At 38.4% G+C, this 142,566-nt stretch overlaps 11 protein-coding genes and 1 non-coding gene across 19 annotated transcripts in view; 9 read left to right on the forward strand and 3 right to left on the reverse strand.

Annotated features, from left to right (window-relative positions):
* The first annotated feature begins 8,929 nt into the window (after positions 1–8,929).
* LOC103714714 lies at positions 8,930–11,857 on the forward strand. Of its 4 annotated transcripts, none has more exons than XR_003387091.2 (3): positions 8,930–9,942; positions 10,508–10,661; positions 11,545–11,857. XR_003387091.2 is itself a non-coding variant. In XM_039114669.1 (2 exons), exons 1-2 carry the CDS (start codon positions 9,240–9,242, stop codon positions 10,594–10,596), a joined length of 792 nt encoding a protein of 263 aa, XP_038970597.1. In that variant the 5' UTR covers positions 8,931–9,239; the 3' UTR covers positions 10,597–10,837. The 4 variants fall into 4 exon arrangements, 2 of the variants coding, with proteins under 2 accessions (XP_038970597.1, XP_008800306.1); XR_005506595.1 differs by lacking the exon at positions 11,545–11,857 and adding an exon at positions 10,796–11,125 and having other exon boundaries at positions 8,931–9,942; XM_039114669.1 differs by lacking the exon at positions 11,545–11,857 and having other exon boundaries at positions 8,931–9,942; positions 10,508–10,837.
* On the reverse strand, positions 10,735–24,135 carry LOC103714715 (pectin acetylesterase 12). 3 transcript variants are annotated; one of them, XM_039114665.1, is made up of 13 exons: positions 23,844–24,133; positions 22,850–22,932; positions 22,531–22,660; positions 22,318–22,391; positions 20,427–20,513; positions 20,214–20,338; positions 19,971–20,031; positions 19,817–19,870; positions 19,633–19,710; positions 19,281–19,386; positions 19,048–19,193; positions 15,652–15,705; positions 11,756–12,173 (listed from the first exon to the last, which is right to left on the reverse strand). In XM_039114665.1, exons 1-12 carry the CDS (start codon positions 24,013–24,015, stop codon positions 15,667–15,669), a joined length of 1,155 nt encoding a protein of 384 aa, XP_038970593.1. In that variant the 5' UTR covers positions 24,016–24,133; the 3' UTR covers positions 11,756–12,173; positions 15,652–15,666. The 3 variants fall into 3 exon arrangements, with proteins under 3 accessions (XP_038970591.1, XP_038970593.1, XP_008800308.1); XM_039114663.1 differs by lacking the exons at positions 11,756–12,173; positions 15,652–15,705 and adding an exon at positions 10,735–11,620 and having other exon boundaries at positions 23,844–24,135; XM_008802086.4 differs by lacking the exon at positions 15,652–15,705 and having other exon boundaries at positions 23,844–24,128.
* A 5,203-nt stretch (positions 24,136–29,338) lies between these two features.
* TRNAH-GUG lies at positions 29,339–29,410 on the reverse strand. The gene has a single exon. It is a non-coding gene; the product is annotated as a tRNA-His (tRNA).
* A 3,110-nt stretch (positions 29,411–32,520) lies between these two features.
* LOC103714736 (uncharacterized protein C24B11.05-like) lies at positions 32,521–36,711 on the forward strand. The gene is made up of 8 exons (XM_026807521.2): positions 32,521–32,705; positions 33,958–34,018; positions 34,204–34,269; positions 34,472–34,569; positions 34,693–34,818; positions 35,216–35,551; positions 35,635–35,700; positions 36,441–36,711. The coding sequence occupies exons 2-8, from the start codon at positions 33,973–33,975 to the stop codon at positions 36,588–36,590; spliced, it is 888 nt and encodes a 295-aa protein (XP_026663322.2). The 5' UTR covers positions 32,521–32,705; positions 33,958–33,972; the 3' UTR covers positions 36,591–36,711.
* A 176-nt stretch (positions 36,712–36,887) lies between these two features.
* LOC113463225 lies at positions 36,888–42,688 on the forward strand. Of its 2 annotated transcripts, XM_026807534.2 has the most exons (4): positions 37,026–38,067; positions 38,797–38,964; positions 41,157–41,368; positions 42,235–42,688. In XM_026807534.2, the coding sequence occupies exons 1-4, from the start codon at positions 37,591–37,593 to the stop codon at positions 42,239–42,241; spliced, it is 864 nt and encodes a 287-aa protein (XP_026663335.2). In that variant the 5' UTR covers positions 37,026–37,590; the 3' UTR covers positions 42,242–42,688. The 2 variants fall into 2 exon arrangements, with proteins under 2 accessions (XP_038970611.1, XP_026663335.2); XM_039114683.1 differs by lacking the exon at positions 38,797–38,964 and having other exon boundaries at positions 36,888–38,067; positions 42,235–42,685.
* A 10,775-nt stretch (positions 42,689–53,463) lies between these two features.
* On the forward strand, positions 53,464–75,082 carry LOC103714713 (protein phosphatase 2C 32). The gene is made up of 4 exons (XM_008802081.4): positions 53,464–56,557; positions 65,490–65,603; positions 73,425–73,689; positions 74,409–75,082. The coding sequence occupies exons 1-4, from the start codon at positions 54,146–54,148 to the stop codon at positions 74,522–74,524; spliced, it is 2,907 nt and encodes a 968-aa protein (XP_008800303.2). The 5' UTR covers positions 53,464–54,145; the 3' UTR covers positions 74,525–75,082.
* Positions 75,083–81,744: 6,662 nt separating this feature from the next.
* LOC103714711 (nuclear pore complex protein NUP98A-like) lies at positions 81,745–94,403 on the forward strand. Of its 2 annotated transcripts, none has more exons than XM_008802078.4 (11): positions 81,745–81,894; positions 82,605–82,868; positions 86,711–87,322; positions 87,570–87,797; positions 89,073–89,704; positions 89,861–89,948; positions 90,033–90,093; positions 90,591–90,732; positions 90,919–91,035; positions 91,215–91,392; positions 93,369–94,403. In XM_008802078.4, the coding sequence occupies exons 1-11, from the start codon at positions 81,876–81,878 to the stop codon at positions 94,058–94,060; spliced, it is 3,033 nt and encodes a 1,010-aa protein (XP_008800300.2). In that variant the 5' UTR covers positions 81,745–81,875; the 3' UTR covers positions 94,061–94,403. The 2 variants fall into 2 exon arrangements, with proteins under 2 accessions (XP_008800300.2, XP_008800301.2); XM_008802079.4 differs by having other exon boundaries at positions 90,594–90,732.
* Positions 94,404–98,357: 3,954 nt separating this feature from the next.
* LOC108511565 (heavy metal-associated isoprenylated plant protein 44-like) lies at positions 98,358–99,748 on the reverse strand. Its single transcript, XM_017844644.2, has 3 exons — positions 99,482–99,748; positions 99,015–99,090; positions 98,358–98,933 (listed from the first exon to the last, which is right to left on the reverse strand). The coding sequence occupies exons 1-3, from the start codon at positions 99,485–99,487 to the stop codon at positions 98,593–98,595; spliced, it is 423 nt and encodes a 140-aa protein (XP_017700133.1). The 5' UTR covers positions 99,488–99,748; the 3' UTR covers positions 98,358–98,592.
* Positions 99,749–105,738: 5,990 nt separating this feature from the next.
* Positions 105,739–117,786, forward strand: LOC103714709 (protein LTV1 homolog). Its single transcript, XM_008802077.4, has 5 exons — positions 105,739–106,354; positions 106,457–106,876; positions 110,192–110,791; positions 111,234–111,361; positions 117,293–117,786. Exons 1-5 carry the CDS (start codon positions 105,851–105,853, stop codon positions 117,294–117,296), a joined length of 1,656 nt encoding a protein of 551 aa, XP_008800299.2. The 5' UTR covers positions 105,739–105,850; the 3' UTR covers positions 117,297–117,786.
* Positions 117,787–126,118: 8,332 nt separating this feature from the next.
* Positions 126,119–127,166, forward strand: LOC103714708 (germin-like protein 5-1). The gene is made up of 2 exons (XM_008802076.2): positions 126,119–126,300; positions 126,463–127,166. The coding sequence occupies exons 1-2, from the start codon at positions 126,186–126,188 to the stop codon at positions 126,999–127,001; spliced, it is 654 nt and encodes a 217-aa protein (XP_008800298.1). The 5' UTR covers positions 126,119–126,185; the 3' UTR covers positions 127,002–127,166.
* Positions 127,167–135,486: 8,320 nt separating this feature from the next.
* LOC103714707 (germin-like protein 5-1) lies at positions 135,487–136,679 on the forward strand. Its single transcript, XM_008802075.3, has 2 exons — positions 135,487–135,682; positions 135,860–136,679. Exons 1-2 carry the CDS (start codon positions 135,568–135,570, stop codon positions 136,396–136,398), a joined length of 654 nt encoding a protein of 217 aa, XP_008800297.1. The 5' UTR covers positions 135,487–135,567; the 3' UTR covers positions 136,399–136,679.
* Positions 136,680–141,809: 5,130 nt separating this feature from the next.
* LOC103714706 (germin-like protein 5-1) overlaps positions 141,810–142,566 on the forward strand; it is a 1,072-nt gene continuing 315 nt past the window's right edge. Inside the window, exons 1-2 of the mRNA XM_008802073.4 lie at positions 141,810–142,073; positions 142,172–142,566. The exon at positions 142,172–142,566 is cut by the window's right edge and continues 315 nt beyond it. Of these exons, the coding sequence (XP_008800295.1) occupies positions 141,953–142,073; positions 142,172–142,566 (516 nt within the window). The 5' untranslated portion in view covers positions 141,810–141,952. The remainder of the gene's footprint in view (positions 142,074–142,171) is intronic.

Here is a 142,566-nt window from a genome sequence, read left to right on the forward strand (position 1 = left end):
GCCCGATGTAGAAAGGTGCTTATCTAATCCATTGATATTTTTGTAATGCATTGCCCTGAAGCTTTCTTTTTGAAATAAGAATTAGAGCTATGGCATGTTTGATTTTGTTATTCTCTTATAAATTCTATAGCGTGATTTTATTATAATTCACGATGAACTTGAGCTCATTACCAAATAAATAAATAAGTAAATAAATATCCGCTTGATTTCCAGTTGGGTTCTATGTTTGCGGTTTGGATTAAAGACTTCGATAACCAAATCAAATCTTTACGCAATGGAATTTTTAACTTAATCCAGACATCAATACTACATTGATTAAGTGCTTGCCACCTGATCTTGCCTAAATCAACCATATTCAGGGAACTTAACCCACCTTAAACATCTCATATCCAACATAGCCATATCAATCCTTTCTTCAGAATTGTTCATATAGTGGAAGACCACGATGCCAGTTAAAGTCAAAAGTTTTCTTAAGCTTGTTGTGAATAATAGGACAAATTATTAGGTATACCCAGTCTGCTAGCTCGGCTATAGATACCAGGCATATCCAATCGTACCATGTGGACTGAATATTCCTTCCCAAGTTAAAAAATAATAATAATAATAATAACAAAAGAGCGTGCCACCCTTTCCCTCCCTCTCCCTCCCAACGAAATTTGAAACCTTAGCTGCTTCGGCTCTCGTGCACCTCCAAAGTCCTCTCAAGCGCCCCCCCACTCCCAAGTGCTCCGTCCTCTCTCGAAACCATAGCTGCTCCGCCTTGAGCATTCCTCTCGAGCGCCCGCCATTCCCAACTTCTCTATCCTCTCCCAAAACCATAGCTTCTTCACCTCGAGCATCCAACATCCTCTTGCCTCTCGTGCACCGCCCATGCACCGTGTCCTCCACCTAACAAGCACCCTCCACTTCTGGGCTATTCGGAGGATGCCGGCCAAGCCGAATTGTTGCTCAAGCGCCAGATCTGCTACCCGAGTGTCGGATCTGCTACCCCTCTATAGGGACAAAGTTTCATGAGCATATTCTCTAGGATGGATCATCCGACCTCATAATTCAATACCATTATTCAAAAAAATTGATAGTGTTTTTAACCAATAGAATCAAAGTTTCATAATATTTTTAGTATCATTGCACAAAGAAATTGATAGTGTTTCTAACTAGTAGAATCCAAGTTTTCACGATGTTCGTTTAATACCATTGCTCAAAGAAATTGATAGTGTTTTTGACTAGATAGATCTAAGTTTCTATAATGGTCAAGTCCATACATGTAGAATTGCACATCTTCCCCTCTACCAAAGATATAGATAGAAGAGAAAGGAAGAAAAAAATAAGGATAAAGGAAAGGTGGACGGTCCTAGGGTTGAAGAGAGAGTTCACAATGCCCATCCTCATCGGAAGAGATAGGGCGGAGCACTGGCTTCAAAGTGGGTAAAACACTCTCTTTTTTCTTTTATTTTTAACCTAAGGTGGAACATTTTGTCCATGTGGCAAGATTGGATGGGCCTGGTCTCTAGCCAAGCTGGTCGACTTGATCTACCTAATAATTTCACGGACGATAGACATCGCCTACTGAGAAAGAAAGAATGGCCTATTGTAGATGGTTGTGTTTCATGGAATTTTTTTGTATTTTTCCTAAGCTTGGATTTTTTGTTAGTTGGTGAGAATCTGGTTAGGTTTAAAAGAAAGGATAGCCTTGATTTGTTTGTTATGACATGTCTGGAGGAGGAAAAATGTCGGTGGGGGTGGGGGGAGAGACGTGGCTAGAATATGTTATTTGGATTTTTTTAGTCTGTATAGGTACTCAAGATTTATACAATGCATAACAGGTGTAGACTAAACATACTTATGCATAAATTTTTATATACCTTTTCCTTTTAAACCTCGGTATGTTTGCTGAAAGATGTTATCTAGATTTTTTGATCATGTATAAGTATCAAAATTTATCTAGTGCATAACTAATGTAAAACTAGGTACATATTTACAAAGGTTCTCATAGCTTCTACATGTATGGTGTTGAGGATGGATGGTTTTGTTTTGTCCTAAATGCCAACACAATAACTTACGGGAAACATCGGTTTGAGATGGATGGGAAAGAACCCAGGCCATTGTTCTCTTGGTTCGGGTTCCATACACCAATCATGAGTTATTCAAGTTCAAGAGAGGAAAAGAAGAAGTGTTGGCTGTTTGTTTTCAAAATTCAATTTTTTATATCAATTCTCTCCTTCAGTTTCCATTATAACAGCGTATAATATCGAACATTATGATAGTGATTATTTTTTAGGATAAAGAAGGACTGTTGCAACCCTTACAACAATCAACAATGGGACGGCTATCACCTATCAGAACACATTGGAGGAGTTAAATGTGAAGCCAAAAAGAATAAATTATAAGCATGCTCATGGTGAATTTGAATTGTTGAACTCTGCTGGACACAAGCCCATGATAGATTACCATGCATGCATCAAAGGCAAGCGACCTTTAATTATTAATCTCTACATATAATATATATATATATATATATATATATATATAGACACACACACACACACATAGGAAGGGAGAGTAATACCTTGAATGGAACTTGAAGTTTTAGGTGACCCCTCTGGTGCAAGCCCTTCTTCCTCGTACGTGGAGATTAGGTGGGTGCGGCGACACGCATTCTCACGGCGGGTCCATACTTATAGAAAAGCATAAACCAACTTCCCTCCTCGCCAAGGATCCCTCCCACTTTCTGGAAAACAGGTTCCGTCCTTTAATAAGAAGCAACAGCACCCAGAAGGGCCTCCTCTCACACTGTAGTAAATTGCTCATACCACCTGTAATACCCCGGAGAAAAAAAAAACTTTTGGACTTGTGGGCCGACTTGGACTGGCCAGGCCCATCTCAGACTCAGTAACCAGCCCAGTCTCATGGGCTTGTGGGCCGGCCCAAAAGAGGCTAGGCCCAGCCCGACCATGCTTGTGGCGCAATAAGAAGACTCCGACTCCTCCATTTCTGGCTAGAATCGAGGATATCCAGACAATCCGAGTTTGAATCGAACTTAAAAGACCTTGCCTCTCTAAGGCTTCTTCCTCCTCTTAGTTCCATTGACGAAAATCCGAGATATTGCCGCTGATTCCCTAAGCTCTTATTTCGAGTCTCCTCCTCGAATCCTTGCCGGAAACATCGCCGAATCTTCATCGGGCACCCAAGCCCATTTAGTGAACACCAAAGTTGCTTCTAGTCGCTTTGCACAAGGAGACGGGCGTAAATTCTCAAAAAAAATTAGTGCAATACATTAGAGTAGCTACATGCGAAGCCACCGAGCCAGCAAAGTTTGCCCCAAGAAACTTTTCATGTGTAAATAATGGATGGCATTGTTAATTAGAATCTATACACATCAGCATTATGTGTCAATAACTATTCATCTACATGGAAAAGAGGTGCTACCATCTGATTATTACCCGCTCACTGTATCTTTTTGAAGAACTAATTGGTTCGCCTAGATCTTCCAAACAAAGACTAACCCGACGCAAGAACAAGACAATTTAAACTTAGACATATGGATTCAATAAATTAGGTTAGGATAATAAGGTTATGCTGGTATGCTGTTTTGAAGGCCGACCGTGTGAAGCAATGCAACCTTACAATTGTCGATTCATTCTGCTTAGGTCAAGGGATGAATTGAAATGAATAAGATAGGACTTGTGTCCCCATTCTTAGATATCACTAGCGAGCTAGCTATACTCTTTACCTTTTTCTCTGATTTTTTTTTTCTGATGAAAGAGGAGAGAAGCTCCACCACCTATATCTCTTCATTAGGTAGATGATGGTAACATACATATCATGCTCTAAAACAAAGGCAAGCAAGCAAACAAAATAAAAGGGAAGTACAAATTTTATTATAAGATTTTGCATTCAGTATCTTAAATTTCCAGCTAAATTTGAAGCTATCTCAACAAGTGAACTGCAATTAGAAAGTAATGTCGGGGGAGTGGAAAGCAGCTTTGCAATACGAAAAGAATTAGCCTGCAAGACCGTAAGGTGGCATGAGAAGGGCAAACAAGTTAACTTGCGCATTCATATAGCCCATAACTGGTGATTAATAGGCACTGTGTACGTATGCTCATGTACCGAGAACTAAGAAAGAGGAAACTCCGAGCGAAATCAGAGTTCGAGAACCCAGATTCTTGATACCAAAGCCAAGGGCCTAAACTTATAGATGTTACGTAATGTAAATACATGACATATATAGACTAACAATGTGGGCCGAGTTAAGATTGTTTTGAGCCCATTTCAACCTGGACCCAGCCCAAGTTAGCTTTGGAATAAGAAATCCTGGCCCAATCTGACCAATAGGCAAAAGCATCACATTTGCTTGTTGTGCAGTGACCTTGCTTCTTTCTCTCATCGTTGGAAAATAAGGTTGAAATCGGATCGGATACGGATCAAATCCTACTATATTTATATTCATATTTATTTTGTTTGACAAACATAGATACCGATACCAATGTTAGTCGTATGCAATAATTCATATCCATATATGTTTTAAACGAATAAGAATGCAAATCGAATATCGGAAGCATAGATACAAATAGGAACATAATTTGGATAATTAAATTTTACGGCAGCAGAATCAAGGATATTATTATTACTAAGTGATTGATAAATTAAGTTAATATTATGTTAATATAACTATTTATTTTTTAAAATATTATAAGTATTATATAAAATTAGATAAAATTACAAATAAAAATGGATATTTGGATATGGATCGTAGAATTATCTAGCGATATCTATATTTATTTTTCTTTGACGGACATACGGACAAGAATATTAGCCGGATTCTTAAATTTTTTTTATCGATATTCAAATATATTCACACATAAAAATAAATTCGAACAAATATCATCCCACTTACTTCTATCCCCACGGAGAAGTTCCTCGCATGGGTTTACTATGAATTGCCCAATCCTCCCATCTGGCGTTCCATATACGAGAATCCATTTCCAGACGTTGACATGGGAAGCATGGAGTGAAGCAGGTGGGTCTCCTTTAGTTTTGTGGTCCATAGCCTTCGTTGCAAGGGAACACTTGTCCTCCTCCTTGCTACTGTCACCGGCACATCCCATCGAGTCGCCATCGACGATTGGTACATGACCCATGGCAACCACATCATCACAATATCACGTGGAAACAATATGATAAAAATTCACCATGCAGCCCTGTTTACACCTTGAGCTCCCCTAGTATCAGGGCCGCGTTTCCTTCGCTTGCAAGCCTCTTGCCTGACCAATAAAGGAGAAGATTATCTCTCCACCATGTAGTACTGATGTCCACCTTGTATCTAAATATATATATACACATAATAATATTCATCAATTATCAAAAATAAGTTATACTGATGTGCACATCAGTATTTCTTTCTCCTGATCTGATCTAATTTACCATCGTGATCGATTCTAAATGGAAAGAGACGCGCACGAGACCCTGCTGTCCGTCCATTCAAGTTGTACGGATTGCCTGCTACTTGGACGGTAATGGATCCGCCGGCTGGCTGGCGGCGGCTGCCCAAACAAAGGATCTTCCCGGCCCCCATGTGGGACCCAAAAGGCTCGCCCGATCAAATGGAAACGGTCCACGCAGACAAGTCCTACCCGGTCAATCTCGGACCGGACATACGCCTTTCTTCCCCACCTGAGTCCCCGTGGTGGATGCGAGTTGGTCGCGGGTCCTTCGCTGTCGGCCGTCACCTTTCAACGCAATAATTTATGGCGTTTGGCCGACATTAAGCTTACGATCACCGAGCCGCGTTCCCAAAAGGACGGTTTGAAATTTTCAAAGCATTCATGAAATAATTTCCTGGGAGATATCCTTGAGCGATCTGGTTGAACGGCCGAATCCATGATTCATTCACCCTCTCTTTTTTTTTTTTTTCTTCCTCTTGCTTGGATGAACGACCCCATGACCTGATGCAGCAAGCTGCAAGTCAGTACAAGCGTCTTGGAGGATCACTTTCTCTATTCGTTATTCCCTAAAAAAATAATCCCATATAGAGATTGATGAAGGACACATGTTAGGAGGTGGGCCTCCTTATAGTCTTACGAAATGTGGATGGGTTAAAAGGGTAGATTCTAACAGGCAAAAAGAAGAATAATTAGTTATTTTGCTAGTTAATTCAACAGGCAGCTGTGGTAGATTCTAGTAATCGTGGAGCAGTGTACTTAGCTATCAAGTCATTTCTAGTGAACTTTTACTTGCTACTCATGGAAGATATATACTTAACATGACTTACATGTCATAAATAGCTTCAAATAGCAATGCTTTAAAATTTTAAATCAATCATATATTAATCATCCATCCAATGGAAATCGATTGTTTTGCATTGATGGCTCAGCATTCTGTCAAACCGAATATATTCTTTGTCTCACTTATCCATCAAATGCCTCGAACCTAGGCATAAAAATGATCACTCACTCTTTTTTTAAGGTATCTTTTCATCATTCTTGTTGACGTAGCCTCCAAGTCCACGTTAGCATCCCCTCCAAATGTTCAAGCTGCGTCTTTGTTTCCATCTCCATGAAGTTCCAACACACAAAACAGCGAAAACTAGCTCTCGGCCAGCAGGAGCGCATGATTCTGAGGGGTCCACAAAGTTGACGTGGAAGCAGACTGGTGGAAAGGTTTGGTGAACGTGTTCCGAGGACGGCAGTAATATTGGCCATCACGGTCGGCCCCCAACTTTCTCCTTCTCCCCCCGTAGTAATTGTAAATTCTAAATTTAAAATAGGATTCCAAGGAGGCGCGTCTCTTTCGCGCATACGTGTCAGCCCTTCGCTTGCAACGATCAAAACGCGTGGAGATCAGACGGCGGCCGAGCCGTCCGACGCGGAGATCGGGCGGCCTGGAAAGCGATGGTTTACCCGAAGGGTGTCGCGTCCGCGCCGTGGGCCGCCCCGGATAAGAACCCAACCTCGGTGGACCTTTCCACGTGCGCCACGTCGCAGGGCTGGGTGGTTCCCCGCGTTGGCCCGCCTCGCCCCTCGTCGCCTTCCGGCTCGGCGTTTACGGCGCGGTGACGACGGAGAGGAAACTACTACCCGGGGATTGGAGCACATGGAAGAGTGGTCCATCTTTTTGAGTGGGGACCACCGTAGCTCCAGAGGGAGTTGTTTGTTTTGTAGGAAAATTACGGTCTCGCTCTCTCATATTTCCACAATTCTCACGTACCTCCCTTATTTTTCTAAAATTTTTGAAATTTTTTTTTCATAATTTAAAAATATTCTAAAATGACCGTGCCATCCATCTCTATTAACGTTGCTGGTGCAGGACGACCGCATAATAAGAAAAAACTGTTGTTTGATCAAAATATCTTTATTATCACTTGTTTAGGGTGGCCTATCTCGAGGCTGTATCTTCGACGATCTGGATGTCTTCGTCCATATCACAAACCTTCTTGATTGTAAGCTCATTGACATCTCCGTCATCTGCTATGAAGAAAATGATCTCTATATTGTTAGATAAACTATTACCTAGAGATTTCTATATCGTTATTTTATAATAGTATTATAAAATAATAATTTACTAAAATAAATTTATAAAATTAAAAAGAGTGATTCTCTTCTATGTGCAGGTTTACAGCAATCTCGTTTCCAATGTATAATAATCTAACTTGGTGGAGAGGCTTGACCTGATTGACTCTTTCAGATATAAAGGAAAAAAAAACATTGAAGAGTGGAGTGGAAGAAACTCTCGGGAGAGAGTACTAGAAAGAGAAAAAGAGATTGGATTGAATTAGGATTAATTCCAACGTCTATTTATAGACTCTATCCAAAGTCTGAAGAGACGCAACAGTAATGAAAGGATATTTTAAAATATTAAAACAACTAAAAATTAGAAGATTAAAAAAAATTAAAATTTTTAATTAAAACTCCAACCTATATCCTATTAAATGTTTAAAAAAATATACTTCATGATGAATGGATTCCTAGAAAAGAATTAAAATGTGAAGGAAACTAGAGGCGGAGCTTGGATACTCGACAAGAAAATTTAGAGCAGCGAAATGGACTTCAAGGATGTTTGAAGTGGACGAGGATATTTTGGTTTTTTTGAAATGATGGGCCAATATCTTTGGCTGGCTGATGAACCGCAGAATCGCTAGGTTCAAAGGTTTTTTCCTTTTTTGTTTTTTTTTGTACCAATAGGATGTGTCGCGTCCCGCAGCGACGAACAGATTCCGTCGAGCACCTTCGGGAACTCACGTGGTGACACGTAAATCTTTCTTTTCTTTTTCTTTGTAATTATGTGGCTGCCTGCCTAACCTCACTCGTAAAATCATGTCCCATCCAACTGCCCTTATTCCATGGAGCATCAGAACAATTTTTTTTTTTAAAAAAAAAGAGATAACATAAGAATGCTTTATAGATAAATAGATAATTGGATAGCGATGGAAAGATTCGGATATGAAAATTAAATATTTAGAATGAAGAGTATATCCTTAAGATAGCTCAGATAACCTCAAACTAACAGCATGATTAAAGCAGCAGCGACGGTTATTCAATTAGGGATTAAGATTTATATAATTCCGTGATAAGTACGAAATAAGCAAGACTAATCAAAACTGTCTAATGTGCATGTTGGTAGCTCTCGATATCCCGTCGATTTAACAAAGTTTTCTAAGAACTTCTCAGGAGACTATTGGAAGATAGTGTGCTACTGTGCTTTTTCAGGAGACTATTGGAAGATAGTGTGCTTCTGTACATGAAGCTCTCAAGATTACATCCACATATAAACTAGTCCTAAAAGTTTCGTCCTTTAATCTTCGACAAAATGATACAACTAGGTGAAATTTTCCTTTTTTTGTAAATTTAATGGTTGAAGAACTCGATTAATTTGTAATTAGTTGCACAACATGCATCAAATATTCCGTGTATTACTTTAATAAGAGTGCGAGCACTACAGCACCCAGTGAGAGGACTCCACGCTCCACAGGAAGTTGTGTTTCCGTAATCGAATGTAATTCTTCTAAACTAATCTGATCCAAAGAGATAAATCATAAAAAAATTAAAATAATTCGTTGGCTTACCGAATCCAAAAAGGACATTATGGTAAGTTTCCAGTGCCGGACCAATCATTATATACTCCACCCACCGCACGCCTTCCGAGCTCCCACCAACGGAAAATATACTCCCCATCCGCTCCCCTTCGCCTCTGCTTCCGAGCTCTCTTCACTACTTCGATTGTCTCTCGGAAACTAATTGCCAATGGCTTTGGATGAGACCATGGCGGCCGCTCACGACTTCGTCAAAGATGATGATGATGATGATGATGATGATTACGGCGGGGCCGTCCGTTTCATGCCGGACGGCGGCGGCGGCGACATCGGCTATAGGCGGATCTCGCGCCTCTCGATCGAGAGCTCGGACGGCAATGACGCGGACGCCGAGGTATCGGAGGAGGAGAAGGTGGTGGTGAGGAAGAGCATCCTGGCGTCGCTGATGGAGGGGGAGGGGGAGGACTCCGGCAACGACTGGGCATCGACGGGGACGGCGTCGCTGCCGGGGACGCCTCTCCGGGGAACGCCGGGTCCGGCGGCGAAGGAGTACGCGAGCGAGACGGAGGCGCGTGGGCTGCGGGTCGGGGGCGGGGGGAGGAGGCGGCGGAGGGCGAGGGAACGGTGGCTGGAGCGGTCGTGGGAGAAGAAGAAGAGGATGGCGGAGGAGGGGCCGGCGGCGGCGGCAACGGAGGGGATGGTCGACGTCGGCGAGTGCAGGGTTTTGGTGCGGCCGAGAGGTGGGATGGGGACGCTGTGTATGGATATGGAGGAGGTGAAGGCGTGCCGGGATCTGGGGCTGGAGCTGCCCAGGGATTGGACGGTCGAGATCCCGTGCGCCCTCTCCGGATCGACGGTGGATACCAGCAGCGGCGGCAACTCCCCCATAGCTAACTGGAGGATCTCCAGCCCTGGTAAGACCCAGAAGCCCCCATATTCTCTCTCTAGTCTCTACAGTCACTGCAACCGTCGCCACCGCTAGCGTCTTCCGTTGCAAGATTTTGATGGACGGTGATGGAGTGAGGTGCCGTTGATTTACTGTGTACGGCAGAGTGGATTGGGTTTCCATAGGGTAGGGACGGGGAAGCGGAGGCCGAACTCCCAAGTGGAGCTGGAAAGATGATGGGAAGGGAGTTTAGGGAGGGAGCCCAATGATTCCTTACATGCGATTGCACGAGCTAAAGTAGATCATGCTTTACCAGTAAGATTCGATGGGGCCTGACCACGATGATGACGATGACACGTGGTACCGATCACGGGATTGCGATGTACGAGCGCCGTTTGCGAGGAAGGAAACATAGCCATATACACCACCTTAGAGCACAAATAAAATTTCACTGGATCTAAACAAAACTTAGCATAGGAATAAGAATGATGCTTTAGAAATGTATGGTTGGATGAAATTTTTATCAGTCCATGCTTTGGAGGTGTGTTCTTGCATTCCTAACAGCGGCATTGCTGTTTTTTTATTCTTGGAAGCAGGCGATGACCCCAAGGATGTGAAGGCTAGGCTCAAGGTTTGGGCTCAAGCAGTGGCACTCGCATCTGCTTCTCGTCTCAGCAGCTGACTCAATCCTACAAACTGCATTCACATGCATGTTTTCAATCGTTGCTTTCTGCACTCGGTTTTGAGGTTTGGATCGCGGATCTGATCTTTCTGGCTTTCTTATGTAATTTCCTTTCTTTGCTTCAGCATTCGGTGTGAGTTTCCCTTTTTTCTCGTTTTTTTCTTTTTTCTTTTTTGTAAATAATGTGGTGGATGATTAGATAAAACTAGGAGCATATATACAAAGAAAAAAGAGTATTGAATATAGCATGGTGATTTGGAGGTTTTCCACATAGCTCCAGTCCAAGTGGTTGCTGCACTCGCCCGTTTGGAGGCATTGCATCGACTCAAGCAGCATGGGGTTTCAAGCTGTGAAAGGGGTGACATCCTTGGAGGTTGATGACGAGATGGAGTCTCTTGGAACTAATTCTGCACTGAAACTAGTGATGAGATATTTTGCCCTTGTGCTAGAGACCAAGGTCCTTTGTATCAGCCTTTAGGCTCATATATAATTTGATAAAAAGGAACAAAAAAAAAAAGATTTTTCAAAACACTACTCTTGTGCACACTCTATTGGGTACTCATTTGCATACATGATTGCCATCGAGGCCAAATAAGTAGTGCCATGTAATGGCAGAAATCTCTTGAAAAAGATACAGGGGTTGAGTAAATCAATTCACTGATATGTGGTTGTGTATAGTCTTTTGATTGGTCAATTAACTGATATATTATGCATCGTCGAGTACTAACAAGCAGTCAGTCATCGCACCGACCAAGAAACATTTGCTAAACAAGATGAAGTTTTCAATGACACATCTCCATGTCCATTTGAGAATGTGCAGCAACATTGAACCAGCTGTGAAGGTTCTTCATGTATGATAAACACCATTGCTTCTTGTTACTTTATATCTGTCTCGAAGTTTCTTGAGTTTTTCTCTTGTAGTTATTTTCTTTGGGTCTTATTTTGCAGGTAGTATGTTAAAAGAGCCATTACGTGTGAATGCTGAAAAATGTAAAGCTTCTGATAATGAACCTGGAAAACTGAACTGAAATGCGCAATACAAAACAGCTGATCAGTGAAATTAGTTTTGGATCACCAAACAGGAGAGGTAAAAAAATCTCGAAATAGCAAAAGAAAAAAAAAATCACCTTGCAACTGTTCGTTTTGGAAAGAGCAGACATAAATAATAGATGCTTTAATATATTTCTAAGCTTGAATCTGTTGAGTTATACAAAGATACAATTGGCGTGTGCTATAATGATAACTTTCAGATTTCTTTGCCTTCCATGAGCATGTGGAAGAATCATTTATTGGATGAATGCAGAATCCAACAAGTTAATTTCACTGCTGGATTCTGGCTTGCAGCAAGCAAGAAACTTACAGACCTCTGTATTCTTTTTTGTTGGCTCATGTCTAGTTATTATTTTACCTAAATAAGACTACGCAATGCTGCAAGATTATGAGGAATCATCAATGGTCGTTCACTGCCTTCTCCTGAATATCAGATTGTGGCAAGTCCTGTCACAAGGGTATGGGCAGTCTATTGTCTTCATGCTGGATCGATCAAAGTACCAGTCACCAACAGCTGTTGCAATTCTCTGTGCAGTAACAGGAAAATTTTGATAGTCGAATTGGTAAGTGGTCTATCAATTATACGAACAAATGAGTAATGGATGAAACAATGATTTGATTCATGGGTGGCTACCAAGAGATGAATGTACAGACAACCAGCATTCTAGAGAATTCGAAAGTTCATTTGTCACAAAAAATGAAAGCAAATCTGGTGATAGTACTGGCCTGATCAACAGAAACATCCATTCTGCACTGTCATAATTATGCCCCTTTCTTGAGCAAATAGCTTCATGAACTTTATGATGGAACGCAAGTTTTATGGGTTTTATGGAATTTTCAGATGACCAGTTTATCTTTTAGCTTTCTAAACCCATTTTTCAAAGGAGAATTGCAGAAACAGTAAATTAAAATGCGAGCCAGCCGATAGGGTTTCTTTTATGGCTTGCACAGATCAAATTGAGTCATATTTTTAAGAAATTTAAACAAACAAACTGTTTCAGTTGGAAATTTTTCTGAGTCTAGCTTACAAGAGTACCTATGGAGACCACAACCAGATGACTGAAGAACTGAAACAGTTAAACTTAAGGGAAAAGTAATAACTTAAAATGTGATAATCAGACGACAGGTTATAACATCAATGCAAAAACAAACAGCGACTAGTATTTTTTTCAATGCACAAAACTTCTTCATTATAACATGAAATTTGCTTCACTATTTCTTTATTTTTTTTCCTCTAGTAATTAGATACTCCATCAATGAAGAGTGCAGCTAGTTTCATCAAAATGAAATCTTATAGGAGCGCAGGCTTGAATTTTACAGAAACAAAAATGGAAGCAAGCAAGCAAACAGACAGACAGTTTCATCAATTATACATTTTTATGGAAAAAAAATGTACAATATGATGCTCCTTGACATTAAGACAGTCAATTGAATCTCCACAGAAACTTATGAGTTGGACATGTCAATACCATGAGCAGACAATGTTGAGAACTGCTTGAAAGAGCTGTTAAATTTAATTCAAAGGACCTAACAAGACTTACCAACCAAACTGCTCATTTTCATTATACTTAAGTGTGCCCTCTTCACAGCTTACCATTTGATTCCATAAAACAAATTTATCATATTTTTGCCAAGATTCATGTTTTCCCCATGATATGTCACCATTGCATCAGAATGTCAATCTCTGTTTCATCAATATTACTTAAATCGTATTTGAGGGGCATTCTGTTTTTTAACTTTACAGGAAAAACAAGGAGATGAAAATGAATCGTTTGGGAAAATTCTTATGCTTCTACAAATTTAAACTCTGCTAAAGCTGCAATCCGTGAACAATATATTGGTCTCTTAATTAGTCATACTGTTTTAAAAATCAGCCATAGGGCTGCCATAGAGATTTTGGACTTAAACCACTATGCTATGTGCTATAATACCTTGTAGCATTTGGGCCGATAACACTTAATATAGAGGGTAACAAAGTGTCATAGTGGCCACTACGCTTTTGGGTTATAGAGGGAACCATGTGTGAGAGCTAGATGCGATCAGTCTTTGGGATTCAAGAAGAAAAAAAAGATACCTGGAGGTCTTTTTTCTTCCTATAGGATTGGGACTGGGAGGTGTTTCGTTGATAGAACCATGCTTAAATGAACAGCCCATTCCATAAATCCTGCAAGATTTTCAGCTCAAATCTGTAGGAATATCCAAATTCGAAACAGGTCCTTCAAAGAATGTGGCAAGACCAAGATAGACTTGTTTTGTAACTTTTTTAAACTTGCAAAGTATGATGGGTAAGAGAAAGAGCTAGTGATTGGGACAATTCAAGGAAGCAAGATCCAAGGGATAGTTCTAGGCTCCAATTTTGGAATAATGTGGCATTTGCTTTGACATTGTGGGAGCCCTTAGTAGAAGTGCTTAGGCAAGGCCATGGGTTATATATGGGATGATTTGATGAATGCTGAGAAGATAACTTTCCATTTGAATAAAGATGAAAAAAAATACCTTCCAATTTGGGCATTTACTGATTTAAGATGGGATGTAAAATGCAAAGGCCCATTGCATAGGGTAGGGTACTTCCTGAACCCCTACTTCTATGCTAATAAGAATAAAATTGAACAATTGAGTGCATTTTAAAATTCTGTCCTAATGATCAGAATTTGCAAGATGAAATTTCAAGGGAGATTCCCTCACACACGAGTTACAGGATCTTTTGGAAGGGAGATGGCCATTAGCCACAGGTCACAGCCCAAACTTTTTAACGTGTTAATTGTCAGTAATATGTCTTTCGGTCGTGATATGAATATCCTATTGAGAATAATTCATCTTTTAATCAATGAATCAAATATATGAAGTTAAAAAACTTATTATGTGCATAACTTATGAAATTAGGTCGGTGATGTTTTATAGCTTTGTACTTAATTTGATGTAAAGTATTGCTTTGATACTTAGAAAATATATTGATATGTTTTGACAACCTACTTTGGGTTTGTAGCACCTGCTATGGTGCCTGCTATCCACTGTTCACTCTGAAATCCCCTAGCCACAACATGCCCATTTATCCGTTATCACACTTGACCATTCTTGAGTCATATCAGTTAAGAACAACAGGTTTTCAGTAAGGATTTAGGTTCTACAGAAATGAGATGGTACCATCAGCACCTCCAGTTCTGATAGGATTCAGGACCACAAATCTACAGGACATTGATCGATTAATAGGCCAGGATGTCCTGCCTATTCTAACCAATACGGTTTGAACCAACAAGTGCCAAGTGCGGTCGGCCGGTACCAGGAGCGATCTACCACGTTGATTGATTTCAAAATAAAAAGAGAAAGAGAGCAATGGGGGGGGGGGGGGGGGCATTCTCTTTTTCTCTTTGGCTTAGTGCAGGGGGCAATGCAAGCAGAGACAAAGAAAGAGAAGGGGAGAGAGAGAGAGAGGGGGGGAAGAAAAATAATGAGGAAGGAGAGGATAAAGGAGGGGAAGGAGTGCAGATCCAGCATATAGCATCCAGCCTGTTCCATGCTAGAAACCTCCTCGAAGACATATCAACATTCAGTCAAATACTCATTTAGGACAAAAATGAAATTCAACAAGAAAAAATTGAAAAAAAAATAGTGTCCTTATACACTAATTGGATGCCAGACCATCCCAAGAGTCGGGCTGGTAGCATCCCATACCATCCCAAACTAGGACAAGACCTTGGTAAGTTTAAAATACTCATTTTCGTACCCTTGATTGTACCCAATTGCTACAGTATCATTATGGTACAGTTTTAAGTATTGACAGTACGAGAGGCATATCGCGAATTCATTTTCTACTAATATATTATGATACAGTCGATACAGATCAATATAATGCATTACTCAAAATCATGAACACCATAGCATCTGTAAACAATATGAACCATAGAGGTCTCCTCATTGATTTCAATGATTGTGAAGTTTGCAAGAACCAAAAAGGGCAGCTTAAAATAATTCTACAATGTACACTTGTCATTATTGGAAACTCACCAATTTCCCATCAATCTATACCATTGGACTAAAGTCTTGTACAAGCCTATGACCCTGCATATATGTAAACAAGACAAGCCTTTCTCATGTCTTCTATGATAAAATCTTCCAAATTTCTATCATTCTACTTCCATGAACATGGAAGAATGATATATAAGATTATTGATTTGCAGAATTAACATGCCATTTGCTTGTGCTCGAATCAAACATATAGAAGAAACTAAAGGATTATAGATTCTCTTATCCATCAGCTCTTGCTATTTATCATTGAGATTAATGAACTAAGGATTGTTATTGTGCTTTCTCCTGTGCTTCTTAGCTTTTCTCTCGATGTTGACAGTTCTTGTCACAAGGGTATGTATGGAGAGCCTATTGCCTTGACTTCAGACTAATTAGAGAACCAGTCACTAACAGACTTCACAATTTCCTGCTCACTAAAAGCCAATTCATCAATGATGGGCTTGAATAGGAGTTCATCATCTACTAGAGAGAAATAGGGCATAGGATCTGCTTTTATGAATAGGAAGCTAACAATAAAGGCGGAATGTAATAAGGCCTGATTAACATCCTTTTTTCTTTTAGATGATGGAACAGAGTGATTAGCAGCTTTCCCCACAACTAATAACTAGAAATAATTGTAGGAGTTTTCCTCATGGTCTAGCTATTCTTTGTTTATCATTTGCAAATATTCTTTTATGGACTCTTGTAACTAGTTATTTCAGGAGGATTAATATATTGATCTAGTTCATAAAGATGAACCTTGATATCAAATAAAGAATTGTTGGCTTCTGGTATCTCATATAACCAGTCGATTCTCCATCCTTCCGACCATGACAAAGAAATGTATAGCAACAAAAAAATACCATGCAAAAGAGCAACTATATATGATTTTGTTTAGGATTATTTGACATACCATAACATATTTCCTAAAAATTAGAATAAAACTTTCCAAAATTCCACAACTGTCTCATCATGGTTCCATAAGACTAAAGCTGCAGCTACATAGCCATACATCTCCTAGTTATGGGTATGTGTCAATTCAAAAGATTTGGACTGTTTATAGTTCAACATTTTCGTACATCTTATGGGCAAAACTGGAGAGAAAGGTAAAAACTTTTAAAAATTGAGGATCGAAGTACATCTGCTTCAGCTCTAATCATTTTTCTAGGGTACACAACGTGGACAGTTCAAAAATGAAAGGTATGGTTATGAGCATATAAAGGCATCACTCTGACCAGGGAACAATATGTTACCATGATGAGATATTCCTTTATGTTCACCACTTATTCTATAAAGTTTTCTTTTTCCATCATTTCTTTCCTTTAATGAGTATTGAATGGAGGTATTTTAGCAAGGAATAGAGTGCAGTCTGTTTGATGAATTAGACCAGAAGAAAATTTCAAGTGGAAATAAAAAAATCAGGTAGTTTATGGAACCCTTTGTCATGGGGATAGTAGATTGCAGCTTTAAAGAATAATGAGGCCCCTAAAAGACTATCCACTTTATTATGTGAAGAGATACAACAAGGGTCGAAAAAAGAGTGGTTGCAATGGCTGGAAAATGGGCAATGACAGCTATATGAACCAAGGTCCGTAATCTCGGTAACGGATATTGTATCAGTACCTTATCGGTTCAGTTCGGTTCATTATGATACACTTCTGTACCGAAATAGCTTTCTAGCCACTTTTTTCAATTTTTATTTCGGTACGCCTAGATACAGGTCGGTAAGCCTCAGTACGGGCCGGCACGCTTCGGTACAGGCCGGCACGCTTTGGTACAGGCCGGTATGGAGCTTGTACCGACTTGAAGTTAAGTTTCGTACTAGTTTTCTTCCAGTACGGTACGATACGCCTTATACGAGACAGTATGGCAGACCATGGTATGAATATATGTAACTCTCCCCATACCAAAAAGAGCCTAAAAGTAGTTTGACGGATCGCTAACATAATCTACCACTTGCACTAGCAGTCCTACTTTAGTGATTACTCTTTGGAGCTACCAAGATCCGTCGTACCGGTACCGGTCGGCGTACCAGTGGCAGCCCGTACCGGTCCGAACCGGTCGCGTACCGGTCCGAACCGGTCGCGTACCGGTCCGAACCGGTCCCGTACCGGTCCGAACCGGTCCCGTACCGGTCCGAACCGGTCCGTACCGGTTCTCCAACAATAAACTACCGGTACCGGATTCCACACTGATCCGGTACCGGTCCCAGGCGGGACCAGTACGTACTGGCCCATACCGGCCGGCACGGACCAGTACGGCAGACCATGGAAGCTACTTTCTAGGTTCTTGTGTGTCGATTATTATAAAGAATGTCTACTATATGATAGTTAACTCAGTAGATAACCCATATTGCCCGCCATTACCGGTTTTCCAAGTTGCTCTCTGATATTTAAAAAGTAGCTAGACGAGAAACGTACAACGGATGAAACCTATCTACCATATTTATATTCAATATAACTGTCCCTGTCATAATCCACCAGTAGCTTTACATAATCTCTGTCAAACGTCTCTTCAGAAATAAAGATAAAAGCCATGTTGAGGCTCTTCCTTATTTCTTACAGATGTTCTCTTTGTTCATATCATTTTTGTGTTTCTTTTTTTTTAAATGAAGTTCTTCCTTTTTTCCTTTGGATTGGCATCCTTTTATCATTTGAATGAGTGACCTATTGGCATGAAGCCAGTTTGGATTAATGAAATTCTTCTTATTTCTCTGTATATCGTTTGACTTCCATCTAGATTTCTATGATATACTTAAAGACTTCATAAATTCAGCTTAGATGATAATGGGTTTGTTGAACCGATATTGGGGTCTATACTGGTCGGCAACTGGCATGGTACAGTATGGGTCCGTACCGTGCTGTTCTGGGATGAACCACATTTTTTTTCCTGGTTTCGAACTGAAGTCAGCAAATGGTCAATTTTTTGCCCATTTGGAATGTGAACTAGACAAACCATTTGCTGACTTCTATTTCAAATCGGCAAAATCATAGGGCATCTTCTATTTCGAAAGGAAACATAGGAACCCTGTACCAACAAGCTATGAGAGCTTTTAAGCCCTCCCTCCCCCTCCCTCCCTCCCTCCCTCCCCCCATCTTTTTTTCTCTCTTTCTCCCTCTCTCTCCGTTTCATAACAATGCACTGAATCGTGCCGGTAACCGACCGATCCGGTTCGATATGCCCCAAACCAACTAGTTCAGCATGGTTCAACAATCCATGGGCGATATGATACTTGTCTTCTTGGCTCATTCTTTTGAAAAATATAGCTAATTCAAATAGTGTTTGAAATTTTACCCATGGAAGGCACACATATGCATGAATATACTCTAACGTATAATATTACAACAATTTATTCTTGTATTCAAATTGAATCCAAGTAGTTTTAGTGTATGATACCTTGTTCCCGATAAGGGGAGAATTATTTGAATACCATGTATCCTGCCTCTCGCTTTGGCAATGAGCAAAACATGAATTTATAAATAACCCATGCTGCCCGGACATGGAGAATCCTTTTACAGCATTAAGCATTTGATTCCTGAACCCTGCATTATAGAAAGAAGCCATGTGCATGAAAAATGGTTTACCTGTTTTAACAAAGCCAAAGCTTGAGAAGAGAAGAAAATGAATACCTTGCAGAATCTGGATTTGATATGCATCACATTTTGCATAATTCATTTTACATTCTCGCCAGTAACCACGAGGATCAGCTGTTCTAGGAGCTAAACTTTCCTGAATCTGAAAATTCAGAAGCAGAGGAGCAATTCTTAGAGAAAATAGAGGTGGTCTAGTTACTTTTAAGTTTGCACCATTCATTAGTCAAGGGTTATTTGAAGTTATTATTCTGAAATATGAAAACTTAATAAGAAAAATTTACATTTGCAGTCATAATCTCATAACTTCATGGGTTCAGTCACAGGTTCCTTAAGTACCATTTCAGTATCAAAGGAAACCATTTACATGCTTTTAAGGATAAGAAAATACCTGCCATACATCATAGGCTGTATTCAAAAGAAAAAGTGGGGTCCGAACATTGGCCACAATGTTCTGTGGAAAGAAGCACTGCAAAGAGAAAATAAGGGCCAGACAAAAAAAAAAAAATCAAAACAAAGCAATTCAATTTAGTTGTTGTTTCCAGTCATCCATCTATATGGAGAAAGTAAATTACCGAAGTTGCATCCATGCGAGAAGTACAAGTCCTTGGCAAGTTCTTTGCCGCCCCCTGGGTAGTCATGAGAGTTTTCATAAATAGAATAGCAACATATCGGACAAATGAGCTAATAGTTAGTTCCTTACAACTCCAACATATATTACATAGATACCTGAAAGTTCACAACACCTCCAAAGAAGGATCTGAGGGTTCGCCCACCAGCAACATCAACTCTACAATTTGAAAAACTAAATGCTATCAGCAGAAATTAGAGAAAATACACAGATTAGAGGTGTATTTAGCAAATAAAAAAATCATACATTATTAAAAGTTTATTTTCAATTGCAGTAATGAACAGTGGATGCAATAACTTAGACGAGATGCAAGAGTAAAATTAATTTTGTCAAGAACATACGCATCAAGAAACATTCCAGCATCACCAAGGCACTTGACTTTTGTGCTTCCTGAAAATAATGCTCGAAATTCATCACAGTGCAGAATGGATGCTAGTCCCCCAGCAGAACAACCAGAAAGAAGGGCCTGAAAGCATTAATATAATATATTCAGTGTTGAACTTGAACCAAGATCAAGAATTCAAGATCACATCACATGAATAGGGTAAGAAGACCTGTTTGGCATAACGCATTCCCTTTGACATTAGATCTTCCATTGCAGCTAACCAGATACGCTGCCCTCGAAAATATAGGCCAGCAGCCTAAAAGCAATAGAGCAATATTTTTACATCTCTGAGCATATATTGGCAAGCATTTATTGGGCAAAGACTAAAGAAGGTGAACAATTAAAATCTCAGAAGTCAAAAGGCATTCGATAGAAAACAACAATAACAGAAACTGAACAAGGCTGGGCATAGCTTATTGAGAATGTTATTCCTTGCAGATGATATGATAGAATTCATCTTCCTGTAAACACTATAAACATTCCAAGGAAAATTTCAGAAATCGCAAAGCATATAAACAGTAATACTTCCAGTACTGCATCATTTTATCAATCTGTAATATGTTTCCCCAAAACCAGCTTAGGTGATGTTAGTTATGCGTTTTTCATGAGCTGCAGACGGAACTTTAAAACCTTTCCATAAAGTATCAATCATAAATTGCAATATGGAAAATTTCAGATCTCTGGAATTGCACCAGGTCGATTTTGGGAAGAATATATCACTTCTATCAAGAAAAAAATGGCTTCATTGTATGGGCCACAATTAGTAACTCTCGTGGATCATCTCATGAAAATACACTATGCTTTGAAGTTTGAACAAAAGAATATAACATAGAAAGCTCTATTTATGAATTCTGGTAGAAAGAGAATATAGATAAGAAATGTTCTTTCTCTGTAAGGACTACCACAAAATCCCTACATTTCTTTGAAGTGATGATGCTAAAATAATGATGAGCCCTTATATAATAGGCAAATGGCAACTTTAGAAAACGCAAATTGGATATTCGTTATGAACTAGGCAGCCATTTAGCAAGCTGAGAATAGTAGGAACAGGAGTTGGAGCTATAGCAAGAATTAGATATTTTAGAGGGAACAATCAACTCGATTCCTCATAGTCGAAAGTGGCAATGGACATGGGGGTGCAACAAAGGGTGCAACCAGCGGTCTTTTTGGTAGGAGCAATCTTACCTGTTCTTATTCCTGTCAGTTGCACCCAACAGTTGCTTCATAGCATAAAAAGCTTTGATCCAAGACAGCTGGGACAACCTTGTAACTTTCTTTCTTCAATATAAGTTGTTACTACTCATTCACTCATGGGCCATTTTTTCCAGTCCAAGGCCAAAGAAGATCCTTCCATCAATTTTTTTAATCAAAACACGATTCCACCTTTTATTCATCTCTTCTCTCTTTCTAAACCCTCTTTCACTTTTTCCTAAAGCCTCTTGTACTTCTTCTTTCATTGTGTGCTGGTTTCCGCATAGCGCTTCTAGCAAGATTCTTATTCAATATCTTCTTATCAAGGAGGCCTTTTTATCTTCTCGTGGTCTAATCATTTTTCATAGATCATTCTTGTGATTCACATACTCAGTGTATATAATATGGTCTAAATATTTGCCTTTTTCTCTCCCGTAGATTCTTTACTCAGTTTTGTGCTTAACTTGCACTAAAAAACACCAAAAGCCACATATTTCATTTTCGTTCTCACTTTGCCTTTCGTAATAGCAAACCTTTCAATTTTCACCAATTTTCGGGCTTCCTTTCATTTTTTTGAAGCACAAAGTTCTTCCTTTAATTGCGATCAAACTATTGATAAATATCAAAAAGAATAAAAAAGCAAAATCTTCATCATCAGAAATGTTTACAAGAGTTAAAGTGTCCTAGATATGCTTTCACAGTAAGAGAACATGTGATGATAAATGTTCTAGCTGACTCTACAAATAAACAGTTCACCATGATGAATCTGATGATATCAACACTGCATGTTAAAATGTCATCCTCCAATAATTATTGCTTAATCACATAGCAAACTAGTAATATAGCTGGAAATTATATCTTATACTAACCGCATTATAACCTTCACCAAGAAATGATGCACCATCACAGTAGCGAACCTTGACTCTGTTCCAATTAAAAAAATCTGCAAGTAGTACAAGAATGATTGGTAAAATAGTAAATATAAGGAAGGTAAGAAATACTTATTGTTAAATTCATAGAAAAGATAACAAGAATTAAACCCTGTTAAACAAAGAACATGGGGGATACTGTCTGAGACAGACCAGGATTTTCTTCACGCTTGTTACTCAATATTCCAGTAAATGGTATCATCTTCTCCATATGGTATGATGAACCGCGGTGAGTTGTCTTGCGGAAAACACATGTTTTTATGTCCTTGCACCAGCCTCCTCCCTGGTGTGTCCAAAGAAGAAATATCCCCAATAGGTAACAGTATGGGAGGAAAAATGGATGCCCAAAAGCTCTTAAAAATATCATCATTATAGTGCACTCTAAGTTGTCACTGTTAATAGTATGTGCAGGTAGTATGACTGTGGAATCAGACTTGACTATTAATTTTATATTTTATGTGAGTCCTCTCACCTCTAAATGGATGAGCCAACTGTTTGCTCCTGATCCATACCCACGATGTAGATGGTAACCCGGTAAGCTCCCATCCGAACATACTGAAAAAGGTACAAAAAAATAGGTACAGGTAGAAATTAAAACTGTATAAAATTAGTGAAATCAAGGCATTGCATAGATATTTTAGAGGCCAAGCATTATCATCTTCATCTCCAAACTTTTGTCAAACAAAAGAATGATGCTCGTACTTTGAGCAAATGGATCAGCACTGACTGCCTATATTTTAAATTCAGGTGAAACCATTTATGCTGCAAGCAACAAACTTTTCAATATGGATTTAACTTCTTTTTTGAGAAGGACATTTATTAAACTTCCGAGTTGGAACCTACTAGAAAATAAAGAAAACAGAGAGAGATGGTAATGGCTGATAAAAAGACCCGATCGCACCAAGAATTTATGTCCAAAGCTTTTCAATCTCATGTGAGGCTATTTAATTTCTGGTCTGTTATCATTGAAAACCAGGCGGTATACCAATCTAGAGTTATCTTCCATACGTTCTGATATGTTGATTAATTCTCTCACTATACATGAATAGAATGGTGGTATCGAGTGGACACAATAACCCCACAAGACAAAAGCAGGAAAAAAAAGAATTAGAAAAAAAATAAAACATGTTATGAGCAATCATTACATGATCTCAAGAAAGTAATGGAATGAGTGCAATGAAAAGGAGCAGCAACAAAAAACAAAAAGATCTTTTTTAAAAAATATATATATATAACTCGTAAAATTTATAACCAAATGATACTGATGCCCCAAAAAAAAGGTTATTTTTTCGGGGTCAGAAGCATTGCAATAAATAAATATCACAAAGATTGGCAATAAAATCAACATCATCAATTGTAGCAAAACCTGAGATTTAAGTAACTTCGGAACGAAAACAACAACCAAAAAAGAAAAATCAAGCGTCGGGCATAGATCCAATAATAAATAGACATGGAAGCACATATACCAGCTCCTTTAGCATCGGCACCTCGAATGAGGGTCAGACCCACAAAGAGAGGATTCCCGCCAACAAATCCATCAGTCACAGCTTGCACCTCGCTCACATTCCACCACTCAAAGCCGCAAGAAGACCTCACGAGAAGCAGAACCGAAACCCCAAGAAGCAAGAGAGCTTTCATGAGTTCTCTCCACCTCTTCCTCGCCTTCCTCTTCTTCACAGCTAAAGAAAAGAGGAAGAAGAGAAGGAGAGGGGAAGCAAGAGAAACAGATCTAGTCGGAAGAGGCCAAAGGCTTATATATAAGAAGAAGTGCCGGGTAAAAAATAAAAAGTTGGCACCTTTATTTAATATCTCAGAGAGAGAGAGAGAGAGAGAGAGAGAGAGAGAGGAGGCAATGTGAGTGATTTTTCCAGTTGAAAGCTGGAACTGCAGGGGTTGGGTTGTTTGTCCTGTAATAAGGAGGGTTGAGAGTTGGGGCTTTCGAGTGTCGGTGCTTTAAAGGAAGGAGGGGAGAAGTGAGGATTTTTTGCGCCCGTTAGCTGTTTATTTCAGTAAATAAATGCATGGGTTCTTGTGATCTCCTTTTTCTCTAGCCCATCTCTCAAACTCCCCCGGCTCCTGCGCCTAAACTTCTCCTGTACTGTTGTAGTGCTGCTAACTTCTTAGAGTTTTTCAAAAAAAAATAATTTGATATTATAATTAAAATTTATTTAGACTATTGAGTTAAAAATTTTATTAAATTTATGAATTGGATCAATATAACCAGTAAAATTATAAAATTATAAGCTAAACTAGAACTATATTGAAATAACTTTAGGGCAACCAATCCGAATCTCATAAAAAATTAATAATAATAATAAATAGTTGGACTTTTACACTACACACACATATATTGCGTCTTTTTTGATCTCCTGTACCGCACCAATCCTCTGGTGGTGGCAGATGTAAGCCAACGACGCAATGCAATTTTTTTTTTCTTTTTTTGTTGCTATTTTTGGCTATCATAATTAGGGCCAGTAGTGCTCTTTGGAAAATGGTTGCATTAGTAAAGAATCGAGGAAGAGCTTTTTTTTCTTCTTTTTTCTAAGGGAAAGGAAGGGCGGCTGTTTGATCTCTATTTTGGATCATTTGAAAGGGAAAGCTAATCTCCAATATTGTGGGTGAATAAGATAATATCATACAATTTACCATAAATCTACAAACTCCACAACCTTAACATGGGGGACAAAGGATACCCTACCATGCAAGTTGGTGCAAGGAATAGAACATTTTGATGTCCACATTGTCAGAAAGGCTCAAAGGGTACCCCATGCTGATGAGAATAGCAAGCTTTTGCTTTTATAATGGTTAGGTTTACGGAGAGCTTTTAAAATGGTTAGGTTGAGAATAACTTGCTCATGTGCACTTGTTTTGCCTAGCTTTCCAGTGGGACCTTCTGAGATGGGATCTGGTGCAATTTACTTTTATTTGGGCATCCACCAGATTTCCTATCCAAAGTTCTCATGCTAATGATGACTTCCAAAGCCGTCTCCATGTTCGTTCGTTAGAGCTGAAGCACTCTAGATTGGTAGCGTGGATGATGATTTATCCCCATACGAGCTTGCATGAACCTGTCGCGGTCTCGGGACGGCATTTATGGCCGCCATCACGAGAAAAGGGTGACCATGGGGATATGTAAAGCGACTTGGACTTGGAGCTCTTCCGGGATTTCTACATGGCCTTCCATCTCTCCTCCTTTTTCTTTTTCTTTTTCTTTTTCTTTTTTAAGTTAAAAAATATATTACAAATATATTTAATAAAATTAAAAAATAATAAATTTTGAAGTATTCTAGACAACTCTTCTTTTTGGGCTCATAGGGTGCTCCCGAAAGTGACAGACCGCATAAAAAGTCACTTAGTCCACGGCTCCTCCATTGGTATTTCTAAATACATGCCAAATCTAAAAGACCACTTTTTCACTCATCATAGCCCAAATATCTCGAAGCAGAAGTTTTCCTCCATTGCTACACGGGCATTCTGAATCCAACTGGCCATGATGGTTGAGTTTTTCTTCAGAATAATTGAGCTGTAACTCACGCCGCTCAGGCCGGCGAAATGCATGGACTTTCACCTAAAAAGAAAGGAACGGTAGTGGTGCATTCAGAAAATCGGAGAAATTCTTTTCAGCCCTGCCGACACCGAGATGATGTAGACAAGGGAGCTCCCTTTCAAGGGGCTGTTCCAGCTTTCTTGTTTTTATTTTTTTCTTTCGGCTGGGATGACCCCACCGTTGGATTGGTGGCTCGAGGACAAATCTGTCATGATCTTAGTGGTTAGACACGGCCACGAACGGCTTGCTATGTAGCTCTGATCTCACACCATGCACGTTATACACTTGATGATGCTATGCGAGAGCCTTAATCACACAGCGTTTTGGCATTTTGAAGTAAATTTTCCACGCATCATGATCACCGTTCGTTTTGCTGCTCCAAATAAATCTGTTAAATGTGTTGCAGGAAGGATTGTAACCAAAATCATGGTCCTGTACATGCTTGTTAAAAAAATATGTCTCTGAATATAGAGATGTAAGAAGAAAGATCGACATGCAGCTACAAAACTAGTGCACAACGGCACGCATGTAGGTCACCTTGCTCTAATGATTCCTCTCAGTTTTCTTAAATAGACATATGTATTAAACATCTAGATTCGCAAATGTCTTGATATAAATATAAGTTATTCCTCCCCTGTTTTATTATTATTATTAAGAAGGACAAGGGTCAGGCAGCCGGTAGGTCGATCGAGGGTCGCGAGGAACCTCTCTAGCGAGAAATTGGATCCGCACAAGGTTCGAAATGACAGCTGTTTGCGATACTTCCAAAGGCCGTCCCGTCCCCTGTATGGCGTATATGAAGAATCATTGTTATTTATCGTTAATTAAGGTTTAATTTTATTCCAGGCCTTCAGGGTAATGCCATGGGGTGTCGGCGCTGTGGGCCAGAATTGGCAGGAGAACAAGTTTTTCAGGAATAACTTATTGTTATCCCCAGTAGGCAGTAGCTAGAGCTAATACTGGAATAGATTTGGATATAGGGATGGTACAAAATTTGCACTTGGAATAAATGATTTCATCCTTTCCCTGCAAGCAACCTTATCCCCGTTTCAAGCCTACCCTAGTTTCCAATAGATTCCTACAGCTTCTCATGGTCCACCCTAGTTTCAGGCCCTCATGAAAATCTAGGCTTATGACAAACCTAGCATGGCTTTAACAACTTGGGGGGTTTGTACCCCAATAATTCTACGTTCATTATTTATGGAGAAAGAGGGGGCAAGGGAAAGAATACCAAGGATATCCATATATTGGAGATGCAGTGAGCTACTAGTGACGAGAGAGAGAGAGAGAGAGAGAGAGAGATTCTTTTATTTCAGCTGATTCTATCAGGCGCCAAAATATTGGCCTAGTTTGATTGGTGGGCTAAGAACCTCTACTTCAGCCTGGCCAACACCAAGCCTAGTGGTTAAAAATAATTGCTTAGGTCTAGATCAGATCCCCCCAATAGCAACAGAGTCATTTTTCCTTTTTTTGTCATAAATAATGATCAATCAAAGTTGGTTAGTTTACAATATTTGCGTTATGTATACACGATTAAGAACAAATGATTGCAAGTCAAACAAGTCTTCCTCATCTATTTTATAATGGATGAATAACAATAATAGAGTCCCAAAGATGTACGAAAATTCGCAAAACTTGCAACGAAGTCGAAGAGAATATCCTCATTATATAGAATATGTAGATTCAAATTTTATACAACTCTCAAGACATCGCCAAGTGATCTAAATGTTCATTGTGTTCTCAACAAGTTGCTGAAAAATCTCGTTTTACTACCTTTCTGGCCAGTTTGTGGAGTAAATAATATTTCTTTTCTATTATTGTCAACTATATTTTATTGCAAAAACTAATAGTAGCCATTAGTTACAAATACAATTTTACAAAAGGTTTTTAGTTGAAGTCTTCAATGCTCGACTAAAAGATGTTAGAATGGTAATTTTTTTTATTACATCAAAGATTTTCCGTCATTAAACTTCTTTATCACTACATGGGCACATGTCCTAAAATTTGACAGAATCTAAAGAAATCAAACTTTGCTATAGCGATGAATTAGTTTAGATTTTTTTATTTTTTTTATTTGGGTTGGGACTGATATTTTTTTTTTCTCGATGAGAAGCAGCAAGCTACCTATTAGAGTACGCTGTTAGTGCAAGTCAGCCATAGCTTATAAATCCCTCGATAAATTTGCATATCAACGGAATCGCATTGTTTCATTTGGTGCAGTCTACACAAAGTGTTTCTTTCCACTATTTTCTAAAAAAAAAAAAAGTCAAAGATTTTCTTTGGCTTACGTATATGTATATACTATTGAATTAGAAAGTTATATAAATTGTAAAATATTGTCCTTACATATAAATTTATATATATCAACAGATGGATATGACCAATGAAATTTTGTCCAGTGTTTCATGTCTTTATGCTCAATGTGAATTATTTAATTATATATTTTAAGAGAGATTTAGATATTATGGTTAAATCATTTAAGTATGCATGTGAAGAGTAAAATGTAGAGAGCATACGAAAGTGAAACTCCATGAAATAATGTTAAAGAACCTTCTTTTTTCCAATAAACATGCCTATACCTCACTAATCGCCGATAACTCTCCCCACTTTTTTTTAGCCACTCATGAAAAGAAGTTTATATATATATATATATATATATCAGCTACTCACACTAATCTCTCAGGCCAACAGAATCAAAAAAAAGAACACAGCTTAGTGAGAAAGAGGCAGTATGGTTGGTTCAAAGGGTCTCTTCGGAATGATGGACTGTGTATGAGGCGATCATGTTTGCCTCTTTGTATACATGCACGGTCCGAAAAAAGTTTCAAAAAAGTTTTTAATTTTTCTTTATATATATTTTTGGTAGAAGAAGTTTCCTCTTCTTAATGGTGGACAAAAGTTAATTACCTATCAATGGTCAAAAGTCAGGGTAGAAGTTTATAAACTTCGCTTTGTTGGAGCTGTCCATTTCAATTAACAGGGTTATGAGTTATGCCATCAACAACTGGACTTTCGCCTAAAGGAGATAGCATTAACATATTAGAAAATGATGGGCTAACTTAAAAGCATAGGTGGACTGTTGGAAAAAGGTAATCCATGCAGTAACTTCGATCATGGACGCAGGTCACATCGCTTTCCTCTGATTTGGTTATGAAGCAAAGCAGCAGAGCATAATGGAGATCTGGTGGTTCTCCCACCTACCATGGCAGTTCTTTTGTTAATGTAGCCCTAGCCCTCAATGCAGTTCTCTCACTCACCAAATACCAAACACAGCGGATGCAGTGCTTTTTAGCAATGGAATCATTGTAAATTTTTTTTTATAAAAAAATACTTGTAAAATTTATGAATAAAAGTTGTCTGTCATGGAATACCTGAATGCCATTCAATTTGATTTTTTGCGCAAAAAAAAAATCATGTGGCTGCTGGGATTCGAGCCCAGGTCTCCACGGCCACAACGTGGAATTCTAACCACTAAACTACAGCCACTTGATTTTTCTGGCAGCGCTTTTATATGAATAATGTATCCATACTATCTCACCTTGTACTACGCAGTCCTTGATCGGCTTCGGTCTTCTCCAGAACACTCGAGCACATACCATCGATTAGAACGATCCAGGTCAACATTACTGCCACTGGGCACAAAACGAATAGTGCACAAAGTTGAGGCAGCCCGGTGTGGCCCGAAAGATCCAAGTTGTTCTTTGTTTCAGGTCCAGCTATCCCATGCAGCCGCCCATCCCCACTGGGTGCTAACCTCGCTGTCACGCCGTCAATGGCGCACACAAAAGCGGTGTTAACGAAGTACCCAAGGGAGAGGAGGAGCCATGAGATCGAAGGACGTAGAGAGGGACCGCATGCCGGCTGGGGGCCTCGCTGCAGAAGAACTCCATCAGTCCAACCAGTGTAGACTTGTCGGCGATACTGAAAATAGCATGCATACTGCAAGGATAACCAGAGGAGGAACACGAAGACGAGGGGGATGACCGGGATGGAGACGGCAGGGACGAGGAAGGGGGCGATCGAGCTGGAAGTCCATGATGCTGCCCTGCTGGATGGTGAAGCTCTGGAGCATCCGGACCAGGATCTTCACCCCTCCTCCACTTGGGTCGCCCAGCGCACTTTCCATGGCTCCGGGGTGGTGGCGCCTTGGATTAAGCCACTATTAGATTAGATTAAGCCACTCCTCTCCTCTCGGAAGGTGGCATACTGAAACGAAACGAATGAAAGAAAAATTTTGACTTGAGTGCAGCTCTAGCTGGAGTTGCTGATCCCACAAACTTAGACCATTGACCTTGATTTTGACCTGTTGACCATGTCAGGTTAAGACTTTTGTGTCGTAGCAAGTAACTTAGAATCCTTTTTAACAGTAGTTTATGAATAGTCGCATTAAGTTCATTGCAAATCAAATTCTCAATTGTTGCTTGCTCTCGTGATTTACATGACTTTCGACTTGATTTACAAGAAATTCCAAAAGAGCTGGACTCACGTTCTATATGGTTTGAAGTTTATGTTGATTTAATTTTGTTGGTTTCTGGTGGTAGTTGCAGGGGTGATGGCGTCGGTTTGTGTCAAGATAGAGGGATCGCTCTTTATTTTTACTGGTTGGAATACCAGCATATTAATTTGAGAGATGTAGAATGTGTTTTTTTGGAGGAAAAAAAAAAACTTTAGGGAAGGCCAAGAAACCTTCAGATTTTGAGGTCTAGCTTTGCAAATCTAAATATTGTACATAGAGATCTATATTTTAGGAAATGAAACAAGCTGGATATCTATTGACTTATCTTACCACTTTATCAGGGGGAAAAAATAAAACTCTATTAAGCTCAACATACATTGTCGACTATTTTCTTATTAAATTAAGCTTTTTAGGTCAACTGATCAATTAACAAGGTATTAGAGTTTAGACTTGCAGTAGATCAAAAATTTAATTCTCTCCATGCTAGTTATTATATAATTTTTCATGGTCATTTGCTATTCTAATTCTGATATTTTCTAACTCATTAGACCATGTAAGGTTGTAAGCCTGTATACATTGCTGACTCTTTCCTCATTAGCTTAATCTTTTTAGATTAATTAGTTAGTTGAGGGTTAGTGTGGCATCCTTGCCATATTTTACTTTCTGTTTTTTGTTTATGACAACATGAAAACAGAGGCAAAACACTCATTTACTATTTTATTTTTTTTGAAAAAACATTCCAAGTTTTTGACAAAAAAAAGAGAGAGTAAAAGCTGCCAATTTTATAGCTTACAATTTTTCTGAAAACGGAAATCTCACCACCACCACAATGCAAAGTGACTTCTTGTATTCTGATTTTCAAAAAAAAATAAAAAGAAGAAGAAATAGGTCTTGGTTTCATTAAAACTAAGAACAGAGGATGATGCTAAATGGTACTTAACCATGCAAGTTAGGGGAAGTCAAGCAGCTTAAGCTCATGGGGATCAACTGGTCAGTTGACACTAAGAATATCAAATACATAATGTACAATGACGACAAACTGGCTAAAATGGCAGCTACCTTAGAAAAGAAGGAAATAAAATAAAACGAAGCATGTACCAAAAAAAAAAATGTGTAACACATGGCCTAGATTTTTTCTAAGCTTTGCAACAAAGAACAGTTAACAAATTTTTCTTTTTAGCCTCTCTTTCTTTTTAAGGATAATATTGGCTGTTCTAAATTTATGCTGGAAGTGTGAGGGGAGGGTTAAATCCAAGTGGCATAAAACTAAGATTACTTATGAGAATATAACTTATTCACAGATATTTCCTGAAGTAAGACCAACATTCAAGGCCCTTGCATCAATGAGCTCGAATTGATAAAGAAAAAAATGGAGACAAATAATTTAGGTAGATTCCAATTTTAAGGAGAGTAGATGAATGAATTATATATTTCAATCGATAATCAACAATTCAACGTGCCAAACTATATTCACAAATCATCAATAATCATCAAATCTTGCAGCCTTCCTTTACATATTCGTAAACCTTTTGAGTTTTTGCATCAAACTTAAGAATAGATGTCATTCTTAAATAATCCAAGGACATTGTGATGTATTAGGTATGTCGTCATTATTTACAAAATATGGTGCAATGGTATTCTGATGGAAATTATGAATACTCTTCTGGTGATATTATCAAATATAGGATCTTAACGAAATACGCTATCCCATTTTATTTTCCCATTTTCATAATTTTTCTAGAATTATTTTGAGTTAATTATTAAGCCCACTTTCTACGGGATATTAAGCCAACAGTTTAACCAAGCCCACTGAAATTGGATTCGGAGGCCCAAATCCTATGCTCACAATGATTTTTTTTTTTTTTTTTCCGGATAAGATCCACCAGGAAAAGTTAAAGCACACGAGCACCTGTCCAAGCTTCTCCAACACTATATATTTCTATCAGCCATTGTGTCACTCTGCTGCATTATATATATATATATATATATATATATATATATATACATATATATATATATATATATATATATATATATATCTGTGTGTGTGTGTGTGTGGTCTTTGTCTGCGCGGGAAGGCACTTGGGCCTTAGTAGAAAGTGACCACGAAGGCACAAACTGGAAAAGGAGAGGGCATCAAATAATTCGGTGCACTAAAAGATGTGCTCCCTTCACACTCAAGTGTCATCTATTATCATACAAACTTAGGTTTCCTTAGATCTGCATAAATAGGAGCACCTGAGAAGTTGATTGGAACCAACCAGAGATAGAGTTTTAGGAGCCGTTCTTTTTGCATTTGGGGGCTATTTTTTGGGTGGTAACTTGGTCTGTACTTGTCCATATTTTCATTTGATTTTGCCTCTTTCTGGTAATTATATGATGCCTCACTGTGTTTGGGCAGAAAATGATTTCTCTATACTGCTTTTTGCTTATTGATATGTTTCATTCCTGGATCTTCTCTTGATTTTTGATGAGTTTTTTGAACCTTTATATGGTTTTCTTTGTGTCGATAAATTCTACGGAATTGCTCGAGTCTTGACTCTTGTGCTTGTTTGCTCTCTTGATGGTTTCTCTTTATCGTATTTAATAAATTTATAGTTTATTATGTGCTCTGAGCAGAATACTAGTCACTATGTCCAAACCATGGTTACATTGTATTATTTAATAATTTATCTATCCTTTATAGAGATCAATCGGTTGAATGTCTCCTTAAATGTACTTGCCTCCCCTTTCTCTCCTTGAACTATGTTGTTTGGATTCTCAGTTCAAAGTTTTAATAATTTCACATTTCCTTCTTCTCCTTCTTCTTTCAGTTCATTCTCACAATTTCCCTGTCATGGATTTCATCAAATGCTCCCCTTTCTTAATTAGCAATCTGTTAACTTGTTTAGTGGCCTTCATCGAGTAGAATTCCAGTACAATTCACATACTGAAACCGAATATCTTTCTTTAGCTATGTTTTTTTGAGCGGAATACTTCTGCCACTGTGTTACACTGAATTTGCCATGAGGATCTAGTTACTTATATGACCTGAAATTTCCTCCCCTATGGACCTCACTCTAAGACTACTCATGAATGTGGCCTAATTCATAGATGGAGATAGTATTTTCAGTATATAACTTTGGTTGCATGTTGTTTTAATGTTTTAAATCCCAGTGGGATGGTGGTGCCCTAGCTGTCTTGCCCCATTTCTGTGAGAAAACAGGATTAGGACCAAAGCAGGATTCTGAAACAGGAAAGAAGGAAAGACGAAGAAGATTAAGAGTAAAAAAAAAGAAAGGAAGGAAGGAAAGAATAAGAAAAAGGAAAGAAGGAAATGAAGGGAGAAGAAATGAAAGGAAAGAAAGAAATGAAGGAAGAAGAAAAAGAAAGAAAGGAAGGGAAGAAGAAAAAATAAATGAAAGAAGGTGAGAGAGACGAAGAATACCTATCAGAACAGCTGCCGAGATGGGGCCGGACAGCGGGGAATCTAGTTTTGCGAAGAAACAGGAACACCCTATCCGACGAGATTTAAAACCTTGGTTTTGAGTTAGTTCCCTCACTTGCAAAGCTTATGTTTTTTATAGAATTCTTGCAGGATTAAAAATCTCGGATGGATTCTACTGGTACTGGGGCCAAGTATGAGTGCTTGCTCTTCGGTAAGCTGAGAGTCTAGGAATTATACTTCGAAATTTCAACAAATTTCAAGGAACAGGGAAAAGAAAACATGTTTATAGATATTTCCCTTCTTCTTTACACAACAATTAGTTGGAATGAGTTCTGTAAATTGATGGTGCTTTAATGTTTTTTTGGGGATAACTGCTTGTTTGTTTCATATCCCTAGATATGGATGATACCTTATATCCCTCAAGTTTGGGCCTCAACTTAGCCTGTCGCAAGAACATACAAGGTAAGCTCAAGAGTACCATGAGATTCACAGATTTATTATTTTAATCACTTCTCCAGAGGATCAGAAGAAGTCTTGTTTAAACAAAAGTACTCATTCATAAACAATTCGTCTATTGCTACTTTCGTGAAAGAATAAATGATTAGTCTACAGCTAACGAGGTATCATGTCAGTATCAAAGCCACTGAACCATGTTAAACCACAGATTACATGCTACACCATCTCCAAATTGAAGAAAGCCAAGTCCCAAAGATGTGCATGGAATTGTACATGGAATATGGAACAACAATGGCTGGGCTTAAGGTACAATTTCTTAGTCGTCGATGAACCCTTAGTTAAGTTAGTTTGTAATGCTCCTGATTTCTACCCATGGTTCTTGTCGATATTAAATATCTTATTTTTGTTTTTTTCTGCTCTTCCTTACAGGCACTGGGATTCCAATTTGACAATGATGAATTCCATGCGTATGTTCACGGCCAGCTGCCATACGAGATATTGGGACCTGATCCCATGTTGAAGAATCTGCTTCTTTCAATACCCCAACGAAAAACAGTATGAAAATCTGCAAATGAATTCCCTACTTTTCGATAATACATTCTTAAGATGGATATAATTGTTTAAAGGTGAAGAATCTGCTTCTTTCAGTACCCCATCAAGAAATAGTATGCAAATCTGCAATTGAATTCTTTGTTTTTCAGTACTACATTCTTAAAGTTGGATGTGATTGTTTAAAGGAGTAATTGTTTTTTTAACACAAAAGAACTATAGTTAATCTTAGAACAGGTTGGAATATGAGAATCTGTATCCCCACTAGTGGAATGATTAAAATGTCCAATCAGCACTACTGGTTTGACTTATGATGCACACACTGCATTAACTTGTAAAAAAAAAGGAGTATTGAATCCTTTTGGACTGCCATATCAATTAAGTGGTTGATGCCTTTGTGCAGATCTTTACAAATGCTGACAAAACTCATGTTGAGAAAGTTCTCAGAAAGCTAGGTCTAGAAGACTGCTTTGAAGGTGTAATATGCTTCGAAACTCTCAATCCACCTCCTAGACCTATTGACCATCATGATGAGAAGGACATTACTGTGCCTTCAACTGTTATTCAGTCTATGGGTCAAAATGGTGATGGATCTTTCAGTGTAACCAATTCAGAGACTGATACAATTTATTGTGGCGATCCAAGTAATGTGAATTCCAATACGCTGATTCTATGCAAACCCTCTTTGGAAGCCATCAAAGCTGCAATCAAGATTGCAAATATAAATCCCAGGAAAACAGTAAGTCAACTTGAATCCGAGATCTTAGGTTTGATTTGCTGATGTATCTGAACATATTGGGACTGATAGTTTCCTACTCTTAGATCTTTTTTGATGACAGCGCCAGAAACATAGCAGCAGGAAAGGCAGCAGGCCTGCACACTGTCATTGTAAGTGGATGCTTTCTTTTATAAACTCCAAGGAGGCTGCTATTCCTATTTATGAAACTCAATTGTAAAAATATTTGTGAAAACTACTAAAAGCTTATCTATTGTTGATTCCTTTCCTCGGCCTAACAATTGTGAAGTTATCCTCATATAACTGACTTCATTAAAATCTATTTAATGTTTCACGAACTTTTCATTTTTCAAATTATTTGCAACCTATTCAATAAGTAGTATCAACTACAAATTAATAATTGTACCTAAATTCTTGGAAGCGGTCTTTGTTTGTATTTTTTTTCCTGCTTTTGCGTTCCATGTTTATTGCTACACAAGTAAATATATCAATAAATCAGTCGACTTTATTCTCTGTTTTTTTCATTGTTTTCTGATTTTAGTTATCCAATTCTTTCCACAGAAACCTTTATTCTCTGTTGTTCATTCTTTTCTAATTGTCAATTATCTAACTCTTTCTAAACTTCCATTAGCTTCTTATCATTTTTCAAATTTTCTATTCCTTGCCTCTAGCAGGGAAATTATACTTTTCCCTGAAAAACTAAATAGGATGCTATTTGATCTAGAAGCGACATTTTTTTTTCCGAACAATACCTACTATTTTAGACATTGGCCTCCTCTGAGGGCAAGCATTGGAGGATATAAGTGACACAAGATGGTAGATCCATCAACTCTAGGACTGCTATTGTATTTAGAAACATAGTTTCATTTAATGCATTTTTCATGAAGTGCAGGTTGGGAGCTCAGTGCTAGTTCCGGGAGCTGATCACGCACTCAGGAGCATCCACAACATTAGAGAAGCATTGCCTGAGATATGGGAGGGTGGAGATGATTCCAAATCAGTTCTTACATCCACAACAGTTGAAGCTATAGTTCTTGCTTAAACCTTACCGTATATGGCTTATTTGTTGCCTTTTCCCCCCTTACTGATTGAATGTAACCTCAGAGATTTGTAACCAACCTGCATGAAAAAAAATTTAAGTGAGGGACAAGTTGGATTGAGAATGCCAAGTGCCAACTAGTGAGGATGCATGCTTCACTATCTATCGATCTCCTTTTCTTATCTTTTTATACCAGAGAAAGTACCTTTTTCCATTCCATTTTGGCCTTTTATGCTTCACGAAGGATGCACTTTGTTGAGACTAAACTTTTATAGCAGAAACTATTCAGAAACCCTGAGTAGGCCAAGACACACTAGAGAGGCTCCAGAGACTCGTGGAGACGAGGAGACTTGTTAGGGTCCGTTTGGTATTACTTCTGTTTTCTGTATTTGTTTTGAACCCAAGGAGCGATTGATGAGCTCCAGCAATTAATGGAGACACCGTTCCGGAGTTCCCCTGCAGGAAAACGCCAAGCTTTGAACTCCATTCCGAACCTTCGCATGTTGCTGGTTCTGGAGCGAGAGGGGCGATGATATTTAGTCCCACATGGGAAGCGAAAAGAGAGGAGCCGAGCATCTTAATTGGGACTTGGAGGCAAAATCTATGGCGGCGTGGCGGGATCTGTTCGGTTTGAGTGCGGGGAGACTGATGACGTGGCGTCCATCCAATAGGATGGAATATTTAATCTGAACCAAGTTGGACTTTTGCTTCTGTTATGGAAGGCCCGCCCAACCTCAGAGAGAGAGAGAATAGGAAGGAAAACGGCCGGTCTTCTTCAAGGTTCGGGGAGGCCCTGGCTAATTCAGGTCCGACCCACTCGGATTGCCTGTTTCGGATAGGTTAGGGATGCGGCCTGGGCCAACTCGGCCCACCTCCAGCACTAGTGGAGGATGAGGAGGAGGAGCGGAGGAGGTGTATAGGGCCTGCTATAGATATTTTCTCAAAAACGAAAATACGTCAGCGAAAAAGTATCTCAAGTGAACAACGAGTAGAGCCGGGAGAGATGCTGGGTTCGGCCGTTATTCAATCACCGTCCTCTTTCCCCCTCTCTCTTCATCCCTTCTCCTTCCCCCGGAAGCAGAAGTATCCCTCCCATACCCGCTGCTTCTTCTTCTCGTCCACCCGCCCCGAGACCGTCTTCCCTCGCCCCTTCAGACGCTCCCTTGTCTCCGAATCCACACCCGAGCCGATCGGATTCACTCCTCCTTCCTCGCCGGAAGACGGCCTTGAGGAGCCGAAGCCGGCACCGGATCCCGATTCCGTCTCCGGCGACGACGGTGGTGATGGAAGCTTCGAGATCGAGATCGAGAAGCTGGAGAAGAAGAATGGGCGGAGAATCCGGGCCAGAATACGGGTGGAGGCGGACCTGGAGACGGTGTGGAGCGTCCTCACCGACTACGATGGCCTCGCCGACTTCATCCCCAACTTGGCCGTCAGCCAGCTGATCGAGAAGAAGGACAAATTCGCCCGGCTCTATCAGGTAATTAATTTCGTGTGCTGAAAAAAATCGTTATTCTCTAATTTTATGATACAGACTCGTGAACTTTACTCGATTTTTTCTTGATAGATATGCCACAACATTACGAAATATTTTTATGACCAATTTGAGTAGGCCGGCTGGGAAGTCATGAACTGTACTCGATTTCTCTTGTATACATGTGACAAAGTTATGAAATTTATAATTAAATTTGAGGAATTTCGTACACGGTGGCGCGGAACTTCTTCGCAATTTGACAGAGTATTATGAACTTTACGTGATTTCTCTGCGTATGTCGTAAAGTTACAAAAGTTACAATTGTTTCTGAAATTTGGTAGGTTTCGGACTAAGCAATTTGACAGAGTTATGAGGTCTTCAACTTTGCTTGATCTCTCTATAGGTTCCTTTTGCAAATTACAATTATAACGAAGATTCTAGTAGGTTTCAGATGTAGCAATTTGACAAAGTTACAAGTATTAACTCATGAACTTTACTTGATTTCTCTGTTTATGAATTTTCATTGGAAGCTATTAGGTTTGGTATGGAATTTCGGGAAAATCTATCAAAGTTTTATTCTTGAAGACATCAATTTTACTAATTTCTCCAACGATAAACGTCATAGATTTATGGATTTTACAATTTCTTGGAGGAATGAAGAATATTTGGAGTGAAATTTCTTAGCAATTTGAAATAGAAGTTGGAAAAATTGCTGAATGAAAGTTTTTGATACAGGTTGGTCAGCAGGACCTGGCACTTGGTTTGAAATTTAATGCCAATGGTGTGCTAGATTGCTATGAGAGAGATCTTGAGATCTTACCTTTTGGTCGGAGGAGGGATATTGAATTTAAAATGGTGGAAGGTGACTTTCATACCTTTGAAGGAAAATGGTCCATCGAACAGGTGAGCATCTCTTGCCGTTCGTTTCATTTTTCTGGGAACTTTATTTTTCTGAGGTCATGCCTTTTGTTAGGCGTTTAAGAACCTTTCACTCACCAACTACTAAAACCAGTAGAAAGTAATGGGTTGTAGATAGGCCTTTTTTAAAAATTCTTTTATAACAACAGAAGAGTTGATAGATCAAAAAGGAAGCTAATAAAATAAGAGAGAGAGGGTGAGAAGTAGAATAAATTCTGTCCCTTTTTCAAGGGAAAGCTAGGAGGCTCGCCTCCTTCACCTCCATGTCATAAAAGTTCTTCCTAAAACATGAGATAGGACATCATACATCTCTTCCCTCCCCTAAAGTCCGATAGCCCTGCATCTTCACATTAGGACCTGAGCAATACAAATTTGCATAGAAGATAGACAAGTAAGTTTTTCTGAGAAATCCTTCAATATTCCCTTAATATTTTCATCGCGTCTTCCAACTTTTATTCTTTTGGCCATTCTAACTTAGCTGAAGTCCCAAGCAGGTCATACAAAAAAAAAGTACATTACATTCATTGCTTTTGCTTCTAGGACAAGCATTTTGTCTAGGATCTATTATTATATATCCTCTAAGAGAGATCTTATGATACACATGAGTAGCATAATGAGAAGCCCAAATATTACTTGATTGTAGAGAATAATCATAATGTGCTAGCCGCTGGGACAAACTTATGATGCTTCAGTGGGGCATAGTCCACAATCAAGTTAACCATGGTCGTTAGCACTTGGTAGTTACCCATTTCTTCTACTTTATTAGTTCACAGGTGTCTCCTTTGGTTGCCAGATTTAAGAAGTACCAAGGATTGAATTTCATAGTGAGAATTTCCATTTGAAGTTATTGTATGCTAATATCATGCTTCTGTACATGTACCCACATCTTGACACTTTTGGCCGATGCTTCAATTACACTTTTTGTCATGGCCAAACCTAATGTAGCTTAATTATATAATATTATTATACTACAAGTGCTCTTGACTGCAGCCACCATATATTGATTTTATAATTCCCAATACCGTTGTTGCCTTTTAAATTGAAAATCATATTATATTTCAAAGCCTCTTTGACAAACCCTCCATTTTTTCATGATAGCTTGCTCATGATTTAAGATACTTATATGAACAATGAATACCTGTTCAAGCAAAAACTTATTATCATATTTGATCTCTTATTTGAAAGATTATTTAACGTATGTTATGTACTGGATATTGGAAAACAAAAATATTTTTGGTTGATTGATAATCAGCAAAAAATAATAAGGTAAAGCTTTTTTTGTGGCATGATGTACTAAATTTTACTTAATAGTAGCCAAATACAATTACCATCTTAATTATGGCCGAGAGGTGAGCGGCATGGTGGTTGGGTGTGAGGAGAAGAAGAAGAGGAGGAGGAGGAGGAGGAGGAGGAGAGAAATAGGAAGGCATCATGAATTCATAATAAGAACATGTATAGAAACTAAGTTGGTTGGATTCACCGAATCCCAATACCTGACTGAGCCAATCTTTATCAATATCTGACCTAGCCAGCGAACCCAATTCAGGCAACAACGAGTTGACCTTTGACCATCCTCTTTTATCTAGGGTTATAGATTTATGGTGGATTTCATGAAACCGTGGGTGGTACTATCTTGCTTCTCTTTTTTGTCTCTGGAATTATTCCCTAATGTCGGCACTGGTTCTCATTTATCATTTTGGGCTGTGTATCTCTAGCATGGCAAGTAAGGCTAGACCAAAATCACATTCTTTTTCGGATTAAATGTTGTAACACAAAAGAAAACAGGAATCGGCAGAGAAAATATTTTGTTCACTGACATCATTATGCAGCTACCATGCCAGTCAGATTTTGTGCATTTAGTCAATGTAAGATTTATATAATGCTGTTTGTTTTCTCAGCTTTTGGATCCTTTAGGTGTCCAATGATTGCCTGCACCTATGATTGTTTAAGATAAATGTTACTATTTCCTTCATCTTAGTGTAGGAACCTTAAGCAACAAACCTGATATGCTTATGCATAGGAAAACCCAATCTGCAGGCAAGAATTCTTTGGGCACTATATGATAGCCATAATCTTCTGTAGTTACTATTTAGACATAAATTCCAGATACAAGATAATTATATATTTTTAGCCTAGGCTTTAAAATAAACTAAAATGCTAACCTGGGGTCTATGCAGATTGACAATGACATGTGCAAAGATGAAGAAACTATGGAGGGGAAAGGATTCCAGACAACACTTTTATATTTTGTAGAGTTGGAACCAAAGCTTTGGATTCCTGTGCGCCTACTTGAAGGGCGCGTGTGCAGAGAGATCAAAATTAACCTTCAATGTATTCGAGAAGAAGCCCAAAGAGTTCAAGAAGTGGGGCATGAGGCTCTTCCTACCTGGTAACAGCAGCAACATTCTCCATTTGTTTTGCATGTGTTGTTAAGTTCTGCTAGGTTATCCATGAGAACTTCATTTGTTGTTGGGCATTTTTGGATTGCAAACATTTTCCTGGTAAGCTTATGATTGCTGCATAACACCTACAGTTCCTCTTGAACTATTCAGTTTCTATAGACTAGATCCCAGTGTTCATCCCACCAGATCAGCCCATACAGTTGAAGCTTCCTATGATCATTTTGTTGATCAGGTCTTCTGTCCTTGCAGTTTTTACTTGACAGATATCAGTACTGTCTCTTGTAATAATGACTTCTACGTACCACCCACATGTATTTTTTGAATGCAAGCCACTTTTCCAGACCTGCCAAGGATTCTCTTTTAACTGTTCACTTCAAGAAAGCTAGAATGGCTGTCCCTGGCCTCCCTCGTGGTCCTGCCTTTTTATCATCTGTTTTATTTTTTAAATCGACGGATAAGCTGCCTCTTACCAGGTGGATGATGCAGATGAAACTTTTGAGGCCATCTTTAGACTGTGGGTATAATGGAGTGTGTTAATTTAGTGATTGGGTGCTGAAACGACAATAACTCAATACTCTGGCATCATTTACTGCAAAATATTTAACTGGCGGACGAACTTTTACTTATAGTAAAGGAAACTTATTTATCTTCCTTCCTTTTCATTTGAAATAAAAAGGAAAGGTTACATCAAAAAAAGAAAAGTTACAGCAAAAAGACATAAAAAGAAAAGTAGTTTATGCCATTTGCGATGCTTGATGATTGCCTGGAAGTCTTGCTTCTTTCTCAAACCAAGCACGACTTCATGAAAATTAACTGTACGTTGTGAGCTCTCATAGGTCTTCTTCGTGTGTAGGCCGTAGCGTCATAAGAGCTCTCGAGAGATGAGTTTATTATAATTGGTCAAGGAAGCTGGGAGAAACAGAGAATGTTACCGGAGGACAAAGGAGCAGTTCTAAAGCAGCACAGGGCCAAGATGAATGTCTTATGATCTCACGGTGCAATGAGCTATAAATTTAAATGAAGTCCTATGATGACAGCAGCATCCAAACTGGTCCTTCGAGAGATCGATGTCGTGGTTTTTGTCGAGGCAAGAAAAGATGACCACAGCAATCATATTATATATACCTTGCAGAAAAATAATTATTTACGGCTTCCAAGCTTAGTGTTGGCTTCAAAAGAACAAGCTTTTTGTTTTTCTTTTTCTTAAAGTGTAACATGAAATGTTTTTCCTTTTCCTCTCTTTTCCATCTGTGAACTAGTAATGCAAACCAGTTATATATTTTTTTTCCGTGTTGATTGAATGCTGACTGAAAGTTCAGGGATTTATATTCAGTAATGGTTTGTTGTTAATGAAAAAAGGGCCACCAGCATCTGTGATTGGTCAGACAAATTGGTACCCGTGGTGGAAGAGTTGGGGATACAATTGGTGCAGCTTTATGAGGTAAGGTATTGCACATTTCCAAAACGTGACAAATTTCAGATTGATAAGAAAATACGGCCTGTTATTAGACTTTTGGGAAGTTTGATTTGGTGGTGTTGTTTTGATATGGCGGTGTTCTTTGAAGCTGGTGTAAGTTTTGTAGAGATTGGTGGTTTTGTTATACTGTAAATATTTTTTGTACCCATGGGACTGATATTTTTTCAGAAAAAAAGGGTTTTGCTGATTTGTTTATGGAAGCTTTCATATTTTTGTAATATGTAATTATGTTTTAATCCTTGAAATCTTGAAACAGTTCTGAAGTTAAATTAACTAGATTAGAGCGAAATATTCATATTTTAATCTTCTATTGGTATTAAAAAAATTTATCTTCTAGACATGTTTGTCTCTATTCCTCAAACTTAACTAATCTCTTAATTCCTGCCCCTCCATTATTGGTTCTCTAGCGGTTAGGTCCTGAGTAAGAAGAAATCTGAGTGGGTCAGGCAGGGCTAAGTACCGAGCCTCATTTGTTTTCAAGTTTAAGCCATAATTGATGGAAAAAGTTGAAAATGTTAAAGCCAAGTATAACCACCTACAGCGGCAGTTCTTTGTTATCGTAAAAGTATTTCTAGCTATCGACAATGCCATATGAAATGCCATGTTTATCCTTTAACATTTACTGAGATAATCATCCATCGATGAATGATTTGTTCTAACAATTTATCTCTAGTGGGGTGATAACCGTTGTTAATTCCCTATTTATCGAAAAGGAAATTCAAATTTGTATAGTCATTCTAAGTTTGTAGGTCTATTAGCTGCATGCAATGATAAAACCTACTATGCGGCGCACAATGCAGCCGACTGGATCGCCTCCTATGCAGCACATCACTCAAAAGAATTTTGCTGGGAGAGCATGGAGTCTGCACCCCACCGTTTTGCTGACTTTTTCTTTTTGACTCTTATGTGTGCACTCATGCACGTATGGTGGGAGTTACCATTGTATCAAAATAAAATAAAATAAAATAAAATAAAACCTACTGTCTGTTTGATACACAATTACAGCCATATAATTGTATTTACATCCACAAAGAATGGATTGTTGAATTTAGTGGACATACGACATAGGCTGTGGACTGTATTTACTTCATGAAATGGTGATAAATCCCCAGTTTGGTCTGTAAGTACAACGTCGGCTAAAACCACCTCTTGCATTCATTATTGGGAGTTTCCTTTTGAACGGCTCCCTATTCGTTTTTTTTTTTCCAAATATTTCTTCAATTGTTTTCATTAAAATACTACCTCCTATCGCTCCTTATGCTCCCTAACTTAGTGTCTATTCTATGGATCATCATGTGGGAAAACAATACGGTTTTAGAGGTTTTGAGGGGGAAGAAGATTGCTTTTGAATTTGAATTGATGTGCTTGTATCCAACTCCAAAACCACCTCTTCTATGTGCTTCAACCGAGATCCATGCTTGGAGCAAAGTTTGGCCCATCGCCATAATTCTTACAAATCTTTTATCGAACTCAAGTGTTTCTATACTTTAAGCTTGTTTATTTTTGGTTTTTGCTCTTTCCTGAGAGTTGTAGTTTGTGCGTGTGGGAAGAAGAATTACAATGATGTTGCATGGTGTTGCCTGCCCCACTTGATAATTTAAGATGATGTCTTGTCCCCTTCATCCTTGGTCCCAATTCTTCGAACCTCAAGTGACGACAATATGTGCAATGAATGAGGATTTCAGGCAACACTTTCGTATGTCATGGAGTTGGAGTCAGAGCTTCTGTTGTCCATGCACCTACTTGAAGGTTGGCTTTGCAGAGAGATCAAAATTAGCATTCCAAGTGTTTGAGAAGAAGCTCGAAGAGTCCAAAGTGAACGCGGTAGGCCACTTCCTGGGAGCAAGAGCAACATTCTCCATTTGTTTTTGGATATCTTTCTAGATTGTTGATGGATGTTTTCCAAAATAATAGATAATTTCTCCAGATTGGTTGCCGATATAAGACGAGTGTTTTCGTGCTATGCAATTGGCTGCTTTGCTAAAACAGAACTTCTCATTTTTCCTCAGACATGATAATCCCATACGGTTGGAGCTTCTCATGTTCTATCCTTGCAATTTTTATTTTGACAAGAAAAAAAATTAAAAAAAAAATAAAGAGAGAGAGAAAGATATATAGAAAAGTATTGGATGTCTTTTGCCTGCCCACATGGTCCCCACCTGTCTGGATATGCTGCAACTAAATCAAATCTATGAGGCTATCTATGTTTTATACGGAAGGAAGGCGATCTTCGGTGATTGGGTGGGAAGTGTGGTCAAAAAATTTGACCTAAAATGACAACAGCTCGATATTGTGGTTTGCTTCACTTCAAAAGTAACTAATAGGTGAAACTTAACTTTTACTTTTATAAAGGCGCAAGAATTTTATTTGCTGTCTTCTAGGAGGGAAGGAAAAAAAAAGGAGTCCATTATGCTTGCTGATTGTCTACAAAAAAAAAAAAAAAAAGAAAAAAAAGTAGTTTTCTCGAACCAGCCATGATGACCTCAGGAAAGTTGACAGCGCATACTGCAAGCTCTCATAGGCCTCGCTTGGCTGCAGCATCACAAAAGCTTCTAAGAGATGGACTGCATCGAGAATAGAGGAAATGATGCCGACCTCACTGAGTCACTGGATCGAGGTGTAAGGTGAAGTAGAAGCCGGTTGAGATCTCACGAACAATTCTAAAACAGCTCCACACTGACAAGATTATTAATTGCATGCCCTGGTGATGATGCAATGAGCCATTAGTTATAAATTGAGAGCTTTAGCAACAGTAGCAGAGGCCCATGTAGAGGTGTTCGTCAGGATAACAACAACTTGGTGACTGCAATCATATAGAAGTATCTTTGTGAAAACTAATTCTTTACAGATACCGAGTGTGTGATTTTGGCTGCCATTTTTTTTTTTAAAAAAAAAAAGCTTTTCTTTCGTGTAACGTGAAGCTGGTTCTTTATTAGTTCGGTTCCCTTCCTTTGTTTTTTTAGGCTTAATTTGGATTGGAAATCTGAACCAGAAACACTCATCTTATGCTGGTTTGATCCCGACTGAAGGATTGATATCAGACTGACGATCGTTGGTTGCTTATCGAGAAAAGGGTCAAACTATCTCACGAATCTCGAATTATTCAAAGTTTCTTAACAGAGGGTTGTACAGTCGGTCTATAAGAGACGATTGCTTAATCGACCAATGTAAAGTGGGATGTAAGAAATCTTTGTTACTGAGGTGTCAGGTTTTGGGCCTGCTGTCTGAATCTTAGGAAGGTAAAGATGGCACAGACTAAACTAAACCTATTAGCTATAATTATCATTATATATAAAGCCTTAAGTAGATGTTGTAACTTACCTTTGACCTCCTCCGAGAAGGCCAATATCTGTCTGTTGTGAATGGTCCCCAATTGCCATGGTTAGCCACCACAGTGGAACACACAATATTCTTCATCTCTTTCCTGTTTATTAAAATAAATTGACGGGGCTGGAAAGGCAAGTATGCTCTCTCTTTTGTCAAATTGAGTTATATATATGATGAGCAGGTCCCTCATGAGTCATCGCAAGTCAAACAATAATAGATTAGGATATTGGATCTTACCTCTCAAAGATTTGAATTCCCTATTTGGGGTCGGTTCCATCCAAGATTCAGTGGCAGGGACAAGTACCTGCTCTGACTCAAACCCATGTATATTAAATTCCCAACCGCAGCTATGCTGAGTTCTTAAAATGCGTTGTAGTTGGGGTTCCCAGTTCCCACCTAATCCCTCCTTCATTACTGTCGCAATGACTTTGGAGGATGAAACTAATCCCCCTAGTTTTTTTTTTTTTTTCTTTTCTGATTCATTCTCTTCTTTAAGCATGGCAGTAGTTATCGTGATACTTGTTTGCTAGTTGAGTAATGAGTCTGACCTGGGAGGGGGGGCAAAGGTCAGACCAAGAGTTAATTGTTGGTGACATGGTCCAGCCCTCATTACCTGGGGGGATGGGTGCATTCAAAAGAGTAGGTGTCATGCGGTGGACTTGGATTCAATTGAAAGGCGCTCAAGGGGTGGGGGCCTCTTTTTTTTTTTATTTGAGCAGCTGCGCAGCTCTCGACGGCCGCTATCAAGAGATGAATGGTCATCAAACAACACGTACCATGAGCGACACGGTATGTGTTTATGGATAGGTCTAAGGCTGTCTGATCTCTGGCGGTGTTGTTATTGAGCCCAAACCAAGCATATTGTGGGACATATGCATGGCTCGAGACTGTATGTGGTCCAAGGGGGGCATTGTTCATCTTCCCCCGAATTTGTGGGGAAGGTTACTTTATGCAGGACTCCATTTACATCACCTTTGCTGTGAACTGTTCTCCATTCTGTGTCATTGTACTGAATCACTACTCACTAGCATCTATGTTTCGAGGAAAACGTTTTTCTCTATCATGCACTGCGCTCATGTGGTCCAGAGAGATGCAGCAGGGATGCGAGGACAAATAGCAGAGGTCTAGGGGATTCACAATATATATAGTAGAATAGACTTCGGTGTTACTAAAATCCTGCATCTAACTTATTTTTCCGATGAAGACATCATTTTTGAAGGAGTAGTTACGCGATTTGATAATAGAAATATAAGTAATAAAAAAATAAAGAAGAGGAAAGAGCACTGTACGCATAAGAGAAGAAAGAGAAAATTTATCCAGGGACCAACGAGAACATGCAAATCTATAGTCGATTAAAAGTCTTCCAAGTGGATGGCAAGCAAGCAGTTCCATGCAAAAGGTCGTGCTTATCCTTGCTGATGCCGGAGCCTCACGTGGTCCAAATCTAAATTAGCATCCCAATGGATGGGGTAGGTAAAAAAATAAAAAGGGGAAGAGAGAGAGAGGCGAGATATTCTAAATTCTAATGGGGCAGACAGAGTCTGATGTTACGCCAGGGACACCCAAAGGCCAGAGAGCAGAGCAGAGAGCTCTCATGGCTGACTCTTCGTAAAATAGTAACCGACAACTACACTAAATTGTCCTTGTGACCCAATTTCAAAGGATAGGGATTGGATTCTTATGACACTAACATTGACCTTTTCAAGCTCAATCATGCAATCCCATCATTAATTTTAGAAAAAAACGAAGCCGCTACGAACCGAATGATATTCACCCTATAAGTGTTATACATAGCTGCATTATGATTGTGACCAAAATGTTGGCGGGCTGCTTGCAACTCTTCATAAATGATCTTATTGGCTCGGTGCAAATGGCTTACATTAAAAAAAAAATCAATTATGGATAACATTTTTTTGTGCCAATAAGATTTTGTTTCAATCAAGAAAGGCTAATATGGATGAAATCATTTGCAAGTTAGATTTCTCCCAAACTTTTGATAGAATTGATTCTAAATTTTTGCTCAATCTGCTTCTGATTAGAAAATTTTCTTCAAGGTGGATAGGCTTGCATAAAAACATTCTAGTATCTTGCAAAATTGTGATGAATGTGAATGACGAGATTGGAGATAGGATCTTTTGCAAGAGAGGGCTAAGGCAAGGAGATCCTCTTTTTTCATATCTTTTTTTTCTTGACGCTAGATTGGCAATATGGAAAAGCAAATTCTTGTCTTTTTGGAGGGAGATCAGCATCAATCAACTCCATACTCACCTCTCTCCCTATCTACTTTATGTCAATTTACAAGCTTCTAGCATGGGCGATCAAGAGGATTGATAAATATCGAAGATCTTTTTTATGGTCAAGCTATTCGAGTTGTCGTGGAGTATCAGTAAGGTTAATTAGAGTACAGTTTGTCTTCTAAAGGAGGATGGAGGTTTGGGAGTTGAGGATCTCGCTGAATTTAATATGTCCCTATTATCAAAATGAGGATAGTGGTATCTTTTAAATGACCTAGAAATTTGGAGGAAGCGTGTACAATTTGCTTACCATAAAAAGTCAAATTATTTATGAGTTGGAAACCTATTAGAAGGTGTTCTAATCTTTGGCATGACTTCATTAACGCTCTCCCTGCCTTTTAGAATAGAGCTCATTTTAAAATTGGCAATAGACAGAATATACTAGTTTGGAAAGATTCTTGGGTCTGTGATGCACCCCTCTAATTTCTATTCACAGCTTTTTACAATCTTAGCAAGAGAAAAAATGGCATTGTTGCCGATCACTATAACCCACATTCTATGTCTTGGAGGCTTAGGAGACCATCCTCTGCCTCCTTGAAAGCTCGAACGCGGTTCATTAATCTTTCATCTCTCTTGGTTTCGGTCACTCTTAATTAGGTAGAAGACTATATATATTAGAAATTGAGTAGCAATGGGTCATTCTCTACAAAATAACTTTACCATTTCTTGAATTTTAGAGGTATCAAATGTAAATTTGCTCACTCGTTGTGGAAGCTTTCAATACCACTTAAAATCAAATGCTTTCTTTGGTTGTGTTAGAAAAAAAAGCTTAACACTCGAGAAAACTTTGGAAAAAAATTGGGTAAGCATTTTGGCAGTTGTGTTCTGTGCCATAATACAAGTGATACTGTTGATCATCTCTTCTGTACTTGTAAGTTCTTTTCCACTATATGAAAGATCATTTGTTTTTTTGTTGGGGTGCTTCATCCTCAACTAAGTTTTGAAAATATATACATTGATTGAAGGTTGAACCATTTTACAAAATTTGCTCAGTCCACTATTCTCATGCTGATTACTGCTATATGTTGGACTTGTTGGAAGGAGCGTAACTCTGAAATTTTTCTAAATAAAAGATCTTCAATTGCTGCAGAGGGACTTAAATGTTTCAATGACTAGTCAGGGCTATGCAATCCTAATATGCAGATGGAGCTAGGAAGAATCTGGTCCAAAATGAAGTATGCTACCTCTAAGCATGTGGATGAAAGAATAAGATGAAAGAGAGTTTTTCCTTGATATTTCTCTCTTTGAAACACTTAAAATTGCTTTGTGAATTGAGTTAAGAAAACACACGGACAAAGCAGGGAGAAGGAAGGAAAAACTATTCTGTAATTTCTTTCCTCCTTCTAACCATCCTCTCTCATATTTGAATATTAGGTGATCGTGGTCGGGCTAGCCGGTCAAAGACGACAAAGCTATACCCAAAAAACTAACAGCTAACTTAATGCTAAAATTTTAATTATAGTCAAATGAAAACTTCAAATTGATAATTGTAAAGTCAACATGGACATCTTTTTTAAAATCAACTTGACAAACTTGGGTTACTGCTGCTAAGACCTTGAATGATTACACCAACATATTAACGATACTAGTTCGCTGGTGCAAGCACATTGTTGCCATCAAAATTCGGCCCGATCTACAAAAGAAAATTGGCGGACTTTGTCTAGTGGGATTCTCGAATATCTAAGTTAGGCTAAATTTGAGAAGATAGTGAAGATTTGAGAGTGTTAGGAAAGATGGACGTCCATTTTAACTACGTGGCGAGCAATAACCGTTTCCATATTATGAGACGTACGTTACGTGGGACGTACAATTATGGGCCGATCCGTAATGGCTGTCCGCGGGACGAGCTCTTAACTATCTTTATGGTGGCTTTAGTGGAGGCCATACGACAAGCTTCCATTGGACGGCCTGATTAGATCAGCAGCGGTCGGACGCAAGACGTATAAGACGTGTCAGATATTCATCTCCCTTTTGCTCTTTTTCTCCTCATGCTCTCGATTCATTCAATACTCATCTTTCAAGAAAATATATAAAATGGAGGTCAACAGCCGACCGCCGAAAGATATGGCCCATTGGTAGATGACAAGGTGCAGGAAAGATGTTGCTTGTGAATCGCGGCCATTTACTAACATTTCTTCCCAATACATATCTCCTCTTTAATACGGCAGAGAGATTCTTAGTTTGCTGCCTAAATTTTAGGTGAAACAGAGCAGTTAAGCGCATGAAGAAACCTTTGAGCATAAACTAAGACATGGACGGCAGGAGACGAGAGCATATTTCCAATGGTGGGGGATAATCCAGGCGCAAAAGCACCAAAATAATGTCTTAGGTTTGGAGTCGTGGGTCGGGCGGGCCGGGGATGCCAACCCCCAACCACTTTTTCCAGGTACTATCATATGATCGATGGTCTGTCCGCGCCTCCTTGGAAATTTGCTTCTTGGTAGGAGGAAAACATGGTCTCCGGTGTTGAAAAGAGGACTTGGGGCATGGAAATAAATGGCTGTAGATTATTAATTAGTCAAACCGAGACACAGAGAGAGAGAGAGAGAGAGAGAGAGAGCGATGGGTTTGGTGCTTGTGGCGTTGGTCCCGGAGTGGGGCCCTCCCGGCCCACGGCTGGGATGCTCTCCTGCCCCAACACTCGAACTCATGGTCCCCACCCCAAATTTATTCATACAAAAATCATGCGCTCGCTCATGTATGCCTGCATGTACATGCCATTTCATGTCAGCCACACATGAGACTTTTCTTTCATTCATTCATTGGAGATGAAAGTTTCTGGAGTCGGTGATCTGAGTACATCTGGGTCGAAGAGGCGCTACAGAGGATTTCTGAAAGAGTGTGGCTCTTATATGGCCACGCATGTGCAAAAAAAAATTGATGTTATTAGTTGGATTGTTTTTTTTGCTGCTCACTATTTTGATGGCTTTGTATGGAGAAACTAAGACTTTCTGCTGAAGCTCTTTAGTGAGCGGCTTTGTAGGAGGTGGAGAAAAAGAAGAGCTCTCGCAAATCTTGAGATGTTCAGGGTTTTTTTTGTTTTTGTTTTTTTGATAAGATAACGACATTTCTTTCGAGTCTTCATCTCGTAGCCTGGAAAGTTAGACGTGATCCGGTCACCAATGAGGAGCAATCATGGAGGTGTTATGCTGCAGGGCCATTTTCGCCTGGTTAGATGCAGGTCTCACCTACCGCTTAAATATTATCAAAATAATAATAAATAATTTAAAGAAAAATCGAGGAGGAAACCAGTGGGTCTTCATTCCCTTCTCCCTCTCAAATCTGGCGGCCATCAGGGGCTTTAGCTCACCTACCGTGGCTTCTCGGGCCCGGCATTACCTTTGCCGCCTCCGTCTTGCCATTCTCAAGCCCTCCAATACACCATCACCATCACCTTGAGCCTTGGGATCAATCAAATTAAGGATGGCTCTATTTTTGAGATCAAGTCATTGATTTTTTTAATTAAAAAAGAGAGTCGTATTGTTTAACTTCGGATCGATGCATCTCAGCTTTCTCCTACACTATATATATAAAAGAAAAAGCTAAAATTAGAAGGCATACGGTGCATGTATGAGAGGGAAATGCAGACAGGCACGGGCATTTAGAAAGCTTCGTATTCTATCTTGGGCAAGAGGTGGGCTGCATGGTCATGCTATTACATGCCAGTTCCATGTATGATGAAATGTGCTCAAAATCGTGCAGCTGGTTGTGTGGAGGAGAGACCTTGGGATACAATGTATGGAGAGATATTTCAGGAGTTGCATCAAGATCCTGCCAAAATTTAAATATAGTATCAATATGAGAGACACATTATTATTATAATCATGCTTGTTCATAAATAGTTCACAATCTAGGATGCTAGAAGGCGCATTCAAAACTATTTTAACTTCGAACATTTGTTTATTCTGTAAAAGATCTTTAAAATGATCATGATAAAATCTTAAATAATCCTGGTATAAAACAAAAGGAGGGAGCTATCTTATATAGCTTGGACATGGGGCCATCCAACATCTGTTTGAGGCTTTACCTCTGCACATGCAAGTTGCACTTGGGATGCAGGTTAACTAAGAGGGCCAAGTCAGCTGTCGGAGTAATTTCATTCTTTTTGTATTTCATGCATGTGTCGACCTTAGGGATATTGTCTGATCTTTTATTACGGCATGCATGAAATGCAGGCGAAAAATACATGATCCGATATTGTAATAAGAATTCTCAACATCTACAACGTTTAACACTATAGTAAACAAATAGGATTTTAAATCCTAAATACCTTGTGGAAATATGATGAATCGCTCTAATAACAAAATCTAATAATTGATTTGATTTTATATTTTAGGACCCATCAACTCTTCTGTATTTTAAGATGCATGTGTTAATTGATTTGGATTGGTTGATATTTATTTGTGCTGCAAGCAAGAAGTTCTGTTTGGTACATCCTTTATGGTCTACATAAAGAATAAATAAACAAAAAAAATACAAAAAATATATTTTTTCTATTTTAGATTTCAAAATTTCTAAATATTAAAAATGATATATTACCTAAAGTTAATTATAGAATTTTGGCTTAAATCTTTGAGATAATATGCGGTTTGCTTCATCATGCACGCATCCATTGCACACTTGCATGATTACAAGAAAAGATTTCTTTGCGTTTTGGCATCTTAAAATACTGAGTAAAAAACAAAAGTCCACCCACTCCATCCATTTTATGGACGCGATGATGATGGCGACCATGATGATATGACGATGGAGGGCATCGGGCAGCAATTTTGTTACATCTGGACATATATATATATATATATATATATATATATATATTGTTTTAATTTGACTCTTGAGACCATCAAATCCAATCATGCAAGCGGAAAAGAAGACGACATACGACCCATGTAAATTCCCAAACCAAAACCCCCCATTTCCACTTTCAACTCCATCCCCGGAGACTCTCTCTTTTACCCTCCCAAACCATTTGAAAACTCCGAGAAAGAGACCCCTCCCCCAGTCCCGGTCCCTGACGGGGATGAAGTGAACTCACTCTCCCCTCTCTCTTCCCCCTCCTCACTCCCCCAAAACAAACACCCACCCATCCATTTCTTTCCTCAGGATCCAAACAAAAACCCCATTTCCTCCTTCCCATCCCCTTCTCACCTCCCTTTCTCCCCTCCAAGCTGCCTCCTTTCCTTCAAGATCTCCGCAAAGGCGTCGCCTTTCCTCCCCTTTCCCTCTCCCCAGTCTCCCTTCCTCGCCCTTTTCTATCTTCTTCTCGCAGGATTCGCCAGTTGTGCGCCTGGATCTGCTGTCTGAGGTGCTTGATCCAGGGATCCGTGGGAGCTTCGCCGGCGCTTCGCGAGGGCACATGATGGCTGCTCCTTTTGCTAAATCTCTGTTAGTTTTCTATGTTCTCGGATCCGAGATTTGGTTTTTCTAGCCTGGGATTCTTGGTGGGATTTGGATGCCGTAGTTGCTGAGCTGCTGCTTATGATGCAAACGCACTGGAAAGGGGCTCATAGGGTTGAGGGATTCTTCGGGATTTCGCGGCCGCCGCAGTCCGAGCTGAGCTGCTGGCTTATGGTGCAGAGCCGGAGAACCCCCCCTGTCCAGAGATCTCTCGGTAGAGCGCTCGCCGGTGGCCGGATGGTTATTTCACGGTGTTAGGGAAGTGGGTAATGGGGAACAGTACTTCTCGAGTCGTTGGTTGCTTCGTGCCGCTAGGAAATGGGAAAGAGGGGGTCAATTTGGAGTTCTTAGAGCCCCTTGATGAAGGATTGGGCCATTCCTTCTGCTATGTTAGGCCAGTGATTGCTGATTCCCCTGCCATAACCCCGTCAAATTCTGAAAGGTATACTGTAGATTCGAGCATCCTTGATTCGGAGACGCACAGCGGCTCCTTTAGGCAGGAGATAGCCGAGGATTTGGCTGCTGGGGTGCAGAGGGTCAGCAAGAACTTCTCTGAGACCACCTTTAAAACCATATCAGGGGCTTCGGTCAGTGCAAATGCCTCGACTGCTCGGACCGGCAATCCGAAGATGCTGCTCTCAGGCGATGCCCAGGAGCCTGCTGCTTCGTTCGAGAGCACGGCATCCTTTGCTGCGATCCCTCTGCAGCCGGTGCGGCGCGGGTCTGGGCCGTTGAACGGGTTCCTGTCGGGACCCTTGGAGAGGGGATTTGCTTCAGGGCCTCTGGAAAGAGGGGCGGGTTTCATGTCAGGGCCTTTGGACAAGGGTGCTTTCATGTCCGGTCCTCTCGACGGTGCTGATAGGAGTAACTTCTCAGCTCCACTTGCTTATGGCCGGAGGAGGCCGGGGTTTGGACGGCTCATGAGGAGCATGAGTAGGCCCATGAAGATTGCGCTCTCAAAGACTTTCACAAGGCGCTCTCAGGGTCCTCCTGGATGGGTGCAGCGGTTCCTTTTGCATCCGATGACGCAGTTGGTGTGGCATTCCAAGGAGGCAAGGTTTCGAGCGGAAGCTCCACAGAGTTGTGTGGAGGTTGGGCCATCTGAACCCGAGTACAGCAATACACGTAATTTGCAGTGGGCTCATGGCAAGGCCGGAGAGGACAGGGTGCATGTCGTGCTGTCTGAAGAGCAAGGGTGGCTATTTGTTGGGATATATGATGGTTTCAGCGGTCCCGATGGACCTGATTTCTTGATGAGCAATCTGTATAAAGCTATAGATAAAGAGTTGGAAGGATTGCTATGGGATTATGAAGACAAGCCTGGAAAAAGTGTACCTTCATCTGGTCTTATTGAAAATGATGCGGTTGGGGTTTCTTCAGAGTTTGTAAAGGAAGAATGTGTAGGTTCTCAGTTGCACAATGATGTTTTGGAAAAACAAGGTGAAAATCCTTCTCAAGCACATGATGAATGTTCCAAAAAGCAGTGCAATGAAGAAGTTGTACCTATCCAGTCAGACGAGGATGCAACTGGAGTGGAAACTACAGTGAAAAATGGGTCAGGTGAAGCATTCATGGAAGCTGATGAAATAGTAGAGGAAAAAGATGGATCTAAGGACATAGGCCAGCTGCAAAGTGAAGCTGGCCAAGACTATAGCACAAATATGGGTGATAGAAATTCAGAAACAGCAAGCCATGTCAATGCACCGGAGAGCGAAGCCTCCTGCACTGCAGCAACCAAATTGGCAAGCCAATGCAGAAAAAGCAAGCGCCTTTATGAGCTGCTTCAGATGGAACTGCTGGAAGACTATGGTTCGAGGGAGCCTTGGTTAGCATCAGAAATTGGAAAGAAGAGGAGTTCCTGGGATTTGCAATCAAGTGCCAGTGAAGACTTGAGTACCAGAGAAAGCTTACCAACAGCACAGCCTGTTTCTTGCTCTTCAAGTATCAAAGGAGAAAGTTCATGTCATGTGGAAGATGCTGGCAGTCCAAGGGAAAGTGAGGGTGTTTTGGGGAAAGATTCCAGAGATTCAAAGCACAGCTCTGTCGCTTCATTTTCTGCTTTGGGGCATAGGCAGATGATGAAGAGATCATTGATCGGGTTGAAATTGAGGAAAATGTACAGAAAGCAGAAGTCATTGCGTAAGAAACTTTTCCCCTGGAGTTATGATTGGCACAGAGAACAGCCCCAAGCTGATGAGAGGGTAGTTAATCCGTCAGTAGTCATTAGGAGATGCAAGCCAGGGCCAGTGGATCATGATGCGGTACTGAGGGCAATGTCACGAGCTCTTGAAGCAACAGAGGAAGCTTACATGGAAATGGTGGAAAAGGCGCTCGATAAAAATCCGGAGCTTGCACTGATGGGCTCATGTGTTCTTGTGATGTTGATGAAGGATCAGGATGTTTATGTCATGAACCTCGGTGACAGTCGTGTTATCTTGGCACAAGACAGGCTAAATGATCGCCATGTTAACCAAAATCTTGTAAAAGATGATACGAAGCATCGAAACCGGTCAAGGGAGTCAGTTGTTCGTGTGGAGTTAGACAGGATCTCGGAGGAGTCTCCTATGCATAACCCCAACAGCCGTGTCTGCAACATTAACAAGAATAGGGAACTCTCTCTTTGCAGATTAAAGATGAGGGCTGTACAGCTGTCTACTGATCATAGTACCAGCATCAAGGAGGTAACTGATAAATAGTTATGAATTATTTGCTTGTTACCTTAGAAGTTTACTCTAGCTAGTTCTCAATTAATCTATTACATAGAACCTGGTTGGATTTATGTTGCAAAATGCCTTAACATATATGCAAAGTCACTTGATATCTTTGTGAAAAATGCTTATCTTTTCTAATCAGTCAGTGATTGAGAATATATCAAAATGCTACTTTTGTTTATATTGTTACATAAACTATTGCAAGCCTGTTTATAATCATAGAGTATCCATGAAGTTGTTGATATTGTTGAATTTTCTTCCCGTTTTAATGGATTACGTACATCTATATCGTCATATTTAGCTACATGATATTGTTCATGATAATTATTAGCATCGCATAATCTTCTACATCTAGCAATTCTTCACACCCTGCCCCCCCATTTCCTGCGTAAATCAAACTATATTAATCAATACTTAGCTAATGGTGATGAAATTGTGCTTCTAATTTATTCTTTTGCTGCCAGAAAGCAATATTTGAATTAGTTCTATGAATTCTGTAGTTCTTATTGGACTCAATAAACTTTCCCAGACAGAGAAAGGTTATATATTGAAATGGAATTTGTGTTGTTCCATATTTATCACACCGTGAATCAGAGCATAGCTGATGCTGCGTGCCTACAGGGTGGACTGTACAAGCATGTAAGGCTATTGATCAAATCATAATAATTCAGAGGGATAACAATAATTCTTCAATCCTTGAACAATCAATTTAATAAAGATCCAATCAAATCATTCTCGCAAACAAATATCCCAAAGTAGCAAGAGTCATAATGTTCCAACCAATTATTATCATTCAAACTGAATAAAATATCCAAAACTAAATTGAACTAAGCTAAACTAAACTAAGCTAGAAGTCCCGAGCAATCATGATTCAAGATTTGAAAATAGAAGAACAAGGAATAATGAACTACACTAGCTCAGTAAGTAACATAATACATTAAAGTGGAGTTTCAGCATGCCAGACAAATAAATAATCAAATAGCATGATACTGACTAGGAAGAAATCAAATCTTGAATAATACACATTTTTTTTTTCAAAATTTACTTTTCATGAACTGATAATTGACCCAATGTCAGCCATTTAACCTAATGACATGTGTCAGACCATAGATATGGGGTGCACCAAGTGTAAGATAACAAATACCACTATTTTAATCACCAGTGGCTTGGTGCCGAAAATAGTTTTTGGGATTAGAAGTCAACATGGTTAATGTATAACCCCCATTGGCGGGGCCAGATCATAGCCATGCCGAGTATATATATTTATAAAATAAATTTCGTAAATTACCCGGTCAAACTTTTCAAAATTTATCTTACAAGATTTTCAAGATACATAATATATTTCAAAACAATTATGACAATAATAATAGCATGCTTGATCCGCTTGATCAAACATAAAACCGAGATCATAACCAAATCTAATAAAACTAAGTGTACTTTTCCAAAAGTCATTAGAAAACATGCGTTGAAGCGTTAGGTTATTTACCTATTCTTGCTTCAAAATCTCACTTCAGTTAGACGGATCCGCTTCGCTAGTTCAGTATTATTAAAATACAATTAATTTTATCATTGTCTTAGAAGACTAGTAAAGTTAAAAATGAGGTACTATTGGGGATACAACTTCATGCTCAACAAAGATGAAGAGGGATAGGGTTGGCTGGACGAGAGAGATAAAAAGCTTGGGACGAGAGAGAAAAGAAGAGAGAGGGGAGAGAAAGAGAGATAAAACAAGAAAGAAGAATAAAGAAGAAGAAAAGAGGAAGAAGAGGATGAACCCCAACCCAATAACCAGGGTGGTGACCAACTGTCGGAAGACGCCAAGAAGGGAATGCTGGCGGCCGGCCAATAGGTAGCTGACGACGAAAAAAGAGAAGAAAGCAAACAAAGGAATGGCAAAAAATAGGGGTTTCCGTCCCACCTCTCTATCTTCATGGTCTCCGCCGGTGGGGCTTCGGTGACGGTCGAGAGCGGCACTGAGGACAAGTCCCACCTCCGGTGACAAGCACTGGCAATGGAGAAGGCCGGAAAAAGATATAAAAAGTAGGTTTTTGGATCTGAAAATGGAATAAATAGGGGCCCCTTTTTTCTTGGTTATTTTTGGTGAAATCCCGGCTAGATGGAAGTTTTAGACAAAACAAGAACAGAAGAAATTAGGGAACTTACCAAGGGCTTCAGTGATGGCCTGGCTACGATCTCGGGCGGCCGCAATGAGCCTAAACCATTGGCAATAAGAGGAGAAAAGGGAAGAAAGAGAGCGGTGGCTGCTGCTATCTTTGGTGATGAAAGAAGTGGGGGATTGGGGCTTTAGATAGAGGGGAGGCTAGGCTTTCCTAGCCTCTGGCAAGTTCGTGGAGGAGGACTCGTCCTCCTCTGTCCTTGTTTGAGCAGGGTTTTGCTTTGTTTGGATATGGGGATGGACCTTCGGGCCTTCTATTTGGCGCCGGACTGGGTCAAGAGGCCGGCCCATTCAACGTGAGGCTAGACCTCACATTATCAACTCTGGGAACTCTTATTCTCTGACTCTTGTAAATGTATTTACACCAGAGTTGTATAATATATCTAACAAAGAAAAGGTAAAAAAAATAAAAAACCAGAGTATAGATACCTCTTCTTCATTCGATTTGCTGTCATACCATATGCAGGTTTTGTATTGATTTTTGATGGTGGTTATACACACTTACTAACAAAAATCCGGACGGCTACTTGTCATTGTATTGCAGCATAATTTTATTTGTATTTTGATTTTTAAATCATTAATATGTATCACATTAATAAACACCATCACAACGTTAGGTTCATTGGAAGTTTTGCCTAACCATTAGGTACTTGAAATAGCAAAATGTTCTGAACTTTAAATTCAAACAATTATCTAAAGCCATTCAAAGGCTCTGAATTTCTCTATGGACAATTGATCTTTATACCATGTATGCTAGTTCTGTAGAGATTATAGAAATCCCTTGTGAATTTTAGTTCTGTTTTTTGGGAAAATGCCATAATGCATTTATTGTTCTGTAAAAGTATGAGATACTCTCCATTCCTTAGCTAACAGACATTCTAGATCAAAGAAAATTCTAACCAGTTGTTAACTGTTCTTCATAGAAGTATAGTTTAAAATTGTGTCTTATTATAAAAATGAACAAAATTAATTCCAGTAGTGCGATCTTTTTCCCATCTGGTAGGAGGAAGATATCTTCTTTCAATCTCTAGCCATCTCTTTCAATGCCCATGGCAGTGCTGACTTCTCTCCACGCTGCTGGTGTGCCCCTGCTACACTGCTGCCATGTTTTCTTCCCTCCCCCTTCCTTCCCCTCCCTCTCTACTTGTTAAGGAATTTACAACGCCATCACCACTACCTTGCCACCCTGGTGATCAACCAACCTCCATTGCAATGCACCCTCTCCACTGCTCCAGTGCCCACTGTTCCTCTTCCAATGCTCTGTCCGATGGTTTGGATCATTGTCACTGCTTGACTATACTAATTATTCACTGGTTCAAGCCACCCTTTTGCTGATCTATGCCACCATGCTTGCCTCCTCTGTTCACCAACATTACCTTGTCATTCACACTGTGTTTACTGGACGATGAGCCCGATCCATTTAATGCTTCACCACCAGATGTCCACCACTGAAGCGGACACCCACTTATCCGCTCCAGAAACTTCAATGCAATTGGATGAACCAAATATAGAGGATGGCAATTCTATCCCTACCTGAAAATGGAAATTGATAAGCACTATGACTAAAAATATTTAAAAAGTACTCAGCGAGACCCACTGTTTTGATCATCTTCTTCTGTAAGAGGCATTACTCATCATCCTTTTTAATTGAGCCAAGTCTCATGTCCTTGTTCTAATTGAGTCATGGTGCTTGATTCAAAAAACTTCGCAATCTTATAGGGTGGCTTTAGTAAGGACTGAACATTTCTACAGTTACCTACATTTTTTTTGAGCAAAGGGTTTTTCTATTTAGTTGTTCTCTTTCCTTTTATATTGACAAGGTCTACCAAGCTAAGGTGTTTGACCAAGAAACAATAAAAAAAGATATGTTTAATCCAATTTAAATTTATGGACCTTCACTTTGTAGACAAAATTGTTCATGATTATGAATCAATGTCCTAACTATGAGGGTTAGCTCAACGAGTACTTACTTATTTTAGTTGCACCTATTGTTAAATATGCTTGTTTGAGGCTTGCCTTGCCCCACTTCTTGAGCTGAGGCTCACCCGGGATACCCCAAGGCTCATATCTGAGGCTTTGCAAAGATTGCTACTCATGTTATATAGAAGTCTTGTCTATTTTCTTTTTGTGGGAGGCACATCCCCTAGGCTTTGTATTTCATATATGCTTTGAGCATTATATACAGTATGGTGGTAATGATTCAAATTAGGCAACATTTGGTATTCTTCTTTTGAGACTTGTGCACATTTTACAAATATACAACTTGAAATCTTTACCAAAGTTCAAAATATCCTTAACCATGTTGTGTCGGCGGTTCTCTTATTTTAAGTATTCCTTCATTTAATAACGAGGATCAATGGTTCTTACACCTTATCCTCGAGGCGTATGTGCTTCAAGAGTCTAGTGGCCTTACCATACAACCTCACTTGTTTAAACAATGGTTAAACCTACACCTATCAATGGGTCAGGTTCTGACCCAAACCTAACCTGATTAGGTTAGTTAAGGTAAGAATTTTGATCCAATTACTTGATTCTACCTGGCAATGATCTTACTTGGAAGTTGGAATATAGATTTACATGTGACTATGAACATAGATGTACATATATTACAATAATTGATAAATTTCATATACAGCCACAATGACAAGTTATTCATTCATTTTGATAATTGATCCATCTGAAGCTTTTTATGTATCTACTCCTTATTACCTTGGCAAGTTGGGGGCTTACGTATCATCAAAGTCTCCTTGGTTTATTGAAGATGTAAACCTTGGAAGAGAGAGCTTGTGGCATCTTGAGATGCTTGCTTTTCTGGCTACAACTTGAGTCTACCTAGTCTTAAAAGCATGCCATTACCACCTTTCTTGTTACTCAATTTTGAGATACCGTAAGTAATAGCGAACAAGGTTTCAATGATGCCATTATTCCCTTAGAGTGGATCCCAGACAAAACTATTGTTGAGCACTTCAACATTTATTAGGGCTGTTATTTGATCTCACCTTGTGTGATTTGGAGTTAATATTAAATTGTTAACTATTATAATAGCCGTTGTAATGACATTATATTGGAAAAATAATGGAGAAATAATGGTGTTATTTTTGAAATCACTGTTTACTCACAAAAATATTTTTTTTCATGTACAAACTTTTTGAAGGGAAAATTTTTGAAAATTCAAACTTTTGGAAATAATTATTTTATTGAGAGAAAATGCAAATGTCAAATAATAGCGCTTATTTGTGTTATAATGTGCCATTGTAATGCTACATAACCTAATGTAATTGCTGTAAACTTTTCCCCATTATATATATATATATATATTGTTTATGTATGTTTGTATGTATGTATGTATGTGTGTGTGTGTGTATATAGATATATATAGCTGGACTTGGCTACACTCGAGTGGATCTCCATGCAGATCTAGTCAGGTCTATATTGGACAATGAGGGTTTTGCATCGATGATCCGAGCCATTGGATGTGCTCTACTATTTCTAAACTGCTTACATACCCAAAATAGTGATTTGGAGACCTCTAACCTATGCATCTAGTGACACCTCTAACCTATGCATCTGGTGACAAAAAAAGTAATTTAGTGTGGTTTAGAGTTTTAGACTATCCATTTCTTGGACCAAAATAGGGAGATGATGCAATGCCTTTTAAGAATGAAGAAGAGTCAAACTTGGGATTATGTCGAGAAAATAAAAACAAAGCATCAAGGGGTGAAGGTGTTTTGAGTCTTTTGACACACTAGGATTAGCGTGATGATGAAAAATCAATGGAGCATCATTTCCATCTCATTTAATCAAGGTTTAAAGTACATTTTTTTGTGTTATATGATTAGATGGTGTATTGCATATTAGTGCATTTCATCTTTAATTACTCGTTTAAAATTTGTGTAAGAGAGCAAAGTAACTTCTTATGCTTTCATTTTCTTTGGCTGTATGTATTGCCTATAGGAAAAGGTATCTTTGTTAAATAAATATGCGTGCTTTCTTCCTTGATTTTTTTCCCCTTTGTGAACCTTTGATTGATTACCACAAGACTGCTCTAGTCTTTTTTATATAATAAAACAAACTTCTGACTGAATTTTTGGTTGTCGCCAACCCTCTGGAGTTCATTATCAAATAAGTGTGCTTTTTCACTAAATGCACTTGCCATAAGTTAGCTCTCGTTCTCCTCTCTCTATTTAAGAGAGAGAAGAGTGAAGTTATCAAAAAAAAGTAGGGAAGCATGCTCAAAATCTACCATAACAAAGCTCATAAGATACTTTTTACGTGCATCTCACTTTTTTACTTTAGTTGATCTATCTTGCTAAGGAATTTGGACTTGATTTGTGGAACTTCAAAATGAGCTACTTGAACAGTGCTGAAGCATTCCAACTTCCAGAGAAACATGCACTTTAAAAGAGACATTTGTCAACTATTTGTGTTGGCTTTCCTTCTGAATAGCCTATAAATAGTATAAAATATGAAAAGTCCTGGGAGATACATGCCAGGTGGTAGTATGAGTGTGCTGAAGGGTGTATGCAACCCGAACAGGTCTTCAAGTGATCAAGAAGTTTCCATAAAATATTTCACCATCAGTGAATATCCTATTGATGCAGAAGAAAACGAAAAGCAAATAGAAAAAAGAAAGTGGAAACTTTGTTTATAAGAGGAAATATGGCAAAATACAAAAGATGACTTGGCAATTTACTTTGCCAATATTGGTGGACCCATCCTCCCACAGGAGAGAAACCACTGGACTCTTGCACAACCTTCAAAGCTCTCCAAACTTCATAGACATGGTAAAGCCTCCCTGTTCTCTTACCTTACAATGGTATATATAAGGATCATCATAATGCTGGAGTAATAAGGTCAACCACCATCCAACTTGATTAATTGTCTTCATAGTAACTACTTATTATGGAACTTAAAGAGCATCTTAGAAGTCCAACACCAACCAATTCGAGCTGTTTCTTGATAACATTTCAAATTATAGAAATCTTCATTATATCTTCTCTTTCCCGAGCATATGATAAAACTTTTTCCACTATTATTAATGTGGACAATGATGCATGACAATCTTGTTGTTATAAGCACCATGTGCATCACTATGTCCAGGTCCTATATGCCTCTATCGCCTGCCAAAATGATAGGGAATTTAATCATCAAGGGAGAAAATAACTCCTCACTAGGAGAATATGGATAAATATGATGCTTAGACAAAGACAAACATGCTGATTGGAAAGTTTCTTGCTGAGTTCTTGAAGGACATGTAATAGTAGCCACAGAATATTCAGTGTGTATAGAGCATGCTGAACAAGTATGGTGTTCACTGCTGCAAATGATAATATCGGGAGAGATTGAGAGAACTAAAATCCTGCACACGTGCTATGCCAGTTGTTTTTGAGCTAATATTAATCGCTGAAATTACACCTATTTTCTTAGATGCTACATGCCAGCTAGTGATCTAGGTTGAGCAGAGGAAGACATAATTAAAACTACATCTATTTTTTTCCTGGAGCATTTAGAACCTCCAGCCGTTAATTACACCTACTTGAATGGTGGTTCATTTTGAGATAATTTACGTTCTGTTCTAGATGCTGTCCCTCGATCATTTGCTACAAGCTTGTTTAATGAGGGAAAATTAATTGGATTGTCCACAACTACAATATCTTGTATTCTGCTGTCAGCAAAAGCATATAAGAAGGAAGGTAATGAAGAAACAAGATTTAATGTATATTTTAAGGCAATAAAGCAATGCTCAAGAAACTTCTTGTAGTCAACTTGCAAAGAGTTTGTCCAATTGTAACTCTTATGGATTCTACTTGAAATGAAGAAGAGGACTTGCCATATGCCAAGTTTTTTCCATAAAGATTACTACACAAGGGCACCAAGTATATAAAGCATGTATTGGAAGTAGCTGCAGAAATTTAGTCTTTACAAATAGTGTGTGACCCTGAAGATGAATATCATATCAGATGCTGTGTTTCGTGGTTCAAAAAGGTAAAAGTGTCAATTGTAAAAGTTGCCGTTTTGCTTCTACATTTTTTTTACAGGATAAACATTGTAAGTTTATATTGTTGTGTTGTACTTTGGCATTAGCTGGACTGGCTTTGTCTCTATGGGTGAGTACACCATGCATGCTGGCACTATAAGCACCTTCACTTTTAGAAAGAGCTAATTCTTGTGGATGCCTTAGGAGTAATTTCATCCAAACTTGCACCTATTCTAATATGTAGTACCAGCTTTCCCAATATGTCTGTTGGTGAGGCGTGTCTGTCTGTCCATGTTCTTCCTCCCTGCATCTCCATATTTGCATTCCCCATCTTGTATCTCTGTCTTTTTCAAGATATAAAGCCAACCCCAGATAGTTGGGAAAAGGCTAGATGGTTATGGTTATGAACTCTCAGTTTTCTTTCTTTAAAAAAAAAAAACATGCATTGCATGTGCCATGGTCTAGTAGAAAGTAATTCGATGATCAAAATACTTGCCAAATCTTAGATACAAAAGGGCATCATTGTTAAAATAACTGTTTAGCACCGAAAGAGTATATGGAGACACCTCTCTCTCTCCACGGTACATAAAAATATGTGAACATTGCATAAATGACTCCATTAGCCACTATTTATCTAGAAGCTCTTCATTCTTTATCAATATATAGTCTGCTAATTACTACTTCTAGAAGCAACACGATGCTTGACTGTATACCCTGGTTATGTCTCACCATTTATGCAAATTCTGCAGGAAGTTCTGAGAATTAAAGCAGAACATGCTGATGATCCTCAAGCTGTCTTAAATGATAGAGTAAAAGGACAGTTGAAAGTTACTAGAGCATTTGGTGCAGGGTTTCTGAAGAAGGTTAGCTGAAACACTATGCTTTTAAATAGGGTCCACATGCATTCTTTTTTTTTTCTTTTTGTGATACACAAGCATTCTTCTTTTTTCCTTTTTGTGATACATATAGACAAACAGTTTTAATTTATTTATTTGTTTAAGAGGCACATGATCAGTCTGCCATGAGCTGAAGATACAGTGCAACCAGTTCCAGGATTGGCAATATATTTCTTATATTTTGTTTGCATTTTCTTTTATGAAAAATTGACATGAAAATATTAGAAATTCAACTTACAAAAGTTCAAAGTTTGCCATACTGGTCGGTACAGTATCGTACTGACTGTACCATACCATAGCGGTAGCAACCCGGTAAGCTGTACAATATTGTACTGATATTCGCTATACTAAGCTGTACTGTACTAAACTGCGTACCGACATTGTAATAGGATGGTAGTGATACGGGGTCCGGTACTGAGACAATGAATCTTGTACAAAACCAAAGATATGAAAATAAAAATTATGGGTTGTACTGCTTAGCTAAATTCAAGAACCCCTCTTCCTGAGCAGCCCTATGATCTACCAATCAATTTTCTTTTCATGTTTTGTTCTGCCCCTTTCTTTTGGCTTTTGCATGGTTTTTGTGAGTTTTGATCTCCCACTATGATTCATTTTCAAAATAAGTAAGGATTAAGTAAATTATAAACTTTTTTGTAGAATATAATAAGGCTTCTAATCTTAGACTTAGACTTATTCTCTTTATGTATTAATTATTAGAATTTGAGTAGCTCAGACACTGGTAAAATTTTACAAAGTTCATTATTCTATCAGCAATGCCATATTAAAATTTTGAATTAGAATGATTGTAATTGCCTTGCTTTTCTTGTTGGGCTGTAGTTCAACAATTTCAAAGCTTTGGCCTGTCCTGTCGAATATGGCTTTCCAATCTACTTATATCAGCTCTAGTTAAATGACAAAATAGTGAAGGAAAAAAAACTAGCCTCTCTCTCTCACTCTCAGAGGGAAGGGGGCATATTGACACAAAAACGCTTAGGACCACTTCATTTTTCAATCCAACATCCACTTCTTCCCACCTGTAGGCTGATTTGGATGACTTGTTAGTGTTGCAATAATCTCAAAGAGAGGCCTCACTAACAACCAAATGGTCTTGTTTTCTTCAGAGAAAAAGGCTTAGAATGTGATCACTGATATGGCTTGCGCAAGCCATGCATCCGAAAGAGAAGGTGTTCTAAGAAAGGGGGGGTTTTATCGAAGTAAATTATCATCAACCACTGTTTCCAACATTAGATTGTGAAGTGGACTGGAATTGTTGTTCCAAGAAATGACAAAATATTCTATGTCATGCCAACCACATGGAAAACTATGCACTAGGATAATTTTGCAATGTAATAAATACTTCTTTTTAGGTATCAACATGAGATATTTTGTCATGACTTGTTCCGGACTTGGAAAAAGAAGGTAGCATGCTTGTTTGTTCAACTATTATCGATGGTGAATTAATTGACATACTGATTCTCTTATTGAAGTACCAAAGTTGCGCACGGCCATCTCTCTATTACATCGATGTTATGATGGCAAAGACAATAGAACAAACACTTAATATTGTATGGAGAATGCTTGAGCCATACGGACTCTAAATTAAAAGACTCTAGGAAGCATGAATACTTCACATTGCACACCATGTCTCCGTTGGATAAATTGGATGCTGATACTTGTCAGATGCTTCTAATATATGCATAAGATACTTATTATAACTATCCTATGTTTCATTAAGAAGACTTTATATACTTCTTGGATATGCCTTATACTTCCTTGATACCTCCAACAATGGAAGCAAGAAATCTATTCTTTTCTTTTTATGAAATGTGACCTTTTTAATGATGAATAGTAATTTTGAGTGTGTGAAGCTGATATTACTGTATAATGTATGATCTGTAGTCCTTGGATTTGAAAGATTTCTAATTGACAGATTAATATTGATTCTATTGTATGAAGTATGTTATGTTCATAACATACTGTACTTTATGGATGTTTTTATTGCATATATGTTAAAAAGATAGATGTACTGACTGTCGTATTTTAGTCCTATTATATCATAATTTCTTAAGGTTTGTTGTATTGGCGTATTCGTATGCCGTAACTGTGTCCATGCTTCATAGACTTGACTCTTCAACTCTATAACATTACATAACTAACAGACATGGAGCATTATACACCCTTTTGTGCTCCTGATTCACCTTCTCTGAATGCCCATATGGACTTTGCTGTAGGCTGTGGTACCTGAAGCAGTGTGTAGGCTATCTATGTTGGCTCACTGCATTGCTTACAGGATGACATGATCCAATGTATGGCTCTTTATACTTTACAAAAATTGTTGAATTAAATGCCATAGCTTGGAGAATCAGTAGAGTCTCTAAATTTGTGAATAAGGTGGAGAAGGTTCGATACTGAGTAGAATATTTGTATGGCCCACCATTTATGGACATATTAGTGAGCCTGCGAAGCAGTCACTCATAGATTTGGAAACTTGTGAAAAAGCCTTACTACCAAGCAGCCAGGAAAACTACATTTGCAAGTTGATTTTGTTACAACTTGTGTGATTATTGTACTCAGAAAAGTTCTTTGAGGTTATGAATGGAAAGGATTGGTCTGATAATAATAAATTGTATCCAGAAAAGAAGCATGCATATTTTGAATAACTAAATTTGAGAAAAGCAATTGAAAGCACAAATCAGCAGCTTTTAATATCCAAATGACGAAGCATTTTAAGGAACGAGATGTTATAATTTGTTTGCCTATCAAAAGATTCTGTTTTAGAGAGTGATAATCTTTGATAGAACAATGTTGGTTTGTTTCTAAGAGGCACAGATTAGAACCCACAATGCTTATGAGGGCCTTAACATATCTGGTCCTCAATGTCCAGAAGTGGTTAAGTAGAAGCTAGTTCTTGTGTTGGTTTTTGGGAAGCAAATTCATCTCAACAACGAAATGCTATAGGAGGCTCTTTTTTTTTTCTGACGAAAGGGTGATTGGTTCCCAATTTAATACTTGTGAAGTGAGATCATAAATTCTACTGAAGCAACATCGTGCATGTAGGAACTTAGAATATTGATTATGAAGTTGTTGCCCATTGCAGATTATGTAGCAATTTACTTAAGCATGAGTTCTTTCTAAGTCCCGCATGGTTAATATGAGCTAAGCTACCCAAAACATCCTTTTAGGATCTATAGGCATGTGGGATGTATTTAGACTAATTTAGGATAATAGGATTGTTAACTGGTTGTTTTCAACATTGATTTGATGTTATAATAAGTGAACTATGGAGTAAGTTTGAAATTCTGGGCATTTATGAGGGGGTTGCTAATGTCCTCTGCTAGGGCACATTCAGCAACTTGTCAAGTCTTCCAGTAGGAGTCCAAATTGCATTTAAACTCATCAAAACAAGGCTTTTCTAGATGACAAGCTGAGCAGGGTGTGTTTTTATCCTGTTTGTTTGTTAAGTATCAGTCTTAAAATGGACTCCTTTTCAAGAACTTAGTACATTTAAAAAGACTTTAATGCAGCATTTCTCAATTTATAGGAAAAAAGCACCTACTTTTTCATGTACCCTATCCTCGTATATTCTTAACGAAAAACAACTTGCATCTTCTTTTTTTTGTGTGTGCATGTGTTATAGCCTCTTAGTTTCCTATCTTCTCCTATAGTTTTGCTCAGATATCATGTTAGAAACTTTGGATGTGATTTTCTGTTTAATTTTGATTTAGCACTTAGAACATATGCTCAATTCCTGAGGAATTTTACATATGTAATATGTGAGAATGATACAAATCTATAATCTTCGGGCGATAAAAAAATTTAAGAAAGAAGAAGGGAAGAAAAAGAAAGTGAATAGCGAAATCAAGAATAAGTAGACCAAAAGGGAGAAATAGAAAATCACTAATTATTTATGTGCAATTTTCTTAAAATTATGTAGGTGTCTGTATTCTGATGAAGTTTCACAGGTCGGATTATTTTTCTGACAGGTGGTATTAGGGATCCAAGGTCGTCTCATGATGCAGCGGATGGCTGCAGGACTTGAGATTCTTCTCAGATTTGAATTTAGCTGTCGAATTGCTATTTTCCTTCCTATTTCTTTTAGTTTTCAGTTGGTTTGTTAGGAAACAAATGTGGAGATTCAAATATCTCAGATTTTATTTGACAGTTTATTGGGTGTAGCAGTACTGTTCATGGCATTTCTTATTACAATAACTGGGAACAAGTAACCTTGTCTTATGGGGGATAGTTTTGGGACTACAAACAAATTGTTAGGGTTTCTATTCTTATAAACTTGGCTCTTAGAGTTATGTAATCAGATTTAGATGGAAAAAGAAAAGATGAATGAAAACTTCAGTCTTCTTTTCTGTCCTATGGTGTGATGCCTTAGAAGAAGCAGGATGCTTGCAACCCTACTTGTGATTCTTAGGTCACAGAGTGAGTCTGATATTATCCCTCTCCGCTCTTTAATATTGTTCCATTTTTCTGCCGTTTAATCTTGTACTTCTCTGTTTATATTACAGTTGGTTATCTTCTGTTCTTCTTCTCTCTTTCTTACCTTATTGGTTTCACCCCACTAGCTTTGATAAAAGAATCCCAATATCTCTATCTCCTGCTCTACCATTTCTGTTTATCAACGAGCCCCCCCTTGCAGCAATCTGCTGATATTAGGACCAGCAAGTAGGCCTTTAAAATCTGGTCATAGATTAGATCCAACCAGTCCTACTACAAGATCCAGTGATGTGTAAAGAATCACCAAATTGCTTCTGTTTGATACTAAGACCAATTAATTCTAACTCCAGTTGGATGCTTGATCTGCACAAGAAAAAAAAAACCTATTGTTTTCGCAGATTTGTGATGTAACAGTTATTCTTCTGAATTTTCTATCTGCTTGTTCACTTTCTAACCAACTTTCCTCTTCCCTATTAATCCTCAGCAATTTTTGTCGTTTTTCTTCTATCCAAAATCCCTAGTTAGTCCTTATGTCTAGGCTGTCCTACTGGTAGCTTAGCAAAGAATTATAGGAATTTGAGCAGTGTGGTGGTGCATTTTGCTGGGGAGTGATGAAATAGAATACTGTTGTATATTTTGACATTTACTATTAATTACTAATAAAGAAAAACTAGAAACATGATGCTTCATTATTTATGAGCAGATCAAAGATGCCAAAAGGAATGTATGTCCTAAAGCTTGAATGCTGGAATATGGTGGATTACTGATCCAGCAAGCCCTATTACTTGATTTAGAAAAAATTGTGATTAATAAAAATTTTATGGATTGCTGGAACAGTTATTTTGTAGAGTAGAGAACATTTTGTTTGAAATAAGATTTTAATGCAGAGGTTTTATTTCTTCTTCTTTTGTATGTATATGGAGGATGATTTACTAATGTCTTAGATGTCCAGAGTTTATAAAACTGAAGATCTTAAGAAAGATGTAGACTTGGTTCCCATAAATTATTGGATATTTGAAACTTAAATCCGCTCATAGATTCCAGCATTATGTTGCCAAAAGTATGGCAGGTAATAAAGTTAGGAAGCAAATGGTAGGTACTGAAGAAAGAAGAGTCGTTGCTAGATCTTGAATTCATGACAATAGATAATAGGTTATAGAGACATGGAACAAGAAGAATTGAAGATGGCAGAGGGAGGAGTTCCTAAATCTGAAGACATTTAACCTTTTGAAACTATTTACTTATGGCTAGTGGTGTTTGGACAATAGCAGTGTCCTTTTAGGTAACTGCTTGGGTATTGTGTTCCAAAGAATGATTGGCAGTTTGTGGCATTATTCGCCCACCTGACCTGACCAGTTTAAAGTTGGGTAGGCATATTTGTTCATTGATCCCGTACAAGTTAGTCACTAATATTTCACCTACTAACTTGTTTGAGTTTTAAAGACGAGAAAGAAATAAATTACATTGCAAAACATAACTTTTTTCAAAAGAAATAAATTACATTGCAAAACATAACTTTTTTCTTCTCTTGACCAAGTCACATGATCAACTCTCAGATTTTCTTTTCTTAGCAATAAGATTTACTGAGGGCATGAGAATTTTGAAATATGAGACTACAAAGTTGTGTACCTCATCCGACAACAAGCTTGTGACCTATGGACAACAACCTAAACAAGGTTATCCAAATGTTATTATCCGATAATCATCTTTTTATTGTTTTGCAGTTTTATTTCAGTTATTTGTCAAGTTCTTTCATTTTGGGGAACAACACTATGTATATTGATTGCTTAGACCTTGTATGGCAGACCTTATCTGACATGCAGCTTTGCCATTCAACCCCTTGTGCTACATGAAGATAAATTTCAATTTGCAAATATATTCTTTAAGTCATACGGGATTAATATACCTGACCTATTTGTGTTTTGGTTCGAATAACCGATCACATTTGGTTTATCGTTAAAATACATAGGTCGGCTAGTATACTTATTTCAAATTTATTAACTTCGGCTAATGTCGGTGGGTTTCTAATTTTTCTAGATGTAGATTCTACTTTGTAAACAAGGTCAGTCACCTGGGTCCTAATTCAGCAGGACAGTCCAGATAAGTTTCCAGATCGGGCATATTGTTGGAATTGTTTATGTACTGACATTCTTTGACTGGTTTTCTGAGTGATGAACATTACAAATTCTAGTGCAAATGTTGAATTGTTGAAACGAACCACGAGCAGCAAGGAAAGACGGAGTTGCATGTTGACTATGTCCAAGACCCATGTCTATGTCTATGCAAATGGCATGATGTAGAGCAAGCTTGATATGGTCATGAAAACTTTCTCCCTAAATCCCGTATTTATGACGGAAATTGATTTTTTTTCCTTGGGATACTGAATGCATCAAATGAAATATTCCCGTTCTTTTTCCCTTCTTTTTTCTTTTCAGAACACTGATTAAATGAAAATGTAAAGCAATGTTGATTAATGGACATTGGTCTTATATTAAAAGTGGTGATACATGATTTGTTGATCCATCTGCAAATAAATGTGACAGTGGTTTTGCAGTGTTGTCTATCATTCATTGCTAATGAACTATGAGCAGTTGTTGATGTGCATGATGGTGATCATCGGGATTAACTTTGCTCTCCACACTTATAATTTATAGTTTGGCTATAGTTAATTTTCAGATACAATTAAAAGGCTTAAGAGTTTTAACTGTTCATTTCTTGTGTCATGTGATTAAAGCCCCATGGATCTAGAAGCGATGCATGTACTGACACAGTTCAGTAGCATTTCATTTTTCGGCTTGAGATAAGAAAGCGGTATTTAACTCTTTTTCTCAAAACTGCCATGTGAAAGATGAGTTGCAGTTGTTTGAATTTGTTAGAGTGCTGGTACTAAAGTATCAACCTCGGTACCTGCAAGGTTGCTAGCAATTGCTCTTTTTGGTGGTTCTTGCTTTTAGAGAAATGAGTTTATATATTCAAGGTTTTAGGCCAAGTAGGGGGCTGAAGGTGAAGCTCTAATCTCATCTTATATAATACGCATTCTTGAAGGAGAATGCTCTTAATTTGTTGTCATATCCATTATGTAAGATGATTTTTTTCCCTGAAATTTTTATGAGTTGAATACTCTTGAACTAAGATGGATGCTTCAATATGTGTTTCTCCTAAAAGCAAATGCTGAAAATGTAGAAATAGGCTGTTTAAAATTCTAATGTTTTACTCCTGTGTTACAGGCAAACGACTTGAGAACCATGTTACCCTTATTTTAAGTTTTTCTTTAGTTTTGCTAGATTCCTGAAAAGTTGTTTTTGTGGGACTGATTGCGCTGGTATTTTCCTTCTGATACAGCCAAAGTTCAATGAAGCTTTGCTGGAGATGTTTCGGATTGACTACATTGGAACCTCACCATATGTTAGCTGCATTCCCTCAGTTCTTCATCACCGTCTCTGCTCAAGTGATCGCTTCTTAGTCCTTTCATCTGATGGGCTTTACCAATATTTCAGCAATGAAGAGGTGGTTGCACATGTTTCGTGGTTTATGGAAAATTGTCCTGAGGGAGACCCTGCACAATACCTGATAGCTGAGCTTCTTTTTCGTGCAGCTAAGAAAAATGGTCAGTGGATTTGACATCATATGTTTTTTTAATCATTTGAAATCATTCAATTCTAGATCACTTTTTGATTGATTTTGGAGGTGTCAGCTGTTTCTTAAAGGTATTCATGTGATTTCTGATTCTCACTGAATATCATTTTTCTCCCTTAAAATGCGGTGACTGAGATGCATATGTGATTGATACCTCCACAATATCCGAGCATTGACCAAAGTTAATTTTGAGCATCCTAGCAAGTCAGGCTGGCTTATAGCAAGTATATTTGACGGCACTAACCAAACCCAAAACCCTCAAACTTTATCCCAGGGAGATTCATCCTCTATCACCATCAATTTTTAAGCTTCTGCTAAAGTCTTCATGAAAGTTCGGTTAGCTACCATTTCCGATCTATTTCTACAGCTCGCTTGTCTAAATAGCCCATCATTGCAAATGCATGACACCCTCCTTTTCGAAGCTTTACCAGATTTTTGTTGCACACGTCATGGTTATTCAGGATACCGACAGTTACTAATAGTTTCTTTTGCCATTGATAATTTTCATGTCTAGCAGTCTTTATATTGCTAATGCATTTTTCACTTACGAGCAACATCTTGCATCATGTTATGGAAACATCCAGCCATGAATAGTTATTCTCATCTCATGCAATAACCATTATGAAGCTTTTGGGTCTCTAACACCTTAATGATTGGAATGCATGTTTGGTTTTCATATCCCCTCTGCAGGGATGGATTTTCATGAATTACTGGATATTCCACATGGTGATCGCCGGAAGTATCATGATGATGTTTCTGTGATGGTGATTTCCCTTGAGGGAAGGATTTGGAGATCGTCAGGTTGATCACTGCACTTTGTGGATTTGTGTCCATCCTCTCATGTACCAAATTTTCATCAAGGAAGGCTTCTTGTTCCTTTCATGAGCTCTCTCTCTCTCTCTCTCTCTCTCTCTCTCTCTCTCTCTTCTTTTTTTCCGCTTACTCTTTTCCTTCAGGTGAGCTCCGAGTTACAAACATTTGTAGTGGCCATCTCTATTTACCTCTTGTGCATGTGTGGCCATCCAATTCATTGGCCACTTTAAGGATTACCTTGGTCTTTTCAATCATAGGATCAATTTAATTCATGGATATCAAGAGTCTATCCGCTGGATGGCTGTGATGCAATGAATTATGCCAGGCTGGGCATTTGCATCAATGAAAGATCTGAATTGAAAAGAAAGCCCCACAAGCAACCTGTTTTCTTACTTCATTCTTGTTTTTTATTTTTTCTATGATGGTGCCATGGACAATTTATTGATATTGTGAAATCATTATACTGAAACAGTGGCCATCTACCCAGCCATTCTCGAATATCAAGTTGGCAAATATACAATTTACATTCCATACATATCTGATGGACCTAACAGTATTGAGCTCATACTTTTTGTCAGCCATTTTATTTTTGGGCTGCTGCAAAAGGTAAGATCAAACAAGAAAGGACATGTCCTTTTAACATATTTAGTTTTTTGGCAATTAATGTTCGCATGGATTGCATGTAAAAACTTATGTGGGTGTTGCATTGGTGGGCCATTTCTCCTATTGCTAAATTGTCCAAATATTGCTGAAATGTGCTTGGATCAAGCGGAAGAGAAGTGATAAAACTCAAGGGAACATTGGTATGGTTGGTGAACAAATAGTAGATGAAGCACCTAGGTTAATTTTCAATGTGTGAGAGGCTGCATAATATTTGATGCAGTATCTAGATAAATTCTTTTTTTTTTTTGGGGGGGGGGGGGGGGGGGGGGGTGCAAGAATCATCTCAAATTTATACATAAACAGAAGAAGTAACAGTCTGAAAACAACAAGAAGTATGTTAGATAAAATCTCTGCCTTTGGTTTAGGGTTACAAGAAAGGTTAAGTAAAATCAAGGCACCTTTAAAATCATTTATAACGTGTCAAACACGAAAGATGTGACCATAAGGGCAAAGTGAAAATCGTAAGAGGATGTTTAAATTCAATATTTCCACCAAACCCTAGGATGTCTATTCCACTCCATAGGGCGTAATTTATACTGGAGTGGATCAGATGTAACTTAACCCATTTACTTTGAGATATCATATTCTGCAACCAAATGGTCAGTAATTGGGATTAAATTAACCTATTTATTTGGGCTTAGTCATACAATAGCATCATAAGGTTCATAGTTTTGATACCTGATTCCATATTGGTATCATATTGGTATTGTAACAACCCAAGACCTCATCCAAAATGGCTAGCCGAAGGTATTATTTGGATTCCTTGATCCTGTATAAGTACTCAAAATCTACCCAGCAAATAACCGATGTGGGACTAAACACACGCCCGCACGGGTCCTCACATACTCCCCTCGTTCAAGCCCTGACATCCTCGTCAGGCTAAGAGTTCAAATCCATTCAAATCTAATCACAAACACCACGATCGGTCCGTGGTCAACCCCAATGGATATGTGCTGCTGTGTCCCCTAGTCCACATAAGTTATAGGCCGGGTCCGCTCTGATACCATTTGTAACAACCCAAGACCTCATCCAAAATGGCTAGCCGGAAAGTATTATTTGGGTTCCTTGATCCTGTATAAGTACCCAAGATCTACCCAGCAAATAACCGATGTGGGACTAAACACACGCCCGCACGGATCCTCACAGGTACAGCATCAATATTGTTCGGTACGAAGTCAGTAGAATGTATCGAGACTGGACACTCGTCCTGCATTGAATCTCAGTTCGATATTGGTGCGCTCCATTGCATGATGGTATGTACGTGTGAATACGGGAAACTATGAGCATCATAATACTTAACTTCTTGAATCTTATAAGAGTACTTCTTGAATCTCATAACAATATCTTACCAGTTACTCTTTAATCCATCTGCATGGGGTTTGTTGCATCTACACAAGCCCACCAAGAAAAGCAACGTACAAAATAAATTAAAAGAAGTTGATGATTTCGGAGAACAAATCAAATAATATGATAACATTAGTACAGCATCAATTGCTATGCATTCTCAATGACAAAGACCAAACTCTAAGGCTTTATTTGGAAGCAGAATAAAAGGGAGTAACAGCAATTTAACTCAGTTATTTTATCCTTTCTAACCAAACATTTAATGGGGCACCTAGGTTAAATCATTTTCCAAAGGTTAAATAGGTATCTCCAAAAACTACAAAATTTTGCCTTCTAATCCATTTACCCCACTTAATTCAGGAATAAGTGAAAGGCTAGAAATTTTTTTTGTAAAGAATTCTTCCTCCCTGTTGTTCCTTGGACAAGTCCGTTTAGTTGTTCATTCTAGTGCAGCAGCAGCATTAGAGATGAAGAGATAGAAGGTGCTACCCAGGGATGCGGTGGGAAGGTTGAGAAGTCGCCCCCTTCATTTTTCATTGGGATTTGTACTTGGTCTATGACCGGATTAAATACTAGTATATCCATATCCATATTTATTTTGTTTGACAAATACAGATACGGATATAGATGTTTGTCAAATGCAAAAATTTATATCAATATTTATTTTAAATGGATATGGATAAAAATCGAATATCGAAAGTATGGATATAAACATAGATATAAATCAGACAATTAAACTTTATGACCACAAAATCAAAGATATTACTAAGTGAATGCTAAATCAAATTAATAGCACGCTGATATGGTCATTTATTTTTTAAAATTAAATAGGATTACAAGTAGAATCAGAAATTCGAATACGAATCGGATAGTTGTCTATCTATATTTTTTATTTATCCATATCCATTTTTCTTCGACGGATATGGACACAGATACAGATATTAGTCGGATGCTCAAATTTCTCTCCAAATCTAGATAGTTTCGGATACAAAAATGAATCAGAATGGATATTATCCGATCCACTTTAAACCATAGTGTAGGAAGGCTGGCTTTTTTTCTATTTTGACCATGCTCTGGGTGGATAGGCCCTACTTTATTGGATGATTTTCTTTTGCTTCCATTTCTTTTTGTTTCTTCTTCCATTCTCTTTTAAATTTTCTTCTTATGTTCATCTTCTTTTCTGGCCGTTTTGTACCATTTCATTGACATCCTCACCATTTTTGTCAGAAGCATTCGTATCTTGCTAATTTTATGAGAATGTCATGACTACAAGATCATTAAATATGAGGATAATATATGATAATAGGATTGCCTTGACAATTTTGGAGAGTGAAGTGCAAAACACACTCAGGTAGGCCATGTCTAGGGTTAGTTTTGTGCTGGTGTCTCTTGGCTGGGTTGCTAATTGTTGCACTCAGACAAGATATAATCTTATGCCTTCAATAAGAGCAGTGATTTCTAGAATTTCTTTTTATCTGTAAACCCATAAAAAATAATTTATAAGTATAAAAATTTAATATTGATTGATAGTGTCATCTCAGTTACGAAAACAATTAATCAACATATGTAATTCCTTGCCTTCCCTTGGGCTAAGAAGTAGACATTTCAAGTTTGAGACTTGGATGGCAAATAAATTGACCAAGAAAGGAAGAGAGGAGAAGCAAGCTGGAAATGGGCCAAGTCCGCTAAGGATTATTGGGCCAAGTCGGCTTTCTATTGGGCTTTGGGCTTGGCCTAAAAAAGTTCGGGTCGAAGTCAAGCTTTAATTGTGGGGCCTGATAAAAATTTGGCTCGGCTTGTGCCTGACCTAAAGCTTAAAATAGAGCCTGACCTAGCATGTTTGCCCCATAACCCTAATTGGTTGCTCGACTCTCATTCCCTCTCTCCCTCCCCCCTCCCCCAACCCTCTCTACCCCACAATGGAAGCTCCCCATCAACTCCCTTTCTCCTCTTCAAACCCTCCTCCTAGAGTCCGGTCCTATCTCAATCAATCCTCATTTTCTCTTAATTCAAACCTTGCCATTGCCTCACCTTTTCTTTGATCCCTCCTCTTACAATTCCTCTTCGATCCCCTCAATCTAATTTCGTAGTTTTCTATGCTTCTAATTCTCTTCTCCGATTAAAACCTTATTTTTTAAGGTTTCTTGCTCCTTAATATGATTGCACCTAGATTTTTGCTATTCGAATGCAACCTCCTAGGCTTGGTTTCAAAATAAGCATATGTGACCGTCATGAAACAATGTGTCATTGACATCCTCCACAATAATGAGTCCTAGTAGGAGACCCTCATCATGGTCTCCTGTAGCAAGAAACAACACTCTCTCTAGAGGTGGCAATTTTTGATCCGATTTTTTTACCTATCCCACCCTACCTATGGTTTTGTGGATTGGGTTTGGGTTAGGTTCTAGTCGAAACATCTTAATCCATCAAGTTAGGAAGGTATATATGGTATTATTTTTAAATACATATATATTGAAATATATATGTATAGGGGAGTGCTTGAGCATATATACGTGCATGCATGCATGTGCGCATATGTGTGTGCGGATGGCTGGATGGGTGAGTGCCCACACTCCACGCTGATAAGGATGCTTTCCCCACCGTGGGACCGCAAACCTCTTGCAGCAGCAACCTAATAGCATTAAGGTTACTTTTTCATGAGATAGTGCCTCGAGATGGCTTCTTTATCCTGTCCTATCTCACTCTATCCATCTCTTGCTCTTCATAGTTCCTGAACTTATACTTGACACTTGGTACAAGTTTTGGTAGAACGAAATATTCAATGCAAGTTGAAAGACTAGCTAAAATCTATCTAAACATAGACCTTCATTGAACTGTCAGACAAAAAGAATGGATGAAAACTTCAAGGCCTACCTTGTGACCCGTTTCAGCATTTTAGATGCACTTGACTTACAATTTTGGGTGAGCAAACATAGCAATATCCTTTGCAAGAACCAAGATCAAGATAAATGCATTTATATAAAATTAATGCAGACTTTGCACTCTCCTTTCAACATATGAACAACTAAACTTACATAGATTAAGGAGAAGAAGTTTATTAAAGGGTGCCATGTTATGACCAAAATATCTACAAGGTTAGATAATACGACATATCCAAGCGTGATGTCATAGTAGACTTTATGAGACCCAAGAGATGGTAGGTAATGCACTATAATAGCAAACATAGACTTAGTGATCTATAGGTGTCAAAAGCATGGATAATGAAACTCTCCACTCATTTCAATAGACCAACCAAGATCCCTCACTGCCTTCCCCCGATAACCTGCCAAAAAACCTGTAAGCAAGAAAGAAAAATGCAGGGAAATTAGACCCTAGCAATTGCACGAGCGAGAAGAGAGAGAGGACAAAGCGAATGGAGGAGGTCAGAAGCAGGTTTTCTTTGAATTCAACCAAGCTCCTCCTTCTCTTGGAGCCCATTGGTGGAGGAGGTCGGAGCAGGGAAGAGGTCACGGACAGGATCCTTGGTGGAGCTCGGACAGGAGGAAGATTAGGTTGCTTGGGATTTGGCTTCGGAGGAGGAAGAAACAGGCCGTAGAGGTTAGGAAAGAGCTGGAAGAGGAAGAAGCTAGGGGGAGGGCTTCATGCAACTTTAGCCTTGTTATTTTCTCTCTTGTACACTGTTGGGATGGCACGAGAGAGGTGTCACATGAAAAGAGATGGCTGGAGGGAGATGAGACGAAATGGACGCGCCTTCTTGAGGCATTATCTCATGAAAGAGGTAAACTAAACTTTGTTGTATAACTTATGTGTATACATTTATATAGTAGTAAAAGCAATATATAAAATATAAATTTTAGTGGATTTTGCTACTATAACCTTGCCAACTATAAATTTTTCTTTTTCCCTTCCAGGCTCCAAAGGCACCTTTAAGTCAATACGTCGTTCTTTCAAGATAATTATGTTCGACATCATTAATATATCAAATAGTTTCACTTTAAAACAATAAAATTTGTTTTGAATAGCAGCTATGTAGTGGGTTCATCAGTCTTATAGGTCATATATCTAGCGGCATGGTGCGACATTGATCTCTTTATGACACTAGTAAATCTACTTCTTTTTGGATAAACAATTTGATCTCTTTGCACATATTGTTAAAACATTGTAAGGATGTCTTTTATAACACGTGACATTATAAGCATGAAGGATGTATACACTAATATTAAGAATTTGAACTTGTCATATACATGTGTCTTTGAATCATCTACTTTTCCAGGTGGTAAGAGTGGTTCATAATCATAAGATTTATAAATATGGTAATCAAAATTAGTTTAGAATGTTTTTTTTTCCTGATGAAGAAGTTTGAATTTTTTAAATAGCAGCTAATTTATGAAGAATGGTCTTAGAAAGAAGGAAGTCTATCTATCTCGCGTATATTGATTTTAGGAGACTATATATAACTAGATTGTTGTCATGTCACAAAAAGCAAGCTTTGGAGAGATTGATGTAGACTGTTTGAAGTAGAGAGGGACAGCATATAGTGTACATTGGAGGACATGCACCATTTGTGTGAGGTATTTTTATTTTTCTTAGAGTACTCCTTTGATCTCCTAGATCAGGCAAACCAATGATTTAAGACAAACTTGGGGGCTTATTAAACAGTGACTTGTTTTCATTATATAACAGCTACTATAATAGAATGATAGTCAAATTATGATCACTATTTTTAACTACGTATGCTATTAGTATCATAATCTAAGAAATCTCTTCTGAATTATAATAGCTATTATTTTAGTTCAACATATGTATTAATATTATGTTGCACTTTGGCAATGCATCTAGTCTTTGTAGCATAATTCGGTAGATTTTATATACATTTAGATGTACAAATGTTGTCCACCATACTTATTAGTAAGTCCGGTAATATTTTGCTTGCCATCATAATTTTTTATTGTATTCCACTTTATGCACAAGTTTTGTCTTTTAAACATTATGTTAGTACCACTCCATCTACGTATATCGTTGTTTTTATTAATGCAGACAATTTATGTCACCATAATTTTGATTGTTAGCTTTATGATTCTACATAATTTATATATATTTTAGCATAGAGAGTGTGTGTATATATATATATATTAAAAAACCATGGTTATAATGTTAGAAACTAGAGAGGCAAAGGTAACACGGCAATTGGTCTGCCGTCTTTATGATATTTGAACTGCGTCTGGGGAATCAGACCGAGGGAGAATCATGCTTTCGATTCGGCGGCCGAGGGAGAAAAAATAAAAACCCTCGCTTATATACATACCATCGCACGCTTTTGAGTTTTGGCTGTGGACCCGAACCATCTTCGAGCGCCGAAGGAGAGAATCCGCAGCGATGTTCGGTTCTACAAGTTGTACGTCTCACGCTTCCTTTCCTCCCGTCAAGATTCAATTTCTTGGTTCTTTTTCTTAGATTTCTACGATTCTTTTTTCCTCTCAGCAAGAATATCGCTCGAGTTTGTGGGAGATCTTCTTTCTTTCTGATTTGAATATTCTTGGTTTTGCTTCTTTTTCTTTGGTGCGGGTTTTGGGTTGATTGGGCAATGTAGGGTTTTGCATCGGCGATGGGATTCAAATAGTGGAGATAGGAATCTTGATAGATGTGATGTTTCTTGATGTTTTGCTTTGGAAAAAAAAAGACGGCAGCTTTACTTTGGGGAAATAATCCTTTCTTGATTTGCTTCAGACAATGACTATACATGTTACGGCCTGACGCAAGGTGTGCTTGATACAAACATTAGAAGTAGAAATCTTGAATGATATTTTGTTTCCGTTGTTTTGCTTTGAAAAAGATTGAAACTTGAGCGTAACCTTTATAGTTGAGCTCTTTGTTTGACTCTCTTGATCCGAAGTACAGGTCTTCTTGCTTATCTTGTTATGCTTTTCAGTCTTATTGGCCCTTTTTATTGTTGAAATCCTACAAACTGGGTGCTGTTTTTCTCCTTATTTGATTTAGGTATCATCTTTTTGTCCCCGAGGAGCGGATTTTGCTAGTTTCCAGTGTTTGAGCCATGTGTCATGATTTATTTTTCGGCTTTTCTGATGGCTCTATCCTGTCATGCAGCTTTTGGGCAGTCATCAACGAGCCCGTTTGGTTCACAATCGGTGTTCGGGCAGACAAGCAGTGCTAGCAGCAATCCTTTTGCACAGAAACCCTTTGGTAGTCCAAAGCCTTTTGGTTATGCGACAGGGAGTTCAGTATTTGGTGGCACATCAACTGGTGTCTTTGGCCAGCCTTCCACACCGGCATTTGGTGTTTCATCATCACCAGCTTTTGGAAGTTCAACACCTGCTTTTGGAGCATCATCAACTTCTGCTTCCCTTGGTGGTTAGTACTTGCTTAAATTCATAGCACTTGGGTTGCATGGGATCCATGCCTTTGGTTTCATTTGCACACTGTTTGATGTAATGTAAGTCAAGTACTATGTTTTTTAAATTTATGTGCAACTTTGTTTTGGTTTTTTCCATGAGGTCCATTCTACTTTTTTTTTGGTAGGGCTTTTTATATTGGCTGCCCGTAATCACTTGATTAGATAGAGCATTTGAGTTATCATGCCAAAGCTATGAACCATCAAACTACTAGAGTTTGTTGATGAAGATATAGTACATCCTGACTGAAATTTTGGAATGTAAACCATTCCCATCTGCAGCTAGAAGTTAATGGATATTCTTGTAACTTTTATAAATTGTGTTTATCCCGTTTGATCTTCTCTTTCTGTATCATTTTTTCTGTGTTTTAGTCTTCCTGCAAGAGCTGAAGTTAAACTCTTAGCGTTCCCTCTCCAGTTACAGATTTAGTTTTTTGAAGCTGTCCCCTACCGACGTGATTGCTCTAGAGTGATGTTTTAAAATGTGTAAGTTGCTTGAAGTCTATATCATTATCATGATTTTCAAGCTACATTTTACCTATTAAGGGTGGTAATCAACATTGGCTGCCTGAGCAAACATGAAAATGGGATAGAATGTGAAGGATTTTTGTTGCTCTTGTGGTGAAAGTCCCTACAATACAGACAAACAACTATCATCGAAATGTGATGGACAATTTTAAATATGACTTTTATTTTTATAATTCGGTACTATAGTGCTCTTCTTTTATTTATCAAGCATCTTCTTAGTCTTTAGAATCTTATTAAACAAATTAATCAACCAAGTTACTTCCATGTCACCCAAGCACTTCCAAACCTTAATTCCGATTCATCTTTTTCATAGCCTCTATTGCCTCAGATACTCCAATTTTGTGTGTATGCTAAACATTTCTATCCTCAATTGAACTAGTGAGGCATCCTAAATTGTTTACATGACTTTCATTGAATAGCTTACCAAAAAAACTACTCCATTTTTATTTGATCTCATCCTCCTTAATCAAAACTTTTTGATTTTTATTTTTGATGCATTTAACTTGAGTCAAGTCTTTAGTTATAATTTCTTTTTGTCTCACAAGCTTATAGATATCGTTCCCCTATCCGTAGTTTCTAATTTGTGATGTAACTCTTCATTTGCTTTAAATTTGGTCTCTTCTACTACTTTCTTAAGTTCCTTCTTAGCTATCTTATAGCTTTTATACATTTCTCTATTTCTATATGTAGGTAGACTTTTATAGCCCTCTCTTTTAGCCTTAATCGTCAATTGAACTTTCTCATTCCACCACTAAGTTTCTTTAATGGATGGTCCTTTTTCCTTTGATTCTTTTAATACCTCTATAGCCACTTTTTTTAAATAATGTTAGCCATTTCTTCCCATATGATATTGATTTCTCCATCTAGACCCCATTTTCCTTCCTTCAACATTCTATTCTTAAAAGCCATTTGTTTCTCTTCTTGCAAATACCATCACCTAATCCTTGGCTTCCTATTTTCTTTAGTCCTTCTCTTCCATTTCTTACTACATACATCCAAAATTACTAATCTATGTTGGTGGTTAAACTCTCCCTCGACCGGTCATGCTAGTAAGGAAAAAAAATCTATTTAATTAGTATTATGCTCATTTTTAAAGTTATCAAGTAATGATTCCTTTTTTTAAAGCAAGTGTTTACTAAGACTAGGTAATGTGCTATTCCGAACTCCAAATAGCATTTTCTTGCTTGTTTCTTTCTCTAAAATTGTAACCTCCACGAACCCTTTCAAAATCTACACTCTATTTTTTCATGTGCCCATTCAAATTTCCTTTGATAAATATCTTTTCTCCTTTAGGAATCTCTTGAATTAGTCCTCCTGTGTCCTCTTAAAGTGCTACTTTGTAATATCATCTAATCCTACTTTAGGAGCACAAGCACTAATTATATTAATAGATTCTTTTCCTATACTAATTTTTTCAAGGTTATTCTATATCTTGTTCTCTTAATATCTTAATTCTCATCTTTAAAATTCTTATTTATAGTATTTCCTACCAAGGACTCAAGTTTCGGTAGGACGCCCTGTGAGACATCGTGACAGTGTAATATCCCAAGTGTCGGGATAGGACTGTCTTGCCAGCCTCAGCGTCTCGATTCATACATCTTGGAACATTCCTTGTCCCAAGTGTCAGGATGGGGCGGGACGGCAGTGTGTCGCGTTACACGAGAAAATCGGAATAGCCCTGCCTGATGAGATTTGAAATCTTGATTCCTACTTCATTTTTATCTTGTTCTTTCCAGTATACCAAAGTTTATAACACATCTCCCCAAATACTTTTGCCTTTTCTTCTATTCACTTAGTTTCTTGTAGGTAAGTTATGTTAATTCTCCACCCATTTATTTTATCTATTAATTCTACCAATTTTCGTGTCAACAACCCCATATTCCAAGTTACTAGATGTGTCCTACTTCCTGGATTAACTTCTTTACTGATGCCCATCCATTAAAGCGTGAGAACCCTTGCCTACTTCCCATCACCTCTAGGCACCGATGTGGTGCGTTGCTTCTAAAGAATGCTCTAGTTAACCTTTGTTCACTTTCCTCTGCACCCTGGGTCGGATGTAGCATGTCGCTAGTAGGGAATGCTCCAATATTTTTCTTATATGGACTTATATTCATTGGATGTGACTCTAGTTTTATGCTGGCCATCAACTTACCGCAACACTCCTTACCGGGCTTGGGACCAACTAGTTTTATGCTGGCCATCAACTTACCACACACTATACTAAGAAAGTTGCTAAATCTGAATTTCTTTGAAAATCCATATTGCCATGCTTCCATCTCTTTGCACAACTTGCACAACTTGGTCCTTATGTTAAGAAAATTCTTCTTAGAATAAAAATAAATAATCAAATGGCAAGAAGTAACAGAAATAGCACATATACATTAATAATGGTGGCAAAAAAGCTCCAAAAAATCCAATTTCGGTTTTGCCGTTTCAAGCAAAACTTAAGTGCATTGGATGGTCATAGATATCTTGTTGAAAATGCAAATATCAGGCTGTAACTCTAGTTTTTGTTGGTAAATTAGGTTGATGTTATTCCAGGACCTCTTCTTTTTCTCGTTGATATGCAGAAAATTACTACTTGATCTATAGTGAATTTCTGGACATGCACTCTTGTTCTAATAGCTTGCTATAGTGTCCTAATTGAACATGGATTTGACTGATTTTAAAATTTGTCAAGAGATTTTGCTATGACACTATTGGCCCCCTATGCCATAGCTCCAACTAAATATTAAAAAAATAAATGTGCAGGGTTACATATCATGCATGCAAAAGAGGGCTTAATTGATGTTGAAATAATGTGAGGCATAGCTGAAACTTCTTATATTTTCTTGATCGTTTGTTGCAATTGTTACAAAAAGTTTCTAATTTCTATTTTTCTGAAACGGATTTTCTGCAAAATAATAATTATTCTTTAAGAGGAGATACTTAAAACTATGAGCAAATAGACGAATATCAAGGCTTTTGAAAAGAAATAGACCTTCAGCGTGTTTCTTTTCAAGTTTTCATCCGGTCTATTTGATTTAAATTGCTCCACATCTGACCAAAAGGCATTTGATTAGAATATCTAAGTTTTTCACTTACTATTTAGATTTGGAATTCCAATTCGAGCATATTAAGCACTGTAAATTTTTTTCTTTTTTTCTTTTCTTTTTCATTTTCCCGCACTTGATGTTGATTACCTTTTTGGCAACTTAACATGTTTCTGTTGACTTATTGTCCTTTCTTATATTTATTATTTTAACAAAAGAAAGATCATTCTACTCTCTTCTAGGATCCTCTGTGTTTGGGCAGAAGCCAACTTTTGGAGGTTTTGGATCAACTGCCAACCAGACAAATCCATTTGGGCAGCAGACACAGCCCACATTTGGAAGCAACCTTTTTGGTTCAGCTACACCCTTTGGTGCATCAAGCCAACCTGCATTTGGGGCTACCAGTACCCCAGCTTTTGGTTCAACAAGCACCCCTGCTTTTGGTTCTACAAGTGGCCCTGCATTTGGTGCTACACCTACTCCAGCATTTGGTGCCACAACTGCGCCAGCGTTTGGTTCTACAACATCACCAGCATTTGGTTCTACAGCAACTCCACTATTTGGCAGTACTGGAGCTGCATTTGGGGCATCAAGCAACCCTGCATTTGGTTCCACTGCTATGCCAGCCTTTGGTACTCAAAGTTCCACAGTGTTTGGATCTTCAAACACTCCAGCATTTGGTGCATCCACTACTCCCACATTTGGATCTTCTACGATACCTGCTTTTGGTGCATCAACTACTCCTTCCTTTGGCTTTGGCTCCTCACCATCTTTTGGTCCATCATCTTCTGCATTTGGCAGCACTCCATTTGGAACTACTCCATCACCTTTTGGTGCTCAAAGCTCCTCGTTTGGTGAGTTATATCTGTCATACCTTATTTTGAATGCATAACTAACTTTCCACGATCAGTTGCCCTCAGCTACTTAAAATTAGTATATGAAAAGAAATTTGCTCAGGAGCCTTCATAAATCATCTTACATTATTAAGAATACTGCAACAGTCCATATCTTGTTTTTCTTCTTCCTTCTTTTGTTCTTCCCATAATTTTTAAAATTCATGTTTATATTAAAACCTATTCTTTCTTATTTGACTTTTTGAAGGTTCTCAAACAGCAACACCTACATTTGGTAGCCCGAGTTTTGGACAAGCATCATTTGGGGGCCAACGTGGGGGCAGTAGAGTAGTAGCTTACAACCCAACACCTGAGACTGATGGCACTAGTGGTACGCAAGCTGTTGGAAAGCTGGAATCAATATCAGCTATGCCTACATACAAGGAAAAAAGTCATGATGAGTTGAGATGGGAGGACTATCAGCTTGGGGATAAAGGTGGAAAGTAGATTCTTTAGCTTTGTCACATACTTTCATTTAATTTCAGTCCTTCAGTGGTCATGCACCTGAGTCATCATGAAGTATTTATGGAGAAAGCACAAAGGAATAACTAACATACGCATATTAAGTTTTCAGCTTAGGCTTAAACATCTCAGTATATTTTCTACCTGAAAAATGGAAGTTGCTCTTGATTTTAGCATTAATACACTGCAAATTTCTCATTAAGGAAATGCCTGCAAGCAATCTACTTATATAGACACACCTGGAAGTTAGAAATACTATAAAGTCTTCTGGTTTTTATATCTAACCATCAAATGCAAGGTAATTGCTTTTGTTTCTAGGTGATAATCACTTGTGTAAAAGCAATAGCCTTTTGGCTTTTCATGCACCTATTCTATGGATTTAATGGATTTTTCCTTTTGGATATATATCATATAGTATAGGTTTAGCTACAATCCTACCTAGAGGATTTATGTCCGAATTCAATTAGTTGGAAACACATAATATGTCATTTGTATACCATAATTTAGATACTAAGTTGCCTAAAAATCAAAAATCGCCTAAAATTCTACATGTCCATCTCATTAATACAAAATAAAAATTTAGATGTATGATATGAAATTTTGATTAGATTTATTTTCTAGAAATATCCAAACACATTGATTTTTTTTTAAAAAAAAATTAAGATGTGTAGATAATGATGAATGCTGGGGATTCTTGAGTAATATGGCCTATTATGCATGTTAGCACCTTTGCTCTACTGGTAATGTCCATGTTATTTTTTTTGATAAGTACCAAGAAATTTCCAAAACACTTTTAAGTGTTGGAAAATAATCCATGGTATATATTCTAAATTTAGACGACTTGTGTTTCCAACTGATAGATTAAGGCTCAAATTTTCTTAATAAGATTGCAGTTCATCTCTAGACACATAATGGGAAGAAAACTATATTGTTTTTGCAGGTATCATGTCCATCATACGACCAGCTCTAGCATGACAAACTTCTTAACTTGATTCTATATTAATAGTGTCTTTTATAACTGTCTGGATGAGAATATTTTCTAGTTATAAATGCTAGACTACGTGAAACTTGATTTAGTTAACTTGTTTTATTTACTGTAGTTGGTGCCTACACCACCAGCATGTGTTAACAATTATGGTCCTTTAGGTTGGATTCTGACAATTTTGAGTATTTGTTGAGGTTTGTCTGATTGTATGTTCTTGTTTTTACCAATGCCCTTACATTTCATTGTTAAAATGTTACATTTCAGGGGGTCCAAATCCTGCTGGACAGCCTGCTGGAGGGACTGGTTTTGCTGCTCCAACACAACCTACCCCATTTGGTTCTCCGGGCACATTTAGTCAGCCTGCAGGAAACCCCTTTTCTTCATCAACATCTTCTAACCCCTTTGGACCTAAAAATGCAACTTTTGGACAGACTGGTTTTGGGTCCTCGTCGTCTTCAATTTTTAGCTCATCTCTCAATGCTTCCTCATCTAGCCCTTTTGGCTCAACCTCTTCTACCACTTCATTATTTGGGGCTTCTAGTGGTTCTGCTTTTGGTTCAAGTTCATCTCCTTCACTTTTTGGAGGATCTTCTGCACCTGCTTTCGGTTCTTCATCCTCGATTTTTGGTTCTTCTGGAGCTGGATCAAGTCCAGCATTTGGTTCTGGCCTCTCTTTTGGGAACACTCAATCATCTGGATTGTTCCAATCCACTTCATCGATTGGGCAAACACCATCTCCTTTTGGTCAGTCTGCTACAGGATTTCAATTATCTACTCCTAGTTCTGGATCAAATCTATTTAGCACACCATCAACTGGATTTGGGGGAAGTTTGTTCACCAATTCAGCACCATCAATTCTTTCAGCGAGCAATCCTGCTGGTTTTGGTCAAGCAACTGTAAGTCACCATTGAAATTCTGTTGTTAATTCTAGCTTTTCAACTTATGTGCTTCGATTTTTTATGCTCTATATCCACCATGTTGTTAGTGCATTTTATATGCCCTATTCTCCTGATCTTTTCTGGAAGTCTTAAGGAATTAAGCTTCTCCTGCAGCCTTCTCTTTCAACTGTATTTCCACAAACTGCCCCTTCTCAGGCGTCTGGTATGCTTTCTTTTGGCAACTTTGGTCAGGCACAGCCAGGTAATTCATTTATGTTGGGCTTTCTCTCTTCTATTGCAATTAATATTTCAAAGTATTATTGACATGTTATTATTGGTATCTCAGCATCTTCTGGTAACTTGGGCAGCACATCGAGTATCTTTGGTCAGGGCACCTTCGCACAACCGTAAAATTCAATTCCTGTCTTGTTCTTTAATGTAAATTATTAAATAAATGTAAATAGTGTTGAGGGGTTTTAAAAAATTTCAATTCTATGAGATTGTTGTCAGCTATGTGTGTCATGGATTCTGATCATGTTTAAATGCCACTGTCTCATTGCAGCATCTTTAAAAACCATAAAAAACTTGATATTCTTTAAAGTTGTTTTCGGGTTCTTATAGTGAGCTGTCAATTATTTTTTATTAAAAGAGGATACTGATATTACATGTTATGCGGTCTTGATAAGCTTGTTGATTTATCTTAAAGACTTGAAAATTTATGATTGAATGCTGTATTAAGTGCAAGGTACCTTATCATTGCTATTGGCCTGGCCTTCTCTTTTTAAAATTTTTGTTTCTTTCACACATTTTCCCTAATCCACTTTTATCTATTTATTACATCTTTCAATGAATTAACTATTCTTTTTCTGATTGTTCATTTGTTCAATGTGCCAATGCTGTACAGCAGAGCTGCTGCTCAGTCTGCTATGGTTGTGCAACCAGCACCAGTTACCAATCCCTTTGGGACACTTCCAGCAACACCTCAGATGTCCATTGGTCATGTGGGTTCTGCACCTTCAATTCAGTATGGGATTTCTACTATGCCTGTAAGCTTGCTTTCTTCAAGCCTCTGTATGTAAAAAAGGAAATCAGTCTGTGATTATCTAGTATGTTCTACATATGTTCCACTAATTTATTTGTCCCATTTCTATAATCAATGAAACATTGATATGCTTCTTGTGGACTAGGTGCACGAGCTTTGTATGTTAACTGATTTATTTGCTTCCTAGCAGGTTGCTGAAAAGCCTGTTCCAGTCAGAGTCTCGTCTTTATTGGCTCCTAGGCACATGTCTCAGAGAAGGCTTAAGTTGCCACAAAGGAAATATCATCCTAAAAGTGATGGTCCAAGGGTGAGAATATTTTGTAGTTTTACTTTTTCTATAATTTCTTTGGCTGGACGATCACAAACCTATGGGCTTCTAAGAAAGTTGACTGTTTCTTTTCCCTGGACATGCTAGTTTCCTGCTCATCATATTCAGCACTTGCAACATGCAAGAACACTAGTATCTGAGCCAGCATCTCTGTGCAGGTACCATTCTTCAGGGATGACGAAGAAGCGTCCACCACACCTAAAGCAGATGCTTTTGTTATTCCACGGGAGAATCCTAGAGCACTGGTTATCCATCCGGTTGAACAGCGGCCTTCAAGATCTACTACAGACAAACAATTTGGGCAGAAAATCACACATACTTCAGCAAATGAAAATGGTAAAATATGATTTTGTGCTGCATATGTAATTGCCTTTGTGCATTTGACATTAGATATAGTTACATAAGTATTTTTTGAATCTATTACTATGAACATTGAAGTTTATATCAAAACATGACTTTTGCTTGAATGAAAACTTGAGATGCTTGATTGGTCACTAGATATCCTTATTATTTAATCAAACCAGACCTAAGACTAAACTCATCCCAATGATCAAGTAGCAAAATTTATAGCTATGGTTAACATGTCTTATTTTCTGGGTTTATACTTTATTAGCTTTTGTCATTGGTTCCTGTATCAAGGTCTACAGCATAATGATAAAGGTTGTCCAAACCTTCACTTTCTTGATCCACCCCAGTTTCCTTCAATCCCAAACCCACCCCTTCATTTTTTTTTTGACATGAATTGCAGCCTGTCCAACATAGTGCCATCACACATCGGGCAAGCATCTTTGCATGTGCACAAGATTAAATTAAAAAAAAGAATCTGAGAGTTTATAACTTGGATAATTTTGTTCTCTGTAGTTGGTGCTTCTGACTTCATGAGAAGCCTTCAGCAAATGGCTCCTGAGCAATTGATATCATTACTGTCAATCAGTATCATACTTCTACCACCATCTCCACCTTGTAGCCATCATAACTACCATTTTCCCTTCAGTATATTCTGCTACATGTGCACCTTCCTTGCTGCTACCCATCTGCCTTCACCACCCCACCACTGTTCTCAATGGTTGGCTGCAGCACCACCACCAGCAGCCTGCTTCTGCTACAAAGATATCCAGTTACAATCAGTTCTCATTTGTTTTCTCCACCTGAGCACTGCCACTATCTCAATGTTGCTCTGCTACTGAAGTATGAGAAATGGCTGCTACAACTGCTCTGCTGAATTTAATTTATTTCACCATAGTTTGTTCAGAATTGGGCTCTATCTTTCACTTTTCTGCAATAAATAAAGTGCTTCTCGAGATCGACTATCATTCCATCTCAGTTAGATTCATGCAGTGAAAGTGACCTGTCAGTTCAATAATGCAATTAGACCCATAAAATCCTAATCAATAGAATACCAGAATTTACTCATCAGCAATTATCCGAAATAATCTTTATGTTGCTTGAACCCAGCTCGTGAAGAGCGTGAAGAACATAAAGTTATTTTAGGATAATTTTCTACCTGATGATAAGGTTAAAATGGCTTTCTTGTAAATTGCATTAGAATAATGGGAAATGTCCATTGATAGGTAGTGGCAAATGTCCACTGGTAGGTAGTTGGAGCCACACCTAAATTTTCTTCTAGTTTCATCAATGGAGAGGAAAGGGTCGGTATAACTTGCACAGAGTTCCTTTTCTAACCAGGTACACTTGCACCGTCCATTGATATTCTTTTCGTTGTTGGAGCCACACATTCCCCTTTCTTCTTCTTCTAATTCTTCTTCTAATTTCATCAATGGAGGGGAAAGGGTAAGTATTACTTGTACAGAGATCCTTTTCTAACCAGGTACACTTGCACTGTCACATGTTTTGCATGCTAGAAAATTAAGATTCTTTCAAGCCTTCTTCTTCTTCTTGATCCTTTTTGCATGCTAGAAAGTTCAAGATTCTTTAGACCTTCTTCTTCTTTTTCTTCTTCCAATTTTGTCAATGGAGAAGAAAAGGTCTAAGTATAATCTGCACAGAGATCTTTTTCTAATGAGATACACTAACCAGATACACTTGCACTGTCACATGTTTTACACGCTAAAAGGTTAAGATTCTTTTAGACCTTATTGTGGTGTACCGATCTACGTAAATTGTCCGGTGGCCAAGAGCACAAGTGAGACCCTTTTCTAACCAGACGCACTGTCACATGCTATGCATGCTAGAAAGTCAAGATTCTTTTAGAAAAAATGTGGAGTAGCAATCAATCATAAGATATTTAAACTCATCAATGCCAGCATTATTATCTGCTCCTAACTCACCTTGAATTTGCAACAATGATGTAGGGAATCCAGCTGACAACGGGCACAACCAGCAACAAAATAGCCATCCTCTGTCGCCAACTAAACCTTCCCAGAAGCAGAATGGGTTTCATGCTGACCATGCAGAAAAGGAGAGTGATTCATCGCCCACAACCTTCTCTGGGCACAAGGCACGTGAGGCTGCAGTTGTGTATGAGCATGGTGCAGATATTGAGGCTCTGGTGCCCAAGCTTCATCACGCTGAATATTACACTGAGCCACGAATCCAGGAGATGGCTGCCAAGGAACGATCTGAGCCAGGCTTCTGCTGCCATGTGAAGGACTTTGTGGTTGGAAGGCATGGGTATGGCAGCATAATGTTTGATGGAGAAACTGATGTTAGAAGGCTTGACCTTGATTCGATTATCCAGTTCAACAACCGTGAGGTTATTGCGTACAAGGACGAGGGCAAGAAGCCTCCCATAGGACAGGGTCTCAACAAGCCTGCCGAGGTGACACTACTTAACATCATGTGCATCAATAAGAAGACAGGGCTGCAATACACTGAAGGCCCCAAGGTTCAGAAATACAAGGAGATGCTGATGAAGAAGGCCCAAGAGCAGGGGGCTGAGTTTGTGTCATATGATGCAGTGAGAGGGGAGTGGAAATTCAAGGTCAAGCACTTCAGCTCCTACGGCATTCGAGATGGCCATTTTATACACGATGCTCATCTGTGATATCTAGATTCCGGAGGATATCATGTCCGCTTTAAGTCTGTGCCCTTTTAATGAAGGGGTTGTAAGGGTAAAATGAAATCGTCTCCTGCAGAGAAACTGGAAGCAGTGCTTTGTTTTTGAGGTCGAGCGTTTGTAGAGTGCTGTAACTTGTGGCAGTTTTTCCTTTTTCAGAAAAAGTTCTCTTTTCTTGGGCCAAGTGTGTTGAGGAGGAGGGGGGGTTCAATTGGTGAGAAACTGTATTTTGGTCTGCATGACACAGTTCTCGATTTGTTTTTCTTATGGGGACATAATTTGACTTTCTGCAAAAGCTGAGTATTTTCAAAGAAGCTGGATTCCAATCCAACCTGTTTGTTTGCAAAATTAATTCTTAACATTCGATTTGGGTCAAGCTGGAAGGCTGGAGCTAAAGTCAAGGCTGCTTGCAGGTCTGGTTGCATTTATTTTTGATGCATGCCCCCTGTCACAATAGTTCTCCATAAAAACATTGTCTTAAGGCTCGATCGATTAAATTAGTCTGTCTTATCTGCACAAATTTATGTAGGCTAAATAGCAGATAATGGATTAGGACTAGATCATAAAAATATTTATACATTAAGAAACTCTCAAATTGTTAAATTAGTTCTAGTTTTATGAGAATCAGGAAAAAACTTTATTTATGAGCGGGGTCGGGATGCTTAAGAATATTTGGCTCTCAAATGCTTTCCATTGAAAAACAATCAATGACCTTTCAAAATAAAAATCATCATTGTTTGTCAGATTTATGGCATTTGATTTGGCTAGAGATCAGAAATCATGTATTTTTTTAGACTTGTGGCCCATACGTTAAATGAAAACAAAAAATTACCATTTCAATAGTGTGTGTGTGTGTGTGTATTTCAGTTTCATCTATAATTTAGCACCACCCAAACTAGCTAAAAATTGATTTATATATCTTTTAAAATATTTAGATCATGATCAACATTTTGGAATTGTAGTTTATATTTAATTTTTGTTCACTAGCTATATTGCTACAATTCATGTCTGTCGGTTTAATACATAGTTAAGAGATATCACTAAAATAAAAAATTTCTAGTTTACCAGTATTTTAAATTTCATAGATTTTGAATAATGGTGCTGATTTTTATTTTGGGAGGTTTTATATTATGTTTGACTAGAAAGCTTTTGCGGAGAGAAATTTCCTTAGAAGCATCCTAGTCTATATATATATATATATATATATACATGTGCACACATAAGTGGATCTGCACTCAGATCCGATTAAGTCTATATTAGATAATAAATGTCTATATTGATGATTCGAGCATTGGATGTGAGTATTATCTCTAAACTACTTACATAACAAAAACTATTTGATTTAGAGATCCCCGACCTATGCATCAAGTAGTTAAAAAATTGGTCAGTCTAAATAAATTAAATTATATATATTTTTATCACTTGATGAATAGATTAAGGATCTTCAAATCACATAATTTTTTGCATATAAACAGTTCAGAGGGAGTAGATCATATTCAACGATTCGAATTATCAATATGGGACCTTCGTTGTCCATTATAGACCTGATCGGATCTGAGTGAAGATCCACTCAAATGCAACCAAGTCCAGCTATACATACATATATACAAATATATCTATACATGTGTATAAAGAGGGAGATTAACTTGGTTATACTCAAATGGATCTCAACTCAGATCCGGATAGGTTTAGATTGGAAGATAGAGGTAGTACATCGATGATTGGGGCTATTGACTATAATCTACTGCCTCTAAATTGCTTTCAAACTAAAAATTATATGATTTGGAAACCTCCAATCCATGCATCAAGGGGTCAAAAAAATATGTATTGTTTTGCATTATTTATACTGTCCATTATTTAAACCAGGAGGAGATCCAACATACGGTTCTTCTTTATAAAGGGATGCTTTTATAATTTAGGTGACATTTTCTCCTGGAGCTTTTCCCTAGTTTTGTATGTTCTCTTTTTTGCGTGAAAGAATGGCCAGATACCTTTCTAACCACATTAATTTGCTTTTATACATGTGGATGGAGATGGTTTGCTTTTTAAAAATATTTTTCTTTTCTCATCATTCGATCAACTTGCTTCGGTTTGTACAGCCACCCCAACCCTTGATAGCTAACTTCGATCCCACTTTTGTAAGTGGCAAGAGGTGATTTCATCCGAGCAAGCATCTATTTAGTTGTTTGTGAACGAACAAAAAGGCCCAGAATTTTAGGCCAAAAAAAAAAAAGAAATGCTCAGGCTGTCAAGGACTAACTTCTATGGGAAATGTTGATGTGCTAACAATTAAAACTCCGAGAATTTCTTCATGAACTGGCCTTGTTGGGAACTGAGTGCGAAGCTATGAAGGGCTGACTGGGTTTAAGACCATAGAGTTATTTACCCATTTGCTCTCAAATCATCCATTCAGTCCTACCTTTTCTCATCGATCTTTGTTTCTGAAAAAGTCTCATCACTAACGAAGCCAACCAGAACGATCGTCATATCTGCAGGGAGTCAGTTGACTAGGAAAGCAAGAGCTAAAAAGTTGTGCAGCAACCCTGGCAGAGGAGGCTGCCCAACCTCCAAAGAGGTCTTGGGCAGCCATTTTCCGTATTGGCACAAGGCCGTTTGCTTCTCTGGCACTCTTAGAACGATACATTTCTTAGACGTCCAACTCTTAGAGAAACCAGCGAATATGAATGCAAGTATGCGATCGATTGTTTTTATATGGTCCAAGGTCTTGGCTTGTAACGCTATATGACTAGTTCCTTAGGCCTTAGAAATAGCAAACTCAGGAGAAGTCGATAAGCCACTTCCAAGCCTCAAGATAGACCCACTGTTAATGCTCGCAGGAGTAGAAAATGTTCGGAAAACAATCCAAGTGGATACGTCCGACATGCTCGTCTGTTCTTCATAACACAAGGACTCTAGTCGGTAGTTTAAACAAAAATTAGTTTACGCCATGAGATTGAGAGCAGCTGGTTTCGTTTCTCTTTTTTTTTTTTCTTCCTTCATGATGGCCTTCAATGATTGTGGAGTCAGTTCTTATCTTTAAGCCACAACATCATCACAGCTATGCATCTATATATCCAAAGTAGGCCTATATTTAAGCATGCGGAATACGAATCTATTGATTCGTTTTTTTCTTATTCATGCATGCCCATTACCGACTCTGTTCGAGAAAACATAAGTTGGTCAATCAAAGTCTTCCGTTGCTGGCTTATTCTATGTTCTGTTTCAATACATTATGTTTGATTGCTTTCAGTAGCTAACCGGCTGCATTTCTTACTTGATTTGTTCTGTTTCAATATATTATGTTTGATTCCTTTCAGTAGCTAACCGGCTGCATTTCTAACTTTAATCGTTCCGATAATGAAATGCCAACCAACTCCATGATTATCACCAGAGTATTTTCTATCATTAGTTCTCTTTTGATTAGGTAAAGTATCATTAGTTCTCTTTTGATTAGGTAAAGGACTTCAGGTCTTAATCTTTGCCTGAAACTTCATAGGCCTCTTATCATATTTGTGTAGAGAAACGTAGGTCTTCTTCAAATACATACACACACATATACATAATAGAATGTGTGTGTGTGTGTGTGTGTGTGTATGTATGTATAATCACTTATTGAATCAATCAGGAGCATTGAACTCTCAGATGCAATTCTCTAAGGAAGGAATTAATTAAACTTTTATCTTAAACCACGATGCCTTATGTTCATCCTTCATCTTTTATTTATTTCTTTGATTCTTTGTTCATTCGTCCAATAGGAGCACCACCAATCAATTCAAAGAAATGATGCAAGAATTAAGTGCGTCAGACACTTGAAAAACAACTCCGGTTGTCTGAAGATAGATCAGCTATTTGGTATATAGAAGTTTTTATGGATTAGATGTGTCAAATATATTACTCATGCAATATTGTACTGTACTTCCACACCTTTCATGAGAGTAATCTTTTGTAGATTGTCCTTGCTTGTTCAACATGGATCTCCATTGCTCGCTGATTATCCACATGGAATTCACAACTTGGTTTTCGACACGGTTATCTTAGCCATAACATTTCATAATCATGGAGAAGCTAGATCGGGTTAAAAACAGGTGAAGATGATCAGCTTACCGATGATAGCCAGACTTAATGCAACTTCTGCACGGTATCATTTTAAATGGGCATAATTTTCAATCCATCCCTTAATATTCTAATCTTTGCGGCAACAAACAAAATGGCGCAGCCACCAAATTTTAGCTTGGGCTTGCATAGAGGGTAGGGGTAAAGCCCCTCTCCAGTCTCAAAAATAAAATTGATTAAATAATGGCACTAGATATTTGATATCCCGAAAGAAAGTAGGCATGCATTCGTAGTGTGAGACGAAAGGAACAAATGAAGCAAGGATTGCTAATTAACAGGAGGCCATTTCCAGAGCAAACATTTGAGCTTGGGTTGCTGATTGCACTCCAGCATGCCAAGGATGATGCATAGAGATTACAGCAGGGAAATGCTACGAAGCCCATCAATATATGATCGTGCTGATGCCTTTAAAGAATGGTGCATACGTTCGACTGTTCATACCACACGATGTTGCCATAAGGCGCTTGCTTGCATGCGTTACAACAGGGAGGCAAAGGCTTGCACTCCTCCTTGCACTCCTTCTTGCACTCCTCCTTGCACTTCTTCTTGCACTCCTCCTTGCACTTCTTCTTCTTGTCATCGTCCTTCTTCTTCTCGTCCTTCTTCTCCTCCTTCTTGTGTTCCCCAACGCTCTCGATCTCCACCGACTTCCCGGCCTTCCGCAGCTCTTTTACTATGCACGCAGCATCCACCTGACCGATAATTGTCACCGTACTCTTCTCGACGTCCACAGATATTGAAATGATCCCTGCCAGAAACTCAATTTAATCACAGATAAAATTGGTGTACTTGGGATGAAGCAGACAGCAAGATGGCATCATTCGCCCACCGTCGATTTTGGCGACTGTCTTCACGACGCAGGCCTTGCACCTGCTGCAAATGATGATGACCTTCAACACAATCTTCTGCAGTTGGGACGTCGGACACCATGGGAAAAAAAGAGAGAGTTTCAGACAGAGTTGCCAGATACACTAGATCGTAAGCGGAGTGCACGAATCAAACTACTTCACCCTACATTATGGTGTAATGCAGAAGAAAGTGGATCAGGAATTCTGCATGAAGGTTTTTTCGGTTCTTTCGTTTACTCTCTCTATCAGGAAAATATTCTTTAATTATGTTGCTCATTATCTCTCAATGAATCCAAATCGATGCGTTCCACATGTCAGAATGAAACCTGACACTAAACTATATTTACGAATGAATATGTGAAAGCACGTAGAAATGCGAACCCCGAGAACCTAGTACCTACAGACGCTGTGATGGAAAAGTATGATAATCTTATAAGCAAACACGAACCTTCATGATGGCAGGCACGCACGTACGAGGTGCGATTCTTCTTTGTCGTGGCTCCCAAGAGCTATGGGGAGGAGGCAATTCAAGAGGTCTATATAGAACAACCGTTTGTTAAAATGCCCATTACTTGTGAATTATTAGCTGAATTAGGTACCAGTCTGTCTACGGATTTCTTGGTAAGAGCAAGTTGGGCGGCGGCGCATCATCCAGCCTGTGTGCTCATATCATCCTCCACACCATATTCTGCGGGGAGAGCACATGCAATCCGTCGCCTAGCGGTCCTCGCAAGATTAAGCTTAATGGCTAACCCCTACAGATCTTTAGTTTTTTGGCGAGATGGGGGTCGACCTGAGTTTGATTTCTTTAGCACATAATTCACCGTCGAGCGAACGCAGAGATGACGACCGGGTCACGAGATTCCTGGCTGGCTGGCTGGCTTAAGTTGGTTGGCGACCAGCTTTTACTATAGAATTTAAAACGAGAGCTCTAGCCGTCAAACTGCGATTGGTCCTTACCAGCTGCATGTGAGTCAGCCGCTGGAACAAATAAAAAAGAGGGGTTACCAAACCAGTGCATATATGTATGCATGGAGCTATCAATCATTGCCGTCTGAACGGAGAGAAAAAGCATCTACTTTCTTTTGAGTTTAAAATTAATAACACAATATTCAAACTGAAGAACCACTTCATCAGACATGAATATATATGTATCCGAAAACTCATATTTTTTATAGCTTAAACCAATGTAGCAAGTTGGTGCAAAAATGATATGAAACTATATTTTGCTGTATTTAAAATATTAAAAATATATTGATTTTATGCTTATATATATGTTATGCACCATATGTACATCATGATCAATAAAATAGATTCTAAAATTTCATATTTTTTTATATATTTTAGCTTACTAGTATAATTAAAAATATTTATTTTTCTGTCTATATGATGTATACATTAGAGACTACCAAAATATATAATATTTGGTTTGGAAGGACCTTCGGTGATGTAGATTACAACCGATGGTGTAGATATTCTACTTAAATGCCTTATTATTGACATTGGACTCGAGAAGAGTGGATACCTCTCTTCTCGGAGAAAAGAAATACTAAATAGTTGAATCGAGACTAATTAGTCAATTATAATGGTGATTGAACCTGAGAAAAAACTGAGACTACTTTTCAAAAAAAAAAAATCTGATAGATGGATGATATTGAAGGGATGCCAATTTGAATATGATCCCATGCTCTTTGGACCGACAATTTCCTATTCGTTGCTCACCATTTGGCCCATAAATCATGGACATTGGTAGGCTGACCCTTCAATTTCAACTGAAGTCTGATGGTGGACCAATTAAATGCTTTTAGAAAATGGGCATCTTATAAATATATGATTAATCGGTTCACTACTATATGGTTCACTACTATATATTACCATATAAAGAGCGGCCAGCACGAACATTCCATGCTTCCTTAGCTAAAGTCTCTTATGTGTGAAGTTTGTTTCTTAAAGCAAGCAAAGAAAAAATCTTTAACTTTCTCAAGAACAGCCACTTACCATACCATCTTGCGACATGGGCATCTCAATCGCCCGTTATCCAAAAAAATTATAGTAAGAATCCATTAATTGAACACGTCATTTAGGGTTAGCTTCCTTACCGGGACATCATCGCTCGGTGTTTCATGGAATTCTATTGCTTCACTAGACATCAATTCTGTCGATCGTGAAGACCTCTAGCAAGTTGGCTTTGTATTGCTCATTTTTGGCGACAAACCAATTGCCAACCATCAGCTGCAATCGGTTTTCCGAACAAGTACAATTCAAAAAACAACAAAAAAAAAAAAATCCTAGTTACAGTGCACCAAATTCGGCAATCAATGTATCCTTGCCAAAGATTAGCTTGGCCTCTATTTCTTGCCAAGGACAAGTTTCTTCTGATGCACATAGGATTTTTGCATGCGACTGATGGCCATCCACTCGTCATTGGGATGTATATTTAACGTACCTGTCGCATTTGGCTCTAGCTATCTTCACCTTGAATTAAGATACCAAATCTTCACCTTTATGAGACACTTCAGTAGGAACTTCTTTTTAGTTGTTTTTGGAATGCCCTGACGCTTAGCAGGAAATTCTTTTTGACTCTTTAGAATGCCATTCCATGAAATTGTTGAAGGGTACCGACACTTTTGGGGGCAACCCAAGGTTGTGCTTGTTATAGGTTCAAGCATATATTGTAGCAAATTGAAAGTTTAATTATGTTTGCTTATCATATTGCTTTCTTTCCTTGGTAAATGTCATCAATTCATATTGTTTTTCATTGCTTAAATTTCGGCCGGCAAAGATTTAACAGTGTTGATGCAGTATTTACAGAATTTTACATGGAACGCTCAAAAACTTTAAAGATTTTTTTTTATATATATATACCCTAGGAAATATGGACTTATAATCTATTTATCCCTCAAAATTATTATTTGCATATATACTTCTTCAATCATTATTTTTATAATGCTCCTCCCATTGGATTTCTGGTCGAGATGTTAATGTATTGCTATTTTAAGTAGTAAATGAGTATATTAACCTTTTTGCACTAATATCTCTGAAAACTTCAAATTCAATTTGTACCATAAAAAGTTATATCTTTGTCTAAATTTTCTAAAAATTATTAAGTTAAAATTGTAGAATAGTTATTTCATAATTAAAACAGTTACTGATCAACACCATTGGTTAAAAATTTAATGGAATGGGCATCAATGTGAAAATCGAATCAACAAATTGAAAGGTCTATATACAAACCGCAATTTGACAGAGATAAATATGTAATAACCCACACACACACACACACACACACACATATCCCAAACTTATAATTCTACTTTGTGATATATTTTTATATTTTATTTTAAAAACATCCATACTCTGTTAGTGTAGGCTAGTACATGTTGGTCGCTTCCATCTTGAGAGAGTAATTTGCGGTGGAGACTATAACCAAGTGTTTGTAGCCCATCTCCCTTAGTTATTCTGATCAGTAAAATTGATTTGCGCAAGAGGATTAGAATTCTGTGCAAGTAACTTATTATCTCTAAAACTGTGACCTTCCTCTTTTTGTTTAGTTTTATTTTGGCCATCAAATATATTATTTCTTCATTCTACTTTTAAAAGTAAACAATTAGTATGCTCATACTTGTTTGGCAATTTGCCCAATTTATATATATTCCATTGCTTACAGCATATTTTATTCTCTCATCCTGCATATATAGTTTATTTTCTTGCATTTAAAATTTTTCTAATACCTGTTATTTTGCCTTTTCTAAGAAAAAAAGTCTCATGTTCAAAAGATTTTGTGTATTTGTGAAAAGAGTTAGCAAAAGGAGAGGCACTTTACTTTGCTGGGCCATGCATAAGTTGGGGCGTTTTGATTCTGGGGCTATCAAGTATGCTCGACTATCCTCATGATGTGCATCGCATATAACCTTCTATGTAACTACCTTCAAGTTATTCTTGGCCTAGTTGAGTAGGAAGGAAAACTAACATTCTCTTGGTTTTCTCTTCCTCCTCATGTAATGCCTTGCGATTATCTTATTTAAATATCGAATGTGTTCAGTGTTTTCCATAACATTAAAAGCGTATTTAGGACGTAGAAGCTTGGATCAAGAAAGTTTTCACCTTTCCCTTGATTACAGCACAAGGTCATCCTGGATGTCCAAAACAGTTCGAAAGCTGAACCAATTTAGAGATGATTACAACAGAGAAGGCAGTAGCTGATCTGCTGCAAGAGAAGGGGATCAACAAGAGTAGAATAGCAGCCTAAAAGAAAAGGAGCAGCACAACGTCCAACAGCATAAAGGGCAGAGAAGATAGCATCGCCCCTACACTCTCTGATGCCCCTCCACCACCTTTGGCGAACACAATTGGACCCAGGAATGAAACAAATGGAGAATTCCCTGCAGAGTTGAGTGGATGGTGCCCTGTTTTCTCGAAAAGATCCTGTCATTCTGTTCACGCCATACTCCCTGGCAAACTCCAGCTACCAGCTGATCGCCACCTTTCTTTCTCCTACATATTTTTTTTCTTTTTTTTTTTTCTGCCCTCCATTCAGTCCAAAGTATTGGAATTACCATTTGTTCTAAAAACTTAAGCCCTGTAGGGTGGAATAGATTTATTTATATATTTTATATTTTTTTACATAAAAATCATAAATATTTGATGCCTAATCCGCAAATTCAGCTGAACCTTCGCTGCCGTCCATATGCTTCGTACAAAGAGGCACCTACCCAGTAAATGGCTAATCGTTTCTGATCCATTGCCACAGAGGGCACAACCTACACCAACATTCCATCCTTTTGTTTTGTTCTCGCAGACTCGCAGTACTCTTTTTGTACGTAATATGTTTCTCAACACTAGCCCTAGAAACATCATCTTTTCTAGAATCGCCGCCTTCCAAATAATACTTTGGTACGGGCATCGCAAACCTCCATTATTGATGAAGCTGCAGTAAGAAGCCTGGTTCAAATTTATGAACTTTTTACCCCAAGTTTAATTTCTTTTCAAGAATATCCTATCAAAGAAACTCAATATATAAGAAATGTGATAACATATTCTCCAGCGATATGCTATAGAGGACGTGGACTGCAAGTGGCACTTTACCAGTTTTATATGGGTGTCAGCACAAACTGAGTACTTCACCGTACATGCACAAACTAATATCTTCACTACTTCCCCTGCACGAACTAAATATTTAATGGACTTCCAAGCAATCTAAGCCACGATAAATAAATAGATCCAAGATAATTAAATTCTTAATCGAGATACCAGTTTCAAAGAAATGACAGGAAAGGAAAATCACTTTTGGCGAGCGCTTAGTACGTCCTACTAAAACTGGTTGGCCAAAAATACCCGAATCTTTGACGAATGGCATATATCGCCGAGACTTGTGGTAGAAAGTGCCCGCGTGCAGGCGGTAGAGCTGTGTCACACCATTTCTGTTGGAGGAACCTTGACAGCTCGGAACATCTGAAATTTCCATTCTACTTCGGTATTATTTTGTATGGTGTTTTTCACCTAGGAGCTCCCATCCCCGAGTTTTCTCAGGGTCAACTTTGATGGGTCATTCCTGTACGGTGGGACAAGGGGTGATATGGGTTTTATTATTCGGAACTCGTCTGCCAGAATTGTGGCTACTGGAGGCAGTCAGTTATTTGACACTTCAGTTCTGAGTGCGGAGCTGAGGGCTGCTTGGGCGGGCCTTCGTCATGCCTGGTGCATGTTACATGCCAGGTCCATCATCCTGGAGGGTGACTCAGCCACCGTTATCAGTTAGATCCGGAGAGGGGTCTAAGGGGTAACAGCTGTGACCACTAATTGCTCCGGAGCATTTAGGCTATGGTAAGGAATGGAGGGGCCTTCCAGGCCACTACGAAGCCAATATGGCTGCGGATTGGATGGCTGCTTATGTAGCCTGTCACTCCGGCAGTACCCTGTGGGCTAGAGATGGGAAGTTGCCCCTGGCACTCCGAGGTATCCTATTTTTTGACTTTATTGGGTATATCCATACTCGTTAAGTATGATCCACCCGTCCTAGCAACAAAAAAGAAGAAGAAGGAGGAGAAAACCACCTTTTTTTTTTCTTTTTTTTTTTTCTTTTTTTTTACTTTTTTTTTTCTTAATAAAGTCGGCTGGTTTTACATCTCCAGAATATACTCATCGCCCAAATCTTCCAAGGATAATTTTAAGGTTTCCTGCAGTTTAAATAATGATCGAGACAAAGGGACGCAAATTGCAGTAACATGGTGCCTATCATTTATAACAAGGTCAGATTCCAGAAGCCTGAAAAACATACTTTTAGCAAAAAGAAAAAAATAACTAAAAGAATATAACCAATTACTCTTAACAGACATCCCAAAGTCATAGCCAGAAAGTTTCATTTTATTTGTCAAAAAAAAAAAAAAATCCAACCCAAAGCCCTAGCACAGGAAATGTGATTTGGAATTTCCAAATAAATCAGGAAAACGATAGGAAATAATTTTAAAACGGACGTCGCAAGTGTAACTTATCCATAGTCGTCCGCGGCCGGCGGCCGCCGCCTCCATTTTCCCCGCAGATGATTAGTTGGAGAGGAGGATCCCAATTCGTAGTCCTATCGCAGTGTCGGGGCGGGCAGCAACCAAATCGGGTCGGATCCGGTACCCGACCCATGCCCAACCAGTTCTAATAAGAGTATGATAACGGCTTTTCGTTACTCCGTTACGGGGGCCGTCATTTTTCCTGGTACTACCGTTCTCCCGCTTCTGTCTCTGATACCCGCCGCCACGTACTAAAGCCTAAACCTCTTTCTTGCTTGAACCAGAAAACCCTAAACATCTCGTCTCGTACGAAGAAGATGGGGCGGAAGAAGAAGTTTATCGACAAGAAGAACTCCGCCACCTTTCAGCTTCTTGCCCGCGATTCCTCCTCCTATCCCGCCGCCGCATCCGCCCCCGCCGACGGCGGAGCAGCGGCGTCCGACCGCGTCTTCGTGCGGGTCGACAACAATCCCTACTCCGTCCGCGGACTCCTCGAAAAGGACGATTATGACGACGGCGGCGGCCGGGAGATCATCCCCGAGGTCGATGATCCCAACTCCATCTTCGCCGATGCGCCGGGCGACACCGACGACGAGGGGAGCACCCCGCCGCCGTGGATCGGCGCCGGCGGCGGCGCATCCCGGGGTCGCACTGAGAGCACCCTTCCGGACCACGTGAGGAGGGAGATTTTGGAGCTGGGGCTCCCCGACGATGGTTATAATTACCTCATCCATCTCCGCGAGATCAAGAATGCCGGCGGTGGGTCCTCCTACTACCATAACAGCAAGGCCAGGCTCGATCGGGTTCCGCTCGATGTTAAGGTATTTGGTCTTCCAGTTTGATTGGTCTATTGATTGACTGCCTGGATTTGGCATCTTGGTTCCTTTTTTTGATTTTTTTTTTTCTTCCTATCAATTTAATAGGCCTATGATGCCTCAAGGCTTCGAATTAGCTCTGGGGTTGGTGATGAGTCGAGTGGGGATTCAATCTATACTGTTGCTTCGAAGACTGTTGGCGTTAAGGTTCAGAAGGCGGCGGATCCCGATGTGGCAAAGCTGCTGGATGATGATGATCTGTCACGGTTTGGGTCGGATGTGGAGGACTTGGAGGAGGATTTCGTGGTCAAGGCAAATCTTCCTGAAGGAGAGGACGAAGTAAATGAGGAGGAGGAGGAGGCACCGAGAGGTGGTGAGAAGGTTGCTGCCAAAGAAGAGGTTGGCGTGGCAAGAGATAGCCGGTGGGCAGAGCAGGAGAGTGAATTTGCTCAGGGAAATGGAGAAGATGAACTTAAGGGTGGTGAAAAGCCAAGAGTTCGTCGACTTCTGGATGAGCAATTTGATCTTGTGAGTTTCTGTGTTTTATTCACTATTCCCTTTTATACTATACTGGCTTGTCCTGTGATCCACATATACTTAGAAAAATGCAAAGAACAGAACAGCGTGCTGTAACAATGTGTGGAAGTTTTTAGATGCGTCATGGAAGATATACCATATCCATGATAGATATTTGAGTTCTACTTGTTTTTGGGATAATCCTCATACATATTTCTTTTTAGGCACAATTCTTTGTCTTTCAATTTAGAGTCTAGAAAATTGCTTGTTTTCAGTTTCAAGAGTAAAAAATAAACAAATACAACAGAAATATGTTTGCTTTCATAATTTCAGTGGTCCAATAATTTACATCATCATTTGTTATCAAAAAATGGGCATCAGTTAGTCACTTCATAACCGATTAAAATTGCTGATGTCATTGTTCAGAATTTTTTTTAAAAAGCAAATGAAATAACAACTTTTCCTTATCACATCGTTTTAGTTTGAACAGGTTTTTTTTTTTCCTGTGGTAGTTGTGGTGAAGATGGCAATTTAGTTGATAAGTAGGAAGGACCCGTTGGATTGTCTAATTAGAGATGTGCCTCCGTAAAAGTTACACAGGTTATCTTGTATTAAATTGGTTTGCTCAGTGTCAGAACATAATTGTTATCATGGAGGAAAGTTTTATGTAACTTGTCAATTTCTTCTAGTTCATGAGTAGGAAGGACCCATTGGATCGTGAAGTTATTCAAATTAGAGATATGCCTCCATAAAAGTTACACAGGCTAACTTGTATTAGATTGCTTTGCTCATTGTCAGAACCTACTTGTCATTATGGAGAAAATTTTATGTCACTTGCCAATTTCTTGTAGTGGACTGAACATGATTTCATATGATGATGTAGTCGCTGTTAACCTTGACTTTTATGATGTGGTTCTGCACTTTTCTATTGTTAAACTGTCATCCTTAAAGTAGAAGAAAACATTTGTATCCTATATTTGTATTTCTATGGAGAAACCTTGTAAAACTTCAGAATTTTTAGCCCATCAACTTGTCAATTTTGACATAAAGTTTGAGCAAAAGTTTTTGTAAGTCATCCTAGGTCTCTTATTTCTAGAAAGCATTGAGGTACTTGCATGTTTGTTATTGTAAGCCTCATAATTGATTGTATTCCACTAGCTAAGAAGGGCATGCTCCCTTTTGAAAAACTAAAAGCAAATATAGTTTGGGAATAATTAAACCAAGTATAGTGAGAGACCGTTACTGGATGAGCTGATCTTTTGTGAAAGATTTGATGCATTAGTTCAACAATCAGTGGAGATGCATCAATGGAGTTGTTCATCTCTAAGATTGAACTAGATTATGTGTTTTTATCCTAGCAAAACAATGGCTTGCCTCAATTATGCTTCTTAAACAAAGTAAGCCTACGACAAAACTAACATGGACGAGACTATCCTCTAGCTCCTTTAATTACAATGTTATGAAGGTGATATCTGTATATTTTTGAAGCTTAGACTGTAAATTGAATGAGTTAGAAGGCTATTTTAACATTACTTAAACACTCTCTTAATGTTCTTACACACTCAATGTTTTAAGAGCTACACTTCTTTGCTCTTGGGGTCGTTTTTTGACTGAATCCACTGGAGTCATGATAATGCTGGAATTTAATAGAAAGCGGCTATGACTTCTGGAGTTCTTATAACCACCACCCAACACATTCAAGAATAAATTCGTAACTTGATCTACCATTTACGTGGCAAATGACCTGTCACTTTGTCTTTTTAATCCAGGTGACACAAATGTTGTTTCAAATTATCAATTATTGTACATATTAGCAAGCAATCATGCTATACACACACTTGCAAAAAAAAAAAAATGCTCATACGTATGTCCCATTTTGGATTTTAGGTCAAGTTGGCTCTACAGTGTGTCAGAAGTCAGATGGCACTTTTAGCCAACTTAAATCAAATTTACTGATATTTCTGCTAGGGCAACCCTCAAGTTTAATCCTGGATGGATTTTATTTCAGGTTTGGTTCGACAAAACCTTATTGAGACCCTGAATTTTCATGATCACTATGACCTCTTGTATTGTGGGATTCTCAAACTATGACATCAAATAATCAGCATAAGGCATTAAACAGACAAATGGGTGAAAGATGTAGAGGTAGAGACATATAGAAACAAAAAGAAAAAAAAACTTGGATTGACCACATAGCATTAAGCTGTAGGATTAGGTAACATATAATGATGGAAGCCAAAAATTTGAGCACGTGATGTTTCATTATTAAACAAATATTGCTATATGTAGGAATTTGCATTGGGTTTGGTGAGCCCAACAATTGAACCAGACCAGTCTTGTTGGGCTGGTTTTGTTCATGTTTTAGATAAGGTTGGGTCATTGCAGTTTTGATTCTTTGAAATGCAATTAGATTAGGTCTGGTCTGGGTTAAGAGGTCAGGTAAGCCAACCTGACCTGACCTGATCCACACACACACACACACACACAATTTGTTGGATTGACAATAAAGATCTTCATTCATTATCATTAGATTTTTTACTTTTCTTTCTATGTCGAATGAATAGGTTTAATTAAACATTTGCTTATGCCTGTATTAAACATTTGAATATACTTAGTGTCATCTGTAATTTTCTTCCCCCTATCTATCGTTTTAGATTCTCTATGAACTTTGGATATGTACAATTGTGGTTAAGTTGAAGAAAATGGAATGTGCCTTTAGTTGTTAGTTTGTAATTTGTATTAGAATAGCTTATAACCTTATATTTTCTGTTTTCTTGTAAGTTTGTAGTTGTTGGAATTTTTTTCGTTAGTTTTACTTACTGTTAATGTCTACATATATAGTTGCTTGCTTGCATTTGTAACACACTTCTAGAACTATCAATAGGCATTGTTTGGTTTTTAACATCTTCCATTTTACTGAATTTGGTGATGGTAACTATGGGTGGGCGAGTTGTTATGGTAGAGATCTTCGATTATTGCCTTTTGTGGTATCTAATAATCTGAAGTTTAGCATATATAAAATTGAAACCAGTGATGGTTTTTGGCATAATCTGACATGAATGTTTGTATCATCATCCTGGTGAGTCAAGCGGGTACTAAATAATGTGAAATCAACATCAGTGTAGTACTAGCCGTTCCATATTTCACTGACATGTTGTCATGGAATTTCAAGATTGAGGCATGTTTGCTATATTTTATTACTTTGCCATTTGAAGGGTATATTTAATTTGGAAGATTGCAGATGTTTGATTTCATTAACTAAATTCCCTATAAACCCATAATTTCTCCCATATCTTACAGTCGCTTATATTTTCTCTTTTGTTACAGCTCACACTGCAAGAATACGGCAATGACAGTGAAAGTGATGATGCTGTTTATGTAGATACTGAACGTGAATTGCTTGCTAGCAAGATTAAAAATGCCCTTAAAGAGTATGCAATGGATGATTTGGAACTTGAGGACAAGTATAGAGTGCCAGGGGATTATGTGCATGGTCATCAAGTGCCAAGCACAGAAACACAGCTGGATTCATCTGCTGATGTTATCCGCAGGTGTGCACAGTATGCTGAACAGTACTGTAATGAAAGCCAAGATGATGAAGAGATTGTGGTTGCGGAGGAAAGTAGTGAAGAATCTGAAGTATGGGACTGTGAGACTATTGTTTCTACATATTCCAATCTGGACAATCACCCTGGAAAAATACAGGCTCCTGAAAATCCTAAAAGGCATATTCCAAAAAATTTTCCTGGAGATTCGGTTGCTAAGAGTAATGTGATTGCACTTCGAGGAAAAGAAAAGCTTCCGCTGGAGTACTTACCACAAACGAAAAAAACTGGTGAAAATTTAAAAAAAGCAGTAAAATCAGATGCTGACAAGCCAAAGAGGAGACAGCATGGGGAATCAAAAGAAAACAAGAAAGAACGCAAGGTAACTCCAATCAAGTAGTTTGCATGTAGTTGTTGACAATTTGTTTGCAAAAGGAAATAGTCATGTATTGTTCATTTTGGGTTTGATTTTTCTAGAATTTTGCTGATATTTATCATCATTGCAAGAGAAATCAAGGCTTCAATTGTTCAGAACATTTTCTCAGCATGAATTTATCTCGTTTAACTGCATGTCTGCAACTGCTTAGCTGTTCTCATGATAAGATGTACATCTGCATTGTTTTCCCTTCTAATGTTATCTTTAGGGAAGCCTGATATTTGGGACAACACTTGGTGGTTATGATAGTTTTGGAATTTCTTGTTTAGGTGTACTTTTATGCTAGATAAGTATGATTTACTGTGCCTTAGAATGCCAGGGATTGTTGTAATATTGTTGTATATAGAATGTGCGGAGCTTATGTAAATTATGTGGCTGTAATATGCAGGCCGCTGTAAAAGAAGAGAGAAGAGAAGCACGAAGAGCAAAGAAAGAACTGAAAGGCCTGTACAGAGGTGAAGCCCAGAGAGCTCAGAAGGTTGCTGCTGTTTCAGGGCCATCTTCTATGCACCTTATGTAAGCCAATCAACATTTGTTGCTTCTGTTTATGATACCACCTCTAAATTAAACAAAAATATTCCACCATTTCCCTGTTATTTTGTCTAAGCCAAGTGGCATTTACTTCTCTGTTCTTTGGAAATCCTTGTGTCATTGTCCTGTCTCCTGTTCACCATATATGTTGGCACTTAAAATTATTCTTTTTAATTAATATCATAGATAGATTAAATTTCGTGGTAGTATCTCATTCACTTGCATTCTAAAATCGTCTCCTCTACAATTTGATCGTGCTCAGTGGCTACCTTAGTTTTTTTTTTCAGTTGTTGGTCTTGACATCTCACTACATTTAGTAGAAAAGATTTATGCTGGGTGCTAGAAATTATTAACATGATTAGATTTGCTAATCTAGTTGAAATTGTAAGAGTTTATTGAAGTGTCTTTGCATGCTTTCTAGCTTCTGATATGTATGTATATTATGTGTGTGTTTGCTGGTACTTTTGGCATAGGAATCATATGAGAAGTGTATATCCTGCCGCTTTTTTCTGCATGTTGATTGAAATTCTCATTACTTGGCAAATACATGTGGACATTTTAGTTCTTATAAATGCCAGTTTATTTTACGAATTCTATAGAATACAGAAAATGTAGAATGTTATGTCATTTTTAACCAAGGTAAGAACGTGAATGGTGTACTTTGCTTCACCAGCAGCCCAAGGACTTCAAGTAAATGCATTGCCTCATGACAGTTCAAATCTGAAATTTTTATTTCATAGACTTGGTTAATTAGTATAGCAATGTGCTAGTTGCTTTGACTATTTCCTTGGAGATGTCACCCGGTAGTAACAACACTCCAGGCATTAGCATATGGTTTATTGTATCTTGATGGCATTCATTGTTGATTAGAAATATAAGTACCCTTGTGATTGATTGAGATGAGGCATATTATTGAGCTTCTTTAGTCACAGTCAATGGCTGGTTTTAGGATAATAGCTAAGATATCAGGCAGCACATTATTATGCTGGCTATGACATATTTGGTCCAAAACAGAATAAATGGAGAGCAACATTAGCTTGAATATGGTTAGATTCAAGGGAGTGACTAGAATTAAGGGATATGGAGTTCTTTCAATAAGTTCAAATTACCTCCATCTTATTATATATAAAATGGAGTTTGATTGCTCATGTAGGTCTAAGTTAATGTAGACTAGTCATTGACTTGTTTGTATGGTGCACGTAAACACAAATTGTGATTAAAATTAAAGAAGAATAGTTTAGGAAAAGATTCTTAAGACTTTGGAGGATGTCAAAAAAGCCAATTAGACGAACTAGGTGGAATGACTTATGGTGGCCAAAATGGTTATCCTAGAATTTCATTTTGAAAAGATATAAGATTGTAGATCATTCGTTCTTTTGAACTTTGAAGCTACATTTCCATTCTTATAGAAGTGCACAACAAAATCATATCCAGCATTTGAACTGCAAACCAAGATAGCATCATGATAATCCTTCCAAGGAGTTAAAGCACCATCTATCAATCTTAGAGAGTCAACTTGCAGGCAAAACTCATCCTTTCATGGATCTAAAAATATTAATGTAACCAATCTAAGTGATGAAGTAAAATGGCAAATTTTGCCTAATGAATCAAAGAGTACTGTTCCTCCCTAAGTCACATCTAGATTACAGAAGCTAAATCAAACTCATTTTCCCTTCACTATCACACACACCTAGAATAGGCTCTGAAGAAGAGAACCAGAATAGGCTGTGAAGAAGAGAACCCGTAGCTAAATGAGGATCTGAAATCCTATTGTATATCACCCATCCCGTTATTATTTTTATGAAGAATGCTTTTTGTAACCTTAGCCTACCATACACTTGACCTAGCTTTTTGCAAATTGCTAAGGGTAAAATGGATGATATAATCTTTCACGAACAACGTACTAGGGGTAACTGGATCTTCTGCAATGCATCTGTTATACCATTGAGAGCGGTGCATACTCTAATCGTCACCACTAGTGCACACTAAAATTTGGATTTTTTTTCTTTTTTTTTGATTTTATCCAATTATCAAATTTAATGATAAATAAACTATATTTAATTTATAGAAAATAAAATACTTTTAAAATGACGATCAATAATGACCTCTTCTGCTATTTACAACTTCTATCAATTGTAAATGAAAATTATTGCAGATAAATGAACTATATTTAAAGCAATTAATGATGACTATTTATTTCTTTTTCAGATTCCAATTAATGCTAGCAAAACTCTCTCTCTCTCTCTCTCTCTCTCTCTCTCGTATATTGAACACCAGCCTCACCTAGCAGTAAGCCGTGTGGCTAGCAGGGAAGAGACCTGGGGTAGAATTTGATGGTGCCAGTGGTCTATGCTTAGGGCAGAAATGAGCTATTAACAAACAATACTGAAGGCAAAGGGGGTCATTACTGCAAATCTTAGGGTAGAAGAAAAAGGGGAACTTTGATTTTGGCACTTAGGCTCAGTGTTCAGTTCTCGAGGAGTGATGGTTGACAGTTAGGCGTTTGGCAGAAATTAGCAATCAGGGTATTGATTGCGAATGAGAAGTGAGAAAAGGGTACTGATGCAAATAAGGAATCAGGGCGTTGGTTGAGAATGAGAAGTGAGATAGAAGACAAGGGGACTGATGCGTCAGGTTGGAGAATCAGGAGTACTTGGTTTCATAAAACTTACCAAATATCTGGGTTCAAACCTGGAAATGTACATCAAATCTAGTTTTATCTGGGAAACTTTAAGATTTATCAAAATCCAGTCATCCATAAATTTCTATATCTGAATGGTTCCTAATTCGGATATAGAAGCTGATTCAGTCAGAATTTATCCAACACACTTTTCACTCTAACAAGTGAGTATAATGCATGCATTCCACCGGTTGTTTAAAGTAACTAAATGGCGCATATATCTGCATATGATTTAAACTGAAATGGCATTAGGGGTGAATGTAATGCCTGTTGAGGCAAAGAAAATCATGTGTAGTTGGTCATAACTTATTAAACAAGGAAAAATGCCAATCAAGGTAAAATACAAACTTGCAGCAACTATTCTGGCATTTAATTCAAAAGTCACAGGAAGAAGTGTTGTAAATGGTTGGAAGAATGCTTTAAAAAAGCTGATGACAATCCTCAATGAGATTTTACTTGATGTCAATCAAGGAAGGTGGAATCGTCCCGAACCACCCAGTTCGGGGCGTATTGAGTCGTACCAATGGTGGACCAGGATGGTTACGGCAATGAAATCGAGAAACCGATGAAGAGGGGGAGAGGGAGAAGGAAATAGATGAAAAGAGATAGAGGGAGGGGAGAGGGCAGCGGTGAGCGGCGGCCACCGGAACAGAGCTGAGGAAGGGGGGAGAGAGGGCATTCGAAGCCCTCTCCTTCGTGCATCGGAACAAGAGTGGAGCCCCTGTTTCGAAAGGAAATAGGGCTTCGGCCCTCTTTTTATATATATATATTTTGATTTTTAAGTGAAGTCGGCAGCCATTGACTTCACTTATTATTATTTTTTTTTTGAAATTTTTTAAGTGAAGTCAGCAACTGCCAGCCTACTGGCATGGGTTCTGGTTCCGATACTACGGACCTTGATGTCAACTAATGTTGACAGTTGAAAATATTTTTTTGTTGACATGATAGGAAGATTCAGGGTGAACCAAAATGCTTGCGACCCTTTTGGGAAGCAAACGAAGCATACATCGATACATAATATGGTGGGTATTTACTAAGACATATGTACATAAATTGCATATAAAGTACCAATGACGAGTATCATTAGCTATGGCAAGACAAGGGAGTTTTCTATCGACGAGGTCTTACTTCGCTAACCCATACTTTTTGTGCTTTTGTCATATAGATTAAATCTCTCATATTCTAGCTGCATCGCTATAAATTGGCTAGATGATGGTGATGATAATTGCATTATTAGAATTATTGAGGTCTAGAATCTGATGAATTTGTCATTGTTTGTAATGCATTGCTTTAAATAGAAAAAAGTGCTCTAAATAAATTAAACAGCAAGTTGATATCCTAGCATGATGATTTTTATTATTTTCTGAATAGGTAGAAAAGAATGTTGAGACAAAAGTAAATTTAAATTTAATAGATTTATAGTTGAGTGCAGAAATTGGTAGATGCTTTTAGTCTGTAAAATAATGTGATCAACGCATGCCCCTGAGAATTGGGCGAAGTTCTTTTTTCATGTTTCCTGAAAGTAAAACCAGGTTGTTTCAGCTTCAGTGATAACCAATAAAGGTTGGACCTGGCTTCCAAATTTTGTCCAGAGCTTACTTATGGAGCCAAATTTGATACAAATATGGGCTACTTTTTGCTTTTCTTTCATACATTTCACATGTAGGTAAGCATTTTAACTTGTTTAAACTTTGATCCTGGAAGTTTGGGGAGCATCGCAACATTATATTATAAAGAGGATTAGAAAGTACTAAATCTTGTAAAGTAGGTTTGGCTATCCTAAAATTCAAATTCCTTAGGCAATTTAGTTTATCATTTGTTAGATTGCTATCATACAACAAAATGATATATTAATTTGTGAACATGATTTTTTGTTTTACATTACATTTTAAAATTAATATTTTAATTCTATCATTGTGACAACAAAAATGATATATCTGAAGGTCTGTGCTATAGAATGGTGGCTAACTTGGTTTTCCTCATTCACTTGTTTTTCTTTAGATTTTCTGATTTATCCTGCTGTGAATTGACAATGCAACATATCTTTCTTTAATAATTTTCAACTGAAAATAGAGCCGAGAGAACCAACACAGTCAAAACTGAAACTTGTTATGGAGTTTTTCATAGTAAATTCTGTGTTGATGCAAGAGAGCTGGGTCTGATCCCATCCTCACTCTGGTATTTGGCCAGGCTTCTGCGCATCTTGGTCATCAACAATTAGAACAAAAAAGGAACTCATTATGACTGAGCCAAAACCAAAACTAATTCTCAAACCTCACTGTAAATTAATATATGTAACAACTAATAATTCGTACAATGTTGTGTTGGATGGGAGTGCTTGGTGATAAAAGAGGGCCGGGCACATAATGAAAATATGGCTAAGAGCGCTGGATTTGTTGTAAAGAAGACAGGGAAGGTTAAGAAGAGGAAAGGTTAGTACACAAAAACAGAGAGAATTGCACTTTTTGTGGATAATGTGGTAAATAACCAGCTTTGATGTCATGGCCATGTGCAATGAAGATTTGAGAAGACACCAGTGAGCAAAGGGTCTTTTCATCAACGAGCATGGAGGAAGAAGATATTCTAAATAGAAATTGTTAAAGGACTTGATGAAATTGGCAATGGCAGTGTGTGTAGGCATACTTCACTAAACAAGGATGAAGGTTCGTGAATCCATTATAAATAGTTGATCTAATGCTTGTTCATTATGTCTATCATTGCATCAATAACTATATCACATGAATCAGAATGCGGGTAGCAGATAAAAGGGATAAGGATGTCAAGGAAGATGCCTAAAAGGGTCCAGAAAGATTGGCAAGTATAAATGGAATAGCTAGTGATTATTTCAATAGAAGAGATCATTTCATATATTTTTGAACATCTAGTCAACGTAGCCCGGTTGTTATTTAATCCAGGTGAGAGGGGGATATTAGAGTTCACGTTCTGGGGACTAATGAAGATGCATGCTTATCTTGCAGTCAAAAGAGGTTCGATAGTCACTTTTTTTTTTTTCTTTATGACTTCTGTATTCTAATATATTTATTTCCATTTCACTGATTTATGATATATGTTGGGCCTAAATAAAGACTTTGTCGTTTTTTTTATGTAATCAAAATTTGAATATAAATGAGTTACTTAGATGTTACTGATTATCTCTTCCTTGCATCTTTGGTTTTGGTAGTATTAAGAGTAACTGAGCCTGCCCTGACTGTTAGTTATGGTGCCCTCCCCGACAGGTAACATCCAATTTGGTTGGCTGTGACTTATTCTTTCATGACAAGATCAAGAAAAGACTTGGAACAAGTAGAAAAGTTGGATGTAGTCGAAGTCTGCTGCTGCACTTGCATGCCAAACTTACCGTGTTTGCCCAAGCAAGCAGCCCAATACGTGATGCCGTCAAAAGTTTTCTACTATAGCACTTGGGGCAAAATCATGTTTGTTCTGTTTTCAAACTAAAGCACAGGTTGTTGAACTTGTTGTAATGCCGTCAGCAGCACTGTCTAGCATACTGGCGTGGTTGTGTCTTTTTTTTTTTTTTTTTGTCTTTTCTGGGGCATGTCATCCAGTTGATATGAGATCGCTAGATGGAAGTTGCTGTGTCCCAGTCAATTTCCCAGAACGAAGTTCCAATCCTCTGGTTCACAGCATTTTGTTTGGTTGCTTGTGTTCTCAATGAAATTTTGGAATGAAACAATAAACTATCCTAAGGGTAAGGATGCATAATTTTTCAGTATTGTGACCTTGTTCTTTTCTGTTATGGCTGGCTTTGTGCAACTATTATGTCTCACTCAGCTGGTATAACAGTGGACCTTGACCTGGGGCCTGCCCCACAAAACTCTGGTCTGCCTTGGCTAGAGCTCCCTTGGTGGAGATCCGGTGACCGGAATTTATTTGGGCACCGCTAGCCGCTAAATTAAAGGGGGAAAAGGATGTCTCTGTCCGTCTATCATGACTAGGTCTGGCACGGTCGGCCTGCTGTCATGAAAATCTTAGGCTCGGAAATATTGATGGCCGGTCTCATGCAGGTCTGACTTGATGAAATGTGGTGGGCTGTTTCTATCAACAGCTCTTGCCTGACCGCTGTAGCTGGAAGAAAAAGAAGCGGGATGGCGAGTTCCCTTCTACTTGACGAATTCTTTCAACCCAGTGGAGCGCCATCCTGAGAGGATCCAACTCAGTCAAGCAGGATCTCTATCTCCACGAGCGAATCCACGATTCGTGTGACGCAGATCTTCTCCTAGTAACTAGCCAGCCTGTATCTGCAAGTCCACGGTGAAATTGGGTTCGCTCGGCGTTCCGAAAGACACCGCCCTTGTGGTCGCTGGGTTGCACATTCGGCTTGTGTGATGCAAGTGGCTAATATAAGAGTAGTCGATGGATGGTGCTATCCTACTGAACTCTTTGGGACGAGGAAGGGGATAATTTAGAAGAAGAAGGACCTTCTTCTGCATGTGCAAGCCGCGTACTTCGTGGGTATCTGAAGGCCAAATTCATACAGCGTTGGCAGAAATGCTTATTCATGCTGAGATGGAGACTAGGATATATTGTTCTTTGGGGGACTGCAGATAGATCTCCGGAGTGCCATTTTACTTTGCTGCATGCAGAGGCCATACTGGAGAGATTGGAACATGGAGTCATTATCCAAGGGTGGTGGGGACGCTAGCTCCTCAATTTTCAAATTTTATATGTGGAGGATTGGGTCTTGGTCCGAGCATAAAGTTGCTCCATTGCAACCCGGACGTCATGGATTGGAAACATGGCGGCAGCCTCGTCCAGCGAGCCACCCTTTCACATATGGATGCTTTTCATGCTACAAAGTTTGCTGGGCAGCGTGCATCATCAGGGTCAGCCAGCGGAGGTACAACTGCGCGCCTCCGCCTCCCAGTCTGCGGAGGAACTAAATTTATATAACGGGATCCAACCACTCCATGCTCATCTTCAATATCTTAACTCATCCACTTCCTTAATCCAATGTAAAGAGCTTGCAAGACGATTAGACGCAGGATTCCTTCCCTGCGGGAAACAGGTTGACGGGTCCGATCAGTTGACCCATAAAGCTCGCTTGGGCTTCTGCTGGTGCAGTTCGTATTCGAATATCTGTTTATGTACCGGCTTCTGATGACTAATTTAACCTCCGATGCGATCTGTGCACCATAATATACTATTTTGCAGAGAAATTCTCCGACACAAACCATATCTAAATTTAATCCCCATGTTGGTGATAATGAACATAGATATAAATAGTTTGAAGACCAAAGCTGAAACTTCAAAGAGATTAAAAAACACCTGAAACCCAAAAAAGAACAAAAACAAAAGCCGAAAGATATATTATTTTTTTTAAAAAAAAGACTGTCGACATTAGAAAAAAACATAAATAAAGAAAGAGAAGGTGGCCCTCAGCCTCAGGGTTTGGGTGGTATTTCTGGCGGATGGTGTGAAGTTTCTGTTGCACTTTACTTGGCAGCAGTGCTGCGGTTTGTCTCTATACCTGTTTTTTATTTTTATTTTTTCCACCCGACGCAAACACAAACAGCTACGACCCTTGCACGATAAAAAGCCTCTCCACCCTCCCTTCTTTTTTCCAGAATAATGAGTGTCAGACTAAAGTTTGCTCAGATATTGGCATCAGAGATCTCCATGCGACACCATCCACTAAAAGAGATCACTCCGGGCCACACCCTGAACACCCAAATGTCGGCATCAGAGACCTCCATGTGGCGCCATCCGAAGGAGATCACTCTGCGCCATACTCTGAAAGAAAAAAAAATATAGTATCTGCCTTAATGAATGAATTGTAAAACGTCTTTGCTACTCTGTACCTGCCTTAATGAACAGTGAACTGTTTGCCTTGCCTGCAAACACTAAAACAAGAAAAAAACAAAGCAGAAAAAAAAAAAAACTGAGGAAACATTACCCGTCCTAATGAATGAACTGTAAAATGTCTTTCTGCTGCAGGTGCAGTCATTTCTTCATCCCGACTGCAGTGAGGTGCGGAGATCACGGCTTTGTTATATATTGCTGCCCAGAAAGTATTATGCATGCAACCTATTTCTTCCCGCCCATGTCCCCTTCTCATCAGAGTATTGGGGTTGCTGCAGGAGACCTACAGCTGTCCTCTTCCCACATCATCATCTGAGAAAGGGAGGACGTAACGTAAGTTTTTCTCCTCAGCTTCTTCCTTTTCTAGAACGTTGGGGGGTTGCCGTAAAGAAAAGATGGCCGTCCTCTTCCCGTTCTGTGCGCACGATAAAGAAAGGGGAGAAGGGTGGAGGGCAGCGGCAAGAGATGGAAGTGCAGGGTACGGTAGTAGGGGGTATGGTTTGGAGGAGGGAGATGAGGAGAGGACGTGAGAGGGAATGAGCTGGGGTAGCGTCAGATGATGGAAGTGGGAGGTACGGTAGCAAGGGGTAGGGTTTGGAGGAGACCACGAGAAAAGAAATGAATTGGAGCTCTCTGGGAGCTCTCTGCAATTCCAGAGAGATCATAGATTTTAACTTATACCGGCATGGATCTCCAAGCAATTTGATAGTAGGGGGATCAACGTATAAGTATGGCCCTCAGAGCCTTGGTATAGGGGATATGAGAAGAGGGTGAGAGAGGGAATGAGCATGAACTCTCTGGAATTCTAGGAAGCTTAGAAATTTGAACTTATACCAACACAGATCTCAAAGAGATCTCTTGATCAAGTATATGTCAGGCAAAAGTTGGATTACAAAAGAAATTTGAAGATAGAAAATCTAGAATAACATATATTCACTCAATTATTTTTTTGATTATCATTATACAAAAAAAAAAATTTGCTCTTTTATTTTTCCCTATATTTGAATACTATGATGTTGTCGAATAACCATAAAAATTTTATTTATTCTTTGGCAATTAAAATATGATCATCATCTTTTGGGCCAAATTTGCTAAAGAGTTTAATCGAGAAATGGAGAGGGATGGTCCGATTGTTATTATTTTGACAGGCATGACTGTGAGAACATATAAAGGTATTTTTTTAGCTACAATATTTTTTGCTGCAACAATCAATATTTAATTCTTAAAATACTTTTTTTATTCTATATCTGTAGAAAAAATATGTTTATCAACATCAAGATATTACATGAATATGCAAATATTGAAAATACTAGAGTACTAAAATAGGTTATGACATAATATAAAATGAAATAATGTATTCAATAAAAAAGTTAAATATTTATCCCCTATGATCTAAATATACCTTTGAATTTATGTATAATATTAAAGCACCAATTGTTTCTATTAGATTTATGGAGCAGAAGCGAGAAATTATTATTAGCCCTCAATAAAAAAGTATTGCAAATAAAAAAATGCTTAAAGAATTGCTAAAATTGGATCCACATGAATATTAGGTGTGGTTTAAAATATGATTATATACGTTAATTTGCTTGTGTGAGAATCTTCAATTATTTAAATTTTTTTAGGGGTTGAAATTCACATGCAAGGCAACTTTAAAATCGATTGACACCTCCTATGGTTGGTGGTATAAAGCATGTTATAGTTGTAGGGCTGTAGTAAAAGTTTATGGTGATACTTTTCGGTGCAAAAAATATAGTAAAAATGACCGGCCTCCAAATCAATGGTAAAGTTGTGGTACATTTTTGTATCATAATTTATTTGCTAAAAATGGATACACCATTGTTTTACTTAAACAAAAATAATTGTTGTACATCTATCCTTTGAAGGTATAAATTAAGCGCTATCATTGAGGATAAAACTAATGTAGCCACCTTTATAATATTTGAAAAATTAGCTCAGCAACTAATTGGTGTCCCAGCACCTAACGTCACGATGAACGTAAAATGCAACAGATTTACTCTTCCAATTGTTGTTAAAAAAAATTTTAATAGTGCCTACATCTTCCAAATTATGTTTGGGTCATAGAGTTTTAACGGCAATTTTTATAATTTCAAGGTAACAAATATTTTTATAAAAAGTGAATCTCAATGTATTATTCTAGATGAAAGTTCTAGATTCAGACCTTCTTCATCTCAAGTTCAAAAAGAATACGTTAGTTCGACTCTCGTAAAAAGATTTATAATGATTTTTTTAAGAAGCAACTCCTTCTAAAAAATCATCAAATACAAGCCGATAACATACTTTAAATATCGCACTTTCTCTACTTTTTTTCTTCTACCAAAAAAAACATTTGATATAACTCCACATTACCATCATGGAGAACTATTAACTGCATCACCTGTAAAAGGATTGTGGTGGTGGTAATTAAACTTTAAACATTTTCTTCCCATCTATTCTTTTTTTTCATAATTTCTAATCATATTTCATCATTGAAACTTCAAATTTGAATAACACTCTTATATACAGGATTTTTTTCATTTTTTTCTAGTTTAAACGGATAACTTACGGATGATGAACATTAAAACTGCTGTAAGTTTATTTGCTAAAAAAATATATGTTGATAAGGTATCAATTTTTTTTTTATTCAGATAAACTCCCCCGCACAGTTTGGTTATATACTAGGAACAATGATAAAGAAACCTATCATGACTAAACCTTGCGAAGAGCCTGAGTTAGGTAAACCATCTAATACTGAGAGATAGCCGGCGTCGTCTTCTTTTTTTTTTTTTATTTGCATTTGGGCTGCGGCATATTCTTATATGGGCACTGTAGCAACCCAAGAGCCAGCTGGCGTTGAAACGCCTCCATGAACATCTCTATATCTAATCAAACTTCCAAGGATATCGTGCGTTCTAATCAAACGCCTCCATTGGGGGTTTCCTTGTCATTTTCTTTTTAATGTATAGAGAGGTCCGTGCTTAGGTAATGGCGTACACTATGGGTAGCCCTCCAACCCCATCTCTTGCAGGCTCTCGATCATAGAATAGAAATTCTGATTTATTCAGATCAAGCTTCCTTCCTATTAATCTGGAAGTTCTTCTCAGATACAAAGAAATGATTCAGTTCTAGAGCCACCATTCTAAGCGGTTCTTTATCCATTAAAAAAGTTCAATATCCGCTCTTTTATGATACCGAGTTGGTCTTATACTCCATCCATGGGCAAACGTCTTTATGGTTTCACTTCAGTGCGGCCCTACCAACAGAAACTGCTGCTCCGCTGAGGCGTTATGCTTCTCCAGAGCAAACTCTTTACCGAATCTGGAGGTCTGCTTTGATCCGAGTCTTCCATGGCTTGATCGTGCTCATATTGATCCGGAGGCAGATTACCCGCCCCTGCCCCAAAGGCTATGCTCTGCCAAAGCGGCGTCCCTTGAATGTGCTCTCAAAAAACTTTTCTCTTTTTTTTAAGAAAGAAAGAAAACACTATGAAGAGACTCCACTAGCAGACTAAGCTAGAATTATCGTATATTTGACGTTGTTGAAGATGCATGATGTATGTGATAATGCATTCAAGGAGCGAAAAGTGATTTCGAGCAAGTTTAAATAAACACCTTTACACTATGGTGATCAACAATCATCTAAATAGCATTGTTACCTCTTATTATGGTGATCAACAATCATCTCAATAGCATCATTACCTCTTATTAAATAAAGTTTTTGGTAATAAACTCCCATTTCGACTAAAAAAAATAAAAAGATACTACAATGGCCTTGCAGATCTTTGATGCTCATCTTTCATCTGTGATACACCAAGCACTTGCAAGGTACTGAGCAATCTCCTTAAAATCTCCCTACATTTTGGTGCCTCCTTGATGGAAGGTATAAATAGAGTTACGCGCTTCTTTTAAAATCCCTTTCTCCAACTCTAAAACTTTAGAAAATAAAATTTCTTACCAAATCTCAATAAACCATCCTCATAAACTATGTGATTTATTGTTGGGTCAGCGGTGGAGCAAGAATAGAAGAGCATTGTGGAGGCGGTCGCGCGATGTTAGGGAGAAAGGAGAGGGGATGGGGGGAGGAGTCCGGGTGCTTGTTAGCCCACTTTCCCAACCCAGGCCAGGTGCACCTAGGCTAGCCTATTGGCTATGCCACTACCAGAAAACAAGCGTATAGTGACGGAAAACTAGTGACGGTTTGTTATCAGTCACTGTTGTGATGGATTAGTGATAGACAGAAATTTGGTTACCGTGGTGTGAACTTAATGATAGATTAGAGACAGACCGATCACAGAATACACAGATAGGGTGGGCGCCAAAACTTAGTGACCACCGTAGTGACGGGGTATCTGTCACAAACTGATAACCAAAATTGCAACCAAACAGTAACAAATTCAGCCGTCACAAAAATCGTAACCCAAGTATTTATAAATTTTTAATTGATTATTTTTGGCAGTGACGGATTATTGACAGAAATTTCCGTCACCAAATTTAATTTTTAATTCTAAAAATATTAAAAATATTATTTTTGAGTAATTATAAATTTAAAAAAAAGTAAAAAGAGGGAATCTAAAATTAAACCCGCCGCCCCGCCCAAATTCCAATCGAGAAAACCCATATTGCTTCTTTTGCCCGTGCTCTAATATTCTCCGCTTCCATCTGAAGAAAAGATCACCACTTCCTCCCGTGATCCTCTTCTCGTCTCTCGATCCCTATAAATTTTTCTTTTTTTGTCTGTTTGATCTCTTCGTGGAGGTTTAAATCTATTCCCATTTCATTTCTTCATCTGCTTTTGCTTCGTCTAGTTTCCATCAGCGCAAAAAGTTTCCCTTCTTTTAATGCCCTAGATCTGAGCATCGTTCTTTTCTTTTGAATCCAAGTAACCGAATATTGCGTTCCTTCTCTTGGTGATTTTGCTTGCAAAGTGTGATTGCATATGGTAATTTTTTTGTATTTCTTGTTTACGTGACTTCTTACTTGGATCTGGTTTTCTTGGATGCTTTGATCCCAGCAGGCGACAAGGTAATCCTAAAGAGGGAGAGATAGGGAGAGAGGTTACTTGCCATATTTTCTGTGTCTGACCGTGACCAAAAGGAAGCAAAGGCCCCATATAAAACGGGAACAGGAGCTGGCTACGAGTCTTCTCCCTCGATGGAAGGGAGGTGGAGAGTTTCCTGGCCTGCAGAGGGGAAATTTGGGAAGTTGGGGATAGTAGTTTTGTTTTGGGTGGAGAGAAAGAGAGAGAGGAGGGATTTGGTTGGCTGAGAGAGAAAAGGAGGGAGGGGGTAAAGAAAAAGAAACTTTGTTCAAGAACTATTGCTATCTAGGTTGATTTATCATGCTAGGGCTTAAAAAGAATTGATATCGACCTATAAACATTAACCGCAGATGGTGTAAATTAACATTGACTTGTATGTCCCTGCTTACATGTTGATACTAACATGAAATTTCAATTACAATTCCTCTGCAAATCTGGTCGTAGAAAAATTCATTACAATTGAAGCGTGTAAGCAAGTTTCTATTGGTTGTATAACTTAGACGTGCATCCATATGCTGAGATGGTTGGTTTGAAATGGAAAGAGGAGCTTACTGAGTTTTTAAATTCCCTATCAAAATCTACCAAATAATTACTGTAAGTTGTTGGAGCTTTACATAACATGGAGTGTAAGGATCCTCAGTGGTAATCGATCCCATGAGTGATTTATATAAAAAAAAAAAGTCTCTACTATATGTTAAATTTTTAAAAAACTAAACTATCAATTGTATAAATTTTTGAATCTCAAGTAGAGCTTCGAACATATGCAATCATAGGAAAACTTTTAAACAACAGCCTACCTACTGTACCAGAAAGAAAAACTACAGTCTACCTAGCTGCCTGCCTTTCTTTTTCACCTAGAAACCAAGTCGATAGCTACTAATCAACTAACAAAGCAAAATCATTTCCATAGTTAAGAAAACTAAACAAATCTGAAGGAATGAATCATCTGGTAATCATTTTCTCAACCCATACCGTCTCCTCATCCGCAGCAGTCCAAGTAATTTAATCGAGCTCCTGTGTTAACTCATTAAATAACCATACTTCGGTTTTCTCCTTTCTTTATCTATCCATCCGTCATTATCTCCAACATTACTTGACTCACAAGGCTATTTCCGTGCCCATAGTCACACATCATGCCTTCCTCCCGGGGCCCAACCCAATCCCTATAAATGCGAGTCCCCTTCCCCCCCATTTCCCTCAAGTCCATCCCTCTCCTTCCGGGCTACAAAAAGTCAAATCGCCCCTCCAAGCCAACAAGCAAGAAAAGCAATCATGTCGACCAAGTCTTCCCTCCTCGCCCTCCTCGCCCTCCTCTTTCTCATTGCCTCCTCTCTCGCCGCTGATCCCGACATGCTCCAAGATCTTTGCGTTGCCGATCTGAACTCTAGTACTTTCTCTTCTTAACACTCCTGTTCTCTTCTTCGTTGTGTTTTTTTTTTGGCTTTTCAGGATGAGAAAGAACATCAAAACGCAATAAATAAGCATTTTTGGGCTGTTAATTGTAGTACTAAGATGCATCGATCGGTGATTTCTTCTTGACCCACTGCAGCTGTGAAGGTGAACGGGTTTGCATGCAAAGCCAACGTCACCAAGGACGACTTCTTCTTCAAGGGACTGGCCACCCCGGGCGCCACCAACAACACTCTCGGATCCTTGGTGACGGCGGCCAACGTGGAGAAGATCCCGGGGCTCAACACCCTGGGCATCTCCATGTCCCGCATCGACTACGCCCCGGGCGGGCTCAACCCTCCCCACACCCACCCCCGCGCCACCGAGATGGTCTTCGTCCTCGACGGCACCCTCGACGTCGGCTTCATCACCACCGCCAACAAGCTCATCGCCAAAACCATCACCATGGGCGAGGTCTTCGTCTTCCCCCGGGGGCTCGTCCACTTCCAGAAGAATAACGGCCAAGTCCCAGCCTCCGTCATCGCCGCCTTCAACGGCCAGCTCCCGGGGACCCAGTCCATCGCCGCCACCCTGTTCACCGCCTCTCCGGCAGTGCCCGATGCTGTGCTTGCCCAGGCTTTCCAGATCAGCACCAAGGAGGTGGAGAAGATCAAGGCTGGACTTGCGCCCAAAAAGTGATATAAAAGAAATATTAGACAGCTTATGGATTTGCCATTTGGTTTGCCCTTCAGACTTCGGACTTCCGAATTGTTGTGTTCATTTATTTAGTGTTATTATTGTAACGTTGCTATGTTCCATAGAGGATGACGGAATAATAATCGGAATAATAACGTTCCATCTCCATCTCTCTCTCTCTCTCTCTCTCTCTCTCTCTCTCTCTCTCTCTCTCTATATATATATATATATATATATATATATATATAGATCTCAAGTTTCTATTGATTTTGGTGCCCCAAATCTTATAATCATAATTCGAGGGCATATGAGGGTCGCCTAATAAGCATGCAAGATGTTCTTTCTATCAACGAATCCAATATAACCTGAAATTCATAAAATTCATATGCGATAGTACTAATTATCAGAACAATTAAGTTATTAAACTAAAATATCATATATAAACATGGTTGCTACTATATATATTTTGTAACATGCATGGGTCCTCTTCCAAAATTTACAACTCAAAACTTTAGTATTTAAGCTATTTATACATAATACCCAAACAACCCTTTAATGTACATAAACGGGTTAAGACTATAACTATTAACCACAAAATCAGCCTTGCCTCTATATATTCTCCCCCCAAAACTGGTATTGTCCTGATTCTTGGTCCTCAAATCTGAAAAAATTATGAGCTTTACAACTCAATAAGTAACAAATCCAATTTATAGATTGGATCAAGCCACATTAAATGCTTTAACTTATTCAATCCCTATGGCAAGATCCTTATCCAGAGGTGTAGGTCACGGAGCCACATTTAACCGGTGGTGTAGGTCATGTAATCGAGTCCATACATAGTCAAGTTGAGAGTCAGGTGATATACATATCCACCCACACAAATATATATATAATATTTTCTTTTTCAGTACCACTTTTGAGTTTTATGTTTGAACATGCATCAAGTTCAATTTTACAGGGTTGATCCCATTATGATGATTCAATCACGCAGTTACTCATCAGAATGCAATGACAAATCAAATTTCATATAATTACTAAATTTCAGATGCAATTAATTTTGAAATCATAATTTCAATTTGCATAATTAATTTTTAATAATTACTATAAAGTATAAATATTACTTATCTGGCATATGTCCAAAATTAGAGAATCTAATCATCTCATTGGGGTTCCACGGACCTAATAATCCAAAATCCATACACAAATATCAAATTAGTGGCGCACTAATATTTTACAATAATTTGTAAAATTTCTAAAATTCCAAATTTTTTAAATTTTTAAAAATTTTAAAATTTCGGTTGCTAGGCTAATTATTATTGCAACAGGAGGAATAGGCTACTAATCTTGCTCTGTTTTTATCTCACGGGATGGGGGATTAATAGCGGGAAAAGGGGAATAAAAGAAAGAGGGGTGCTGGAAGAGGGCATGGTACCCTCTCACCCGTTTCTGCACGCATGGAGGGAGGAGGGAACAATGGGAGAGAGAGAGAGAGAGAGAGGGGGGAAGGAGGAGATGATGAGCTATAGAAGAGAAAGTAGCTGAGGGAGGAGCTGCGGTTGTGCGAGAGAAAGGGGCGGCTCATATGCGCGAAGGAAGAAACAAGGGAGCGTGAGAGAGCGAGAGAGAACGAGAGAAAGAGAGCAGGGAAGGGAGCGAGAGAGGACGAGAGAGAAGGAGAGCGTGAGGAGGCGGGAGATAGGGGGCATGTGAGGAAAGAGAAAGAGAGCGTGAGGAGCCGGGAGAGAGAGAGGAGGAAAGAGCACAGGGAAGATGGAGGAGGGCCATGGAGGCGTTCGGGCGCATGAGGGGAAGGAAGAATACGCGCTCTCCTCCCTTTTCTCTCTCCCTCTCTCTCTCTCTTATTATTATTATTATTATTATTATTATTATTATTATTATTATTATTATTATTATTATTATTATTATTATTATTATTATTATTATTATTATTACTATTACTACTACTACTACAACGGTTCTCACAACACGTATAGTATAGGTGCAACCAGCAGAGTAAAAAAAAAAAAAAATTGTGTAAAGATGGGTGAAGGGCGATATTAGACTATGTCTAAAAAATCTTTCCAAAATGATAAGCAGAAAAAAGAGATGACCCAATCTGCCATCTTGTTCACCTCCAATATACATGAGCAGCTTGAAACGAGTCACAGTCTCCCACCAAATTTTTAATATTTCTAAGCAACGTGTGACCATCGCCTTGTCTCTCTTCTCTCATTCATGGGCCGTCCAAGCCTGGGTCATGACATGGTGGCCCAGGTCATTACATTTGCCGAAATAAGTCGCCCATCTTAGTTAGTACTGTGATCGCGAGAGCAAAGGGAAAGATGGCCACTCCTCGTTCGCCCTTGGACATTGACGTTACTCTCAACGGATGATGGCCCCAGCCCCACCTAAAAGGCTTACGTGCCTCTCATTTATCATCACATCACTCCCTGCCTGCCAAGTAAAGGAATGGCAATCGTTATTACGACGTGTATATAGTGCAACTCTCCCCTCAAAAAAAGATTATAAGATTTAAATCACGTTCCTGTCGAAAAATTAAAGTGAGCCTATTACAAATAAAACTGGTAGATAGTTATGGAAGCAAAAATGCAAGAAAAAGCTTTATAAGTTACAATTTTTGGGGATTATTTTCAGCTTTTAATGGAAAAAAATATTGTTGAAAAGGGACATGGTTCTATAGACACGAGAGGAATATCATGAAGCTCGATAGAGGAAGACGGTGGGGTCAAAGAGAACCAAATTATTATCAATGTGGAAGGATGCGAGGGCCTACTATGCCAGACTCAGAACATAGGCTAAAGGGAATGAGAGAAGATTTTGCCTCTTGTTTTGGAGGCTTCATTGGTTAATCTCTTAGGTGGTTGATTGTTTTAAATACGGAATGGAGGGCCTATCTATAGATATGATGATTCTTCATCTAAAGGCGCTACTAGTGTTGTTAAACAAAAAAAAAAAAAAAAAAGAATGTCCATTCCTTAATGTTGTGCATCTTTAGACAAGTTAATTCATGCAACCATCCAAATCATCAAGAAAGCGAAAGGCCCCCTAGAAGATATCAACAATGGGTGCTTGGCAAATAACCATAAACTGTTACGATGGCATTTAAGCAGGTTATCATTGTTTATAAACATGTAGAAAAATATATTATATGACTAGAGAAATAATATTACTGATAGAGAGAGATTAAGAGCTTGATTCTACATTCTTCAATTTATTGTGCAAGGTTTCTTCTTCATGATCCCGTTTCTTTCGACACAAATGGCCCATAAAATGTTCTTGAGGGATTGCATAGATATTGAAAAACAACAACAACAAAATAACAAACCTTGAGTCCATACTCTTCAACTTTTTCATTAGGAAAGGGAAATAGAAAATGAATTATCCTCCTCATTTTAAGCCTATAGTTGATTCCGTAGAACATAATTAGGGTTATCTCAATATTCTTTTTCTTATTTTTCTTCTTTTTCTAAAAGGGAAGAGGGCTCGCCTCTAGCTAGCCACCCAAGTGTCAAGGAGATTTGAACCTCAGTCATTTTGAGTATCGCAGTCCAATAACTTTACCAGCAACATAAGTTAGCACCAATAAGATTATCTCGAAATTCAGACTAACCTATATATATGTTTTCAATGGTGTGCCGAAACAATAATTTCTTAACTTGGTGAGATTTCTCAACTATGCCTTGCTCTCAAATTTTCTTTTATGAAGCTCTCCATGTCAAAAAGACTTGCCTAGAGGTTGAATCGTAAACCACCCAGATCACATCACTCAAACAAGCAAGGTTGTGCTTGGTTACATGATAGAAGAAGATGGGATAACTATTTGTATTCTTTAGTATCCCTTCAAAGAACTGCTATTTTGAAGTCTCAATATCTATTTTTTGAGTTTTTGTTCCCTAATTTTTGAGAGAAATAACATAATCTTTTTGAGAGAAACAGAGGGAGACCCAACTATAGTACAATTACCCAAATATAGATATTTTAGATATATTGCTCAAGAAATTAATAAAGCTTGAATCTTATTGTTAAGCAAAGAAATGTTACCACCAACAAAAGTTGTGGTTCACTTATTATTGTTTCTACAGTTATTGGAGGATAGCCGGAAATTGTATTTGATAATTAGAATTAAGAGTTTATTGAATAATAATTGGCTACATAGAGAAAATTTAAAAAAAAAATCAACCTCTCCCTTTCTATTGCACATGCTATGACAAAGTTATTTGTTAAGTTTGTTAATCGGATACCAATTACTATAATAAAATTATCCAGGATAAGAACTTATAATTGGTTAGAACAAAAAAAAAAAAAAACCTTTCACTTGAACTTTCCTGTCCTGCAACCGAAAACAAACAAGTCAACCTGTGTCTGAGGCAGATTTACAAGGTTTGTTCACAAGAAGAGCATATGTCTATGTTTATCTTAGAGCTAAATGACACAAAAAATCCTATACTTACGTGCTTTTTTCCAATTCTAACATATATATCATTTCAATTTTGCAATGGTGGCAGATTTGTTATTTATTATTGCAATGTTGGGCTGTTGTCATTTGGCATCCGATTTTGCCGATAAACTACCCCCATGAAAATGATATAGAAATTTCAAAAATAGCATGGAAAATAACAAAAGCTTCCGTTCAAAATTAGTGAAGGGGGGAAGAGAGAGATAGAGATAATGGTATCATTTCATTGTGAAATTAGGTGAGGGGTAAGGGGTGAGATTAGGGTTTGCATTTGGAAAAATGCAATGCATGCTTTTGGAAGCTCCGATATGATCGACAGGATAGCTTGCTCAGCAACATCTATGGTGCTTGGAGACAAAATATTATGCCATGACCAAGTTAAAGTGAGGCTTTTTAGTTTATGGAGTATAAGGAAACTAGGAAGGAGATTCCTCTGATACTGATCTTGAAAAATATGATTTTCCCAATCATTAGCTGACATTGGAAAAGCTAGTGATTGTTGATTCAACATAAGCGTTATTTTGCAGGATAATTATTGTGGTTTTTTCCACTGGGTTGAACCAGAGATGTGTGATCATGGGAAGGAGGTGGGTACCATATTGATTAACTAGAGCGAGGGGCTTAAAGAGAAGCTTCAAATAGTGGAGGAGATGAATAAAATTGCTAGAGAAAAGATGAAAATGTTGGATGAGAAGACTGTTGAAGGGAAAGATTGAGGATGAGATTAAGAAACTGAAAATTGAGCATGCAATGTTGTAGAAGAAGAACAAATACTTAAGGCTTGAGATTTCAAGGCATAAAGGAAGAGATAAGTTGTATGTTAGGGCTATTGTCCTCCCATAGATGATAATGGTAGTGATCTATGGGTTGTTATTAAGGGTGAATCGGAAACAACCTTAATTATTGTTGCCTTAAATTCTGCAATTTGATGTGAGGCACTGGTTGAGGGTTCAACTGAGTTTTGGTGTTGTAATTTTGTGGCAAAAAATATTGTTCTCATATTTTGCTGGGTTATGTGTATACTGAATGTCAAATAACTTTTATTATGTACTTAGGCTATCGATGTTAATTGTGATGAATGATTATGATTTTGTTGTTTTAAGAAGCTATGTTCAATTAGTTATTAAGTTTTCTTTATGATTATGTTGCTTTATGAATATTAAGTCTGCTTTATGCATTTTACCAATTTTAAAGGATGTAAGTTGGTCCCCAAATCCAATTGAGATACCTACATAATTGATTGCTAGACATCCATTAAAGAATATCAATATCTGGAAGCATGCTAAATAGATCAAAGCATGTTTTTAATAGCTAAGGGATCAAGTATATGAAAAAGGACCTTTCATTTGCTGTCAACCCATACAAAAGCATGATTGTTAATTATTGTCCAAGAAAAAACTAGAACATTTCCTGTCATTTGTTCCCAATAATTACTGTCACATATTCCAAACACAAAAAATTTTGTATCTATACATAATATTCAAAACTGTTATCTCCATATCGAAAAAAACCTATCTTCATTATTAGCAGTCCGAACACTTTACTGAGTCTCCATTTTCTCTGGTTTGGCTGAGTCTAAGTTAATTAAGAGCTTTGGCTATCTTTAAAGCTATCTCTGTGTTAGCTATATGTTTGCTGTATTGTTAACTATATATGAGCTATATTGTTAGCTATATATGAGCTGTATTGTTAACTGTATATGAGCTATATACATGAGCTGTATATAGCCACTTTCAACTATAAAAGGTAGGCTATGGCACTGTTTGAAGTAAGAAAACAAAGATCGTATTCTCTTCCTCTGTGTCTCTCTCTCTCCTCTCTTCTACGTCTCTCTCTCCTCTCCCTCTACGCTTTTCATGGTATTAGAGCCTACCTCTTGCTCTTGCTCTCTCAGGCCTCTAGTTGACGGTCTTTCGCCCAGGAGGCCACCTGCCGAGACTGCGCCGCTTGCGCACCACCATCGGGGATAAGGATTACCGAGCCTCCCTCCTCACGGCCAAGAGCCTCCGAGATCTCGGAGCCGCCCTAGCCCCGTTGCTTCTGCCTCTGAGACCCCCTTACTGCTGTTTCTGCTCGTTTTCTGTTGCTTCATTGGCTCCATGGCCCTCCCTCCTCCTCTTTTCAAACTTCTTCTTCTACTACTTTGTTGCTAGGCTAACTATCCCCTTGACCATAATGAAGCTTCCGAGAGCATCCATTGCAATTTTCCAAATGCAAACCCTAATCCTAGCACTTACCCTTTTAAGCAAGAAAGAAAGGAAATGCATTCGTTGCAATTTTCCAAATGCAAACCCAAATCTCACCCCTCATCCCTCACCCTTAGTCTACTCCATCCCCAATCTTTTGAGTCTCTGTCTTTCCCACTCCTCCATCTGTGATTATAAACGAAAGCTTTTATTATTTTCCGCGCCATATTCAAAATTTCCATATCATGTCCCCAGAAACACACTTTAATGATAAAATTAGATGCCAATTGCAACAATAAATAAAGCATTTGCCTCCAATTGCAAAAATTGAAACAATATGACATAATTGAAAAAAAAAGACATAAGTATACAATATTTTATGCCATTTAGCCTTTATGTTATGTCATCAACTCCTTTAAGAAAGCTTTTGAGCCATGCACACATATACAGTCTTTACATTTAATCCATTCCTTCACTCGGCCGTAGTTTAGGAGGGTTAGCTGACTGCACTATACGCCAACAAACCCCATCCAGAGAGAGACCAGCTATTTGAAACAATTCACAATGACACTTTTGCCCCCCGAGGTAGATTCCCTGTCGGCTGCTAAAGAACCAGATTGCGTGGTAATTTTGTGGACCGGGCTGAGGGCAGAACCATCAACATAATTAGAAGACGAAGTTGTCTAAAACTGAACCTCGAAGTTCAGCACGCTATCCAACACCCGTTCGGCTTACGATATGCACACAACGTAAAGCTCAACAATTGCTAAGATTAATGTAGGCTTCAAATAGCTCTGAACTTCTTCCTTGCCATAAAAGAATGGTTTATCTTCTTTCACAACACCAACTATTGGATCGTGCCTGGGGTAGATCTCAAAACACTCCGAGCACCATTATTCATCTGCCTGCATAGATCTCGAAGCAACCATTGCTCGATCCAGAGGTGGCTTTGTGTGAAAGAACATTAATCATTCTTTTGTGTGAAAGGTATGACCCAAACCCCCTCTGCAAAACTAGGTGTAGAAAATTCCTTGCAATTGAAGCATGCAAGCAAATTTCCATTGGTTGTACAACTTGGACCTGCATCCATTGGCTGAGATGGTTGGTTTGAAATGGAAAGAGGAACTTACTGAGTTTTTAATTTCCCTATCAAAAACAACCAAATGAAGTTGTTGGAACTTCATATAACATGGATAATAAGGATCCTAAATGGTTATCAATCCCATGAGTAGTTGATGTGTGTGTGTGTGTGTATATATGTCTCTGCTTTTACGAACCCATTTTTACATCAAAAAAAAATAATGTCTCTGCTCTATATTAAATTTTCAAAATTCTAAATTATCAGTTGTATAAATTACTGAATTTCAAGTGGGCTTCAAACATATGCAATCATAGGAAAACTTTTAAATTACAGTCTACCTATTGTACCAAAAAAAAAAACTACAGTCTAGCTATTGTACCAAAAAGCCTAGCGTCTGCCTAGCTGATTATCCTTTTCATAAAGGAATCTAGTTGATCGGTAGCTACTAATCAACTAATAAAGCAAAATCATTTCCATAGTTAAGAAAAAAAAACACATATAAATGAATGAATCATCTGGTAATCATTTTCTGAACCCATATATACCTTCTCCTCTTCCCCATCAGTCCAAGTAATTTAATCAAGCTCAAATCTTAACTCATTAAATAAGCATGCTTTAGCTTTTTCCTTTCATGTCCAACATTTCTTGATTCACAAGGCTACATCCATGCCTTAATTCTCACATCACACCTTCCACTCGGGGCCCAACACAATACGACTATAAATACGAGTCCTCTTCCCCCTTTTATCCTCAAAGTCCATCTCTCTCTTTCCAAGCTACAAAAAGTCAAATCCCCGTTCCAAGCCATTAAGCAAGGAAACAATCATGTCAACCAAGTCTTCCCTCCTCGTCCTCCTCACCCTCCTCTTTCTCTTTGCCTCCTCTCTCGCCGCTGATCCCGACATGCTCCAAGATCTCTGTGTTGCCGATCTGAACTCCCGTACTTTCCTCCTTTCTCCTCCTAACACTCTGAACTCTCTTCTTAATTAGCTTTTTTTTTTTTTTTATAGTTTTTCAGGATGAGAAAACACATCAAAACGCAATAATTAAGCATGTTTTGGCTATTAATTGTAGTACTAAGATGCATCGGTGATTTCTTCTTGACCATGTACTGCAGCTGTGAAGGTGAACGGATTTGCATGCAAAGCCAACGTCACCGAGGACGACTTCTTCTTCAAGGGACTAGCCACCCCGGGCGCCACCAACAACACTCTCGGATCCCTCGTGACGGGGGCCGACGTGGGGAAGATCCCGGGGCTCAACACCCTGGGTGTCTCCATGGCCCGCATCGACTACGCCCCTGGCGGGCTCAACCCTCCCCACACCCACCCCCGCGCCACCGAGATAATCTTCATCCTCGATGGCACCCTCGACGTCGGCTTCATCACCACCGCCAACAAGTTCGTCACCAAGACCATCACCGCGGGCGAGGTCTTCGTCTTCCCCCGGGGGCTCGTCCACTTCCAGAAAAACAACGGCCATGTCCCAGCCTCCCTCATCGCCGCCTTCAACAGCCAGCTCCCGGGGATCCTAGTCATAGCCGCCAGCCTCTTCACTGCCTCTCCGGCGGTGCCAGATGCTGTGCTTGCCCAGGCTTTCCAGATCAGCACCAACGAGGTGGAGAAGATCAAGGCTGGCCTTGCGCCCAACAAGTGATATATATATATATATATATATATATATATATATATATATATATGTATAAGAGAAATAGTAGACAGCTTATGAATTCCCCGTTTGGTTTGTTTGTGAGATGTTTCAGTCTTTGAACTTCCGAATTGTTGTGTGTTCGCAACTCCAGGTTTCTGAGGTCTTTGGGGTTGTTCTGTAACGTTACTTTGCTTCAGAGAGGATGACGACGGAATAATAACGTTCTCTCTCTCTCTCTCTCTCTATATATATATATATATATGGATCTCAAGTTTCAGCCGATTTCATTTTGATCTCTTTCTCCTGTTCCTGGAATTAAGGCTCCCAACTTAACTAACTATTAGCGTGATAATGAGAGCAAAGGGAAAGACGGCCACTCCCTCATCCGCATTCGGATGTTGATGCTGTGCTCAATGGATGATGGCGTCAGCCCCACCTAAAAGGTTTACGTACCTCCCATGCATTATCACATCAATTAATTTCTACCTGCCAATTAATTAAAGAAACGGCAATCATTATGACTATACATATACAGTGCAACTCTCCCCAAAGATTGTAAGATCTTAAATCTCGTTCCTGTCGAAAAATTGAGCTGAGTCGACTATTACATATAAAACAAGCCAGCAGGCAGATGGTTATGGAAACAAAAATGCGGGAAAAAGCTTTGTAAGTTTCTATTTTTGTGAACCTTTTTCAGCTTTTAACGCAAGAAAAAAAATGTTGAAAAGGCATACGGTTGTAATAGATATTAGATAGAAGAGGAATATTATAGAGCATGAGGAAGACGGTGGGGTCAAAGATATCCAAATTATTATCAATATGGTAGGATGGGAGGACCTACTATGCCAAACTCGGAACATAGGTCAAAGGGAATCATGAGATAGGAGTACTGCTAGTTTTGGAGGCTTGATAGGTGAATCTACTAGGTTGTTGAGTTTATTAGATACGGAATAGAAGGCCTATCTATAGACAGTGACGATTCTCCATCTAAATCCCCTGCCGGCGCTGAAAAAAAACAAACAATGTCCAGTCCTTATTATCGTGTATCTTTGGACAGTTCAATTCATGTTACCATCCAGATCATCAAGAAAGCGAAGGGCCATCCAACATATGGGAACAATAGGTGCTTGGCAAATAACCATAAACTGTTGCGATGGCAGGTAAGCGGGTTATCATTATGTATAAACATGTTGAAAAATGTATCATATGATTAGAGAAATAATATTACTAACAGGGACAAATTAAGATCTTGATTCCATATTCTTCAATTCATTACGGGGAAGGTTTTTTCTTCATGGTCCGTTTTTTTTTTTAGAGCTTTTTGGCGTACATTCTCTCTTAAATATTGAAATTTGCCTGCATACCTTTCCAAAATTGATATTTATATGTATACCAACATAGGACACATTTTTGCATGTATACCCTTCTATTTTCTTTTCTTTTGCATATGCGCCCGTGCCATCTAACGGTGTTAAGAAGTTAGCGGTTTAAATTTAAAATGATTGAAATATTCTTAACGAGTAAACATACAAAAAAAGAGTTTATAAGGGTATACACACAAATAGCAATTTTACGAGAGTATTCATGCAATTTTATATATTTAGAAAGGTATAAACACACAAAAGAAAAATCTTAAATTTTTGCATAAATACCCTCCTAAATATTGGAATTTGTGTGAATATCCTTCCGAATTGATATTTGCATGCATGCCTTCACAAAACACTATGTTTATATGAATGTCTTTGACATGGCAATTCAACTGACGTAATCGGCCAAAATTATATTTATTTAAATTGAAAATTAATTAAAATTATGAAATTATCTTTTTATTCTTAAAGTGTGTGATGGGTTAATGGTTTTCGCTCAAAACTAATATTTCTTACTCCTCTAAGAAATTTTCAATCTCTAGATCCCTCTCTTTCACTCCTCCATCCAAAATCAAATCATTCTTTCGACTCTCTTTTTCACCGTAGGCAGCTCTTCTCCCTCTTTTCCATCTGTCGGAGTTCTTGCCATTGGAATCTAAGTTCCTCTCATTGCTGCCGAAGCTCTCTATTCATTATATCCTTTTTAACATAAAAATGGTCAGATCTTGCCTTTAGTTTTGTTTAAAGAAAAGCGTTGGAAAAGATTTGCAACATTTATATTTTAGTGCATGAGATTTGTTATATTTATCTTTTAGAGCTAGAAAATTTTTCATGTATAGGTTGATGGCTGATTTAAAATTGTCGTGACAAAATGGGCCTATATACTAGATATTTTCTTCTTCCAAAAATCAAAGCTCCAAAGAAAAGCATCTTAAGGCACATAACATACGAGATGGCCTTCTACTATATGGCCACAGAAATTGTTAGTAAGTCTGAAGGGTTCTAAAGTCCTTCAATGATTTTGCTTGGGAATAATTGATATTTTTTTTCACCGATGAGCACAGCAGTAGCAAGGAAGCTTGATCATTACAATATTTTGTTAATCTATCGTGTGCTTTAAAAGATTCTAATCTCTTTCTATATTTTGTTATATGCCCTTATATATGCATCTATGATAATAAATATTACAAGCTAGTTTTGATGAAATAAGATATAATGATTGTTATAAATGAAGAAGGATAAAGTAGAATAATCTCATAATTAGTAAAAAAAAACTTTCATAACTCTTTTTGTTATCTAATTGTTAAATCTATCTTTTTCTTGAGAAATAGTTTGTAAAAAAACATTGAGGAGTAGCCACTAGACTAATCCGAGTGTTAAAATAAGTTAAAATAACAGAATAAAATTAAATTTTTTTATATGTAATCTCTTCTAAATATGTGAAATTGCATAAATATCCTCACAAAGCTGCTATTTGCATGTATACCCTCATAAATATATTTTTTTATATCTACCCATTAAGGTTATTTTGTTTTTTTTAAAATTTTAAACTGCTAATTTTTTAATGGTATTTCATGGTGTGTGTACATATGCAAAAAACCAAGAAAAATAAGGGTGCACATGCAAAATGAATATTTTAAAAGGATATACATGCAAATATCAATTTGAGGATGTTTTTCACGTAAGTTCAAATATTTAGAAGGGTATGTATGTAACCAATCCTTTTTTTAATGATGCAAGAAATAACCCCACAAAACTTTTTTAAGGGATTGCATAAATATTAAAAAAAATAACAATAAAATAACAAACCTTGATTCCATACTCTTCAACTTTTTCATTAGGAAAGGGAAACAAAAAATGAATTATCCTTCTCATTTTATGCCTACAGATGATTCTGTAGAACATAATTAGAGTTCTCTTAATATTCTTTTTCCTTCTTTTTCTGAGAAAGGGAAGGAGGCTAACCTCTAGCTAGCCACCCAAGTGCTAAAGAGATTAGAACCCAAGTCATTTTAAGTATCACAGTCAAAATAACTTTATTAGCTGCACAAGTCTACACCACTAAGATTATCTGAAAATTCAAACTAGCCAATATGTTTTCAATGGTACGATGAAAACATCAATATCTAGGCTTAGCGAGATTTCTCAACTATTTTTTGCTCTCAAATTTTCCTTTGTAGCTCTTCATGTCAAAAAGACTTACAGGAGGTCGAATCATAAACCACACTAATCAAATCACCGCCCTAATCAAATCACCCAAACAAGCAAAGTTATGCTTGGTTACATGATAGAAAAAGATGAGATAGTTATTTGCATTCTTTAGCATCCCTTCAAAGAACTGCTATTTTAAAGTCTCAATATCTAATTTTTGCGCTTTTATTACCTAATCTTTTTCAGAGAAAGAATATAATCTTTCCTCAGAGAAAGAGAGGGAGACCGAACCATATTACAATTATCTAAATATATATATTTTGGATGCACCATCCGAGAATCAAAGCCAGAATCTTTGATAGTTAGGCAAAGAAACATTACTAAGAATAAAAGTTGGGGTTCACTTATTGCCATTTCCATAGTCGTTGGAGGATAGCTGGAAATGATATTTGATTAAAATTAAAAGTTTATCGGATAACAATTGGCTACATAGTGAAAATCTGAAAAACTCACCCTCTCCCTCTCTATTGCATAGAGTTATTTGTTAATTCTATTACTTGGGCACTAACTAAAATCAAATAATCGAAGATAAGTATTTATAATTGGTTAGAATAAAAAATAACCTTTCACTGTCTCACAACCTAAAAAAAACAGAGCAAGTCTGCTGAGGTGGATTTACAAGATTTATTCGCAAGAAAAGCACATGTTATTTATCTTAGGGCTCGTTTGGTTCGCGGGAAAAGAAGGGAGGAAAGTGTGGTCAACGGGAAAGTAATGAGATGCCTCTTGTTTGGTTGGAGTTTTCAAAGGAGAGAGAAGGGAAAGTTGTATTCCCATGGGAATGTGATTCCCACATTTCATGGGAAAGTCTTTCCCATGAGAAACATGGGAAAGTTACTTTCCCATGAGGCGGGAATCACTTCATTTTTACTTTTTCCCAAAAAGTCCCTTCAGTATTAAAGAAGCATTAAAGAGGCATTAAAAACCTAATTTTTATTAAGGGCATAATAGGAATTATATATAACTTTCCTAGGAAAGTGGATGGCCAACCAAACATAAGCACCTTGGAAATTTGTCACTTTCCCATGGTCAACCAAACATGCCAAAAATACTTTCCTAGGCATCCTCTTCCTAGGAATTTGTTTTACAGGAATCATATTCCTAGGAAGGAAAATGCTTTCCGCGAACCAAACGAGCCCTTAATGTATGTCACCGACTCCTTCAAGGAAGCTTCCGGGCCATGCAGGCATATACAGCCCTTTGTTTTCACATTTACTCCATTCCTTCACAGCCGTACTCCAGGAGAGCTGGTCCGACTGCGCTATACGTCAATAAACCACATCCTGACAGAGACCAGCTATCCGAAACAATCCCAAATAACATTTTTACCCTCCGAGACGGGTCCCTTGCCGGCTGCCGGAGAACCAGTCTGTCCGGTAATTTTGTCGAATGGGATGAGGGCGGAACCGTCAACATGTTGAGAACAGGAAGCCGTCTGAAACGGGACCCCGGAGTTCGGTACGCTGTCTAAGACCCACCTAGCTTACGGCATGATGCACGCAACGTAGGGCCCAATAATGGCCAAGGTAGCATTAATGTTGCTGCATATATGGTACAATGCATGGTTGTTTTTAACTAGATGTGTAGTTTTTAACTAGATGTGTATAACAAAGTGGATTGGCACATTAATATTCCCATTACATTAGCTGGGTTCCAAAGTCTTTTTTTCACTAATTAATGCGCCATTCGATTTTCTTTCTTTCTTTCTTTATTCCTCTCTCTCTCTCTCTCTCTCTCTCTCTCTCCACATTTCTTGGTTTTTAGAGGACTTTTTAATGCCTTCTTTCCATGACATCACACCTTCCTCCACTCTATCCCCCCACCCCCGGCCCCCGGCCCCCGGCCCCCGCCCACCGACCCTTATAAATGTCCTCCTACTTCATTCCCCTTTTAATTTGAACCCAAGGTCCTCCACGCAAGCATCTCTCTTGTGCCTCCAAAAAGCCGAGTCTCCCTGCCAGGCCCAGCAAACAAGCACCACGATGACGACCAGCTCCTCCTCCTTCCTCACCCTCTTCTCCATCCTCCTCCTCGCCGTCGCCCCTTCCCTCGCCGCCGATCCCGACATGCTCCAAGACCTGTGCGTCGCCGATCTCAACTCCGGTAATCCCCTCTCCCCCTTCTGACCTCATCTCTTGGTTTGGTTTGATGACGTAATTAATTCTCCAGCTTGATTGTTTTTGCTGACCGGGGTGCTGCAGCCGTGAAGGTGAATGGGTTCGTCTGCAAGGCGAACGTTACAGAGGATGACTTTTTCTTCAAAGGATTAAGCTCCCCTGGCGCCACCAACAACACCATGGGATCCCTGGTGACGGGGGCCAACGTGGAGAAGGTCCCGGGGCTCAACACCCTGGGCGTCTCCCTGTCCCGCATCGACTACGCCCCCGGCGGGCTCAACCCTCCCCACACCCACCCCCGCGCCACCGAGATGATCTTCGTCCTCTACGGCACCCTCGACGTCGGCTTCATCACCACCGCCAACAAGCTCATCACCAAGACCATCACCAAGGGCGAGGTCTTCGTCTTCCCTCGCGGCCTCGTCCACTTCCAGAAGAACAATGCCGCTGCCCCCGCCGCAGTCATCGCTGCCTTCAAC

This window comes from Phoenix dactylifera, chromosome 1, assembly GCF_009389715.1.
Source record: "Phoenix dactylifera cultivar Barhee BC4 chromosome 1, palm_55x_up_171113_PBpolish2nd_filt_p, whole genome shotgun sequence".
Taxonomy (NCBI): Eukaryota; Viridiplantae; Streptophyta; class Magnoliopsida; order Arecales; family Arecaceae; genus Phoenix; species Phoenix dactylifera.

Coding starts and splice junctions, on each gene's coding strand:
- LOC103714714 (XM_039114669.1), top strand. CDS start 9,240: ATGGCTTTGGATGAGACCATGGCGGCCGCTCACGACTTCGTCAAAGAT. Junction 9,943..10,507: donor CTGGAGGATCTCCAGCCCTG/GTAAGACCCAGA, acceptor TATTCTTGGAAG/CAGGCGATGACCCCAAGGAT.
- LOC103714715 (XM_008802086.4), bottom strand. CDS start 24,015: ATGAAAGCTCTCTTGCTTCTTGGGGTTTCGGTTCTGCTTCTCGTGAGG. Junction 22,661..22,849: donor GTTGGCTCATCCATTTAGAG/GTGAGAGGACTC, acceptor TGGACACACCAG/GGAGGAGGCTGGTGCAAGGA. Junction 20,339..20,426: donor GAATGCGTTATGCCAAACAG/GTCTTCTTACCC, acceptor TAATGCTTTCAG/GCCCTTCTTTCTGGTTGTTC.
- LOC103714736 (XM_026807521.2), top strand. CDS start 33,973: ATGGATTCTACTGGTACTGGGGCCAAGTATGAGTGCTTGCTCTTCG. Junction 34,819..35,215: donor CAATACCCCAACGAAAAACA/GTATGAAAATCT, acceptor GCCTTTGTGCAG/ATCTTTACAAATGCTGACAA. Junction 35,701..36,440: donor CAGGCCTGCACACTGTCATT/GTAAGTGGATGC, acceptor CATGAAGTGCAG/GTTGGGAGCTCAGTGCTAGT.
- LOC113463225 (XM_026807534.2), top strand. CDS start 37,591: ATGCTGGGTTCGGCCGTTATTCAATCACCGTCCTCTTTCCCCCTCTCT. Junction 38,068..38,796: donor AATTCGCCCGGCTCTATCAG/GTAATTAATTTC, acceptor TTTTTGATACAG/GTTGGTCAGCAGGACCTGGC. Junction 38,965..41,156: donor GAAAATGGTCCATCGAACAG/GTGAGCATCTCT, acceptor GGGTCTATGCAG/ATTGACAATGACATGTGCAA.
- LOC103714713 (XM_008802081.4), top strand. CDS start 54,146: ATGGGGAACAGTACTTCTCGAGTCGTTGGTTGCTTCGTGCCGCTAGGA. Junction 56,558..65,489: donor ATAGTACCAGCATCAAGGAG/GTAACTGATAAA, acceptor CAAATTCTGCAG/GAAGTTCTGAGAATTAAAGC. Junction 73,690..74,408: donor TCGTGCAGCTAAGAAAAATG/GTCAGTGGATTT, acceptor TCCCCTCTGCAG/GGATGGATTTTCATGAATTA.
- LOC103714711 (XM_008802078.4), top strand. Junction 90,094..90,590: donor CAGGGCACCTTCGCACAACC/GTAAAATTCAAT, acceptor AATGCTGTACAG/CAGAGCTGCTGCTCAGTCTG. Junction 90,733..90,918: donor ATGGGATTTCTACTATGCCT/GTAAGCTTGCTT, acceptor GCTTCCTAGCAG/GTTGCTGAAAAGCCTGTTCC.
- LOC108511565 (XM_017844644.2), bottom strand. Junction 98,934..99,014: donor GACAGTCGCCAAAATCGACG/GTGGGCGAATGA, acceptor AGTTTCTGGCAG/GGATCATTTCAATATCTGTG.
- LOC103714709 (XM_008802077.4), top strand. CDS start 105,851: ATGGGGCGGAAGAAGAAGTTTATCGACAAGAAGAACTCCGCCACCTTT. Junction 106,877..110,191: donor TGGATGAGCAATTTGATCTT/GTGAGTTTCTGT, acceptor CTTTTGTTACAG/CTCACACTGCAAGAATACGG. Junction 110,792..111,233: donor AAAACAAGAAAGAACGCAAG/GTAACTCCAATC, acceptor TGTAATATGCAG/GCCGCTGTAAAAGAAGAGAG.
- LOC103714708 (XM_008802076.2), top strand. CDS start 126,186: ATGTCGACCAAGTCTTCCCTCCTCGCCCTCCTCGCCCTCCTCTTTCTC. Junction 126,301..126,462: donor CGTTGCCGATCTGAACTCTA/GTACTTTCTCTT, acceptor GACCCACTGCAG/CTGTGAAGGTGAACGGGTTT.
- LOC103714707 (XM_008802075.3), top strand. CDS start 135,568: ATGTCAACCAAGTCTTCCCTCCTCGTCCTCCTCACCCTCCTCTTTCTC. Junction 135,683..135,859: donor TGTTGCCGATCTGAACTCCC/GTACTTTCCTCC, acceptor CATGTACTGCAG/CTGTGAAGGTGAACGGATTT.